The 144,179-nt window shown below is 40.7% G+C and overlaps 2 protein-coding genes across 7 annotated transcripts; both read right to left on the minus strand.

The window, feature by feature from the left end:
* Window positions 1-19,275: 19,275 nt before the first annotated feature.
* On the minus strand, window positions 19,276-82,516 carry PRELID2 (PRELI domain containing 2). Of its 6 annotated transcripts, XM_047086491.1 has the most exons (10): window positions 82,352-82,419; window positions 77,458-77,527; window positions 75,998-76,089; window positions 75,695-75,764; window positions 68,739-68,796; window positions 66,338-66,411; window positions 63,775-63,935; window positions 47,880-47,985; window positions 23,563-23,632; window positions 19,276-19,516 (listed from the first exon to the last, which is right to left on the minus strand). In XM_047086491.1, exons 5-9 carry the CDS (start codon window positions 68,782-68,784, stop codon window positions 23,573-23,575), a joined length of 447 nt encoding a protein of 148 aa, XP_046942447.1. In that variant the 5' UTR covers window positions 68,785-68,796; window positions 75,695-75,764; window positions 75,998-76,089; window positions 77,458-77,527; window positions 82,352-82,419; the 3' UTR covers window positions 19,276-19,516; window positions 23,563-23,572. The 6 variants fall into 6 exon arrangements, with proteins under 6 accessions (XP_046942447.1, XP_046942438.1, XP_046942449.1 ...); XM_047086482.1 differs by lacking the exon at window positions 77,458-77,527 and having other exon boundaries at window positions 82,352-82,501; XM_047086493.1 differs by lacking the exons at window positions 75,695-75,764; window positions 77,458-77,527 and having other exon boundaries at window positions 82,352-82,501.
* Window positions 82,517-108,405: 25,889 nt separating this feature from the next.
* GRXCR2 (glutaredoxin and cysteine rich domain containing 2) lies at window positions 108,406-120,968 on the minus strand. Its single transcript, XM_047074622.1, has 3 exons — window positions 120,633-120,968; window positions 113,879-114,106; window positions 108,406-108,588 (listed from the first exon to the last, which is right to left on the minus strand). Exons 1-3 carry the CDS (start codon window positions 120,966-120,968, stop codon window positions 108,406-108,408), a joined length of 747 nt encoding a protein of 248 aa, XP_046930578.1.
* Window positions 120,969-144,179: the final 23,211 nt, after the last annotated feature.

The following is a 144,179-nucleotide window of genomic DNA, read 5'->3' on the forward strand; positions in this document are numbered from 1 at the left end:
AGTAAATTTAAGTTCCACAGGGGAAATTATCTTCTATAAATCTGGGGACTATCAGAGTTCCTGGGACATTTAGTTTTGAACATAAGGGTCCATTCATTGACTCATCAATCACATCTATTGATCATGGCAAATGTTCACATCAACTACTGTTCTCAGCCACAGTGCCTCTCATTTCATAAGATTCACGGTGACTAAGATGCATACTGACTGGAATTCAATGAGTCCTATGTATCAGACACAGTCAAACATCAAAGTGGTCTGGGAACTGTGGAGTTCTTTATCCCAAGTTGTCAGCATGACTTAGGAAAGAGCACAGAATGTGGAGAAGAGACTCACTAGCTGAATAATCTTAGGCATGACATTGACCCATTTTTAGCCTCAGTGTCTTTGTCAGAAAATAAAGCTATACTACAGCGAGTCATTTCCCTCTTCCTTGCCTTATTTTTTTTCCTTGAACTCCTCACTCCTATTAAAATTATGCAGTAAGAAACTGTCAAAACTAGCAAAGAGTTTATTTTTTCCATTCTGAAGAATCTAAATATCCAAGTGTCCTTCTATAAAAGGAGACCAAGGCCATAAGGGTCTACTTTTCACCTTTCAGCAGGGACCAGAGTAGAGGATTCCATGTCCCTGACTCCAGAAGGGAACCAGAATCATGAGGAATAGCAAAGAGAGAAGGAGATCACAGAAACTAGAAGCCCCTGAATGATCTCTTAATGTAGATTGAAAGAGGGTTCAATGAGGAAAGTAAAAACCTCTTGTACATCACCTCCTATATTTTCATACCTTAATGTCAGTCTGGACATTTCATGAAGAACCAATGGTTAAAATAATAACACTATCACCAAAGGTAGGTGTAAATCAATAGGTTTTCAAATTACAAAATGTTATATATAAAAGTGAGGGATTATAATTATGACCTCCAGGGTTAAGTGTGTTTCACTGTAGAATTCCTCAGAGAGCAAGTGGGTGGGGGCAGATTTGAAGTCCTTCAATTTGCTGGATCGAGAACCAATACTTAGAATTTTCATGCCCTGACTCTCTCCCCATCTGCTCTATTGAGGACTCTCTCAGTTTTGTGGAATGTTATTCCACACAAGCACAAAGGCATGCCAGTTAGAAAAAATGTTTCCAACTAAAATAATCCTTAGATCTGGGAGAGTTCTTATACAGATAACTTGGGGAAGTGTTGTCCGTTAGAATTTTCTGTGATGGCAGGCATGATCTATGCTGTGCTATGCTGTGCTAGATAGTAAGCAGCCACTAGCCACAGATGGCTACCGAGCACTTCAAATGTGGCTAGTGTGACTGAGAAATCTACTTTTCAATTTTATATCATCTTAAATTTGAATTAAAATAGTCACATGAGGCTAGTGACTACAGTGTTGAATAGTGCAGATTAAAGAGAAGGTTCTTGACCTATAGACCTCCTAATGTTCAAGAGTAGCTTTCAGAAGACACACAAATTCACCTAAAATTGTATGTGAAACATAGTATTGCAACACAATACTATTTATCTTTCAATAATACATAGCTCGGTGTATCTCCAGGGGTGGAGGTGGAGATGGGGATGGGAGGTCAAAGTGAAAATAAAATAACATGAAATCAAATAAAATAGAATAAAAAGAAGAAGATGGATCTGCACAAACTGATAATTGGATCAAGAACTAGTAAGTATAATAACTCAACTCTTTGTACCCAAGATACAAAAAAGAAAGAAAACATGATCTGTATGGGTATTCTTCAGGGTCAGACTTAGCTTTCATCAAGTTCTCAAAGAGGTGCAAGATTCCACCAAAATGTCAAGAATCTCTGAGCCAGGGGTGAAAAATATCAGAACAGAGGGATGGGAGTAGAATGTAGTTTGGTTAAATAATAGACAGTTTTTATCTGACAGAGTTGGGATTGGCAGTTGGCTAGTTAACCAAGAAAGTGACAAATTTCATCTTAAAGTGAGAAAACATAAAAAAAATAGTACTCCTACATTTACAATATTTTATTTCAATTTATAATAAATGAAAATACACATATTTGCCTTTACCAGTCTTCTGGTGTGGAGCCAAGGACTTTTCTTTGTGAATGAGTGTACTGACTAGATTTCTGTATTATATTTCTTCCAAAAAATCAAAACCATAAAGAATTTTCTGGTTTCTGGTGTGTTTCTCTAAATGGAGCAAGAACATACAGACACTTCCACAAGAAATCTAAGTGTGGAATCCTTCTTGACTTTCACGATTTGGCCAAAATGTTAGAGCCCTCTAACCCACATCTAATTCAAAAGCAATTTTTTTCACTGTTAATGAGTCTTTCCAAAGCAAGAAACTGGATTTCATAAAAACATCCTCTCTCTTCTCTCAAATGTTAAAGGTTATGGTGGTAAGCAAAATAATGGTTCCCCAAAAATGCCCATAGTTTAATCCTCAGACTCAATGAATATGTTACTTTACAGGACAAAAAGGATGGTGGGGTATGATTATATTAATGATCTTGAAATGGAGAGGTTATGCTGGTAAGTCCAATGTAATCATAGAGGTCCTTGTGAAAGACAGAGGTGGAGAGTAATTTGAGAATGCTACGCTACTGGCTTAAGATGGAAAAAGGAGCCAGCCACAAGGTAAGGGATATTGGTGGCATCTCAAAGCTGAGAAAGGAAGGGAATAGATTCTCTCTTAGAGCCTTGGGAAGGAAGGCAGCATCTTGATTTCAGTCCAGGGAAACCCATTTCAGGCTGACACTTAGTAAGGTAATAAATTTGTATTGTTTTAAGCCACCAGGTTTGTCCTATTTATTAAAGCAACAATAGGAAACTAATACAGAGTTTACATAACAGTTAATTAAATAATTATAATGAACACAAACTGATTTAGGATGCAAGCAACCCTTGCAAAACATGTAATTCAACACTGGAGACCAGAAGTCTACAAACATGAGTGAGGTATGCTAGCAGTGGTTATTCAGGGTGATTGGGGCATCAATCAGCATGTTTTTTTGGAAAACGGGGAGCATTCATTAATTAAGAGCCAACCAAGCTGTTAATTCTCAGAGAAAACACCTATTTTATTGGCCCTTTTTGAAGAGGTCACTAGATGCCAGGCACTGTACTAATCATTTTACAACAATTCTATAAATATACACTAATTTCAATTATTTTTCACCAATGAGGAAGCTTAAATTCAAAGTTTTTTAAGGTCCCTTCCCAGCCTGAGTTTCTATACTTTCCAGATGCTAACACAAACACCTCATGTTATAGATGAAAAAATCGCAGTTAGTCTAACCAATTCTAGCTCTATCACCAAAGTAGTCAAGATCATAGCAAGAAAGAGAATAATCAAACAGGGTCACTTGAAAGCAAGTGAGTTAAGAACTTTTCACAAGACACGTTTTACACATATACTCAGAAACATATCAAGTAAGTCACAATAGAGTTTATTATTCCACCTCAGGGAAATAAGGCAAATAAGATAGGATGACAATGACGTGACATGGTATAAGTAATATCCTTCGTAACCAGGAAATATAAATCAAGAGACATACAGACAACTCTCTTTGATGGATCTAGCATTACACAGCATTACTATGAAATTTCATTTGAGGTTTGATAAATACGTGGCCGCACAATGACTACAGTTCAGCCACTTACTGGCTGTGTCACTTAACCCACTGTGAGCCTTTGATTCTTCATGTGTAAATCGCGTTCTACCCTCTTCACAGGGTTGCTTCATGGACTGAGATAATGGATATGGGATCACTTAATAAATAAACCAAAACGTCCCCTACAGATAAGGGAGATTAAGATCAATATAACCAACTATGTCATGCTAGGAAAGCAGTCTACTTAGAGCTCCCTCTGTAGTGAGTAGAATTTTAGGTCCTAAGACTAATGCTGGGTTTTAAAACCTTGCTGATGTTACAGGCTTGTCACACAGGACCTCTCATCACGGCCTCTGATGTCTGGGAAATGCAAATTAAGTATCATTTTAAAATAAAGCAAGAACCAAACAGTTGGACATAGGGGAAGGGAAGGAAAAATTAGATAAAAACAGAGAGGGAAGCAAACCATAAGGGCTTCTGAATACGGAGAACAAACTGAGGGTTGCTGGAGGGCTGGTGGGTGGGGGGATGGGCTAAGGGGGTAATGGGCATTCGGGAGGACACTCGTTGCAATGAGCATTGGGTGTTGTAGGTAAGTGATGAATCACTGGGTTCCACTCCTGAAACCAATACTGTGCTGTATGTTAACGAACTTGAATTTAAATAAATAAGAAATAAAATAAAATAATAAAACAAGATGACAAGTTAAACTCTAGGCAGGTTCCTTTGCAATGACAATCTAACACTCCAACTGGTTCTTGTTAAAATGGTTTCATTAAATCCAACTGCTCAATTCCTCCTTGCAATATATGGTATTAATTGTTGTTATGTAGTCAGGCCACAGACACATTATAAAATTAATATGCCAAAATCACAAGCACTTTGGCCTTTTTTTTAAGTTTTACCCACATTCTTTAAAGTATAAACAAAATAGTGATGACTGTGCTGCCCAGACTGCTTTTGTGAGAAAAATATTTTTGTTTGAATGCATGAACTGATAAGTCAGAATAGATGCTAAGTGATTTATGAAAAGGATTGTCTTAATTTTATATCTTTCATATTCCTGAGCAAAATATTTGTTTAATAAGCACTGGAAAGGAGAGGATGGTAAGTGGGTAAACAACTGATGTGGAGACACAATTCACAAAAAACATGCAAATGATCATAATAATATTAAAAAAAAAACTTTCAACTGTGAGCTCTATGAGAACTTGGACTTTGTTTAGTAAACTGTTCTATCTCCACAGCCTCCCACAGAGCTTGGGATATAGTAGATACTCAATATTTATTGACAGGATAAATAAACTTTCCTGCTATTCAAATAAGTACAAAATAAAACCATAATAAGATGTCATTATTCTTTATAACCCAAATTTATTTTCTCTGTCATGATAAAACCCAATGTTGACAGGGCACAGAAAGAGAAGATTTCTATATAATTCTATTTTGGAAATTATTTGGGGGATGGAGAGAGTGAAATGAGAGTGAATGAGGGAAAGAGAAGGAAAAGAAATTAGAGATGGAGCGTCTTTAAGTTTACTATTCCAACTCCCTCATTTTGCAAATGACAATGTTGCTCACTTATTCAAGATAGGACCAACTCCTGCCCTCAAGAAGTTTACAGCCAAGGGGCACTGGATGCTTCAGTTGGTTAAGCATGTGACACTTGATTTTGGCTCACGTCACAATCTCACGGTAAGTTCGAGCCCCACATCCGGCTCTGTGCTGACAACATAGAGCTTGCTTAGGATTCTCTCTCTGCTCCAGCTTGCTCGCTGTCTCTCTCTCTCTCTCTCAAAATAAATAAACGTTAAAAAAAAAGGAAGAAATTTACAATCATGGGGTGCCTGGGTGGCTCAGTCAGTTAATCGTCTGACTTTGGCTCAGGACATGATCTCGTGGTCCGTGAGATCGAGCCCCAGGTCAGGCTCTGTGCTGACAGCTCACAACTTGGAGACTGCTTCAGATTCTGTGTCTCCCTTTCTCTCTGCCCCTCCCACTTGCACTGTCTCTCTCTCAAAAATAAACAAAAAAAACTTTTTTAATAAAAATTAAAAAAAGTTTACAATCAAATGGAGGATACAGACACTGAACAAAGTTATTGCAAGGAGAAGTGCAACATGCTATGCAAGAGTGCAATGGGAAACCTAGACCAGTATGTAGAGTGAGAGGAGAGAGAGTTTCTCATAAGTGACACTTGAGCTAAGACATAAAAGAAAGATGAACTTAAGTAGAGGAAGGAGCCCAAAGACATTGGACTTATCAAAAATCAGTGGTAGTACAATTAAAACTCCTGAGCATTATGTAAGAAACAAAATAAGAAGACTAAGAAAAGTAGGACAAAGAAGGAACCCATCTAGGAAACTCGAGACCCAAAGAACAACACTGCAATGAGTTTCCTAGATTTTCTTTTTGCCTCACATATGGAAGACTGAGTTCTGGAGAAGCCAGCAACCTAGAAATGCCATCAGGCACAGAGACAAAACAATAACAACAACAATATCCTTCTGTCTCTAAGCAGAGGACCAGGAAAGGGGCCACCTAGCAAGATAGAAAACATTCAGAAGATAATCACTGTACACCATGCTACAGAAAATACTATGGCTGCTACCCCAACACATGCCAGCAAAGGTCAAATGAGTAGCCTAGACTTCTACTCTTACTGGCTTTAACAGGGGTTCCGAATTCCTCTGCTAGGATGGTGTCAGAGAAGACTAAGTAGAGAGCTGGGACTTTCATCCCCATCAAGTGGTAACAAATACTCCCTCATCCCCTCAGTAGAAACTACTTGAGGGGCCTGGACTTCTACCTCCACCTGGCAGGAAGAAGTTACTTCCCTCCTTCTCTACGAAAGCGGTATCAGGGGAGACCTAGTGGAGAGTTTGGATATTCATCAATACCATGGTATTACTGGACACCAGATGGGGAGTGGTGATGAGGTACTCCTACCCCTCTTAGCCAGGGAGATACCAGTGGGGACTAGTGGAGAGTGAGAATCCCCAAACCCACCAAACTGTAACAGGGAAGGTCTCTCCATCCTCAGATGTCAATGTAGAATTTTTACCCTTATGTGGCAATTAATAAGGCAGTACCCACCCTTTCCCCTACTGGACTAGCATCACAATAAGCCAGTTAAAAGACACTGTCTAAACAAGATCCAGCATCTCATAATACCCCAAATGCTCAGACTTCGATAAAAAAATAATTCATCATATCACAAACCAGAAAGATCTCAAAACAAAAGCAAAAGATAATCAAGATACCAACACCAAGATGAAAGAGACATTAAAATGACCTGGCGGGGCGCCTGGGTGGCGCAGTCGGTTAAGCGTCCGACTTCAGCCAGATCACGATCTCGCGGTCCGTGAGTTCGAGCCCCGCGTCGGGCTCTGGGCTGATGGCTCAGAGCCTGGAGCCTGTTTCCGATTCTGTGTCTCCCTCTCTCTGCCCCTCCCCCGTTCATGCTCTGTCTCTCTCTGTCCTAAAAATAAATAAACGTTGAAAAAAAAAATTAAAAAAAAAAAAAATGACCTGGCAAATGTTTTTAAGCAATCATAAAAGTGTTTCATTGAACAACTACAAACATGTTTGACACAAATAACAAAATAGTCTAAGAAAGTAAGACTAGACAGAAGACCAGTTAGAAATTTCAGAACTGTGAAACATAATAATCAAAGTAAAAAACTCCAAGAATGAGCTCAAAAGGATAATGGAGGGGATCAAAAAAAAAAAATGTAAACTGAAAGATTAACAGAAATTACTCAATGTGAACAACAGAGAAAAAATAGAATGAAGAAATAAAAATAAACAGATTCAGGGACTTATGTGACAATAACAAAACATCTAACATTCATGTCATTACAGTTTCAGAGGAGAGGAGAAAGAGGCTGGGAAGTACTAAAAAGAGTACTGAAATGACTGAAAACTTTCCAAATTTGGCAAAAGACATAAATTGACAGGTTGAAGAAGTTGAGCAAACACCAAACAGGTTAAACCCAAAGAAATCCACATCAAAACACAACATAGCCAAACTTTAGAAAATTAAACACAAAAAGAAAAAAAATCAGTCAGAGGGAAATGACACCACACTTATTGGGAAAAAAAATAGTGGATTTCTCCCATCAGAAGCCATGGAGGCCACAGGAAGTGGCACATTTTTCAAGTGCTAGAAGAAAAGAACATCAACCCTGAATCCTATCTATCCTATGAAAATATCCTTAAGGAATTACGGGGAAATCAAGACACTTTCAGCTAATTAAAACCTAAAAAACTTAGTTTCCAGAAATTCTATCCTTAAAAAGATAATGGCTACAATATGTTCTCTAAACAGAAAAACAATGATAAAAGAAGAAGTTTCAGAATATTGGGAAGGAAAAAAGAACACAAACAAAATATGGGCACATACAGTAAACTATTCTTCTCCTATTGGATCTTTTAAACTATGTTTGATGGTTAAGCAAAAAATTAAAACACTGATATGGTTCCAGCTAAATGTAGAAGAAATATTTAAGGCAATTAATTATAAACATGAAGAGGCAGGAATATAAAGGGAGGTAAGGTTTCAACACTTCATTCAACTGGTAAAATGATGACACCAAGAGACTGTGATAAGATGTATATATGCATGTATGATACCTAGAACAACCACTAAAAAAAGGTATACAAAGAGATTTGCTGAAAAGTACTATATGTGAACAAACCATACAAGAATTCTAAAATGTGTTCAAAAACCCAAAGGAAGAAAAAAAACAGAGATCTAAAAATAAAATGGAAGACGTAAGCCCTAACATATGAATAATTACATTAAATTTAAATAGTCAAAATCATTAATTAATAGTCAGAGATCAACAGAATGCTTTAAAAAACATGACCAAACTGTATGCAAGAAAACTCACTTCAAATGTAACCATACAGGCAGATTAAAAGAAAAATTTAAAAAGATACATCATACAAATATTAATAAAAAGAAATAGGAATTCCTACTAAAGGAACTCCAGCTAATGGAGACTTCAGGGCAATGAAAATTACCAGGGACAGAGAGGGATATTATATAATGATAAAAGGGTTAAACCAAAAAGAAGATATCTCAAACCTAAATGTGCATGTACTTAACAGAAGAGCTGAAAAGTATACGAAGAAACAATCAAAAGAAATAAAAGAAGAAATAGACAAATCTACAATTGTAGTTGGAGACCTCAACATCCTTCTCTCAACAATTTATAACACAAGACAGAACATCAGATAGTACACAGAAGAATTTGACACCACCATCAATCAATAGGATCCAATCAACATTTATAAAATGCTACACCCTACAGTAGAAGATCCACTCTTTTTCAAGTGCCCATGAAACATATACCAAGATAGAACACATATCCTGGGCCAGAAAACAAACCTCACCATGAAATTATACAGGTGTGTTCTCCAACCAGAGTGAAATCAAACTGAAATCAATAGCAGAAAGACAGCTGGAAAATCTCCAAACAACTGGAAATTAAACAAGCTTCTAAATAATCCATGGATCAAAGAGAAAGTTTCAAGGGATATTTTAAAAATACACTGGGCACCTAGGTGGCTCAGTTGCTTGAGCGTCTGACTCTTGATTTCAGGTCAGGTCATGATCCCAGGGTCATGGGATAGAGCTCTGTGTCAGGCTCCATGCTGAGCATGGAACCTGCTTGGGATTCTCTCTCTCTCCCCCACCCTCTGCCACTCTCCCCTGCTCATACATCCCCTCTCTCTCTCTCTCTCTCTATATATATATATATATATACACACACATACACATAATAAAATTAATTTTAAAAATAAATTTTAAAATATTACATGGAATAAAATCCAATTTTGTGAGACACAGTTAAAGGGGTGCTAGGAGGGAAATTTATAGCACTAAATATATACATTAGAAAAATGAAAAAGTCTAAAAACAATAATCTAAGCTCCCATTTGAAGACCTAGAAAAAGAAGAGAAAAAAAAAACCCAAGAAAATGAAAACAAAAATAATAAAAAGCAGAAATCCACAAAACACACCAGAAAAGCAATAGAGCAAATCAATGAAATGAAGAGCTAATTCTCTTAAAATATGAATAAAACTAACACCTAGCAACTGACAAAGAAAAAAGAAAAGACACAAATTACCAATATCAGGAATAAAACAGCATGTCATTAAAGACCAAGGAGACCATCAAAAGGTTAATATGAAAATACTATGAACAACCCTACACATGTAAATTTGACAATTTGGATAAAATGGACCAATTCCTCAAAAACACAAACTACCACCCTCACCCAAAATGAAATAGAGCATGTGATGCTCTCCAGCTATTTAAAAATTTTTTAATGTTTATTTACTTTTGAGAGACAGAGAGAGAGACGGGGAGGGGCAGAGAGAGAGGGAGACACAGAATCCAAAGCAGGCTCCAGGCTCTGAGCTGTCAGCACAGAGCCTGATGCAGGGCTCAAACCCACAAAGTGTGAGATCATGACCTGACCTGAAGTCGGACACTTAACCGACTGAGCCACCCAAGAGCCCCTGATGCACTCAAACTATGAAATACTACACCTGTAAATCAAGTAAGTCAGTCAGAATAAGACAAATATCCTATGATTTCACTCATATGTGGAATTTAAGAAACAATACAGATGAACATAGGGCAAGGAAAGAAAAATAAGATAAAAACAGAGAGGGAGGCAAACCGTAAGAGACTCTTAAATACAGAGAACAAACTGAGGGTTGGTGTAGGGAGCTAGGTGGGGAGATGGGCCAGATGGGTGAAGGGCATTAAGGAGGGCACTTGTTGGGACCAGTACTGGGTGTCAGACATAAGAGATGAATCACTAAGATCTACTCCTGAAACCAAGACTACACTGTATGTTAACTAACTTAAATTTAAATAACAACTTAAAAAATCTCCTTCAAACAGAAATCTTAAGGCCTAGATGGTTTCACTGGAGAATTCTACCAAACATTTAAAGAACACCAACTTAACACAATCTCTTCCAGAGACTGCTGAGCATTTACCACATACCAGGCATGGTTCCAACAGTTTTTACATGTCTTCAGCTCACTTAACCCTTTCAACAACCCTAAAAAAATATCTCCATTATTACTCCTTCCCATATGAACAGAACAAAGCTTTGAGAATTTATGGACATGTCTAGGACATAATAGAACCAGGACTCAAATTTAGGTTTCTAGGATGTAATTGAGCATTGAATCAATGCTCAAATTTCTGGTATTTTCAACTTAAGCTATTACCCAAAATACAGTCATATTTCACTTTTGTGAAGGGAAATTCAGATCTGACCAGGACATGTTCTTTCAACAAAGAAGTTGAGGTACGACCATCGTCAATATTCTCAATAGAAATATGTATGTATTTTGTAAATAAAGTAAAGGTTATTCCTGCTGGCAACTGCCATGCAATTTCCATCTAGATGACAGTTAAAACATATCTGAGAAAATACAACCCGAAAAGACATTTATTATTGGAAATGGTAAAAGCTTCACTATAGGAGAACCAGCCGCACCACTATAATTACAAGAATCAAGAATCAAAACACTGCTTCATTAACTTTTCCTTGTGTTTGTTATCTGACCCCATCAAGACTAATTATACCCCTTCTCAAGGATTTTAACGAACACCCTGACTTAAGTAAACACTAGACAGACTGGTTAGAAAAGCAGCGTTTATATAGGTGTACCTGAACTGCCTCCATTTAGGGAATAACGGTATGTCAAAAACATTATATTGACAAACAACATTTGCCTGACTACTGTTTTCTCTTAACAAAAGAGCAAACATGACCACCTCCCAACAAATGAGAGAAAAATAATTTAAACTTTAATACTTAAAAAGTACCCTTCATACTTTTGTACCTCCCCAACAACTAAGAGCTGTATGTTAACTTGGCCCTCTAAATAATCCATGATGCCCCTGATGGCAATGCTGGCTCAAGTTTACAGGAGATTTGCCCCATTTTGTATCACAAGATATTGGCAGGCAAGGGCCATGCTGCTGGGATTCCAGGCCGACTCTAAGGGACATGGGAATTCTGGGACTCCCAGGGATTGGAGCGGCCTACATCAGGGCTTCGCCAACGTTTCCAGAGAGGAATGTGACTGTCACTAGCAGAAGACAGCCCTGGAACACTGGGGATGTATTAATTGCAGGCGCTTGTAGCAAGCTGAAGCACGTGTAATTGCTACTCTTCAGTATTTCCATTAGATTCAACCTAACACCTGCTATGTAGTAGGCAGCATACTAAGCAGTGCTCCAAGCAAAAGGACGTTAAGTCTTCTTTTCTACTTAAGGATCCATTCTAATTTTACATTCCACAAAGTTATATGGTTCTATGTTTGTTTTAATATAAAAACAATGTTTCCCACAAATCTTTGAGCAAAAGGAAGGCTCTAAGAGGAGCATTCTGTCCATCTGCCTTGTGGCTTCATACATCCCTCGTAGAGATGGTTAATATTCCCAAGGGTACAAATACCCTGTTTAGAAAATTGCAGGTGACAATCCCCAGGAAGAAGTTTCAGAGGCAGATGGGGGGGGAGGGGAATAAATGCCTGGCTGACACTCTGCTTTCCCCAATTCTCTGTAAAATCCTTGCCCTATTAAGGCCCAAAAACATTGTTAGCACTTATTTTTTCCAGGAAGAAATGGTTCTCATAGCACTTGACAGAACAATTAACACCTAAGGAAATAGTTATAACGCTAGCTTCTGACTTCACACATAGAAAGAGATGACTCTCCATACTGGAAAAGTTCCAACTGGAAGCTGATACATTGTTTAATCCGATTTAAAACTGTATTTAAAAATTGTAGCCATCTAGTGCCTCTGATGGACTCAAGTTTTCCAAAGTCTTTAGATCCAATCACCAAGATACCAGGAGAAAGTTGCATGAAAATTTTTTTTTCTGTATCTATGAATATGTACTGGGGGTGGGGGGAAGCAACACATGAATTGAGGCTCTAAACTTCCATGCTATATTCTCTAATTCTCCAAAATGTCATTTGTGAAAGAAAATATCAGACAACCGAGTTTTCCTCACACTCACCCTGATCTACTCAGTGGCAGATATAACCCTGATAGGCTTTTCCCCTTTTTCTCTCCCTCTCCTTGCCCTATATCCTGTTTCCAGTGACAATGACTAGACGCTAGGGTATTTCATCCATTTAATTCTTTCTGGGCGCTTTCTGGGTCCCCTCCTATCCTGGGGACCAGGGAAAATTTTGTTTTACTTTGCTTTTGATGAGACTAATGACTACATCTTTAAACAAATACAAATAACAGGGGAGCTTCAGCCCAGAAAGTAATTCCCCCTACACCTCTAAAAAAAAATTGGCAGTGAGGGAATTTCAATTGTTGGCACAAGTGATGGACTTGTGAATTTAGGGGACCATCTAAACTCAAAATAAGAAAACAAAAGCATACAACTGAACAGTTAGCATTTTCTCCTTCGTCATCGGATCTAAAAGTTCATCCTGGCACCAACACAAAGAAGTAATGATTCCATCAGCAGCCTAACAGATGGCAGGCATGAAACGGCTCTAACCTTCTCCGAGAATGCTGGAGAATAGCTCCACGGAGTTTAATTTAACAGGATGGTGGCTGCTATTTTGTCTCTGCCGCCTCCTGCACAGCACGCCTGTCCATAGCTTGGAGAGCTACATCTTAAGGTCCGGAAGTGCAGTAACTCAGGTTAACCCTTTGAAGACAAGCAAGGGTCTGGAGTTATTATGGGATCCTTTCTCCGCATTGGATTCTGTTCCAACAAATGCAATTCAAACTTTTGGTCACAACAAAGCAAACTACACATGGCAGAGTATTTTTAGGTTCACTTTTCCCCTACTAGCATTTAAGAGACATTGGGGCTCTTTTTTCTTGGACAGTAAAGTAGTTTTCTGAAGTCCTAGAGGCAAATCACTAGAAGGGAGAGGTCTCATATTACCATCCCTCCTCCTGCTAGCTTCTTAAGGGCTCCCACTCAGGGAAAAACAGACATTAGTTCTGACGATGGTAGGAATTTCCATCCATGGCTTCAGGATCAGCTGGGGAGCTTTACACCATCCTGATGCCAGGGCTACAGTCTTGAAACTCTGGGGCTGAGACCCAAGCATCAGTATGTCTTAAAGCTACCCAGAGGATTCTGACTGGCAGTCAAGGTGTGTAAGAAATACTGCATGTAAAAATTTAACTATCACATTTTAAATTTCTATAAATTGTCCCACTCGGTTAATATAATTTCTATTCCAAGCCCCCATCACACTGGGTTTGTCATTCTTAGGATTCCACCTCTCTACCTGCCTCAGTCTGTCCAATGATTGCGTGAAGGTTTTGGGGTTTGCAGGCCCCACCCAGATATCAGGAAAACACTATGCTGATCCTGCAGCCCTGAATTCAGGAATGTGCTTGGGTCAGGCTGTAATATTCAGAACAGTCTGGGGCGCCTGGGTGGCGCAGTCAGTTAAGCGTCCGACTTCAGCCAGGTCACGATCTCGCGGTCCGGGAGTTCGAGCCCCGCGTCAGGCTCTGGGCTGATGGCTCAGAGCCTGGAGCCTGTTTCCGATTCTGTGTCTCTCTCTCTCTCTGCCCCTCCCCCGTTCATGCTCTTTCTCTCTCTGTCTTAAAAATAAAATAAACGTTGGAAGAAAAAAAAAAATTAAAAAAAAAAAAGAACAGTCTGAAGGTAAAAGATATTTATGCCTGAATATCCTCTATCCAGCAATCATTATGAAATGTGAAGTTTCTATGTGGCTCAGATGAGGAGACGGGCTCATGCAGGGCAGCTCCGCCCTTCTCTTTATAAGGCTGCTCCTACAGAAAACTGGTTATCTCCCAAAAAATATCTTCATTTCTTATGATGTGCCCCTCACTAATTCACACAGGATCATCTACAACCTGTGTGCAATATTCTGGTGAGGCTTCAGGGCCACCAAGCTAAACATTTATGTGCTGATCTCCGCACTGCGTGCCCTGGGCTGATTTTGTGTGTGTGTGTGTGTGTGTGTGTGTGTGTGCATCCTTTAAATAAGCAATCATTGTTTGATTTACTCAGCAGGTACGTGTGTCCAGTCTTACCATCATTACCCACTGCTGCCATATGTCTGTATAATGAAGATGCAAGCCTCCTAGAAACCCCTGGATCGAGTCAGAACTAGATAAATCCTGCTTTTTTCTTGAACATAATAATAGGTGTTCAATAAATGCTGGTTGAACTAAGGACTCTACTCCTTAAGGCACCCAGGCTCTAATAAAAGAAAGACATCAATAGGGCTTGGACAAAGCATTTTAGAAACAAGGCACAGAAAGCCACTAAAATACACCCAGGTAAAAAGCAGACAAGTCAAAGGATCTCATGGAAACAAAGTACAGAAAAGAGAGCTGAGCCTCACAAGTTGACAAGGAGCTGCTGTGCCCCCTCCCTCTGGGGGATCACGTGACCTCGTGTTGCTGTTTGTGCTTCAGTTCTCCTCTGTCAACCCCGGACCTTGGCTCCATTAGCCCAAAGCCCGCTGAGATCACCCAATAAAAGTGGCCTCTGTTTATTGCTGGGAGAAAGTTTAATGGCTCACCTTGGGGGAAGCGGGGAGCTGACATCATACGATTGGTATAACAGCCTCATCTGGGGCTGCTGCAAGGACTAGGATCATCACTACCAATGATACACACGAGCTCTGCTGAGTCAAGTGACACCCCCCCAAGAAAGTAAAATTCATGCATAAGTATGAGTCATAACAAACTTTATTTCAGAATGTCTACAGGACTGAATTTCAGAGCTATACTACTCATTTATAGCTCTAAATCACAATAACACTGAATCAAAAATACTTCATACCTCACAAAAAAAGGGGCCTGAGAAATGTTCATTTGAATTTAACTTATGTTTCACATTATACAACTGTACATATAAAAACACTTACACAATTGAGGGAGACAATGACTTCTAGATCAAAAGAAAGCATGTGTGGCAACATCTCACTTACCTTGAGGTCAAAGATTTGACAACTGAAGTTGAGAATCAGGAAGTTACAGTAAAATAACATCACCAAGTCAAGGCAGCATGTCCTCAGAAAAAAGTCTCTCAGAGCCTCGTTTAGGTTCTGTTTACTGTTACTGGACATAGAGTATGCAATGACATAATTTCCCAGCCCCATAAAGAAGGAGATGAGGGTTCCTAGAGGCAGGTGAGAGTAACGGCAGAGAGAAAGGTAACAGGTAACAGTGAGTGAAAACACACCCTGCAAAAACCACTGCAGATCTCAAAGAGCAGAGTCATTCATGGTAGGGGCTTTAACAAACCCAAATAGGACCTGAAAGAGTGAAAAACATAAGTGATGACCTTAATTTTTTTCATTATTTTTAGTAGATTGTTTCAAAAGCAGGGAAATATATACTAAATTAAGTGTTACAGTGTAAATGATTAAAATACAAAAAAAGACGTGCAACTTAAAAGAATAACCTCGACTTGTCTATACCATGCACCCTACAATGTCTGACAAAAAGGATATTACTACATATACACTGCTTATAAAATAAACAAAGCAATTTATATAAAAAGAATAGAGCACCTTTTTTTTACCCACATATGACTGAAACCGTAAAAGACCCTTCATGGTAAAAGCACCTTAATCACATAAGGATAGCTAAAGTCAGTTCATCTCAGCATAAGAACTTTATGTTTTGTCCTGCATGGTCAACTGTATTGATCAGTGGGCCCAAATGATTGCAAAACCTTTTTGCATGATAGGAGACACGGAGGGCAAAAACGCTGTCCCGAAATCAGTGTTTCTCAAAATATGGTCTGTGGAACAGCACAGCTGAATCTCCTGGTGAACTTGCTTTAAAATGCAGATCCCCTCGGTCCCAAATGAGATTTCATGAATCAGAATCTTTGGCAGAGGGCCTGGGAACCTGCATTTAGCACACCTCCCCCGAGGATTTCTGATTCAAGGAGAAGTGTGGGAATCACTGGACAAAATCATTGCCTCGAGATTTAGGCCCAGCCACACCAGGTCAGGAGGAGACTGGCCTGGTCTGTAATTAACCCCTTCCCACATGTTCCTAATACTCCCAGTAAGGCAGTACTCCTGATTTTGACATCTCTAAATGTTTTCTCACAGGAAAAGGATTCTGACATATTATAAAAATAAACTCTAACAAGCTCTAATTAATGTTAAAAAGAGCATAATAATTCTAACACATATATGTGAAGCTTGAAGTAATGGATGCCTGCAGAAGGCTTAAAAAAAAAAAAATATTGGGAGAGGATAAGTGTCTGAAGCAACTCCAGAGGATTTCTTGGGAATGGGAGGAAAATACATATCAAAGCAGTCTTGGAGAAGAGACAGAATGTAGCTTCCATCCAGAGTGGGGAAATGCAAATCAATTAAAAACTGACTGGGATGTTTAGGCTGGGCCTTGACACTCTGAGGCAGAGGCCGGAAACTACTGGAAAACATGTTTGGTTTGGCCAGCACAATGTTTTAAACAATTCTGAATTACTGCCAGCATGTAAAAATTGGGAGAATTCTTTTCTTTAAAAAAAGTCTGTCTTTTCCTATAAAACAGGAAATTAGAGTTAACTAGAAAAAACAGCCACATGGCAACAGTGTGTGAGACCTGGGCAGCAGCTGTCCACCTTTAAACAGACATGTGTTCCCAGGGTCTCCCAAGGCGCCACCAGCCTGCCTGACTCATCAGATCACCTGCCAGGTCCCCAAAGCCATTTGCACTGGCCACCCTGGTTTTAAGGAATTAGCAAAAATTCGTCCTCTTTCTGCTTCATTCTTTCAATTTCTTTTTTTTTAAGTTTATTTATTTATTTTGAGAGAGTGCAGGGAGGGGCAGAGAGAGAGAGAGAGAGAGAGAGAGAGAAAGAGATTGAATCCCAAGCAGGCTCCGCACTGTTAGTGTGGAGCCCGATGCGGGGCTCAAACTCATGAACCATCACCTGAGCTGAAACCAAAAGTCAGACACTTAATTGACTGAGCTACCCAGGCACCCCACTCTTTGTATTTCTAACAAAAATTCTTGCTACAAATATCCTTTCCTACCTCAGAGGTGTTAAGAAAGAAATCAGATAATGTCGGAAAATCACCAAGAATTCAGTCTAGTGTTCGCATCCCTAGTTTCCAATGGGAACCACCTACGGAGCTTTAAAAAGTATGGATGGATTCCTGGGTTCCACCCAGAATCTCCAAGATTCTGATGTATTTATTGCTCTAGGATGTACCCTCATCAGCAAAAGTGCATAACATTCCCTAGGTGATTCTAATGAACACCAAAAGCTGAGAACTCCTGCTTCAGAGGATGTAGCTTGTTGGGTAGGATGCATTAAGTTTATTTCAGTGTCATACGGATTTCTAACCTCTCACCTCTGTGATCATTTACATGGCCTCTTATTTTTCGAAATAGGCTATTATTCCAAAAGCCTACCAAATGCCGCTGACAAACTGGAAAAAGAAGTCAAAGTTTTGTTCTGGTTTCCACCATTCATTTTCTCTCCAACACACCTGAAGAATGAGACACTAAGAAAATGAGGAGAGATTATCCTAAAAGACAGAACTCGAGCAGCACAAACAGCTCAAATACAGTAAGAAGAAGCTCACAGTGGCAGGCTTGTATAAAAAATAAAATTGCTTTGATATTCATCACTGCACTAAGTGGAAAATTTTTCAAATATTAAAAAAAAAGAACAATTTCCCCAAGACTTCCCAGTAATGGCCCAATTTTTATCTTAAGCAGATGAATTCCAAATTACTGCCTCTCTTCAAGCTTCCTATTAGGTAGTGTGCACTTATATTTTGGCTTCCAATCATGGTAAATGCAAACTACTGTCACCTAATTTTCAAACAGTAATACTACCTCATATTACATTTGAAAAGTACATTTTCAAAATGGTTTCACATAGTAATGGCGTCTAGGTACTAGACTTCTACGATGCAACAGGTAGCGTACTAGGCACTCTATACACACAATCCCAAATCGATCCGACCACCTCACAAAGTTAATTTTATAACCTCGTTGTGCAATGAAAAAGAAGGAGCTTTGGAAAAATTGAAAATTATGTAGATGATCAATCATTGAGCTAGTAGGTGGTAACACTTGTTCTGTCAAATTCCCAAACCTGTGCTTTTCATACTAAACTCCCTTCCTTGTCTAATCATCACTACACAGAACACCTGTGCCCAGGTAGCCCCACTTGCCAGGGAAACACAGAGAGGTTCATGCTGCGTTCCATGTCACATAATGCCAAAGTCACCCCCTGCCTTCCCGCTCTCCAACCCATGTTCTTTCAGAAGACTAAATCATACTGTGGACAAGTTACATTATAAAAGCCATACTGGTGACAGTTAAGTAGTACTTATGGGTAGACATTAAATGCTCTCAATTTCTGAGAACCAAACATTACTCTAAATGTAGCTTAGCTTCAACACTGGCCTGGTATATTCCTTTCTGTTGTAGGACACTCATGCATCAGGCATCAGGTTTAACTCCTTTATCTGTCCCAGAATCTTCTCATGAATCCCATGAGCAATGAGGCTGATAACATATGGGCACCAGCACCACTCGCCAGGCCTCCAGCCTGTCCTTGGCTTCCCTGACACTGTCACCAGGCAGTCAGCAGGACATCCTGAAGAAGGGCAGACGTCACCTTCTATGTTTTTTTTTCCTTTATTTGTAAATCATAAAGAGACTGTGCCATAAAAACCCAGCTAGCAGGTCTCATGTCCATGAGTGCCACTATCTGAGGCAGGCTCCCAGGGGAGTGTATCATTTCATGTCCTGGAAGGAGGGTCTCCTCTTCTTGAAGCTGCCAACAGTGTATCCTTAAAGTTGGATTTCAAAAACTGCATCACTGATGTGTTGGGGCCAAGAAGTGATTCTTGAGCAAATTAGGACAACACAGGTCCCCTGCAAGAGAAAGCAAGTTGGCTTTATCACCTAATAAACAGGTCTCCCCAATCAATACTTATTTGCCTCTTTTCTAAAGCAACTCTTAAGGGTCACTTGAATTCCATCACTGTGGATAATTCTGGAAGAAACTGCATTTCTGCCTCCTAATGATCTTCGAACAAAGCCAGCACCTTATTTTATAAAGTCCAGCTACCCAGAGGAGCTGGTTCAAAGGGGAGTTAAGATATAGCTAAAACGGAGGTCTTAATCTTTCCAGCGTGAAGGAACTCTGCTATGTGATCAAACCTCACCGAGCCGTGTCTCCTCACTGCCAGCGGCAAGAACAAACAGATGTCAGGGCTATTTGTTTTATTCAAAAATGACAGGAAATCAAAAATCTATCAAACGGATGTGTCAGCAGCAATTCTACAAGCATATTGGTTACTGAGATGTATGTGCCTCCATTTTGGTTCATGATAAAATCACCTTCTAAGCTTTCTAATTTTCAAATGCCCATGTGGATACACGGCCAGAGAGTTCTGGGGAGTATCTTTAGGACTGGGCACCATATCCAAGGTGGCCACATTCTATGTGAATTTAAATCATGCAAATTTGAAATGTGGTAGGATATAAAAATAGTAAATAATGTCTCCCTATGCACATTCATGCAAACCCCATGGAATGTTGTTGTTGTTGTTGTTTTTAAGAACTGCAAAATTCCCCAACTGGCAAACTGAGTATACTGACTGTACCCAGCACCTACACCACTGCCACATCACAGTGCCGCTACCTTATCTGCTACACAAAATGCTTACATTTCTACTCCATTATGCACGTGCACTGGAACTTCATGAGCAATTTTAATGATCACTGCCTCTGATATTTTAACTTCACTGTTGTGATCATTTCAGTGCTTTTTTATGCCTTAAAATAAAATCAGCCGAGTGGTGATGTTAAAGCTAATACAGACAAAATAAACTATTAACTTTGGAATATAGGTAAGATGTGATCAAATGCAATGTTTAAAAGGCTAAACAACCACTACCAGGTTCCCTGGTCTTAATTTAGGAGAGGGCACGCTCACAATCTACAGGACAGAAAGCTTTTTCTTAAAGGACAATAAATATTTTAAGTTTTGCTGGAGAAGAGCTCTATGTCACAGCTATTCACTCTGCCGTTGCAGCCATAACAAAGCCAGGGACATAGCTGTGTGCCAATAAAACTTTATTTACAAAAGCAGAGAGCAGGTTGGGTTTGGCCTGAGGGCAACAACTGACTGACCCTTCTTCTACAGCCTTAGCCCTGATACCTGCCCCCCTTCCATTTAATGTGGCATTTTATTGCTCATAAAAACAGTAGAGTTCGCCCAACCCACAACCATTCTCCCATTTTCCATAGAGCCACTTTTGAAAACAGAAGAAGTCCCATTAAAACAGGCACATTTCAAGCTTGCCAAAACTTTGTAATAGTCAAGAAAAAAAGGGAAGCAACAAACTGGCAAAAACACGACAGCACCACAAAGCCATAAAGTGTTGTATGTTACGATTTTTGTGATGCTTATGTAACTACACCTATTTGTCAAAACTCACCAAAATGTACACTTGGGATTGGTGAATTTAATTGTACATGCATAATACTTCAATGAAGTGGACATTGAAAAAAAAAAAAAGCTTTAAAGCCTCAGCCACAAGCTCTAATTGGCAGTAACTGTAAATTCATGTGGTAAAAGTATATTCCCCTTACTTTCCATTTACCGCCCTGAGACACCCGGTCATGAATTACAACAGTCTGAATTAGGTAAATCCTTCAAACACTCTGTTGCATTTTAAATGCCCTGAATGCAACTGTCCTTCACAGACACTTCACTTGAAAGAGAAGAGCGAGTTGTTACTAGAAACAATAAAGAGCCCTGATCAGCTTTCAACCACAGTAAAAACAAAACAAGCAAACCCACAAGAACATGCGTATTTGTGACAACAAGTAAGCTTGTTTAATCTGCTCATTTCACTAACAGCATTTTAAATCAAAAACACAAGTTGGTGTGAGTCTCATCTCTGTTCTTTTCAGTCGTCTTTACACCACTGTGGAGCTTGTCCACATTTAAGCAGGGGGAAAAAAAAAGCAGTTAAACAAGCACCGAGACCCTAAAATCAGGGAAAAACCACACAAGAAGATCATTCCTCTGATTAATCTAAAGTCAACAGACTGCATGACAACAATTTCAAAACCCCAGCTATTAGCTTCCTCGGTGCCCTTATATTTAATCTGTCTTCATTCAGAGATGAGACCTCATTTAGAGCAATCGTTCTCAAAGTGTGGTCCCTGGACCAAGAACAGCAGCATCACCTGGAAACCTGTTAGAATCACAAATCTTAGGACCCGACCCCAGACCTACTTACACAGAAACTGAGAGTGGGGCCCACCGATCTACGCTTAACAAATCCTCCAGAGGATTCTGAGGTTCAGTGATGTTCCAAAATCATTAACCTGAAGTTTGGAAACCAGCGTATAGTTGTAAGTGGAGTCCCTTCCCAGTCTTTCATTTCACTTGGAGCTGACTTTAGATCCCACCCTCCAGGATAAGAAGGGATCTGCACCCAGGTGCTTTGTGAGCCTCACAAAAATGCTTCATAAAAATGTTCTCAAAGAGCAGAGTGGATTTAGGAACAGACCATATTTAGATCCCATTTCAACATTTTTTGAGCACCTGCCATGTGCCATGCTTGTGCTAAATGGAATTATCTTATTTAGCCTCCCCAGTAATGAATAAATCTATTCATAGATATGCCAGCATGCACTCAGTGCTGAAGTACTTGTACATAAATGTTCATTTTGTTTTTTCTTTGGTTAATTGTTCTCAAACTTTATTCTAGATCACGATTAGAGTCCAAGGTTGCTTATACAAAACTATGTGTCCTACAATTTTAAGCCAACATAAGGGAAATCTGAGGTAATGATGAATTACCCAAGAGAGCGTTTGCTTTACTCAATGGCTTTACCTTCTCTCACATGTTAAAAATTTAACTCCAGGGGCGCCTGGGTAGCGCAGTCAGTTAAGCGTCCGACTTTAGCCAGGTCACAATCTCGCGGTCAGTGAGTTCGAGCCCCGCGTCAGGCTCTGGGCTGATGGCTCAGAGCCTGGAGCCTGTTTCCGATTCTGTGTCTCCCTCTCTCTCTGCCCCTCCCCCATTCATGCTCTGTCTCTCTCTGTCCCAAAAATAAATAAACGTTGAAAAAAAAAATAAAAAAAAAAAATTTAACTCCAATAAATTTGGGAAGATGCAAATCCATTACACTCATTTATTTTAGGCTTTGGTTCTCTCTTAAATAACTCTGGTCTGTCCTTTCCACTATGGACACCCTTCTTCATGCAGGCAATAAAAACTTAAGAAAAAAAATTAAGCAAGTCTAAACTCCCCCTGCCACCTGTGAACCCTACAGCATTTGTCTTACACTAGAGACGGTATGAGCTCTAGCACTAGCGCTTTCTCCCATCCTCTGCCCATAGCCAACATTGCTAATCACTCAGGCACCCTTACCCAGAGCCTGATATTATGCTCAAAATGTCAGAATCCTTCTCAATAGCATTTCAGGCAGCCACTGCCAACCAGAGGAAGTATATACATGATTAACAAAATACATTTATTTCACTGGCCAATCAAAACATGCCCCTTCCTTGTTTTCCTTCCTACTTCAAAGACAGCTTTAACCCTCTCCTTCCATTGTCCCCAGAACAATAAAATTAAGGTTCAGTTAATCCTGCACCGAAGTCTACAAATCTATGGCACTTGCAGATCGTAATCACGCTGGATTGTGCTGAGCGGTTTCAACAATTTGAATGCCGTTGTAACCCAGCACGAGGTACAAAACTGCTCTGAAAATCAAAGAACTAAGTAAATGAAGGTACTGAACAGAAAACGAAACACCTGTGAGACAGGATCCTCTGCATATAACTGGGAAATGTACAGCATGAACAGCCCAGGGAGGCTGACGCATAATACAGGGCTTAAGAGCCTAAAAACATGGCTGGAGGAAAGAATTCTGATTTTGTTTTTGGTACTCACTGCGGATTCTTTATTCAGCTAAGGGGGCACCACACTGTTCCTTTAGCAGCATCTCCATTATTCTAATTCCCTAGAGAGAGAAGAAAGAAAAATCAAAATGCAACAAGCACTTTTACATTTATCACAGCCCTTTCCCTCCAAGGAATCCAAGTCATGGCCATATACTCATTCCAGAAAAGTAGGCTCATGGTCATACCTTACATTTTTATAGTATTTTTCTCACCAAGTTCACATACATTTTCTCTACATGTGCTCAGAACTACTCAAGGGAAGTGGGCACAGGAGAGTTTAGAATCTCCATTTTAAACATAAGAAAGCAGTTCAAGAGAACACAAGTAACTTCTCAAAACACAGGTCCAGCTGCTAAGTGACATTGCCAGAACTGAAATAATAATGGTAATAATTAGTGTTTATTGAGCATTTATAAATGTGCTGTGCTGGCTGCTCAGGTTTTCACGAGCTCCATCGTGAAAGACCATAAAATATACTGAGTACCAAAGTACACAAAACAAAATGTAATGTTTCCTTGAGGTTTCAGATGGTCCTTTAGATTGTGGCTAGCCATCGCCACAAACACTGCCACTGTCCTGCAAGAAAAAAGCACCAAAGGATACAGATTGAATGCTGAGGAGCACGGAGAGGGGTGAACTAAAGCAGCAAGCTCCAAGACCAGGAGCACTGCTATCAGGGTGAAGAGAGGCGGGTCCTGGTCACAGCCCTGCCGGGAATTCTTCTGGGTACCTCAGGTGCATCACTTTTACCAGGGAGTAACCGAGATCGGACAGCTCAGGGGACAGGAAGGCCGAACAGGGACTGAACAGGAACTGGTAGAGAAACTCACAGAGGCACATACAGATTCCCAAGCCCTGCTGAGACCCACACAATCAGAATTTCCAGTTATGGTTCTGAAGCACAACTGATTCATCTACTAGAACTTGTAAATGGCAGCCTGACATCACCTCCAAGATCCCTTCCAACTCTGCCAGTCTGGGGAAGGATGGAATAGTCCTCCTTAATCATTTTGGAAGACACGGTACACCCTGCAGTCCCGCAAAGAATTAGAGAAGAAATGAAGGAGCGGGTGGGGGAGGGAAGGGGGGAATGAAACCACCAGTGGAATAAAATGTAATTGAATTCTTACCCTAAGATCTGAATTGCACTCATTCTACTCTCTTCAATCATCAACAGATTCACTCAACAAATATTACACACCTACTGTGCACACCAGAGATTAAATAGTGAACCAATAAGACAAAACCCCTGTATGGAGCATACAGTCTAGTAGATCTTACTTCCCTTATTTCCATTTGTTTGTTTCAACAAAACCCTAAACAATAATTAAATGCCTTCCCTCCATTTTCAGGAAGAATAAAAACGGCCACAATAATTCCATTTCAACCTTCTTTTTGCAGAGTGGGCCCATATATCTGGTGGTGTGTTTTTAAAACCAGAAAAGCACAGTCCCTCCTTCAGAAGTGAGCGCTGGTGAACTCTCCCCATCCGTCTAAATTAAGAACGCCACCACTTACTGAGCTGAACACTAATTGACATAAGTGAAGACTTTGAGGTTTGCCTTGGGAATTGAAAGACGTTATTTATTGAATCAATTATGTTCACAATGTGACAGTTGATTTTTCTTTCCCTTTTTTCCCCTCTCTCATACCACTTTAGTCTTTTTAAGCAGAGCAGTTAGAAATAGAAGGTGGAGAACAGGGGCAGAGAGAGAGACCTATAACGTGAATTAAAAAAAAAAAAAAAACCTAACAGGGAGGCCAAACCATTATTTAGTACCTCTCTTTAGTAAGGAGGTACCAAATAAAAGCCCAATCGATAAGAGCCCTTTCAAATAAAGTTCCAATGCTTAAAACTCAACCCCTAGGAGATCAGGCTTAAAGAGGCTAAATTTACCCCACTTACCACACAATGATGCCTGAAATGCAGAACAAACATTAAGTGAATCCACCTTTATAGAGATGGCTTAAAAGCTTTTTGGACTGACAAACCATAAACCAGCATGATTTTATTATTCCCTTCCCCTCTGAGATCTTTTTTTCTCTCTATTACAAGGCTGTCTTTTGCTATTTGCCAATGTACAGATGAGTGAGTGAGCCCTCACAGTCCCATTTCCCTAACACCAGCACTGGGCTGTCCAAGTGCATCCTTGTACCCCCATAAAGGCCTCCCAGAATCCCACAAATTCAAAACACTTCCCAGATCCCCCACTCTAAGAGTCTCTGAGAAATAGCTGATTTTTGAGGAAAACAAAAAGCTTGTCTGAAGAGGAACCAGAATAAATTGGAACGAAAGGCGGCTAGATCCAGACAATATATGTATTTTGTTATCTAACTGATACCTCCTGAGGAAGCTCTGATTTACCTAGGAGGTCCCAAAGAGAGTAATATTAGGCTTCATAAAAATTGTAAAGTTCTAAAGCAGTTCTCAAAAGACACATCTGTGGGGAGCTCTTAAAACAAGAATTGCTCACTTAATTATCACCATGATAAAAGATAGGTGCAGAATTTGGCTCACAAAAGGTACCTGATGTTGGGGCACCTGGATGGCTCAGTTGGTTAAGCATCTGACTTCGGCTCAGGTCATGATCTCATTGCTTGTGAGTTCAAGCCCCACGTCGGGCTGGTAGCTCAGGGACTGGAGCCTGCTTCAGATTCTGTGTCTCTGTCTCTCATTCCCTCTCTCTACCCCTCCCCTCCTCACTCTCTGTCTCTCAAAAATAAATTTAAAAAATTTTTTTTAAATTGAAAAAAAAGGTACTTGATGTTGATGGATTATAAGATGGATAAACTGATTACTTTTGAATGCCAAGCTGATGAAGCTGAATGTTACAATGACCGTGTAATCTGCCTAGTAGTTAGCATTCTTGAAAGTGCAGTGGAAAAGGCCAGCATAACAAGGGCTGCCAGAGAAGATGAAAGAACAGAACAAGGAAAGAATGAAAGTATGGAAAAAAAAAAAAGGTGGGGGGGGCGGGGTGCAGGGGAGAACGATGTGAAAATAACTGACCAGCAAACGTGGTACTTAAAACGGTTTCTGAAGAATCTGGATTAGCCAAGAGGGGTTTAGAAAGTACAAAGTCAAATGCTGAAATTTGTATTATAAAACTCACTTTTTGATAAAAAGATTTATATAAAGTTTACTTCCCTTTTTTATTCTTTTTTTTCATTCAATTGATTTACATCACTTTCTTTGAATCTCTTCATTTACTTTGTGTAGAACCCTATTCAAACCTTCAGTCGTGTCCCATTGCTCTTATAATAAATCCACACTCACTATCATGGCTGCAAGGCTTTCCAACTCAGCTCACTGCCCTGCAGATACACAGGTCTGCTTTCGGTTCATGCAACAAGCTCACTTCCTCTCTCTTCCAGGCACTTCCCTCTGGCAGGAACATCCCCAGATCTTCCAGCGGCCAGAGCTCTCAACTCACCCAGCACCTCCTCAGAGACAACCCTGACTGCCCTAGGTCAGCCTGGCCACAGTGTGGATCACAACTTGGTCCTACTGTCTTTATAGCATTCATCACTATAAAAAAATTATCATGCTTTTAAAAATATTTCGTACTTTTGGGGCGCCTGGGTGGCTCAGTCGGTTAAGCGTCCAACTTCGGCTCAGGTCATGATCTCGTGGTATGTGAGTTCAAGCCCTGCATTGGGCTTTGTGCTGACAGCTCAGAGCCTGGAGCCTGCTTCGGATTCTGTGTCTCCCTCTCTCTCTGCCCCTACCCCACTCATGCTCTGTCTCTCTCTCTCTCTCTCTCTCTCTCAAAAATAAATAAAAATTAAAAAAAATATTTTGTACTGTCTGCCACCCTCCCTTCCCCCAGTAGAAAGTAGGCTCCAGGAGACATCTGGCCAGTGGGCATCATCTATGGAAAAAAGGAAAGGGAGGAATCTGAATCCAGTTTTCTCATCAAAAGGTAAGAAAAACACTGCTCAGAGCTTCTCCAGGAAGACATCTTTTGCCCAATAAAGCATCTTTTAATCTGATGTTGTTTCTTTTATATATAGAACTTCCTCATCTGTAAAACTGGGGTAACATCAAACAATAATAATAATCGACATTATTGGCAAATACTGAAAGCCAAGCACTGTGCTGAGTGCTTTACTGCCATTGGCTTTGTTTATTCTATCTGCCTTAGAGGATTATCATCTTTTTTTTTTTTCATACGAGATCTGAAGCTCAGAAAAATTAAGCATCCAGACCAAAATCACACAGTAACTAAGAAGCAAAGAGTCTCAATTTAACCCAAAGCAATCAGGATTGAGAGTCCAGGGGCAGGATATCTTGACATGGGTGGACGGCATAAATGAGACTGCATGTATGAAAACACCTATTCTAATGTTGGGTACACAGCAAGGTTTGTTCTTGCCTTCCCTATTGACTATGTTCAGAAAGCGTGATAAATAAATCAGATATTTTAGCCCTGCTCACAAACTAAATGGCATGATTCTTAATATATGAATCAATATTTAATCACCTCTACAAATTATTTTAAATACAGTGTTTTTCAAGTAGGAATATCTGATTGCATGTATGACTTCAATACAATTTTCCCATCGTAGCTAATAAACTCTTGCGTAAGATTCATTTTTATTTTGATAAGCAACCCAAAATCTTCAGGTGTAACTGCAGGACATTAACTGATACAATAATTCAGATGTCTCTGCTTCACATAATAAAACTTCCTCTCCCCTGAAAGAGAGTATTTAATCTCACAGTTGGTAAAGGAAAAGAATATAGCCCCAAATAATAAAACCTAAACATTGGAAATGACATTATATTATCTAGTCCAGAAAGGAAACTCTTAGCAAAGAACTGAAGGTGTCCTATCTGACTCAGACAGGTGTCCTGGCATCAAATATCAGGATGAAAGGTTACCAAGTCATTTCTATGCTGCCGGTTTTCAACTGAACTCTGACCTGGCATGACTACTTTATTAGCTAAAAGGCATTTAGTCATTGGTGTTTTCCTATTTTACAAAGTTCCTTCCCCATCCCTCCAATGTAACTCCTTAGCCTATCTTCAATTTTAGTTTCTAAACATGACCTATATATAGTTTTATTTTTCCTGATTTGGACTTCATACAAAATATGGCTTCTTCACTACTAACCAATCAAGAGACCAGCCTCCTACCTCGTGCCACGTGCCATCCATGACGTTTCTGACAAATGAAATTCTGTTGCCTGTTTAGAAACCTCCACTGCTGGGAAGCTTTCTACTTCCATTCCATGGAGGCGAAACTGCCTCAGCACGTGGTACTAGAGGGGTCCAGGACCAACTCTTATACTCCTAACTAACCAACTCAAACACAGCAAGGTTCCTATCTATTCCCTTTATCAGCACTTTTTTCACTATTCATCAAATTTCAGCTCAGTCATAATTTTGCCTTGTTTCTTCTCTATCCTGAGAGAGAAAATGATTGCCAGCATGCTTGTTGTCTCTAACAGAATAAATAAATCCAATAGACGCTCAGATAATTCTCCTTTTACCTTTTGTCTCTCCCCTTCTCTTCACCCACATCAATTTCTATACATCACCAATTTTCTTTACATGTAAGGCCGGTCTCCTGGGTCTTCACATGTAAGTTTTGAAAGCCCTATTTCAGTCAAAAACCTATCATGCCAAATCTCAACAACACTGAGGTTAAGGGGCTAACTAGCTGCCAGGGGCTTCACCTACATTACTTCACTTAATCCTCCCAAAGGTGCTCCCAGGTAAGATACTTTCACTCTCACCAGCTCCTGGTAAGGGAATTGGACCTCAGAGGAGAGGGAGTTGCTCAGGGTGACAGATTGAGTAAGTGACCAACCTGGAATTTAAACCTGGAATTCTCCAACTCTTTCCACAATGATTATCTGCCTCAGTGAGTTTGTTTCTGGGCCTATATGCTTCCCCAGTGAGGGAAATGAGCAAGCACACTTCCCTGCAGGACTGCTCTGAGGATTCGGTGAGGCAACATAGAAAGCTAGGGACAAATGACTGCCTTTTGTCAGGCACTCCCACCCACTCTCCCCGTGGCCTGGAAAGTGGCTACTGATTTCTATGTGGACCCAAGTCAGACTAGGGGACCCTCACAATGGGACTCCCACAACCAGGCACCACCCCCCTTCCCCATTTAGTGGATGGTCAGTGACCCAGAGGAAATGTCAGCAAGGGCTCACCTCGTGCCTGTTCGGATTTCTCAAAGCACATTTTACTTTCTCTTCCCATCACCTCTAAAAGTTACTAATATTGTTCAAGGACACAGAGCCCATCAGGGTAAACCAGCTTTCCCTAGGTCACAGGGTGGTCAGCAATACACAGAGAACTAGAATCCAAATCACAGGAAAGGAATACTTACTGAAAGGCTAAGGCCCTACTAGGGTGCGCTGAGCACACTGTTTGCCTGGTCTCATTTAATCCTTTCAACCTATGAGTCAGTGACACAAAGAAAATGAGAGGCAGAGAGGCTAAGAAACTTGACCAATGGCACCCAGCTATATAAGTGCAGAATCCAGATCCGTACCCAGGTTTTTGTGACTGAGCCCTCACTAAACTGCCTCCTTAAAAAGGTAGATTGGTAGAGTTTTCTTCTCAAACCACCAAAAAAATGACATGTTGCTTTAGGCATAGTCCTTCCTGCCATCCCAACGCTATTTCTATCTACATCTGGGTAATTTTAATCTTACCTATTTAGGGGAGATGGGATGACACCGAACTACAAGTAATTCTTAAAACTTCCCTAAGGATAAAAGCACCTCACCACATCTCCAAATGCATTTTGTTTTCTGTGGATACCAAGTGAAGCTCTCTCACACACTACCAAGAGGCTGGAGGACAAGTGTGTGCAGAAGAAACATTTCTGTTGAACCCAGTATCTGCCAGTTAGAACTCCTTGGTTTTAACCAATGCAGATTAGTGAGGCTGTTACATCCCACATAAAGTCTTTAGCCATTTTGGAGGGGACAGAACCTGGGAAGGGTGAACGAGGCATGAGGGTACTGTTTGGAGCCAGAGGGCTGTATTGAACATTAGCTATATAAATAGGAGGGCTCACTTTCACTCCCCATCCTTCACATTACCTGTGGAATAGCAGAAACATGAAGTTCATGGCAAGTATAAGAAGGGACACCTTTTGAAAAATTCTAAGCATTTAATATTGTAAATTAACACAAACAACCAGAATAAAAGCTACATATAAATGACTAAAAAATAAAAATCACTACATGCAAATAATAGTCTAAACTACCTGTTGTTTTTCAGAGTCAATCATTTACAAAGGGGGAAAAAATACCTTTTAGTGCTTATAGACGCAAATGTTCTTTAAAATCCCCAACCCCCATAGTAAATTGATAGGGGGGAAAATTGATAAATTGATAGCTTGGTCCCAGATATTCCTTCATGCATTAATAACTCCCACATAGACAACGTTCTAAATCTACCAGCTGCCCTGATGTTTAACAATCTAATAAAATTCTCCCCTTCAATGAAAAAAACATCTAAGGTTTATTAAAAAAAAAAAAAAACATTCACATATCCTTCACTTGGTAAACTGCAAAAGCAGGACTCCTTTGAAATAACAAGCCCTTGTGGGCAATTCTGGCTCTTATTCTGAGACTGACAGAAAATCCTCAAGGCTCAGGGACACCTGATTCACACTTCTCTTGGAATTTGGCCAACAAACTCAGGCTCCCTGGCAAATAATCTGTTAGACTGGCTGAAATGTGAAAAGGGTAAGTGGCTGGCAAAGTAAATCAGGAGCCTAGTCTCCTAGTACAGAGACCAAGGGTCTGACTTCCTGGTTTGATTACACGTTCTACCACTCACCACCTGTGTGATTTGGGGCACATCAACCCACACCTCTCTGTGTCCTCACCTAGAAAAGGGTCATAACAGCACTTACTGCACAGCACTGTTGAGCAAATTGAAGGAGCCAACGCATGTAACGTACTGAGGATAATGCCTGGAGCACAGAGAGGGCTCAACAAATATGACCTGTTACTGTTACCTTTCCTATTACCCCAATGGCTAAAAAGTTTAGTTGCTTGTAAGACTATTTTAAAATAAAACAGAATGCAAACATAAAGACGTCTTAGCACATTGAGAAATATGTACATGTGTTCACTAATTGAGTAAATATTTAGTGAGCATGGACTACGTGCTAGGTATTGAGGATAAAACAGTGAGCCACACAGAAGCCTATTACTCACTAAGGGAAACAAAGAATCATGAAAACAGCCACATACTGAGCACTGTACTTCAGGGAATCTTTTCTAAGGTAATGATACAAAATACAAAAAATTCTAAGTATAAAGATGTTGCACATGGTTTCACTTATAATGGTAAGCTTGTAAATGACTTTAGTGCTCAATCCTACAGAAAGAGTAAAATCAATTATTATACAACAACTAAAGAAAATATTACGCGGTCATTAAAATGTTGGCTTTGAGGTTTATAGAGTTGCGGCGGCAGGCATTTGTGATATAATATTACTTGAAAAGAGCAAAACATTAAAGTGTACTTACACTGTAATTATGACTGCTTAAAATCTGCATGTAAAAGACTAACCAGAACATGCCAATTTGAGCTATAACGGTAAGATAACAGTTATCATTTCTGGAGTATTTAACATGTGCCAAGATATTTAAGCACTTCTTTACATTATTTCCTTTTACTTGCACACTCAGAAGGTTGGTACTACCACTTACATTTCAACCAGAGGCTCAATCTGTACACACAGGAGGTGGGAGGGCCCTGAGATTTACATTCGGGTCTGGGTAACTCCCAAGACAGGCTTATTATAACTATTAAACATTTGCCTGTAGCCTTAATGGGAAAAATAAGTTTTTGCTATAACTTCCTTGAATTTTTCTTTTTAAATAACACCAACTGATCATTTACTGTGTGCCAAATCCCGTCCTAAGCATTTTATGCATATAACTCATTTGCTTCTCACAAGTACTTGATGAAGTAGGTTCCAATACTGCCCTCATTTTACAGATGAGAAAAATGAGACTCAGAAAATTAAGTGGATTACTCAAGGTCACACAGCTGATTGGTACAAGGTAGTCTGCTGCTTTTGAAGAGAGCCAGGACAAAAAGACACAAATGGCTCCTCTGAAAATATACAAAATATTTATGTGCAGGTAGCACCTATTCAAAAATATTTTAAATAAAACCTTAAATTTTTTGTTGTTGTTGTTTACAGACTGAAAGAGTCTTTTGGGGAGGAGTGTGGCCATTTTTTGTGAAAAAAAATGAAATTATGGAAATTATGAAATATTCAAACATGTCAAGAAGTGAAGAGAATAGAAAAAGCAGTAAGTAAGCTTTCAAAAATGTTAATATCTGGAAAAGTGAACAAAAGCTACTTCCCCAGCAAAGGCCACTGATTGAGAAATTCTTCTTAAACGGGCTGTCAGTATGAAAGGAGTTAATTAACTCTCAAAAACCCACCATTTTCCTTTACTAAGGAAATTCGGAGAAAAATAGAAAAACAGTTTAGCTAGAATCTAAGGAAGAAAGCCACACAAGAAATAAGGGGTCGAACTCCAGGCAGCAAGTGGGATTCCAAAGAAATTGAAAGTGACAAAGAAGTATCACTCTGACATACGTGGGTCACAAGACACAGGATTTTTCCTCCTTCCCAGCCAGGCACTCCAGCCTTCTTCCCGTCACCTGCCAGAGCACTGCCTGCTACAAGTCCCACAAAGCGTCCGCAAAACCAAAGGGGTCACTCAGCAAGAGATGAAATTCTCCCACAGAGTGGGGAGGCAGAATAAGAAATCACCACCAACAGAGGGGGAACATGGTCAAGGAGAACGACTGGACATCTGAGAAAGCTCACAGAGCATTTAATTAGTATGCTGCAGGGCTTATTGGATATACCTTTAAGAAATCAAATTACCTTTGCAATTCAAGTTGCTCTGCCCAGAATTCTGCATTAACTCCTGATCTAAGATGCCTCAGTGACATTTTCCTGGCCTTGTTGGTCAAACTAAGAGCCTTAACGTAGCACAGATAACCCAACTGAATTCAAGTCCCATCCTACAACAGATTGCATCCACCAAAGATGCGTGCCTCAAAGGCACTGAATCCACAGTCTGCAGACACAGCCCCAATGTTTGCAGTATTTCAATGCCACCTGGCCAGAGCTGTTTCAGTTTTCAATTCTGTGCCTGCCTTAGGTTTATACGAGGTATGTGAAGATTTATGATGGCCACAAATACCTATTTTCTCATTGTCTTTGCTTTTGAATTTAGCACAACAGTGTGTGCGAGCGAGCTCAGAAAAGCAACAGGTTGGTTGGAAATTCTATCCAGAACAGTGGTGAGAACATGGCTCCCAAATCTCCAGATTCCTGGTTGGGTGTGAGAGTAAAGCAGCATTAGGAAAGCAAGCATCACATTAAGCTTATGGAGACTACGTGTTCTCTATGTTCGGACAAGTGTTGACTTCAAGGTCATCTGACTTCAAGGTCATACCCCACAGTCAATGGAGACCAGCCAAGCATTTGGCCAAAAGCTTGGCCAAATGCTTGGCTGGTCTCCTCACCCAGGCTCTTTGGGGGAAAGGATTCTGCCCTCCAGCTCAGGAAGCCAAAGAGTACAGCAGTTAAGAGGATGGGCTCTGAGGTCACCACCTGGAATTCTAGCTCTGCCACATGCTGGCTGATGAGCCTGTGAAAGTAACCTCTGTGCCTCCACTTCTTCATCTGTAAAATGGAGACGTGGGAATAACAGTATCTCCCTCTCTGTCTCTCTCTCTCTTGCTCTGTCTCTCTCTCTCTCTCTGAGTCATTGGGAGAAACCACTTCTCATAAAACAGTGCAGTGCTTGGATCGTGGTAAACAATCAATAGATTATAAATACTATTAATACTGTATACTATTAATAGTATAATACTATTAATACTATTAAAAATAGTATAAACACTATTAATACTGTATTATACTGGTTTTCTCCAAAGCTTCCAGAAAAGTCTGTGTTTTCAGAAAGCATGGATTAAAAATAAGCCAACATATCTATTATTGGTCACCAATATCTTGAAGACCCCCTTCAATACCTACAAATCCTTGCAATATGCAGTTTATTTAGTTCATCTGAATAGGACTATAAAATGGAACTATAACATCCCTACCACATGCTTACCATCTCCTCTTGCTAACTAGTATTTATTTTACAAAAACCTGTTTATTATTTTTAAATATTTTATTGCCCTTCTCCAAACCTTGACCATCCACTATGAATTATTTCTGATGTTCCTGGATACCCGCTCAGCTTAAACTCCTGAATTTTTATGCAGGCTTAAATTCTGTCAAAAACAACATTTAAATCTTGGTATTTACACATTGGGGGAAAGGAGTGAGGGTTCAAACGAACAAACAAACAACAACAAAAAACATCATACTGCGTCAAAATGGAAACTGACCCTCTTAGTCCAATCCCTGATTTACAAAAAAATGACAGTGACATTCAGAGCAACCAGTCCACGCAATGTAGCCAGTAGGGTGCGGCCAAGGCAAGGCCACCACCCAGATTTCCTGATTCTTGGCACAGTGCTGCACACTGTATGGAGACATGACTTCCAATCACTATAATGACAGTGACACATCTCAAGCTCAAGAAGCCACTTTCTGCCATTTCTGGTAAGAGTTTAACTTCCCAGGTTTCATCTTGTTTACAAAAGGCAACGCCCCACAGTTGCAGCTGGCTGATCTCAGGGATTCCCAAAACCTTTACCACTGAGCAGTCTGTTACAATCCTGATGAATTCAAATGAGCCACAGAGGGATTTTAGATTCCTAAGTCTCACAGTCAAGGTAATGGCATTGTTTTAAATTCAGGAGAAGGACCAAAACTGTTATCAGTCACAGAATACTCATTTTCCCTGAGATGTTTTCACCGCAAAGGCTACATTTCTTAGGACTAAAACTCTGAGACGGCACGACAAGGCGAGCTGATGGAGAGGAAATATGGAGGAAGAGGGCAGTTATTATTACTTAACTAATCACCAGCATCTAATGAATAAATAGCGAGTAAATAAATCTACTTGAGCACTCAAGAGTATTGCCAACAGAGGTAAATTGAGAGCTAGGAAGTAAACCCTCTGGAACTAAGGACAGAAGTTCTTTCAAGTTGTTCAAGTAATTGAAAAAATCTTGAAAGATGGACAAAACCCAGAAAGAAATACAAGTCTCCAACATAAGCCCAGAAGGAAATGCAAACCTCCAACATACAGTCAGCAGATTATTAATTACACTGATGTTCACCTGTCATATTTGTGACTTTTATTTATTCTTTTGAATGACAGTTGTATTTGCTGTCTTCCTCGATCTTAGAATTACTGGGTTTTGAAAAGTCCACTCTTTTAAGGTTGGGACTACCATGCATGTGTGTCCACCAGACATTCATTTCACAGTTGAGAAACTGGGCAGCTAAGGGCAACTAGTTCAAGGTAACACAATTAAAACGCTTGGAGGAAGACTGAGGTCAAACAATTAGTTAATGACAGAAGCATTAATTTTCAATGTCTTTGGAGCAAGAACCAGAAGTCTGGAGCTAACAATTTCATTTGTTCTTCATAAAAATCCTAGGAGGGTAGAATAATTAACCCTGCTTCCCTAATGACAAATGGAAATTCTAAGAGGTTACGTCATGTTACACAGCAAGATCTCTGATAATACCCAGAGTTGGCTTGCGGTGGAAGCTGCAAAGTGGCAAAACTCTTTCGTAAGGAAATTTAGCAATTTGCATCAAAGGTCTTAAAAATGTGCACACTCTTTAACCCCGGAAGTGATGAGAAATACAAGTATTTGTATTCATGGATTTACCACAATAATATCTATAATAGTGGAAAAAAAAACAAAAACCAACAATAAGGGCATTTATGCCAATGGAATATTACAAAGGCATCAAAACTCATGTTTTCAAGGAAAATGTTAACAATATGCCCATAAATGAAAAAGTTGGGCCAAATAAACAGAATAATCCCAGTGTGTCTTTCAAAAAATACCATACATACATGCATACATAAGCAAACATACACGAACACAAATGGAAAGAACTAAATCAAAATGGTGAATATGGAGACACTGAATGTTAAAATAATGGATTTAAAAAATGGCAAAAAAATAATTTTTAAGACAGCACAAACTTGACCTATACTGCCGCAATCTAAAATTTTTGTTCAGATGAGTATTTAAGAGGGTATTTACTTAAAAAAATACCTTTTTTTATCAGACAACTTCTCTTAATGCTAACAATTCTTGGAGTTTCTCTATGTCAGCCATGTTTCATATATGTGCCCTCACTTAATCTTTAAAATAACCCTGTGAAAGACAACTATTATCTCTCCATTTCAGAGATGAGAAAATTGACGATCCAAGATGTGATATGTGACATCCAGGAAATGAAAAACCAGATGATGGACCAAAGGCCGCTTCTCTAAAGCTCCATATTCAATCTTTGTGTTAAACACACAGCTGAAATCTTGTCTCACACTGAATAATCTTTCTAAAGACAAAGTGTACTAGGTTCAGGAGTTGACATTTGGTATATGACTATCAGGTTATCTATTTGCTTCAAAATATTTCGGTACATACAATATAATATTATGGTACATGTGTTAGTTCACATTATACATCAGGTACAGTCAGTTGCCCTAATGCAAGCTTCAGGCTCCAGGGGTTGGCTGTGAGCATTCTAATTAGCAAACTCACTTTCCAGAAATGTCAGTTACCGTTATCCTTGGAAACATCAGAGGCTTTAATAATTGGCATAAATTGTGCATTTTCACCGGTAAAATTAGTGGCTTCCTAGTGGATGTGAGAAATGGACTCTCATTAATTTAATTAGTGGAACCTAACATACAGGGATTAGCTCAACATTACAGAGATACACTCCTTGCACAATGAAGAGCTAAGATTCTATCCAGCAAGCCCTTCACCAGCCAACTTTAGGGATGGCACCCAAAGTTTATGTATACGTGGTCCTATGCCCATCCACTGGGTCAGAAGACTTGGCCACCTGATGTTATCTTTAGAACAGCTGAATCTTGCCTTTGGAATAGAGTCAGTTCTGTTTTCAGGGAGCCATCTATTTATGCAATTCATGGTCGGAGCACCCAAAAGGACAGAGACTTAATCAAACATAAAACAAGCCATCTATTTTGTGCCTACTTATAAATAAACGATTAATTAAATATCTGTATGCATTGCAGAACTTTTTTATAAGCTGGGAGTGAAGTTGTGCGGGTGCAGCTAACCCTTACCAACTTCTAATTATCAGTTCCCAATACCACCAAAAAGAATTCAACAGTTGTGCATGCAACTTGGCATACCCATCACATGAGGTCGGTGTGGTAGGCAGGTCTCACATTGCTCCCAGTGATCCCTGCCTCTTGGTATTTATGCCCTTGTGTATCCCCTTCCCTTGACTGCAAGCTACATCTCGTGACCTGCTCCTAATGAACGCAATACAGAAATAAATAGATGTCACTTCTATGATCGGGTAACAAAAACCATGGCTTTTGGTTTGCTAGCACTCTCCTGCCCCTTCTCTTGCTTGCTGCCATGTTGTGAGAGCCCCGTATGTCGAGGAACCCAGGGAGGCTGGCAGAATCCTACCAGCCAGGAGGCTCCCTACCAGGGAGGCATGGCAGCAACCATGTGAATATACCTGAAACTGAATTTTCCCCCTAGAGCCTTCTGATGAGATCCCAGCCCCAGCCGAGACACTGACTACATCCTTGTGAGACCCTGAATCAGAGGATCCAACTAAGGCACGCCCAGACTCCTGACCCGTAGAAAGTGAGACACAGTAAATGTGTGCTGTAAGCTGTGGAGTGCTGGGGTAATCTGTTATACAGCCATAGGTAACTAATACAGTTTGCAAAAATGGTGCAACCAAACAGTAACCAGGTTTTTCAAATGCCCATTTGGACTACATATACAGTGTCTCAGAGTGTGTATGTATGTGTGTGTGTGTGTGTGTGTGTGTTGTGTACAGTGGCTGTGTGTTTGGAGACATATATATATATATATATATATATATAAACACACACACACACACATTTGTATATACCAATATATACACAAGAATACTATCTTCTGTCGCAGAGAATTATCTTCCACTATTAAAATGGATTTTTATAAACACCCTAAAGAAACAGCATGTTCAGATATCTTTAGCTATAGCATGTGTAGGCCAGACCTTCTCTAAAGCGATGTTCAAACTGTTTGACTTGCCCACATTGTTTCAGTGACAAATATTTCACATGCTGTTGAATTCAGTCTCTCTCCGCTTCAGCCTCCCAATCAACACAGGAATAATCATGGGACTAATAATGGGGCCTTGCCAGGAGAGTGGCTAAGATAACACATTATTTTATTACACATTGAAAATGTATTTCACAAACCTAAAAAAAACAAAAAACCTCTATGCGAGTGCATAATGAGAGCTCTGCATGTCCACAGCATTTATGGTCGTCTCCAAGTGGGAAGACAACTGGGCTAAAAAAAGAACACTTGCATGACAAGAGCGTTACCACCCATTTTGTCTCCTAAGCCTCTCCCAGAAGAGTAAAATGTGAAATCTGCAAGAACCACGTGGGAGTTCACCAAAAAGTTCTTTTGATTTTCGCTTGGAATTTTAGGGGTTGGGGGCCAAGAGGACTGGTGATTGTTTTAATTTGGAGAGACGGAGATAGTGATACCCAGGGCAGTAGGAACCATGTTTTCTCAATGGGAACCCTAACAACACAAGGTGACATTTTGTTTTGGGGAGTGAAAAATATCTTACACTTTTTATGTATAAAGCAATAGCATAATATAGTCTACAAAGAGATAATCAGTATAGCCATGGTATTAATATTTCATGGGGAGGGGGACAAATAGAAAAAAAAGAAGTCTTAAAAGAGTCACTGGGAGTGGGTGGGTGATAATGAAGAAAAGGTTGAAAACCAAGATTCTTGCAAAGGCTCCCTTTCCAGAATTGGAGAGCACCTGCAGAGCCATACCTGCCCCACAGAATAGCCTGATCTCTGTCCTGTTTCCTTCTCTTAGGATCCCTGAGGTGGGGCTTGACTGGCCTGGGCCCCTCTCAGCTCTGCTTCAGTCACTGGCCATTTCCCCTAGGCTGCAGAAATGTGTACGAAGCCTTGCATGTGTCTCAGACTTCCCCCAAACTCTGTTTTCCTTCAGATCTTTCTGTTTCCTTGATATGTTTTTTGAATGTGCTTGCTTACCTCAAGGCAAATTAACATATGTACTTGCTATCCAGGACGCTTGTCCTTGGCACTTTTCAACACTTTTCAACACCTCCAACTTTTCAACGCTTCCAACCCATCCAACCCATCATGGATCAAAACTGTCCACCAGAACATGAGATTACAGCAGACAGAGATGAAGGCAGAGTCAAGAGACAACTGAGTGGCTCTCGGACTGAGGAAAGCACCATATGGCACACTCACTAGTGTCACCAGCCAAGAGTATAGTATATATAGCACCACTCTTCTGGGCAGACGTGAAAAAAATACACAGTAATAGTACAGTCCATTGCTGCCATGGAAAAAGAGAGAGAGCTATCTCAAAAACAAACTTTTAAGCAGTTCCTCAAAAATTTAAACATAGAATTACCATACAATCCAGAAAAAGAATTGAGAGCAGAGACTTGAACAGATATTTATATACCCATATTCATGGCAGCATTATTCACAATGGCCAAAAGGTTGAAGACAACAGGCATGCACTGATGGATGAATAAACAAGATGTGGTATACATACTCAATGGAATACTATCCAGCTACAACATTGATAAACCCTGAAACCATTATGTTAAGTGAAATAAGCCAGACAGAAAAACACAAATATGGTACAATTCCACTTCCATGAAGTACCTAAAGTAGTCAAATTCACAGAGACAAAAAATAAAATGGTGGTTGCCAGGAACTAGGAGGAAGAGGAATGGGGAGTTACTATTTAATGGTTGCAGAATTATTACTTAGGAAGATGAAAAAGTTCTGGAATTCGATGGTACTGATGGTTGTACAACACTGAATGCACTTAATGATGTCAGACTGTAGACTTACATATAGTTAAAATGGTAAATTTTATGTAACATATACTTTGCTACAATAAAAAGGTTTTAATGTAGTTTTTAATCCTGGGGGGGAATCAGGAGATCTTTTCTGTAGGTCTACCTCTACCTTCTTGAGTCACGATTTTGGCGAGTCAAATAACATCTTAAAAACTCATGCTTCCTTTTCTGTAACACCCTGCTTCCCAAACTTGCAGACCAACACATGTACTCAAGAGCCTCTTCTCTGTTGTGCCCCCAAGAGTCTGAGCCAGCAAGTCTTGTGTGCAGCACTTGAATCTGGATTTGATCAGCAGCTCAGGAAGGGAAGGACTTTTCATTCTGAGAATCCATAATTCCCTGACCTTTCCAACTGATGGATGACATTTTCCACTGCATCTTTTCTATGTTGCCAGCCAAACCATTCCCAACATCATCTTCACGTGTACCTTTTCTTGAGGTATAACTGGCATACATTAGTCTCAGGTGTACCACATAATGAATCAGTATTGGGATATATTGTGAAATGATCACCACAGTAAGTCTATTTAACATCAGCACCATACATAGTTGCAGAATTCATTTTTCTTGTGATGGGAACTTTTAAGATTTACTCTCTTAGTAACTTGCAAATGTGCAATACAGTATTAGTAACTACAGTCACCATGCTGTACTTTATATTGCCACATCTTTATTTTATAACTGCCTTTGGCAACCACTAATTTATTCTCTGTATCTATGAACCTGGCTTTTGTTTTTGTTTTAGATTCTACATATCAGTGAGCTCATATGGTATTTGTATTTCTCTATCTGACTTATTTTCCTTACCATGATACTCTCAAGATCTAACCATGGTGTTAACAAATGGCAAGATTTCATTCTTTTTTATGGCTGAGTGACATTTCTGTGTGTGTGTGTGTGTGTGTGTGTGTGTGTGTGCACGCGCGTGCACGCACCACATCTTTTACATCTTTTTTATCTGTTCATCCATCAGTGGATATCTAGGTCATTTCCATATCTTGCCTAATGTAAACAATGCATTATTTACGTGGGGGTACACCTATCTTTTTGAATTAGTGTTCTCATTTTCCTTGGATAAATACCCAGAAGTGGAATTGCTGGATCATATGGTGGTTCTATTTTTAATTTTTTAAGGAACCTCCATACTGTTTCCCATAGTGGCTGCACCAACTTACATGCCCTTTTTTTCCATGAGGGTTCCTTTTTTTCCACATTCTCACCAACACTTATTATTTCTTGTTTATTGATACAAGTCATTCTAACAGGTGTGAAGTGGTATCTCATTGTGATTTGGATTTATACTTCCCTGATGATTTGTGATGTTCAACATTTTCTCATGCATCTGTTAGCCATCTATATGTATTCTTTGGAAAAATGTCTATTCAATTCCTCTGCCCATTTTATTGAACATTTGTTTGGGTTTTTGTTGCTATTGTTGTTTTGTGTATGATATAATAAAGTGGTCCAGTTTCATTCTTTTGCATGCAGTTGTCCAGTATTCCCAACACTGTTTGTTGAAGAGACTGTCTTCACGGTTTCTCTGTTGTAAATTAGTTGACCATATATGCATGGGTTTATTTCTGGGCTCTCTATTCTTCCCCTTTGGTCTGTGTCTGTTTTTAGGCAATACCATAATGTTTTGATGACTACAGCTTTGTAATATAGTTTGAAATCAGGGAGCACAATGCCTTCAGCTCCTTTCTCAAGAAGAAAGGCTATTTGGGGTCTTCTCTGATACCATAGAGATTTTAGGGCTGTTTATTCTATTTCTGTGAAAAATGCCACTGAACTTTTCTTTTGTAATATAAAGATATTTTCAAAACAAATAGCACAAAAACAAATCCATAGTCCATATTAAAACAGAAAAAAGGATATATCATTATAGTTAAAATGGCAGAAACACCAGCTAAACACACCCTCAAACCTGCATGGAAGTCCGGAATTTAGGCCAGGTGGAGTCTGGATAAAACCAGAGGCTGGCAGCTCTGAACAGAGCCATTCAAGACCTTTTCAACTACCAACATCATGGCCCCTCGTCCCTCTAGTCCATTCCAAGTCCTTCCACGGCAACTGAGTTCCGTGCTTCTACATTCCTCCATCCTTACTGTAAACCCCACAACTCCTTGCTCTGGCTCTATCGAGCACACCACATCTGGCCCCACACAAGTGGCTGCTTGAGGGCAGAGTGCGTGGATGTGGCAGTGTGGTATTCATTAACAGTACACTCTGGAGTCAGAGAGGTTTGGGTTCAAATCCCAAGTTCACCACCCACTAATTCTGTGACCTTGAGAAAACTGCTTTGTCATTTGGGACCTCAGTTTCCCCGTGAATGAAAGAGGAAGAAGAGTTCCTATGTCATAGACTTGTTTAGAAAAGTAATTAACGTAATGCGTGCCATGTGTAGGGCATGGCATCAAGTAAGCTCTTGTAAGTACCAGTTGTTATTTGAAAATCCTTCCCAACAATGATCATAGTGCTGAGCACTGACCACCACATGGGGTTCAATAATTCTCACCATCAGCAGATGTTTATTCGTTGCCTGTCAGGCCTTCCACCCTGAGCTAGAATCTGTGAAGTAAAGCTGTATAAGGCACAGCCTCCAATCTTATGAATTGTTTCATTCCTGCTTGTGTCTCCAGCACCTTACCCAATGCCTGGCACACAGGTGATACTCAAACTGTTTGTGGAACTACACTTCTGAGTTTAAAATCTATTGGGTGTTCATATGGGTTTGGAAAACAAACAAACATGCAACCATAAAAAGAAAGTATGAAAAGGAAGGATGTGAGTAGGTTTTTTTTTTTAATTCTTGAAAACAAAAATAACACCTTACATATATTTGACCTGTGTTCTTCAATCTACTGAAAGCTTTCAAACATAGTTTTCATACCTATCTTCGGGAATGCATTAAAGTTTCCATCTTGTTGACAAGAACATACAGGATCAGGGGAATAAAGTGATTTGTGCCACATTACAAAGATGAGCTTTAGTGGGCTATAAGTTCAGAACAGCTTCTATTTCAAAAGCATAGCTCTTGACTGGGCTACCAGGGGGCAATCTCCATTCTCCTGCCCACATACTTCCATTCTCAGAGAAAAGGGAAGTCCGAGCAGTATATGAAAAGTCAGCATTTGTGTTAGAAGGGCCCCCAAATTGTATGTCACTTCAAAGTAGTGAAAGGAGGAGAGAAAAATAATTGCAAAAGCCACCAGAGGCACAGAAATACAAGTGACCTCACCTCGGGGGTTCATATCTAGGGCCAGCTTTTAATTTACAAACACAAAGATACTGAATTTGCGAGTGTCTCATTTTGCTTTTTCTAGAAAAAAATAGACATCAGATCCCACCTTTACCATCACTAAACAGTCTCAAGAATAAAGTCCTAAATAAACTCACCTAAAACACTCTCAGGATGACTTCCATCGAAGCCATTTATGCAGGCTCAACTGTGAAGGTTTATCAGGAAGTCAGGCTGATACCGGAAAACATCCCCACTTGGCTAAAAGGTAAAAGACCATTTAGCACAAGTGGCTTCTAAGATTGAAAAGCTAACTCATTAAGCCTCTTAAAAAAAAAAAAAAAAAAAGAGGAAAGCCAGAAAAGGCCAAACCTTACAGGAAAAATATATTCTTACTTCTGAGCAAAAGCAAGAATACGCAGGAATTACTTGGGTTTCTCACTTCAAAAATTTAAAGTCACTTCAGGTGCCTCGTGGCTCAGCTGGTTAAGCATCTGACTCTAGATTTCAGCTTGGGTCATAATCTCACGGTTCTTGAGTTCAAACCCTGCATCGGGCTTTGAGCTGGAAGTGTGGAGCTTGCTTGGGATTCTCTCTCTCTGTCTCTCTCTCTTTCTGTCTCTACCCCTGCCCAGGTCTCTTTCAAAGTAAATAAATAAACTTAAAAAATTTAAATCCACTTGATGATTTCCAGATAATACTCATCAGAAACCAAATGAGATATAGCTGTGCATTCTATCTCCTTTCTACCCATTTCCACATGAATGTAGGACCGCTGCCCAAGCTATGATGGGTTGAGGGGAATTGGAATTAAGATTCATAAAACCCCCTCTCTGCCATCAAGAACATACAATCTACTGTGAGATCACGCCAGAAACCTTTGGGAGTATTTACCCATCCCACCACGCTTTTCCCTGGGACATGACTTCCCACCCAATCCAGTCACGACCTGGGATGAGCCATATTCATAAAACCTGACGTCCACCCTCCTGGCTACGCTTGACCTATGAAATGCCAACAAGAGTCCCTTCCAAAGAATTTGGAAATGAATGAAATAAGCAGACAGTCTCTTGGTTGGCCAAAACTCTATACAAGATGTACACCTGGACTGTAGAGGCCCACGTGATAAGAAAGAGAATACAACAGATGCATACTCTTATAGACAAGTGCTGAAGAAGGAATAGTATCTGGGTTCCTGGCATCTCTCAGTCCCAGGGCAGACCATTCTGAAGCCTGCCCGCCTCACGACCCTTGTACCCTTACAATGAATGAGCTAGCCTAAAGTAGTTTCTATTACTTATAACCAAAGAGTCCTAATAACTACAGAGAAAGTAAGACTACCACACAAATGCATCTGATACACAGCAAAGGTGCTGAGTGGGCAAACCATCTGCTTTGTTTATCTGAAAAATCTTGCAGAGTAAAGTGGCAAGGGGTAAGACTTGTAAAACATGGGGATGTGAGTTCAGACTCCACCTTTTGCTCTCCTTATGACCTTGAGTAAATCCATTTAAAAGCCCATGCTTACCACAGAGCCTAGCAAAAAGCAGGTGCTCCACGTATACGTGTAAGAAAAAGGCAGACAAGCAGCCACCCACATATTAGGTGCACTTAACTCTTCCAAGACATTTCTCATCGATAAAATGGGACTAATAATGTTCACTTTATGCATCACACAGGATCAGAATATCCACAACCACTGTATGGTTAAAAGTCATTACAAGGTTCAGATTGATGGACAGGTCGAACATAAACCCATCTGAATTAATCAAGGACTATCTATTTATCTAAAGCAGGGGTTGGCAAACTATATAGCCCACAGGCCAAATCCAGTCCACCACCAGTGTTTGTGTGATCCACAAGAATGGTTTTCACAAATGAACATTTGCAATTTGATGGTAGGGAACACTAACTCTGAATCACAATTTAGCTAAACGTTATGTTCTCCCACAAAATGGAATCCCGTTTTTCTGATCCGAAGAACTATATTACAAAAAAAATTCAACTATTATTGTATTTTTAATTTTGTAAATAAAAAAAAATTGTGGAAACTTGTTTCTCTCTTGCTATAAAGCCCCGACATAATATCTCCAGTTTGCTTCTTGGCCCACAAAGCCTAACGTATTTACTATCTGGTTCTTTACAGAAAATTTTTCTCAGTCTTGATCAAAAACGTGTATGATACTCAGGGATATGGCAGTGAAATTATTTCTGTCATCAGACCCATTAATTTCACGGTGCAATTTTGCACAACATGTGGGTTTTTACACAGGCATACTTTGCAATATAGCAGAAAAACTTCCAATCATGTGTGAGTAAGGTCATATCAGACCTTCTAGAACCCCAGCTATCCACTTCAAGCCCAGCTTCAACAGGCTGGGCCAGTCTAGATATGTGCATTTCTGAGACAGGAATACACCATTAATCTTGACAGTATGTTTATGGAGTACAGTACAGTATCAAACGCTCGTTCATCATCCTCAGCCTCCCAGACTAACACATCATGGTCCAGGCTCATTCTTGAACCTAGATCTGCAAAGCAAGAACAAAGGTTTGTTACCCAGATAATCTCTGGAGCCACAACAATATTCCTTCAGACCAGCCATTAAACCTATTATTCTACAAGACAAAACAAGGTAACATATGCATAGCATATGTCCTGAGTAAATCCAGGAAGTAAGTGATTATGCCCCTTATCACAATAACAACAACAACAATTTAAAAGTACAATATTATATATAAAACAAGTTAATAAAAATTAAATAATAATTTCTCAATACTTCAGAACACCTGTAATAAGCATATCATAATGCATAAGGAATAGACTTTACCCTAAAGACGTTTTGAAAATAATGCTGTGAAGACAAGAAAATGAGACATATAAATTTCTCTATATAAGACAGATTAAAAATAGAATAGCCCTATTTATTTATTTTATTTTATTTTTACATTTATTCATTTTTTTCTTCCTTTTTCTTCAACGTTTTTATTTATTTTGGGGACAGAGAGAGACAGAGCATGAACGGGGGAGGGGCAGAGAGAGAGGGAGACACAGAATCGGAAACAGGCTCCAGGCTCCGAGCCATCAGCGCAGAGCCTGACACGGGGCTCGAACTCATGGACCGTGAGATCGTGACCTGGTTGAAGTCGGACGCTTAACCAACTGTGCCACCCAGGCACCCCTACATTTATTCATTTTTGAGAGACAGAGAGAGACAGAGCACAACCGGGGGAGGGGCAGAGAGAGAGGGAGACACAGAATCCGAAGCAGGCTCCAGGCTCCCAGCTATCAGCACAGAGCCCAACGCGGGGCTTGAACTCACAAACCAATAGATCATGACATGAGCCAAAGTCGGATGCACAACCAACTGAGCCACTCAGGTGCCCCAAGAATAGCTCTATTTAAAACAGGGTACCAACCTTAGACTCTATGGTGGTCTCTAAATCACCTTCATGGAACCCTAAACTCCCACAGAATTTGAAAAACACAAGAAGTGACAACCAGGAACTCAAGGTCTCTGTATCTTCTTCATCCATAATAACAGAACAACAAAAATAGCTACTTCAAAGGTTTGTATTAAATAATAAATAAAAATTCTTTTTACAGTGAGTAGTTCATAATAAGTGCTCAATAAATACTAGCTATTATCTTTTTCACTAAATGGGTGTCATTATACTGAATATACTGAAAATGTAATTACTCATTCTGATTATATCTCTTAGTTCTCCATATTATTACATATTCTTTACTGGCATAGTTTTAATTTAATGGGTCACAAATGGCATTTAAGTTTTACTTTGATTTGGATGTATGCAATAATTAGCAAAGATACTTATTTTTGCATCTATTTGTTTATTTTTTATTTGTTTGTTTATAAACTGTATTTTTTTCTCATCGTGTCTGCTCAGGAGCCTTATTCAATAACCCAACTGGAATCTTCATGATTTCTTAAAATAAATATTGGTTCAAAGTAAAAACAAGCTTACCCTCTGGGCTCCCTGTCTTAAGAATGTGCTGGCAAAAGTCTCCAAAATGCAGTTGAGAAAGCCAGCCCCTGTAATTGAAATTCTGCCTCTCTGAATGAACTCTGTCCTGTAAAAAAAAAAAAAAATCATTGATGTCATTCTACATTTGGATATTTAAACTACAGAGATTTCCCAAAGCATTACCATTTAAAGTCAACACAAAACAATATCCATAATAATTCAATAACTGCCTGTTACAACAAAAGTTTTGTTAAAAACAGATTTACAGTTTATATAAGCAATTGTTTTATTCAAGTTAAGAATATTTCATGTTACTAAAAGAGTAAATTTTAATTTTCTCATCACACACAAAAATAATTGTGTGAGAGGTGATGGGTGCGTATTATGGTAATCATTTTGCAATACATACATATATAAAATTATGTTGTACACCTTACACTATGTTATATGCCAATTAAGCCAAGAGAAAAAAGAAAATATATATAGCTTCATTATTCTAAGTGTAACTACTGCAGAATATAGGATGTCTAGTCATAACTAAGACTACATAATCCCATGATAAAATTTTGATAGTCAGGAGATCTGTACTCTATCTTTAAAATGTTGTTCTTCTTGGGGAGCCTGGGTGGCTCAGTTGGTTAAGTATCTGCCTTCAGTTCTGGTCATGATCTCACAGCTTGTGAGTTCAAGCCCCGCGTTGGGCTCTGTGCTGACGGCTCAGAGCCTGGAGCCTGCTTTTGACTCTGTCTCCCTATCTCTCTGCTCCTCCCCTGTTCATGCTCTGTCTCTCCCTCTCTCTCAGAAATAAATACACATTTAAAAAAAATATTTTTAATACATAAATAAAATGTTGTTCTTGACTCACAATAAACTTAACTAATTCCAATTAAAATATATGTATATATTATTATGAATATATATATTCATTTCATGCTGCAAAATGGCCTTTTAAAATTGAGTCTGAGATAATTATCAGATGTAGGACTTTGGTTAGATTACTAAGACTCTCTTAACTCAGTTTCCTCATATGTAAAAATGGGAATATTCATAGTATCATTCACAACTATCTTGAGAAGTAAATATGAACTGTTCCTCAGACACAACAAACCTTCATTAAATGTTAGCCACTATTACTACAGAGGGAGCGAGACAGACGGTAGAGACAGAGACTAGAAAGTCAGAAGCCTGAGATGACTTCTTTAAGCCTTGATTGGAGGGGAGGGGGGCTGAGATAAGATGTGCCACTCTGCTATTTAGAGTTCTACCAATATTAAATTATCTCTATTTCATAAAACAGAGAACACTTGAGAGTGACATCAGACAGATGGCAGAATTACCCCCAGGCCCTCACTCCCCCAAGGATGTTCCACCTTACCAATCTATGGACCAACTTGCCTTTGGGAGAACACTAGAACTAGTTAAGAGTTTGCAGGTGAGTACAAAGTCAAGAAGAGCCACATCAAAGTTATCATAACTCTTATTAGACCTTCTGTCTAATTCTCTAGTAGCGGTAGCCTCTACATGCAAATCGTGCAATCAGTAAAAAGAAGCCTTCAGATTCCTCTTTCTCTCTCTCCCTCCCTCTCCCCCCCTCCCTCCCTCCCATACACACACACACACACACACACACACACACACACACACACACACAGAGCTATCCTAGCCAATGTGACATAAACAGTCTAGGCAAATAGTCTGTCTAGGCAAAGCAGCCTCCACCTCTTAGATTTAAGCCTATTTAAAATGATTTGTTCATGTAAAACTACATCCTAGTGACACTAATCTTTCCTGTCTTTATTCTAGATTAGTCAGAGTAGAATTTTACAGTGATTTTAATATTTAAAAATGAAAAGTTGAGCAGTCTTACACTCTTGGGAGAGATAAACTCTTCAGTCCTCAAGGCAAGTGTAGGTGAGGGATTAATAAAAGTCTCTCTTACATCATATTCTAACCAGTATTTCTTTCTGCTACTTTTGGGAGATGGAAGTGTGCAGAAAAGCACTCTCATGGTTTGCCCACATATCAAAGAATAACAGGGCAGTAAAGCAGGGTCATGCCCTACCATCACTGAAATGAGAGTTTATCCTAGTATATTTTAAGACTGCCAGAGAAGGAAATGTTGCACTTTCCCTCAATAATTCATTGACAAAGCACATCAGACATTTTCTTCCTACTACACATAGCTAACCTAAATCCCTCATGCTAGATAAGCCTTCTTTAAAGCTCTGTGCAAAACACAGCAGGTTATACAACAATATACAGATTAATTTCAGCTCTTTAAAAAGAAGAAGAAGGAGAAGGAGAAAGAAAAAAAGATGGACGAATAGAAAGATGAGTGGACAGAGCTGAAATATGAAAAGAATCTCTGGACATTAGAATCATGGGTGTTATCTCCTTATGTTCTTTTTAGTAATTTTCTATAATATATATTACTTGGCAATCACCCAAATAGTAAGGACTTGAAAATCATTTATATATAAACAAAAAGTTATTCTTTTAAAGGCTCTGTGCTCCCAAGAACCATTCTCAGCAAAAGTACATGCTAACTTCTGACTTACCATTCACTTAAAATCTCATTAAGTCACCTCCTTGGCTTTCCCTTTCCAACACTATATAACCTCTGGTTTTTGTGCCTTTTGTTCTAAGATTTTCTACTGCCCCCAAACTTGTAGTGTTTGTTTCACTCAAGAGACATAAAGATGATTCAAGTTTTCCTACATCTATCTTTTATCTCTGTTAGGTCTAAAGAAAGGATTGCATCACACGATGTTATATATCCAGGGTCACTTTTACTCTTCAAAAACCATATAATAGTGTATTATGTATCAGACACTGTATTATCTTCTGAGGTTGTTACTTTTTTTAAATTTTTTAATGTTTATTTTTTGAGAAACAGAGTGTGAGCAGGGGAGGGGCAGAGAATGAGAGAGACACAGAATCCGAAGCAGGTTCCAGGCTTTGAGCTGTCATCACAGAGCCCAACACGGGGCTCAAACCCACAAACCATGAGATCAAGACCTGAGCCCGAGTTGGATGCTTAACCGACTGAACCACCCAGGCGTCCCTGAGGTTGTTATTCTTAAAACATTTTCTCTCTTTTATATGTGAGGAAATTGTATAAAGAGAAGATAAATAACTTGTTCAAGATCATGTAGCTTGGTTGCATGTAGATTCAGTATCCATTGCTTCAAAACCCCAGGCCTGCTCCTACATCCGTTAAAGACACCATCATCCTCCTAGTCTATGATATTAGAGGCCTCAGCGACATGGAAGTAAACTACCTTTCTAAACAACCCAAGCATTTAATCAGTCACCAGACTGTACTTATTTTTCTTCTAACGTCTCTCAACAGTCCGTGTCATTCTCTCCCCTGCTACTGGGAATGCCAGGGGTTAGCATAGCAATTTTCTCTTTCCAGGACCACAACTGCCTCTCAGGGGGATCCCTGTCTCCAGCGTGGACTCTCTATAATCCACACTGCCCAAAGCCAGTTTCCTAAACACATGCTGATCTAGTCGCTGGCTGTTCACTAAGTCACAGACAATAAACCCTGCATGCTCAGTTGAGATTCATCCATATTATTGCATGTAGCTGTCGTTTGTTCATTTTCATGGCTGCATAGTGTTCCACTGTTTGAAAATACTCGCAATTATTTGTCCATTCTACTGAAGATGAACATTTTATAATGCATCCAGGTACATATGTACACAAGTGCCTCTAGACTACCTAACAGCTGAATTTCTGGGTCTGTCTTTACTAGATGATGTCAACAGTTTTTCTACATAGTTCTATTTGTACATTTTTTATTGCCTCAATGGCAACTTCAATGGCTAGCCCCTGGTGGAAGATCAATAGCGCATTAGGAACAAAAGCACAGACAGAAGGAAGCAAAAAAAAATGGGCCAATTTATAGTTTATCTCAATACTTTTGTCAGGGAAATTGAATCAAGTATCTCAAGATTTCTACCTGCTGACATCAGTAAGGGGCAGCCCTCACCTGGCTAAGAGATAAGACACCACAGTATCTAGTAAATTATGTTAAAAGAGGAGGCTCACTCACTCACACGGTGCCTGTATCCAGGCCACATCTATTGCTTTGTCCACAGGCAGGCGTAAGTCAACACAGAAGACAATGGGATCATGGCAGGGAAAGAACACCTCAAACTTAGGAACACCTTTGTGAAAGTGAATGGCGGTGTATACAATCCGTCTCCTACTTTTAGGTCATTTAAAAATGTGTTTCCTTCTGGATTTGGGAAAATTAAAAAAAAAAAGCTCAGAGGAAATATGGATAAATTAATTCCCAGAGCACGCAGCCACCAGCTCTGAATCCTCAAAATGGCAGTTTCCGGGAAAGCGAAAGCTCTTAATGAGATCCTGTCCTTGAGTTATTGACTGGTTAGGTATGGCAAATCTTGCCTAATTGTTTTCATGATGGGAATTTAATTAAAGTGTCTTGGAGGGGGAAAAAAAGTTCCCAAAGATATTCCTGTTGTGATGACATCTCAGTTCTAATCATGGTGATTTTGGCATTCTCCTGTAACCACAGAGGGGTAGCCCAAAAGAAAGGCAGGGTGTGCAGGTCAGGTTGCCTGCTCTTGCCCCTGCTAAGCCCCTGGGTCTAGCAGTCACACAGAGAATACATGAAATCCACCAAGCCAGAACATGTAGTCTGTCCCACCCCATCTGACCAAGCTCATTTATGCCATAATGCTTCTGCAGAGAACCCATTCAATTTACAGAGATCTCAAGTGCTAAGCAGTTGTCAGCCTTCACATACACACACACACACACACACACACAGAAAAAGACAACAGAGATTAAGGGTGGAGCTCCTGGAGTCAGATTACCTGGATTCACATCTCATCTCTAACCTACCTAATAGGCAAGTCCCTGATGCTCTGTGATGTGCAGTCTCCTCAGTAAAATGGGATTAATGACACCTATGACACAGGTCGTTCCAAAGGTGAATAAGGTCTTATGTGTCAAGCACTCGAGGTGATATGGGTAACCATTCAATAAATGTTAGTTAATAATACTAACCCCACTACTATGACTACTCCTACAACTACTAATGCCATTTAATACTACCATCATTATTATTACCATTTACACAAAGACAAAAACAGTGTCTGAGAAGTTAAATGCTCACAGCACAAATTCCAGGTATGGTCAATCCCCAAACCTTCGTACCTCATTAACTTCTAGGTGACACTCAATCACCCTAAACCACTTGGAAATGAATCTCTCCCTCCCCATTCTGGCATCCAAAGCCCTTCGGGCTCCAGAGCCCTCTCTTCTCACCAACCTCCTCCCCACCCTGCTATCACACATCACACATACACTCTGCACACCAGCCATGTGAAACCAAACACCCCACTAGCCTCTCTAACCCCCATTCCTAGAGCACCCCCCCCCCCCGAGCTGCTCTAACGCCTCCTGGGAATGGGTTATTAGCAATAGCCCTCATTATTAACAGTGAGCTGCAGCAGGGAATACTATAATGCTAAGGAATAATCAAATGGTGGAATCTCAGGAGCCCGATAGCCTAGTGGAGGTACATATTTTAGGTCAGGGAGGCTCACTCTCTTAAAGCACAGTGTTTAAGAATTGATAACCAATTATAATAGGTAACACTTGTTAATAGCCTACTGTGGTAAAGCACTGTATTAAGTCCTTTATATACACACATTTCAGTTAATTCTCACAACAATCTTATGAGGTAATACAACCCCATATTACAGATAAAAAAAACTGAGGTCCAAAGATGCAAATTTGTAAAGTCTCATAAAAATAAGTGACAGAACCACTATTTAAATCCACACGGTTAACCTCAGATCCCATATCCCCACAATCCTACTACCTAGAAAAATGTCTATTCAGTGCAAGCTTATTGGCATCCTGAGTGGTGGGCAAAGTTTCAAAATCTGTAACAGTTTGTGAACCTGTCCAATCAGAGTCTTATCTTGGGATATCAGGCCTCCCAGTGCATCCCATTTGGTGCTGACTTCAAGGACACATCAGTCACACAATGCTCACCTCTCAGAAGGGCTCCCCACTTAGTTAAATGATCTGACGTCACTGGTTTTGAAGTTCTCAAACATTTAACAAGGAACCCTGAATTTTCGTTTTGCACTGGGCCTTGCAAATTACATAGCCATTCCTGATCCCAATTCCAAAGTAGGTCTATACAACACTGCCAACTGCCATGCCCTTGGGGAGTTTTCTGAGATGCTTAGAAATGCACGCCTCAGCTTAGCAATACCTAACCTAATAAATGCCTCAAACACATACAAACCCTTAGACTCATATATCTACTTCTAAAAATATGTCCTAAGCAAATAATCTTAGTTGAGGGCTTAGAGCAGCCTATAAAGATATTCCTCACATCATTATTTATAAGAGCAAATAATGAGAAATAATGCAAATGCCCAACACAGACATTTAATGAAACACACTAGAATAATTTTATCCAACAAATACATCTAAACAACCATAGAAAGTCATTTTAAAATGACACATTTAATAAGGAAAGACAGTCCCAAATGTAATGTTAAATTAATGTAAAAGTCAGAATACTATGTACAATAGGATTCCATGTTTGCAAAAGTGATTTTTCTGCAGAATGAGTAAATAAACTGTAGCAACTACAGTATGCTACCCAACACTGGGAAAACAAGTACTGATACACCCGGATGAGGCTCCCAGACACAAGATTTAGCAAAAGAAAACTGATACAACAGAGTACGGAGTCCATTCCACATGAAGACCAACAACAGGCAGCATTAAGCTATAAGGATGGAGGTCAGAATACTGGCTCCCTTTGGAGCCACCAACTACTAGAAAAGCACACACCTGAAGAGGGCATGAACATAATCTGTTTTTTCCTACATGTATTTTGCAACTGTCCTACAATGAGCAGGAAATACGTGTAGAAAACAAACAGGAAAGATTATTTTAACGTATGATAATAAAGGACACCTGGAGAAAGACTCACCCAAACTAGACCTATATGAGGGGCCAGGTTTTCTTACCTTCAGACAAGAGTCTATTGAGTCATCCTAGAGCAGGGGGATATTACCCCATAAATTATCCCCTAAATTCCTCCCAATTCTCCAACCCTCTTGAGGTCAGGCACAGAGAACGAAGCTGCCTCGACCTCCTGCACAGAAAAGGTCTCAAAATGTAGCTGTTTAAATGCAGACCAGGAAACTGAACTCAACCTGGCTTTTTTATTCTCTATCTCCTTGCCTAGCTACCACTATTGTCCTTGATTGGAAAGACAACAACTAAGCTCCCAGGTGTCAGTTCTCAACCCCATGTAGGAGGCACACCCTGAGACCAGGCAGATGGGCATCAGATTCCTGGTGTGCTGTCTTAAGACCTTTAGGTTGTTCTGCGGGATATCCATGCATGTGATAAAATACTGTCATTTTTAATACTCAACCTATTTATTTACTACAGGTGTAAGTGCTGCAAGAAAGAAAATCTAATCAGCACCTCTAATCCAAAACAGGAAACAATGCAACACAATTTTGACACTAAACAGAGTCACTGAAGTCTCCCTTCTTCCTCCCTTCCTTCCACTAACAACACCTTCCTTGCATAAATTCAAGAAGGCCCTCAACTGAATTTTGTTGAACTTTCCAAGAGGGTGTTTCTGGTAAAAAGTGTTTACCTGTTTGCTGAAGGGCCAGATTATCAACTGGTCATGCTATACAACACCGACAGGTTTCAGCAGTATGTTTGCAGGAGACTGACTAATTACCAGGGGCTCCCAAATCTAAGTGCACGACAGATTCACCTGAAGAACTTAAGAACCATTGATTCCCAAGAGACAGCCCCAGGCCTACACAACTAGAGCCAACACAATGAATCTACATGTTTAACCTTCCCCCTGAATCCTGCACTGATACACAGCCCAAACCAAAGGGCAAGGAGGATGAGAATAAAAAGTCAAAAGGCACCGACTAAGTTTTTTCAAAAGTTCTTACTCATAAATGGCATCGGATGCTCCCCTAGCCCAACATCCTTGTTTCCAATTCAATCACCACCTCTATTTCAATAAAACAGCTTATTCTGCTTTTCAAAGTTAGTACCTTTAAGGGGCCCCCTCCCTTTGAAAACAGCATTTACTCACCATTAGTTCCAACAACTTTCATTGTCTACTGCCTTATACCCTCCAAGTATAGAGCATTCCCCTTTATTATTAAATCTTCACATTATGAGGGAGTTCAGGCCAGCTTTGTCCCTTTTCCCAGAGTCAAACTGTATATATAAGTGATCAAGCAGCAAAAATCAGAAGCAAGGTCTCCTATTAACAGTTCAAGATTTCCTCTACGTTGAATCCCTACCAAATCATATTGGACGTTCCCACTTTGCATTTGCCCCTCCTGACAATTCCATCCTTTTTCACTTCCCTCAACCCCATTTCAGCCCATAAGAAGCAAGACCTGCCATTCGGTGAACAAATAACACAGAGCACTGTCTGCAAGCAGCTGAGCACTGACCTACAGTGTCCTCAGGATCCTAGTATACACAGGATGGGGAGGGTATCCTCAGTATACAACAGGATAGGGAGGCAGAGAAGACTCCAGCTATGTAAACACAAATATAAAAAGCACATGAGTACCTTTTCCAGGGCAGTGTAACTGAGCCAAAAATCAGATTCCTGCCCAAATGTCATATTTACACAGAAAAGGCCCTGTTGCTCAGTTTCTGTAACTGGCAGTGCATTCTGGTAATTGTCTGATCACCCACTGGTGCCCTGGAAATTAAGGCCAATATGAGCATAGGGAGTCATGTTTTGGGATGAATACGGTGGTATTTATCCAGGCTATTTGATAACTATACCCTCAAGCCCTTTACTGTTAGGAATGGAGCTTAGAAATAATTCCTAAGTAAAGTTAACAAAGCCAGAATATTTTAATACTTCAGTGAAAGCAAGTTTGAAGGTCAACCAAAAAGGCTGGTGCCCAACACACTGAAATCACCAAACTGCCAAATCTGCTACTAGGAAAAAAAAAAGCAAGGAAAAAATGGATACACACACACACACACACACACACACACAAAATGCCCAACAATCAGCCCCTCAAAACATGCAACTTACACTATTTGTGATTCACCAGATGAACACTCAAGACTTCAGATGTTCTAACACAGAAATCGAAAATAAAAAGTACAAAATGTTTTACATCTTATTAGAATGAAGAATATTCATGTGTGTAACTTCAATTATAATGAAAATTTTATGAACTAAAAACAGCTGCTCATCCCATTAATTTAATCTGGGTGTAAAGTCTGATTTGGGCATTTTTGTTCCTTTTACTACATTCCAGGAAGAACTTCTTTGATATTTCATAAATGTTTGTTGGATATATCCAATGTTATTAGCCCACACTCTCCTAGACTGCCCATTTTAAATCTCAGAAATAAGGTTTATAAGCATCAGTCAATAAGCAAAAGCTAGATGGGTAAAGATACGGGCCACTAACATACTCAACGCTGAGCATGAGAGAATGGTCTGGTTCATCTAAAGCAAAAACAAACCCAGCTTGGCAACATCATCAACAGAGTGAGTCTCCACTGATGATAAGAACTAATACCTTGTTTCAAGATAACAGAAAAGTTATGACTTACACCTGAACTCATACAGTTATGGTGAAAGAACAAAGCCCAAGAAAATACTTTTACAAGGTAACCGTCTTTTTAGAATTGCTTGGATAAAGTAAATGTCAATCATTAAAGCCAAATCAAATGTGCATCCATTACATTCCCACATAGTACTGTAAAAATCAATTAGAAGGTAAAGAATCAGAAACTACTGAATAGATATATTTTTGAAAATAGGACCAAACACAAAATAGTAAGAAATTAATAAGTTTATCTTCAAATGTAAGGTTTACACAAGAGGAAAGCATGCCTCTCCCAGTGAGGAGCTCACAGCCCCAGAGCTGGTGTGCTTGAAGAAACGTGAAATCACAATGTAGCTCTTGCCCAAGAAGGTGCCACAAACTGCAGAGACATCAGCGGGAAGCCAAAACTGGATCTATCTGAGGAAACACTGATCAAGGCTTCTTGATCTTAAAAAAAAAAAAATTGCCCATATTTCATTTTCTGGGTACAGTGGCTAGCCATTGTTCTCACATTCCGTGGCAAAGAATGGGAAAGAAAGTAATAATGTGTCCTTCTTTCTTTGATGTCCCCCCCAAGACTACCCACTCATTTAGAATGTCTGCCTAGGGGCGCCTGGGTGGCGCAGTCGGTTAAGCGTCCGACTTCAGCCAGGTCACGATCTCGCGGTCCGGGAGTTCGAGCCCCGCGTCAGGCTCTGGGCTGACGGCTCGGAGCCTGGAGCCTGTTTCCGATTCTGTGTCTCCCTCTCTCTCTGCCCCTCCCCCGTTCATGCTCTGTCTCTCTCTGTCCCAAAAATAAAAAACGTTGAAAAAAAAAAAATTAAAAAAAAAAAAAAAAAAAAATAGAATGTCTGCCTAAAATGCCTTGCTTAAATCCATGTCAAGAGCTAAGAAAACAAGTATCCTAGAGTCTAGATCACAACTATCATCACATCATCTCCTGCTCAGAAACCTTCATGTGGCTGCTGGTTACTGAATGGACAAGATCCCTCCCGCATAACCTGGAATCCAAAGCACTCTACAGTTTGATGTAAATCAATCCTTTATAAACATCCATATTCCTACCTCCCCACTTTGCTTGAGGTGGGATCCATGATACCTGGACTCACACCTTGGTGGCAACTTACTTTCATTGTGGGTAAGTTCTTTAACCTGAGCTTTTAAAGCTGCAGGGGAAGGATCTAGCTTTGACCTTGACACAGTAGGTATCAATAAATATTGGCCTACTGTCTCAAAAATGTAAAAGAGAGTGTTGGGACAGGACAAGAACATAACAAAGCAAAGAAAGAAGAAAAAAGTATAATTGGTCAAGCTTTTTTATGTAGCAATCTGATAATATGTATCAAAATATAACATTTGGCCCAGAAATCCAATTTTGCTCTATCTACCTTAAAAGGTTATTGAGTAAGTACAGAAATAGGTAATTATAGGGACTTCATCACAGCATTATTTGTAACAACAAAAATATTGAAAAACAATCTAAATGCCAACAAGGGGGCTGGCTAGGTGGCTGAGTCAGTTAAGCATCAGACTCTTGATTTCAGCTCAGGTCATGATCTCATGGTTTGTGGGATCAAGCCCCACAGCAGGCTCTGCACCAAAAGCACAGAGACTGCTTGAGATTCTCTCTCTCTCTCCCCGTCTCTTTCAAAATAAATAACTTAAAAATAAATAAATAAATAAATAAATAAATAAATAAATAAATAAATAAAATGCCAATTAGGAATGAACCAAAAAAATTATGTAAGCAGACACTATTGTTAGGTAATGAAAACTTTTTTCCCCAAAACTGTTTAGTATTTTTAACAAGACGTATGTATCACATTTTCTAGGATCAGAGCATTTAAAAAGATTTTTTAAAAAAGACACAAAGGAAAGAAGTCCTGAAGAATGTTTTCCTTGGATTCTTGGAGCCAATTATCAGTTTATGGATCATTGATAAAGGTTCAGATCAAAGTAGCCAATAGTCTGGATATTTGAGAAAAGAGAGGCTAAAATGAGACAAATGAAAGACTTTTGTTTTCTACATAAAATCAGACAATTCTGTCCTTTTACTACTCCCATGAACAAAAAAACAAAAAACAAAAAAACTCCTCTATTCTCTGGCCACAGCTTTTATACTTAATCCCAAACATCTATGTTTATGTGAAGCTCTTGCCTTGGCGAAGGCTGAGGAAAACAAACTACGGGGTAGTTCCAGGCAAACCCACCCCAGATGCTAATAAGATGTGGCATTCACACTCATTCAGTGTGGGGCTGGAGGATTTTAGAATTATCACTCAAGGACCAAAATTATGAGGAACAGTAATGATTTGCACAAGTGATGGGGCTGCGGAATGGATTTGAGATTTGGGAGTTCTAGTTATTTGAACTTGAGAGTCTTACTATTTCCATTAAAATGACAAGTGAACAAAAACTTCAAATCATACAGAATAACAAAAAACAGTAAATTATCCTCTGAAATCAGAGCTCACAGCAATAATCACTATTAACACCTGGTGCGTGTTATATTTTGCTTTTGTTTTTAAACCTATCTCAAAGAAATTATTTCTCACCCATTATATTGACAAAAAAATTTTAAAGGTATGTTAACTTTTGGCTATAGGGAAATGACCTCTCACCATAAACTTCACCCTTTTAAAGTGTATAACTCATTGTCTTTGGTTTATTCAAAGTCATGCAACCCATCAACCATCAATACTAGTTCTGGAACATTCTCATCACCCCAAGAAGAAACTCCATACCCATTAGCAGTCACTACCCACTCTTTTCCTCCTTGTCCATGGCAACCATTAATCTATTTTCCATCCTGTGGATTTACCAATTCTGCAAATTTCAAATAAAATGACTCCTACAATATGTAGCCTTTTGTAACTGGCTTCTTCCACTTAGCATAATGTTTTCAAGCTTCACCCAAGTTATAGCACGGGTCAGAATTTCTTTCATTTTTATGGCTGAATAATATTCCCTGTATAAGTATACCACAATTGGTTATATATTCATCAAGTGATAGACATTTGGTTTCCACATTCTGCCTATTATGAATAATGGTGCTATAAACACTCCTGTATAAGTTTTTGTGTTTTCACAAAACACGTATGTTTTCAATATTGTACAGAATTGCTGGGTCAAGTGGTAACTCTGTTTCTTTTCTGAGGCACTGAAAAACTGGTTTCCATAACAGCTGTACCACTCACATCCCTATCAGTGCTGTGTAGGGCTCCGCTTTCTCCCCACCCTTTCCAACACTTGCTACCATGTGTCTTCTTTATTATAGCCATCCTAGCCATCAAGCCACACTTGAAGTGGTATCTCATTGTGATTGTGATTTGCACTTCTGGATGAATAACGATGTTGAGCATCTTTTGATGCACCTGTTGACCATAAACCTACGTTTCTGGAGGAATATCTACTCAAACTTTTTGCCCATGTTTTAGTTAGACTTTTTTAAGATTCAAGTATAATTAACATACAGTGTTAGATTAGTTTCAGGTGTACAATATGATTCAACAATTCTATATGTTACTTAGTGCTCATCACAATAAGTATACACTCTCATGTATTATGGATATATATATTATCGGATATATGGTTTACAAGTATCTTCTCCCATTCTCTGGAGTGTCTTTTGACCTTCTTGACAGTCCTTTGAAGCACAAAAGTTTTTAATTTTGATGTCAATTTCACCTATTTTGTCTTTTGTTGCTTGGACTGTGGGGTCACATCTAAGAAATCACTACCGGGGCGCCTGGGTGGCTCAGTCGGTTAAGCGTCCGACTTCGGCTCAGGTCACGATCTCGCGGTATGTGAGTTCGAGCCCCGCATCGGGCTCTGTGCTGACTGCTCAGAGCCTGGAGCCTGTTTCAGATTCTGTGTCTTCCTCTCTCTCTGACCCTCCCCCATTCATGCTCTGTCTCTCTCTGTCTCAAAAATAAATAAAAGTTAAAAAAAAATTAAAAACAAAAAAGAAATCACTACCTAATCCAAGATCATAAACATTTTTGCCTATGTTTTCTCCTAAAAGTTTTATAGTCTTAACTCTCATTTAGGTCTTTGATCCATTTTGAATTAACTTTGTATTTTTTGTGAGACAGAAATCCAACTTAATGCTTTCGTTTGTGGATATCCAGTTGTGACAGCACCAATTTTTGAGGAGAATATTCTTTCCTCATGGAATAGTCTTGGCATATAGCTTTTTAAAATCCTCCTTAAAGGTTCTATAGCTTGATGGTGGTCCTGGTTCCACAACTGTGTCAAAACTCTTTGAAATGTACATTTAGAACAATAAAATTATTGTATGTAAATAACACTCAATAAACCTAACAACTTTCACATATAGGACAAATAAGGGATCACATGCTTCACAAACACTATACTATCTGTAATAAAGACAAACTGGAAACCATCTGAACCTCTATCAAAAAAAATATTTAAACAGATGTAGAACAATCACAGGATTGAATACCATGCAACAGTACAAAGGAATAAGCTAGGTTTTATATATATTAAATGGATCAAGTTCTGTTAAGCAAAAAAGATTAGTGTACAATGGCTGACACGGAATGAAAGCAACTATGTAAAAAAAGACATACAAAACCAGGCTATACAGGCTCTGTGAATATACATGTAGTACCTAATGGTATCTCTTAAAAGTCTGGAAGAATACTTAGCACACTGATAACACTCGCTGCCTTTGGAGAGAACAAACAGGCCCCAAGACTGAACAGGGTGATCAGAAAGGAGTTGACAAAAATGAAGTATTGGGACCTCATCAAAATAAAAAGCTTCTGCACAGCGAAGGAAACAATCAGCAAAACTAAAAGGCAATCGACAGAATGGGAGAAGATATTTGCAAATAACATATCAGATAAAGGGTTAGTATCCAAAATCTATAAAGAATTTATCAAACTCAACACCCAAAAAACAAATCATCTAGTGAAGAAATGGGCAAAAGACATGAATAGACACTTCTCCAAAGAAGACATCCAGATGGCCAAATGACATGTGAAAAAGTGCTCCACATCACTCATCATCTGGGAAATACAAATCAAAACCACAATGAGGTACCACCTGACACCTGTCAGAATGGCTAACATTAACAACAACTCAGGCAACAACAGATGTTGGCAAGGATGTGGAGAAAGAGAATCTCTTTTGCACTGCTGGTGGGAATGCAAGCTGGTGCAACCACTCTAGAAAACAGTATGGAGGTTCCTCAAAAAGTTAAAAATAAAACTACCCCATGACCCAGCAACTGCACTACTAGGCATTTATCCAAGGGATACAGTGTACTGTTTTGAAGGGACACATGCACCCCCATGTTTTTAATTTTTTTTTTCAACGTTTATTTATTTTTGGGACAGAGAGAGAGAGCATGAACAGGGGAGGGGCAGAGAGAGAGGGAGACACAGAATCGGAAACAGGCTCCAGGCTCTGGGCCATCAGCCCAGAGCCCGACGCGGGGCTCGAACTCACGGACCGCGAGATCGTGACCTGGCTGAAGTCGGACGCTTAGCCGACTGTGCCACCCAGGCGCCCCAGCACCCCCATGTTTTTAACAACACTATCAACAACAGCCAAAGTATGGAAAGAGCTCAAATGTCCATCGATGGATGAATGGTTAAAGATGTGGTATATATATATACAATGGAGTATTACTCAGCAATCAAAAAGAATGACATCTTGCCATTTGCAACTATGTGGATGGAACTAAAGGGTATTATGCTAAGCAAAATTAGTCAGAGAAAGACAAATATCATATGGCTTTACTCCTATGAGGACTTTAAGATACAAAACAGATGAACATAAGGGAAGGGAAGCAAAAATAAAAACACAGACGGGGACAAAACATAAGAGACTTTTAAATATAGAGAACAAACAGAGGGTTACTGGAGGGGTTGTGGGAGAGGGGATGGGCTAATGGGTAAAGGGCTTAAGGAATATTCTCCTGAAACCATTGTTGCACCATGTGCTAACTAATTAGAAGTAAATTATAAAAAATAAATTATAGAGGGAAAAAAAAGGCAAGGAGTTGAATGCTGCTATTTTCCCCCATAGAGAAATCTACTTATTAACTACTTGTGTGATTACAGATTAATAATGTGTAACTTATGTAGTTGTAAACAGAGGTTGTAAGTATGCAATCAAAACTTTTTAATGTATGAGCTCATATGTGCATCCCTGCACCCAATACACACACACGCACGCGCACACACACACACACACACACACACACACACACACAGGGGGGGTCTTACCAGTTTGGATTTTCCACACTTTCCCGGAAGACAGACTCTTCCTTCATGGATGCATACTGTGTCCATGTAAGACAGTGACTCCGTATAGCCATGTTTCTTTCCTGAGGATTGAGCCACGATTCCTCTTCCAACTGGATACTAGGTACCTTTAAAATGCTCACCTGTCCAACAGAGAGTGGGTGGCTTTCTCAAATGAGGAAGGCTACAGAAGGATGGAGTCCAGAGTTGCTTTTAGTCTTGGATAATTAAGAGGACAAGTGATCCTGATATACAAATGATGGCTCACCAATGGCTGTGACTTCTTGATAATCAAACATACCATGACCTTACTAAATGCTGGTGAGGACATGCAAATGACCCAGGATTTATGCGAGCTGTATAGTCTCTGGCCTGATTTCCCTAACTGCTAAACACTAAGCAAATTATCAGCCTCCTTCGTGTCTCCTCCAGGGCTGGTTATGGCCTTCTTAAATTGATGGACACTAATTGGGCCCACTTATGGGCTCACATGCAAGACAATATCAGATAAAATATTTTCTTCATTTTAAACTCTGTCCAATACCTTGAAATGTATGTTTTCTGAGGTGGAGGAGACATGGGAAACTACAAAGGCAGCACTGTACAAGTCAGAGGTGTCCTTAAATTATTTAAGAATTGAGATACAAGACAAAGTTGAATGTCTTTTTAAATAATAGATTCAAAGGGTGTATATAGGGCAAAGGCATGGTATACAACCTGTAGAAAAAGCCAGTCATAATTTGTTGTATTCACTGCAACACATTTTAGCATCTGGAAAATAAAGTTCTTTTTCACTGTCATATCAGCCTTCTTTCCTCCAAAGAATATGACAGAATCTTAATCCAGGATAAGGAAGTGATAGAAGCCATCACTCTTTCTAATACAGCAAACAAGCACAGCAATATCATCTGCAAGCTAACTGGCTTCTACATCACCAAAGCAATCAATTCTGGGTAGAAATAATGATCTGAGACATTTTAAGACGTGCACATCAAGATGTTCTCCTCTTGGGGCGCCTGGGTGGCTTGGTCGGTTAAGCGTCCGACTTCGGCTCAGGTCATGATCTCACGGTCCGTGAGTTTGAGCCCCGCGTCGGGCTCTGTGCTGACAGCTCAGAGCCTGGAGCCTGTTTCAGATTCTGTGTCTCCCTCTCTCTCTGACCCTCCCCTGTTCATGCTCTGTCTCTCTCTGTGTCAAAAATAAATAAACATTAAAAAAAAAAGAAAAAAGATGTTCTCCTCTTATTTCCTGATGATTCAAAAAGGACTCTTGTCAATAATCCCTCCATGATTCAAGCAATGTTATTAAAAATTCCCACTTACCTCTGCCAACAATCACCAGAGTGCTTAAGGATTTCAAAGAGAGAAAACAACTTGCTATCATGAAGATTTCAACATCACCACCATTACTTTACAGAAATACAAAAAGACTTACAGAGAGCACTGAGAAGATTATAGACCCTGAAATAACTGTATTCTCTGACAGTGACACAGAATCTGAAGCTTTTATCTTCCTTGCTGAAGATGAGACTAAATATTTACCATCTGTTTACTTCTGATCATTCTTATCTAAGAATCTTATCTAACCACAGACAGATGAGAAAACATGGTCACTTCCTGCAAAATGTCCAAGACATCTTTAAAATAATTGTAGACCCTCTGGAAAACAGTGTGGAGGTTCCTCAAAAAATTAAAAATAGGCCTACCCTATGACCTAGCAATAGCACTGCTAGGAATTTACCCAAGGGATACAGGAGTACTGATGCATAGGGGCACTTGTACCCCAATGTTTATAGCAGCACTCTCAACAATAGCCAAATTATGGAAAGAGCCTAAATGTCCATCAACTGATGAATGGATAAAGAAATTGTGGTTTATATACACAATGGAGTACTACGTGGCAATGAGAAAGAATGAAATATGGCCTTTTGTAGCAACGTGGATGGAACTGGAGAGTGTGATGCTAAGTGAAATAAGCCATACAGAGAAAGACAGATCCCATATGTTTTCACTCTTATGTGGATCCTGAGAAACTTAACAGAAACCCATGGGGGAGGAGAAGAAAAAAAAAAAGAGGTTAGAGTGGGACAGAGCCAAAGCATAAGAGACTCTTAAAAACTCAGAACAAACTGAGAGTTGATGGGGGGTGGGAGGGAGGGGAGGGTGGGTGATGGGTAGTGAGGAGGGCACCTGTTGGGATGAGCACTGGGTGTTGTATGGAAACCAATTTGACAATAAATTTCATATATTGAAAAATAAATAAAAAATAAAATAAAATAAAATAATTGTAGACCATCTCTATGTCCACTAAGAGCCCTCCACAAAAGAGAAGCAGAAACAGGAGGGGGGAGAAAAAAACTATCTCCCGTGGCATCTGCCAAAACTGAGGTTAGATATGAGAGTGCTTTCTTCCTCTGAGGAGCTGTGAGATCCAACTGGGAAAGTTCTAACACGCCTGGACATCAGAAAATGCCATCTCTTTCCAGGACTGTGTGAAAATCACCCAGTGTCACACCAAATCTGATTAAATTTTAAAATGAATTTACCTTCCTTAAAATTTCTGGAACCACATTCTGACAGACTGCAATCCTCTTTCTATAGATGATCCCTGTTGACACATCTAGAAACAGAAAATTTTTACACTCAAAAAATGTTTTAAGGATATGTACTCCTATCCTAACGTCAACAAAACTTTTCATTTTGATGTCAGTTTTCTCTATGTAGAATTCCTAGAGAAAAATGTTTAACTCAAAACTCAGTATCCCTGACCACTTTTCTGGGCCAAATCATTCCAAATACACTTATCTGTAATCAAGGAATAAGGGTGAGGCAACTACTCACTCTGCATGCTCTAAAGTCAGAGAGAAAGAATCACAAACTGTTCACTGCTCTGGATTATCAATGTCAACACTCCAATGACAAGGGCCAATGAGACCTCTGCTCAAATCCAATACAGATGTTTTCACAAGAATATGGAGAATCTGATTCTGCCACATTCTGCACCAAACATGTTTTCAAGCACAGATTTCTGGGTACACAATGTAAACCTACAATTAATTATATTAGCCAAAGTCTTCACTCATAAAGAAACAGATTCCCTGTGACTGGCACTACTCTGTTTTGGAACAGAGTTTCCAAAAATGTAAAAAGCACACAATAAATGTGAATTAAGAAAAGGGGAGTCCAAGTCATAGAAAAAAATAAACTCTGAAGTATTCTCTTTTGGCCTGTAAATTACTGCGACTCAGCCAAGCTCCTGTAGGGTTTCTCAAATCTCTGGCTATAGTAGCCCGGACAATGCAAACATCCAGACTGCCCAGAAGCCACTGACAGGGTGAGGAGTGGGTTTGTCTCCTGCCACTGGCCTTCCTTCAGCCAGCTTATCCAATGTTTGCAGCACACCCACTTAAAATGGATTAGCCACTCCTGCAGGCAACGATGCTCCTGTCAATGGTAGAAATCGTAATTAATGTTCCTATACCACTTTGGAATACACATATTGTTCTTTCATTTGATCTTCATAACAACCTAAAGCGGGATTAATATTATTTTCCCATTTAATAAGCGAAGAAACAGAGCCTCGAAGAAGTTAGGTCATGCAGGGAGTAACAAAATCAAGGCTTGGAACCAGATTTCTCTGATGCCCCATCACAAGTTTCTCTCACACTGAGTGCAGACACATGAAAAAAATGTTTTTTAAAATCTATTAATAGAGTATGGACACAAAGAAAATACCTTCACAAGCAAAAGACAGTTTTTGTGTTTACCAAGCACAGAGAAGACTTCAGAGTCACGTAACAAACAGTGGCATCTCACACATTTTCTCAGAAGGCTCAAGAGTGTGTCAGAAGTGGGCCTGGGTGTCTCCAAATGTTTACACACTGATTATGTGCCTCACCAGAACTTCCTATGTGGCCCAGTTCTCAAGTCCAGGCAATGACAGTGAAAAATTATTCCAGGGAAATACAAACGACAGAGAGCAGTGGAGACTCCTACGCTCTAGTCTAGGGGTGAATAAACCTTTCCTGTAAAAGGCCAAATGGTAAATATTTTATGCTTTATGGTATGAACAGTCTTGTTGCAACAACTTAACTCTGCTCTTGTCGCCAAGAAGAAGCCATAGAAGATATGTAAACAAGTGGGCACGGCTGTATGTCAATAAAACTTTATTCACAAATACAAGCAGGACAAGCATAGCTTGCCCACCCCTGTGCTGGTCAGTATGGAATCATATTCTATAATACAATCACTTTACAATCACATCTTACATACATGCTACTAATCACAAATGTTTTGTCGTATATACAATGATACATGAATATATTATAGGGATATAGTCATGTGACCTTGGGCAATTTATTTAACCTCTCAGTACCTTGATTTCTTCATACATTAAAAGGCAGTAATAATAATACATATCCCAAACATTATTCTGCAGATTAAAGGAGTTAATAAGAGTGCCTGGCACATATTCAGTGCTCAGAAATGTTGGCTGTTACTATTGTCATCAGTCATTAATTGAGTGACAAAAGCATATTAAACAAGACTTCTACTGCTGCTTTAAATGCTGGGTACTCTTCTCTGTCACCTCAAATACAGAAATACACCTGTTCTCATATCTGTTTAAAAGGTAATAGGCTGGGGCACCTGGGTGGCTCACTCAGTTAAGCTTCCGACTCTTGATCTCAGCTCAGGTCATGATCTCACAGTTTGTGAGTTCAAGCCCCACATCTGGATCTGCGCTGACAGTGTGGAGTCTGCGTAGGATTCCCTCTCTCTCCCTCTCTCTGCCCTTCTCCCGTTCACTCTCTCTGTCTCTCTCTCAAAATAAAAAATAAACTCAAAAAAAGAAAAAAGAAAAATAGGCTACACACACACACACACCTTGACAAACATCACTATTACTTAATGATCATCACTGAAATGAGGTATATTCAGAGAACTTACCTCTTTTTTCCTCCACAGTTATTACAGAGATGACATTTTTATCCATGGGGTTGGGATACTAAATGAAAACACATAAAGAAGAATTACCATTCATCCTTAACCAAAATGAATTACCTCACAGTAACCACAGTTATTTGCAGGAACAGTAAATATTTTCCAAGCAACTCTAAGGCCAGTTTTCAATCAACGCCCTTCGTTGTACTACTTGGGCCTAGATAAGTAAGAAGCTATCATGAATTCAACTTGTATAAATCCAGGGGAAACCTTTAGATCCAATACAGCCCTGGGCAGAGAAGGGAGGGTGAGGTTAATCTAATTAATAAGTATTACTATTAGTATGGAACCAGCCTGGCCTAAATGAAGAGTGTCCTTGGTAGCAGGCACTGTGCTACATGCTTTACTCACTTACACGTTCTTGTTTATTTTTTTAAGTTTATTTATTTCGAGAGGGGGGTTGGTGGGGGGATGGGTGCAGAGAGAAAGAGAGAGAGAGAGAAAGAGAGAATCCCCAGCTGGCTCCATGCTGTCAGCATGGAGCCTGCCGTGGGGCTCGATCTCACAAACGATGAGATTGTGACCTGAGCCAAAATCAAGAGTTGGATGCTCAACTGACTGAGCCACCCAGGTGCCCCTACATAACCTTGTTTAAATCCCAAAACAGCTTCTCTGCTGTGGCTGGGTCATATGTTATCATTACTTCATCTGCCAGAAACAGAAACTGGATAAAGGTTAGAGTTTAGGGTCACCCAGCTAGTTAGTGGGAGAGGCGTGAAATTAAACCAGGCCTAATACACAGTGAACCTTCCACTATGATTGGGTACCACTGCCTGGCAGCTGGTTTAGCATCAGAGGAAAATAATCAGAAGTAGTCTACTCCAGGTGCTCAATGATCATTTATCTATTAATTGCCCAGAAAGACAATTTGGATAAAAGAAGGCTGGAAAAAGCTATCATTTTTGTCACAGGCAGTTTACATACATTATTTCATTTTAATTCTCAAAACAATACCATGAGGTAAATACTGCTTTTTCCCTTTCACATGTGAAAAATAAGGCCCGGATAAACTAAGTAATCTGCTCAAAATCACCCAGCTAGTTAGGACTGAGATTATAATCTACCCACAGATATTTTCTATTGCCTTCTAAACCTGCCTACCTAACCTACCCTTGAATGACCTCAGAATTACTCAAATCCAACCCTTTCCATTGCTCAGGTGCAAAGAGAAAGACTTCAGGGGTGAAAGTGACTTCCCCATAAGACAAGGGGGTCCCTGGTCCAAGCCTGCAGAGCACTCCTTGGGCTCTTTGCCCAAAGACTTACACTGCTTCATCATGTGATCAAACCTGCAAAGAAAATGACAGGAAGTCTTATCCAAGACATCAACAAGTGCCGAAGGGGAAGGAGAGCAGTGAAAAGGCTGAAAAGCAGGAAAAGGGGGGCCTTCTACTTGATGAACTTGAGCTTCAAGTCTCTGGAACCCCAGGAAGTGGTATATGTTACCCAGGGTGTGGGTCTCCCATATCTCACACAGGTACCTGCATGCACACGTGTGGGTGGGGGGGGGGGGGGGGGGCGGGGGAGGGGAGGGGGTTGGCTAACTGATTGATTTCACAGAAAAGGGTCCATTACCTACGTTATTAAAGATATCTGTGGCCCCAAAAGACACTGGATGAGAACAGAGACTCTATGAGAACAGGAATATGATCCATTTCAGTCACTCCTGTATCTCTACCACTAGCACAGTGTATGACATATAGTAGGCACTCAATAAATTTTTGCTGAATGAATGAATGATTAGGAAGATGAACCTCGCTCCCTAGGGGGCCAATTTAGAAAATAAACCTTATTTTGTTTGGAGAATGATCTATGAAGGGAACAGATGATCAGTTCTCTCTGGTCAGCCCTCAGTAGCCTTGACACTTCATCATTCCCATCCTGGCAACTGCAATCTTGATGAGTAATCAAAAAAACTGAGTTTTATGTATTCATTCATTCATTCATTTTTGCTCCAGAAAAAAAATGCTCAAAATTATGGCCACTGCTTTCTTGAAGTTTAACTTTCAGATAGTGTCCATTAGGTAGGATCAAGTTTAGCTATTCTGTTCCTTGCAAGGGGCCTCACTTACAGAGCACCCCTCAAGCAAGGAAGGTATCTGAGCCTCACACAGATCCCTTGAATTGTGTGTTTGTGTGTGTGAATAGAAACTTTTGTGCCAAGATAAAATGCAAGTCTGAAAGTATTTCCTTGACTAGTCCTAGTCTGTTCGTTTTGCATTCATCAATACACCCTGAATGAATATTACAAATACACTGTAAGTTGTAGGAAGATTACTAAATTATGGAGGAGATCTGAAATGTAACCACCAGAGGAGGAGACTGATAAAAGCTTTCAAGTTCTAATTGCTTCACTAAATTATCAGTAAAATTCCCAAAGAATATGAACTCAGAAACTTCACACTTTAACATAATTTTAAGATTTTCTTATTAAGCCAAAGAGCATTGACTGAAACAATAGTGAAAATTCTTCATTTAAGAGGTTTTGAGTACCTACCATGCCAGGCACTGTTCTAGGCACTGAGGATATAGTAATGAAATAAAATTGCAGCCTCTTACAGAGTTTACGTGTTAGTTGGGGAAAAAAAAAACAAGAAAAAAATAAACATATCAGGAGAAAATAAATCAAACTAAGGGATAATAAGGAGATGAGAAATTGTGGAAAGGTGTCATCATAAAATACTTAAGGGTCACTCAACAGACAATGCTTGTAAATAACAAGTAAAATGAAGGTTTTATTAGCCAAACACAAGAGATCCTGAATGGGAAAAGAAATGAGAGGTTTGTTTACAATAACTAAATACCATGACATGAAAGGCATATATTTTAACTTTTTTAAAATGAAAGATTTATTATGTTGAGGCTCCCCCTATCTGGCATTACTTGAAATGATCTGATGCCACCTTGTGGTAACTTGAATATTCATGATTTAATTCACGAACATTTTTCTGAACTCTGGTTCACAAGGGGTTGAGAGAGGGAACGCTCTCAAAGACGGTCATCAACAGGAATGCCAATTTGGGAAGGCAGGAAGCAGTGGACAGGTTTCTCTGGACATTTTTTCCAATGCGGTGTGACACTGGAACGGATCAAGCTAGGTCAGGATTAAGACCATCAAAGACTTACTGAGTATGCACTGTTCTACTATGCCCATGCCTGTATTAGAGGCTGCCATATGTATTATCTCATTTAGTACTTCCCCAAGCGAGTAAACCAATCAACAACTATTAAGATAAGGAGTCTCTGCATGAAAGGCATAATGGCAATGGCATTAACAGGGTCACACGGATTGGATTTTCCAATCCCCACTCCACGCTGGGGACTCTCATGGAAGCAAAGTGGTGTGAACACCCAGGTATCTGCCCAAAATGTGTGCCATCTCTGAACCTGGCTCAGTGGATCATAAGCTGCAGTCGCACAAAAATAATTACCACATGGGGGGCTGTGTACAGTCACCACATATGCCATATATTCTGGCTGACTTAAGGGATCTTCCAAGGTATACTTCACTTCATTTTGAACTTATTCATGAGTTTACGTTCTTTACCAAATGTGTAAACTAACTCCTTTTCCTTTTCCTGAGATACAAATCTATTGCAAATACCACAGTCTAACAAGGGTAAAATGGAGACTCTTCTACATTGTCATATATCTTGCTTTCAATTACTTTTTACACATCAATGGGTAAGAGGCCTAAATAAGTAAATAAATAAAAGGTTAGAGGCCAAAAACTGCAAAACACTGGGTAAAAAGAGAAAATACACATTAAGACAAACACAGAGCTATGAAAAGTGAGAGGCCAAAAAATGGAGTCCATCCAATTACAGGAATTAACAGTCACTCTATTTGTGGGAAGAGTTTCATGACGATATAGTTATTTACCTTTCTTACTTACAAGGGAAAAGTATACAAGCTTTCATAAAGCTTACTGTTAAGAGTAAGGACTTTTTAAAATACCAACTTTCCAAAAGGCTCAGAAGTTAATGCCTGCCTTTTAGAATACCCCCTCCCAAAAAAGAGTCAATGACCTCCAAAGGAGCCATTGTGTACCAACTTCTAAATGGCATCCAAGAGAGGACAAGGAAGCAACTCAGCGACAGAGCTGTGTTAGTCCTACAAAGGCCAAGAGGACCTAAAATAAGTCTGTATGTTAACACTTCTGTTTCATAAGCATTATGAGAATCTTTGCTCCTCAGGCTGCTTCCAAACATCCACATGCAAAGCAGGGGAGCTGCAGAAAAGAGATGTGGCATTTTAGTTAAACAAAAACATCACCAGGGACTGTGCCAAGTTTCCTTTATGACCTACATGCAATAGTCTATCTTAGAGGAAAGCAAAGTTGATTTCATACAAAGATCAAATGAATCATCGATTAGTCAAAATTTCAATGTTCAAGGACAAAACATTTTTAAGTCAATAAATTTCTGAATGCTTGTGCATCAGCCTTTCAGGACAATGGGATGATGAAGGAGAAAGAACAAAGGACAAGCAGACACACAGACCATGATGCTGCCGTCTCTGGAGCCGGGGCGATGGACCACCAGAGGACACGCAAGGCCGTTCTGCCTGGAACAAGTTATGATTCTAAACAAAGGCCAACGACGTCACATCACCTTTATTCATTCAAAAATGTCCTAATAATTGGCAATGACAACGTGAAGTTTCTTTGAAAGAAAATAATTGTGACACAAAGGAAAAGCCTCGTATCTCAACATTAAATGCATACATAAACCAGATGCATTTAAAGATAAAAAGTCTACAAAATACCCGACCAGTACTCTTTCAAAAGTGCTAGGGTCGGTCCGGAAATTTAAAAAAATAGAGGATCTGTCCCACACTGGGGGAGACTAAGACAGGACAACTAAATGCAATGTGGGATCCTGGACTGACTCCTAGACTGGAAAAAATGCTATTAGTTGACTACTGCCAAATCTGAATAAAGTCTGTAGATCAGTTAACATTTTATCAATGCTAATTCCCTGGCTTTAAAAACTATACAGTGGTTTGGGGAAGCTGGGTAAAGGCTACCCTGGAATTCTTTGTTTTGCAACATTTTTTAAGTCAAATTACAGTTGAGCCTTGAACAACAGGGGTTTATACAGTGTGGGTCCACTTCCATGTGGGTTTTTTTCCAATCAGGACAGTACTGTAAATGCATCCTTATGCCTTTCTCAACATTTTTTTCTCTAGCTCTCCAACCATCAAAATACAGTATATAATATATATATAACATACAAGATATGTGTTAATTGACTGTTCATTTCATCTGTAAGGTTTACAGTCAACAGCAGGCTACTAGTAGTTAAATTTGGGGGGGGGGGTCTAAAGTCACATAGATGCAGATTTTCAACTGTGTGGGGGCCAGTGTCCCTAAACATCATGTTGTTTAGGGTCAACTGTATTTCTAAATGAAAACTTAAGAAAAAAAAACAAAGTTAAAATTAAAATACAGAATGCTGGAAACAATTGAGTTTTAAAACCAAGAGACTTCAGTCTGAAACCCATCTGTGAGAGTCTTGGGCAAAATGCTTTAATCTCAGCCTGCCTTAGTTTCTCCATCTGTGAAAATAGGGGGGGAAAATCCATCTCAGAGAGTTGTCACAGAAATTAAAGGGAACAATTTTATGTAAAGTGTAACACCTGGCATCATGCAGGTTCTCAATAAACAGTAGCAGTTTCTTGCTGATGAAGAATGAAAGGCTACATTTTTTAAAACTCAGTTTCAGGACTTCAGTGCTTATCTTGCAATTTACTGTGGTGTGGTATTAAAGCATACTCCTAGTATCCATCTGCAAACTAAATATATGTAGGTGATGATTTAAGAGTCTTTAGAGGGGTGCCTGGGTGGCTCAGTCAGTTGAGCATCCGACTTCGGCTCAGGTCATGAGCTCACGGTCCGTGAGTTCGAGCCCTGCGTCGGGCTCTGTGCTGACAGCTCAGAGCCTGGAGCCTGTTGCAGATTCTGTGTCTCCTTCTCTCGCTGACCCTTCCCCATTCATGCTCTGTCTCTGTCTCAAAAATAAATAAATGTTAAAAAAAATTAAAAAAAAAATCATTAGAACAGGGGCACCTGGCTCAGTCGGCTGAGCATCAGACTTTGGCTCAAGCCCCACATCGGGCTCTTTGCTGACAGCTCAGAGCCTGGAGCGTGCTTCGCATTCTGTGTCTCCTCTCTCTCTCTGCCCCTCCCCGACTCACACTCTGTCTCTCTCAAAAATAAACATAAAAAAAATTTTTTTAATAAATAAATAAAATAAAAATCATTAAAAGATATTTCTTTTCCTAGAATAAAACTTCAAAGCTCATGCTTTCCCAATTCAGAGTCCATGTGACAAGAACTCCTGACAATCCCTCCCTACTAGCATTAGGGAAGGCATTGAGTCAGGAAAGTACTAGAGAGTACTGACATTTTTGAAAAGGCAACAAAGTCTTTCTAAGCACTCTAAAAGCTCTCATAGATTAAGAATTAAAAATGGGGGTGACTGGTTGGCTCAGTCAGTGGAGTGTGTGATCTCAGGGTTGTGAGTTCGACCCCATGGTGGGTGTCGAGATTACTTAAAAATAAAATATTATTTAAAAAGATAGGATCCTTTCCTCACACTCTGTATCTGTAACATGCCCCTGAGAAAGCATTTATCACAAAAACTAATGTATTTCCTCTGTCCCCTTGAGGGCTGGGGCCATGTTTTATTTATCTCATCTCCTAGAGGCAAAAAGATGCACACTTACTATAAGTGTCCATTAATAGAACTAGGAAAAGTTTTACTGCCAGTACTTTAATAGTTAATAATCATCCTACCTTTTATAAACTTATTAAGCCACAACCACCAATAGATAAGTTTCCAAGTACAGTTTATGATTTAAATAACATTTAAAAAACAAGTCAGAATTCAAATGTGCACCTTTATTCCTGTTCTTTCTTCTCTTTATTACTCCAAGTTGGTAAAGGTTTCTGCAGACTACTCCTCTCAGCTTTTTATTTTCAGGTTCATGGAATAAATGTAAGAAATTATTATTGTTAGTATTACTCTCAAGATTTTTAACAAGTACTGTACTTCAAAAGCACCTACTGTGTGCCAATGCATGCAACTATGTGCGTTATCCTCTTAATTTCCCCCAACAATTCCAGAAGACAGTGACTATTATCTTACTCTGGAGATGAGGAAACCGAGGCATAGAAAAAGAGCTGACTTGCCCAAACTCACACAGCTAGAAGCACTCGGTCCCCCCGGCTGATGTCAGAGCCCGTACTCTTCCCGTTTGCACCATTCTGCTTCGTGTCGTACCTAATCTTCTTCTAGGAGAATTGAGGATAGGAAGATAAAAGAAAGACTATTACAGCGTAAGTAAAAAGATAAACAACCATTATGTTAAACGAGGCTTATCATTCATCAAAACATGGATTTTGGAAATATGGGTTTACCCCAAGTATTTCAGGAGCTCTGCAGGAAGAGATGTTCTATACAACTAAGTGTCAGATTTGCAAGGGAGAAAAGATAGGATCAGAAATGGAAACATTATTAATTGCCCAATCAACTTTCTACTCTAAATGGAAATAGCCATTCATAAATCGCCTTTATGAGTGTAAGGGTAAACACTCAAACCATTTGTTCAGCACATCAGGCTCCTGGCGAGAATAAATAAAACCCGAGGCCGCTGTGTTGAAGCAAAGAAATTATTTTGATCTGTCCATTTTATTACAATACCCTAAGTAAGGACATGTTACTGAGACCCACAACAACTTCAGTGTGAAATCACATAGGGCCAAATTCCTGAATAGTGCATTTCCTTATCCACTCAGCAAGGATTTGGTGAGCACCTACTATGTTCCAGGATCTCTTTGGGTGCTTGTGATGCATGAGGAATAAATGGTAGAGTGTAAGCCCATGAACCTCACACTCTATTCACCACGATTCTTTGGCCTACAGCACAGAAAGAAAATTAACCTGAACAACTCTATAGTACAAAAAACTCTTAATGTCTCTGGCCTTATTTGAGAATAAAAAAGAAAATAAAAAAGAAAATAAAAAATAAAAAGAAAAAAGAAAACCCCTCTGGGTCCTTTTTAATAACTTTAAGTTTCAAATAGACAAAACTGAACAAGTGTTTGAATCTAACTGGTGAACGCAAGCTCAGTAAACAGACTGGCGTGAGCTTGTAAGAGATGAGTGAGCTTCTAGACTGCTACACTCATCCATGCAACTTTGTGTTCTCTTTGTAGCTGGTTTTAAATAAAGGAAAGAAACAGCTATAAGTGATAAGACCTAGAAAGGTAAGAGATCATACAAAGAAAGAAACCAAAATACACTGTCAGGCACACTGACAATATACCTCATGGAAACTACAGTTTAGCATCTGATAAATAAACCATTTTGGGTTTCATAGCATACCTACATAAGAGTTCATTGGGAAACACTATATTCCATGAACAAAGAGTACTCTGCGGTGTTTGTTTTCAAGGTACCACTCAGCTTTGAAAGCATGTAGCTAGTATTTTGCCTGTGGTATCCAACAGGCAGGTGTAAGAAGAGCAAACATTCCTCAGGTTTTAAAAATAGTAGTATATTATAACTTGGAAGGCAAGTCCTAACATACCAAAAGACGTAGATCAGTAGACTCTATTTAAAATAGAACATTCTCAGCGCTGAAGCAGCTTCAAACATACCATTGTGAAAAATCAGATTAAATGCTTCCCAGAGATCCTCATATGATTGTCCCTTCTGCCAAGTGCCTTCCTTTGAAAAAAAATACATACAGACTAAAAGAAATATAAAAGTATGTTTAGCCAAAAAGATCATTCTTACTATCTTACACTTATAAAAAGCTAATGCTTGTCAGACTGTTACACATTTGATCCTCACAACACTCCTAGGAGATAGGTGGTAAGGTACATGGCATTGCTGTTTCACAGATATGAAATTAAGACAGCAGGTTTGCTGTATAGAGTTGTGCATGTTGCTCACTGCACAAGGTCTTCCAATCTAGCAGGCCGGTGGGCACAGGGCTACAGCCACCTAGAGGAAGGAGTGCTGAGACAGAACAGGCACCAGACTTGGGCCCCCACACCCAGGAAATGGCTAACAAGCCACAATAACCCAGTCTTCTAGCAATGCCTGCAGGTGCTGCTTGCCGTCAGAAACCAAGGCCAAATGCCAGAAGCCCCAAGCTCCAAACAAGCCCCCATGACCCAGTTTTCAACGAGTGTGATCCAGTTCAGACACTGTGCTAACTTTCCAGCACCAAAAGGGATGGACACTCCCCTGTGAAAACCCAACCACCTGAGCCAAGATAGACCCAGTGATGAATTTCCACTGAGTTTTCCCCTTATTCTAATACTAAAAATCACCCAGGGATAGGAACTTAACACGCTAATTAGACATGCAACTCAAGAAGAAGCAAGAAGCATTGACCTTTAAGTGCACAATCCACCCCCCCCCAAAAAAAAAAAAAAACAGAACAAAAGAAAAACCCACCCCTACACATTTGGACATCACCCTTTTCAGCCTAGGCCTCCTTAAAACCCTCCCAGACCTCTCCTTGGGAACCCAGCCTACAGACCCTGTGCTGTCTCCCTTCTACTGGAGCCAACCCAATAAAGCTTTGCCAGGAACTCCCACTTAGCCCTACTCAATTTCTATGGCTACCCCAAGAGCCTGATTGGGTAACAGCCATTCTTGCTAATTTGCATAAATGCCCCCATTTACCTTCCACTAGCCCCATTTACTGGGAGCTTGTGGGGTCGACCAGTAAGATGGTGCCTCTTTCTTTCTTTTTTTTCGATTTTATCTAAATCCAAGTTAGTTAACATAGAGTGTAATAATGGTTTCAGGAGTCTAATTTAGTGATTCATCACTTACATATGACACCCAGTGCTCATCCCAACAAGTGCCCTCCTTAATGCCCATCACCCATTTAGAAGATCCCCCCACCCCACACCCCTCCAGCAACACTCAGTTTGTTCTCTGTAATTAAGAGTATCTTGTGGTGTGCCTCCCTCTTTTTCTCTTATTTTTCCTTCCCTTCCTCTGTGTTCATTGTTGTGTTTCTTAAATTCCACCTATGAGTGAAATCATATATTTATGTTTCTCTGCCTTTAGATGATACCTCTTCTTAATTTGCACTAGGGCCCGATACAGACTGGTGAAAACTGTGTCCCTAGGCCACCCAAAAACTGCTTTTAAAGGGGAAGGCACAATGATGGCCATCCATCTACTGACTTCCAGCTCATGGCTGCAAGTAATGTAAGGCAAAAATTCTCACAGCAAACGGATTTATTGACATCTCATAATTTAGTGACTCACGTAGCCCCTTCCAGGGATCTCTAAGGCACTCTCTGAAGGAGTGCTTTGTGAATAGAAAGAATGGAAATGTATGGGGCTCAGGAGTGGCTGAGCCGGTTGAGCGTCTGACTTCAGCTCAGGTCATGATCTCACAGTCCATGAGTTCAAGCCCTGCACTGAGCTCTGTGTTGACAACTCAGAGCCTAGAGCCTGGAGCCTGCCTTAGATTCTGTGTCTCCCTCTCTCTCTCTGCCCCTCCCCTGCTCGCACTCTCTCTCTCTCTCTCTCAAAAATAAATAAATATTTTTTAAAAATAAATTTAAAAAAAAGAAAGAATGGAAGTGTAGTATCATCTGCAGTGCTTACATCAATCCACTGCTAGGTCTTTTCTGAAAATGCTCTCCTTTCCCTGAAACTCTACCTTCCAAAATATCCTCCTCAGTCCTTATTTACTATGTGCCAGGCACTTTGCCAAGTTTTTTACAAGCAACCTTCCACACTGTAACTGAATGCAGCTAAGTGACTTCAGCTAGAAGACACTGGCACACAAAAACCACCCAGCTGAGCCCAGTCAACAGAATTATGAGAATGAAAGGTCTACCACTGCTTTAATCCACTGCATCACAGGGGTGATTTGTTACATAGCAACAGAAACCTGAGACACTATATTCTCTCACTGTACCACATATCAAAGCTATACCCCTACATCAGGCACAACGGGTCCACCAAGATAAAATAAGTCCTGAGAATAGACAGAAGAAAACTGAAATCGGATAAAGAGCACAGCAAAGATGATTCTGGAACATTTTATCCCCTCAGTAGTCATCGGAATGCCTATTATGTGGAAGGCAGCACAGTCTGGGGGACTAGGGGTGTAGACTTAGGATTCAGATGTGCTGAAATCCTGGCTCTCCCAGCTGCTGGCCATGGGAACCTGGAAAAGATTCTCAAATCCTCTGAATCTCAGGTTTTCTACGTAATGAAATGGAAGTCAGTCCTAACTGCTTGCAGCTGCTGGAAGAGGTAAATACGATAATGTATGAAAGCACTTCCTCCCCCTCTCTTCTTGCCTGAGAAAGTCCTACTCACACATCAGCCATCATTTCACACAGGCCATTTGTTTGACAAAGCCTTTCCTCATGGCCACCCTGTGGGACCTTAGCAGGCCTTCCCCGCTATATTTGGTCCCAGTAACATAAACTTTCTCTGTAAATACATATCATCAATTTTAAGTATGTATTCATCTGTTGGCCATTTATTAACGTCAGCCTCACTTACAAGACACCATCAGCCCCATGAAAAGAGGGTCTATTTGTTGTGTCCTAGCACCGAGCCCAGTATACAGAAGAAAAGCTTTTAGCCCAGAAGCATGACCACATGAGCAATGCTCTCTAAAAGAGAGCATGTCATTGTGCTATGTGCTTCTGCAGGCATGAGTCTAAGAGAAAAAGAGATGTGCAGCAGTAACTATCCAATGCTGGAGAAGATAGTCAATGATTTTGATCTGGATCAAGTGCCCTTCCAGGTCTGACAAGGCAAAGATCAGCTCCTGAGGAGTGTAATCCAGAAGGCATTCCAAGGGGGCAGTGGCATTAGAGAATCCACACTCCCAACTTCCTAAGAAAAAATGGAGAGTTGTTGGGGTGCCTGGGTGGCTCAGTGGGTTGAGTGTCTGACTTCGGCTCAGGTCATGATCTCACAGTTTGTGGGTTTGAGCCCCGCTTCAGGCTCTGTGCTGACACCTCGGAGCCTGGAGCCTGTTTGAGATTCTGTGTCTCCCTCTCTCTCAAAAGTAAATAAACATAATTTTTTTTTAATGGAGAGTTGGCTGTTTCTCTTTTGGGCCCAGAAGTCTGGCCTAAGGCAAAGTCTACACTAGATCCACAATTCAAGCTTTCATTCATTTAGTCATTCATCAGTTATCCGATTTTTAGTGAGCACCTACTAGCTGCTAGGCACTATTCTAGATACTGAAGATCTATCAACAAGCTGACATTCTCCCCCAAAAAAGACTTCTATGGCAACACCATGTTACCCAGAGTCCTACAATCCTTGGCTTGGGTCCCGAACTGTATCACCTCCTCATGTGAAGGTCAGGTCTTATCACTTAAAAAATTAACTTCCTCGGGACCTGGGTGGCTCACTCCATTGAGCGACTGACTTCAGCTCAGGTCATGATCTTGTCATTCATGAATCCAAGCCCAGGGTTGAGCTCTGTGCTGAAAGCTCAGAGCCTGGAGCCTGCTTCAGATTCTGTATCTGCACACAGCACCCCCACCCCCACCCCCGCTGTCCTGCGCACGCGCTCTCTCAAAAATAAACACTAATTTAAAAAAAATTTAACTTCCTCTCCCCTTATCTCCCTTTGATGGCTTGTGGGTTGTATAAGGAGTGCACTGCTTGGTGGCTGCTACCCAAGGCAAGTTACAAGTCTGGCAAACCTTGTCTAAGAACATGAAAGCTGAAGGGGAACCTAAAATATCTTCTGATACAACACTCTTAGAAGCAGAAACTGCGTCTGAAGAGAACAGACGCTTGACCAAGTGAAGGAACTAAAGGCAGAGACAGACAAGAGTCCAGGAGTCCCAGCTCCCTGGCCTGGGTGCTTTCAATTTCTCAACGAAATTTCCCCTTCTATTACCATGAGCACAGTCCTCGGAGGAGCCCTGAGAAAAGAGGGCCACTGAACACCGAGACTGGGGTGTAGTTAGAGCAGCACAAATAACTACAACACTTTAGAGGCCATCAGTGACTTTCCATGAATTATCTCACTTGAGTCCTCGCAACTAACCCTTTCACTTAGTACTATTATGTCCCCATTTCACAGATCACAAAACCAAGGCACAGAGAGGGTAAGCAATCTGCCCCAAGTCCCACAGCGACCTCCATTGTGATGATAGAGCCACAATGCTGGGAAACCTAGGGTGATGGCTTCCACGGTCCCCACTAGCTTTAAGGGGTCCATGAGGTACTAGAAAGATCCACAAGTCCTGTGCAGCCTCAAGCAGGCTCCAGAACTTGCGTTCCCTGCCACTCCGGGACAGGGTGTGAACGTGGCGCCGCGCACCACGAAGGGGAGCCCTCGAGGAAATCCACTCCCACCCCCGCCCTGCATATCCCGAAGCGAACCCCGCAGCTGGAGTGCAAGAAGGGGAGGGGTGGGGGGGGACTCCCGCGGGGGGTCGGGGCGGGGGCCCGGACAGGGCCGGGCGCCCCGAGCGCGGACGGCTGGGCCAGGGCTCCCGGGTGCCGCGCGTCCGGGCCGGAGTGGGCGGGTACCTTTCGGAGGAAGCTGGCGACCACCTGCTCGAAGGGGTACTTGTACACCTGGCGCACGTCCACCGTGACCCCCATCCCCGCGCGCCGGGCGCCGGGCTCACCCCGGGCCGCAGGCGTCCACACCCGCCCCGCCGAAGGGGCGAGGGTTTTTTTTTTTTCCTGCCTTTTCAAACTTTCGAAACTTTATTGTCCCCCCCGGAGAAACGGACAGGCGGTCGCGCCCCGCCCCCTTCCGCCCCGCGGTTTGTGGGCGGCGGGGGGAGGGGGGCGCAGTTGCGGCGGCTTGGGGCCCGCGCGCACCTGAAGCGGCCCGCCCTGCCTGCAGGGCCCGTGACCCCACCGCTCCGCGCCCCGCGGCCTGGCCCTGAGCTCTGGTGCCGTCCCGCCCCTGAGCCTCGCACTCAGCAGCCCTAAGAAAAGGATCATAAATACGGAAACAACCACCCGCCCTCTGAGATTGGCTTGTAATCTAACCCCCCTCCGTGTTGCTGAGTCTGGTGTGACAAAGGTCAGCGACTGCGTGACTCACACGATCCCGGCAGCCGCCTCAAAAGCTGTAAATTGGGTCTCAAATTCGGTAAAAATTGCCCGTATCCCCAGGGAGTGTTCGGGAAATAACGGTGGCTTGGCACGTCCGGCGCTGTAAGGAAATTCCTATGCTCCTTAAAGTTGAAACACCATGAAGCCTTTGTTGCTACAAAGACGCACGAAAAGAATATGACCGCTTTTCACTGACCTGTACAGATTTTGCAAGAACGAGCAAGTGAATCCACTTACTCAATCAGTTAGTCAACATATTCCTGGAAAGCTACTCCGCGCCAAGCACTGTGGCAGGCATGGTCCCTGCTGTCAGGTGGGATGAGTGAGCCCGGCTATGTAACACCCAATGAACAAAATAGGAAAACAGACAGGATAAGGGATTAAGGTTATGGGACTGGGGCCCGATGTTAGCTAGCATGAATGAGGAAGGTCTCTGAGGTGGTGACTCTGACATTTATAAATTCATAATCTCGCTGGCCACCGACACGCACAGTCATACTGGTGTTACAAATCTTACACTTGGGTAAATCCAGCTCTCCATTACTCACAGCTTCACTCCCACCCCTGCAAGAGACTGGAGGCAAATCTACACCCAATATAACAGGCCTCCTTTTAAGTTCATAACCACTAACCTCCAGGGGCCTTTTAATGGTGCTGGACAAAAAAACAAAAAACAAAAAACCTCCATTTCTCTAATCCACTAACTGTCCCACAGTCTTCTCACCTCAAACCCCCAACACTTCCCAACCTTATTCTCAGGCGACTACCTTGCTTCCTTTTTCACTTAGTAAATAGGAAACCTGCCTCTACCACATCTATCTACCCACCTGTCCAAATGCCCTGCCTTCTCTCCTACTTTTTGTTTTGTTTCGTTTTGTTTTAAGTAGGCTCCACTCCCAGCAAAAACACAGGGCTTGAACTCATGACCCTGAGATCAAGACCTGAGCTGACAAAAAAAAACAAAAAAAAAAAGACCTGAGCTGAGATCAGGAGTCCAACTCTTAACTGACTGGGCCCATCCAGGCACCTGTCTCTCCTATTCTTGTGTGTGAACTGCCAGCACTTAGTTTAGGGCCAGTTTCTCCACTTGACCACTGAATCCAGCAGTGGGCTAGCAAATGGTTAACCAACACCTCTCCTTTAAAAAACAAAAAAACAAAAAAAAAACCCACCAGGGACCCCTGGGTGGCTCAGTCGTCAGTCGTCTCAGGTCGTGATCTTGTTGTCTTGCCCTGCATTGGACTCTGTGCTGACACCTCAGAGCCTGGAGCCTGTTTTGGATTCTGTGACTCACTCACTCTCTCTGCCTCTCCCCCAATCACTCTTTCTCTCTCTCTCTCCCTCTCTCTCTCTCTCTTTCTCTCTCTCTTTCAAAAAATAAATAAACATTAAAAAACAACCCAGAGAAGGCCATGACTGCTAACAATTGCAGTTTCTGCTGTGTAAATACTCCCACCACGGCCAGCTTCAAACTAGCAATGTGATGTCACAAAACATGGGGTTAGGAAGACAAGTGCAGGAAGGCACTACTGTGTGGCATTTCCACAATCCACATGTAGTAGACATAACTGCAAGAACATAGTTAATGGAGCCAATGCAAACGTGATAAATAAGAACAAGCCTTGGAGGTATCACAATTCCAGATTTCGAGATCTACTACAAAGCTATAGTAATCAAAACAGCATGGTACATACACTGTTGGTGGGAATGGGAATGGGTGCAACTGCTGTGGAAAGCAGTGTGGAGGTTCCTCAAAAAATTAAAAATAGAAATACCATATTGGGGGGCCTGGGTGGCTCAGTCTGTTGAGCATCTGACTTCAGCTCAGGTCACGATCTCACAGTTTGTGAGTTGGAGCACCACAATGGGCTCTGTGCTGTCAGCTCAGAGCCTGGAGCCTGCTTTGAATTCTGTCTCCCTCTCTCTCTCTGCCCCTCCCCTTGCTCACCCTCTGTCTTTCTCTCTCTCTCAAATAAATAAACAAATAAACATACGTTAAAAAGAAATACCAAATGATCCAATAATTCCACTATTGGGTATTTACTCAAACAAAATGAAAACACTAACTCAGAAAGATATATGCACCCTATGTTTATTGCAGCATTATTTATAATGGCCAATATAAGGAGGCAACCTAAGCGTGCATCAATAGACAAATGGATAAGGAAGATGTGCTGTGTACACACACACACACACACACACACACACACACACACAGGGATATCATGCAGCCATAAAAAAAAAAATGAGATTGTGGCATTTGAGACAACATGGATGGACCTACAGAGTATTATGTTAAGTGAAATAAGTCAGACTGAGAAAGACAATTATATAATTTCACTCATTGTGGAATCTAAACAAAAATTAATAAACAAATTAAAAAAGCAGAATCAGACCTATAAATACAAAGAACCAATTGATGGTTGCCAGAGCAAAGGGGGGGCTGGTGGGGTGGGATGGGCAAAATGGGTGAAGGGGAATGGGAGATATAGACTTCCAGTTAAGGAATGAGTAAGTCACGGTAATAAAAGGTACAGCACAGGGAATATAGTCAATGATATTGTAACAATAATGTATGGTGGCAAATGATAGCTACACTTGTGATGAGCATAGCATAAGGTATAGAGAAGTTAAATCACTATGTTGTACACATGACACTAATGTAACACTGTGTCAACTATACTCAAAAAAATCCTTCTTTAAAGATCATGGTGAGGGGCCCCTAGGTGGTTCAGACAGTTAAGCAACCGACTTGATTTCAGCTCAAGTCATGATCCCAGGGTCATGGGATTGAGCCCCGTTGGGCTCCATGCTGGTTGTGTAGCCTGCTTAAGATCCTCTCTCTCCCTCTCTCTCTCTGGCCCCGCCCTCATGTTCTCTCTCTCTCTCTCTCTCTCTCTCTCTCTCTCAAAATAAATAAACATTTAAATAAATAAATAAATAAATAAATAAATAAATAAATAAAGTTAATGGTGACTGTAATGCAATTCGGAAGGGCTGGGTTTGGAATACCTATTACCTTTTTAAATATAGTTCATTTAATTGTAAATTTATATAATTTAATATTTAATAATATCTGTGCTTAAGATCCAGCTAGTAGGATTCAGAGCACAGTAGCCCAAAATACGGCAGTGTGGCATATTGAGTATCTTAAGCTGAAGGAGTTTGGGGAAATGGCAGGAGCAGGAAGTTCTCTGACATTCCTCTCGCCTTCTCTCCCGAAGCACATCATAAGATCCTCTTGTGAGAAATGTCCTTTGTATACCAGAAGGAAAGTAGCATCCTTCTCTCCAGGACGGGAGTGCTACCCAGAAGAATGCACACAAACAGGCCTTGCCAAGTTTCCCCACAGTGACTACACTTACTTTATACCCTTTGTCCTATGATATTTCTACAGTCCTGCTCCCCCTTCATCAAACCTTGTGCAAAACCCTCAGGTATAACCATTTCTACAGGTCTTCATTTCTGTATGAAGGTGTCCATGTCCCATAAAACTTACAGTAAATCAATGTGTATGCTTTTCTTCTGCTAATCTGTCTGTGTCAGGTTTTCAGACTCAGCCAGGGACCCTGAGAGGGTCAAGGAAAACTTGACCTACACAGCTGTACCGCATCACTAAAAAGTTCCCGCCCTCGGAACCCTCTTGCACTGTTGGTGGGAATGCAAATTGGTGCAGCCACTCTGGAAAGCAGTGTGGAGGTTCCTCAGAAAATTAAAAATAGACCTACCCTATGACCCAGCAATAGCACTGCTAGGAATTTACCCAAGGGATACAGGAGTACTGATGCATAGGGGCACTTGTACCCCAATGTTTATAGCAGCACTCTCAACAATAGCCAAATTATGGAAAGAGCCTAAATGTCCATCAACTGATGAATGGATAAAGAAATTGTGGTTTATATACACAATGGAGTACTACATGGCCATGAGAAAGAATGAAATATGGCCCTTTGTAGCAACGTGGATGGAAGTGGAGAGTGTGATGCTAAGTGAAATAAGCCATACAGAGAAAGACAGATACCACATGGTTTCACTCTTATGTGGATCTTGAGAAACTTAACAGAAACCCATGGGGGAGGGGAAGGAAAAAAAAAAAAAGAGGTTAGAGTGGGAGAGAGCCAAAGCATAAGAGACTCTTAAAAACTGAGAACAAACTGAGGGTTGATGGGGGGTGGGAGGGAGGGGAGGGTGGGTGATGGGTAGTGAGGAGGGCACCTTTTGGGATGAGCACTGGGTGTTGTATGGAAACCAATTTGACAATAAATTTCATATATTGAAAAAAAAAAAGTTCCCGCCCTCTTTCTTGTTCAAGGACATCTCTCTAGCCATACCCGCCACCCCCCCCCGCCTCTTTCTCACATCATCACTTTTGCCTCTACTGGATCATTCCAACCAGCACACATACATACATTGTGATTTCTTCCATTTTTAAAAAAATCCACTCTTAACCCCATACCATCCTCCTGATCTATCCCAATTCTCTGGTCTGTTTTTGCTCTTTAGAAGAGTTGCCTATAATCTCTTGAACCCATTCCAATCAATGTGGGACCTTTCCAATTCACTGAAACTACTGTTGGCAAGGTCACCAATGGCAAAATTGCTAAATTCACTAGTCAATTCTTAATCCCCCACCTTACTAAACCTCAGAGTAATGTCTCCTTGAATTACTTATCAGGTGTGGGGTGGAGGGTTAGATGTCAAAGCCCTTAAAAGTTGAATGTATGGCGGTACCTGGGTGGCTTCATCGGTTAAGCATCCGACTCTTGATTTCAGCTCAGGTTATGATCTCACAGTTCTCGAGACTGAGCCCCCGTGTCAGGCTCCATGCTGAGGGTGGAGCCTGCTTGGGATTCTCTCTTGCTCGCCCTCTGCCCCTCCCCCACTCATGCTCAAGTTTGTATGCGTGCTCTCTCAAGATAAATAATCTTTAAATATATATATATATATATTTTAATTTCTTTATTTAATGTTTATTTACTTTTGAAGGAGAGAGAGACAGAGTGTGAGTGGGGGAGGGGCAGAGAGAGAAGGAGACACAGAATCCGAAACAGGCTCCAGGCTCTGAGCCGCCAGCACAGAGCCTGACGTGGGGCTCGAACCCACAAACCGCGAGATCATGACCTGAGCCAAAGTTGGACGTTCAACCAACTGAGCCACCCAGGCACCCCAGAAAATATTAAAAAAAAAAACTATTGAATGTTATGTAGAAAGCAACGCTACTATATCACCAACACCTTCTTATAGAAAAAACAAATACCAGTCGCCCTGGGGGACTACCGAGGCCCACAATAGAGAGATAATTTGTGGAGTTTATGGTAACCCTTACCTGCCTCTACCGCCAGACTGGGTGTGAAACAGAAGCCTCCTGACAGGCTGGGCCACGCACCCATTCCAACTAGCCTCCGACTCCACTCTGACAGCTGCTTTCTTCCAGAAGGTATCCTTGGGCAGTTGCTTGCCAACTCCTGATTAGCTGATCACAAAAGGCCAAGCCTGTGTCCTGAAAGATTAAAGGACTGAGCACCTGTTGGCTTTAACTGGGCTGGTTGTCTGAGTGACTTGTGCAAGAACAAAGGCCACCTGCCCACTCCAAGGACATCAGGGTGTTCTGAACGTGGAAACGCAGGCCACGCTTGACAAGGGAGGCTACTGCCATGTAATCTCGTGCCTCAGAGTCCCAGCCAGTTTGCACAATGACAGCGTCACTTGCTATGTCCCCAAGGAAGAGAGAAGGAACTATAAAACGAATTCCCATTCCTTTGAAATTGGGTGGCTTTTACCTAGTCAGAGACTGGAGTTTGGAAATTTGCAAACCTCCCAAGTTCCTCCTTTGGTCTTTGAGATACCAAACTCACGTTTGTATCTTCAAGGCAAGGCACAGAGGTTTGAACCTGGTGGACACACACCACACTTTGAGGGAAGGGGTGGATGACTGGCTCTTTACAAATGACGTGAAGTTTTAAGTGGACAGACGCTTCAGCCCTGACCCTCTCTCCTCACCCTGTCCCCTCTTTGCTTTTCTCAGGAACTGTGTGTTATTCACTCTTCCCTATCTAGTGCTGAGGCGGAAAACCTCTGTCCTCCTCCTGTGTGCCTCCTTTATTCTCATACTACTACCACACTCACAACGCTACTGACATGTGGCATGTAGGGTTCCCCCACACCATGCAATTCTGTGACACCAGCTGGGGGTTTGTCCAACTGAACTCAATTCTGATACTATCTATCTGGAGACAGTGCCAGATCCCACAGGTTAAGGGCTCCATCCTACAAGACTGCCTGCCCCCCATTACCACTTCAGGTGCCAATAACAAGTTCAGGTTGTTACCTTTGCTTCTGACCGATGGGCTGTAAGTCACAGGTTCCCATGACCTCTTTGTCAGTTTGATGTACTCCTAGAACAGTTCACAGGAGTCAGGGAAACAGTTCACCAGCTGTTGACCAGTTTATTATAAGAGTATATGATAAAGGACACAGATGAGCACGCAGGTGGGAGAGATGCATAGGACAAGGTAGGTGGGAAGGAACACAGAGCTTGTAGATGTACCACCCTCCAGTACCTCCATGTGTTCGCCAACCCAGAAACTCTCCAAAACCCATACTTTTGGGAATTTTGTGGGGGCATCATGTAGGCATGACTGATCATTAACTCCTGATCCTCTCCCCTCTCTGGAGAACGGGGTATGGGGCTGGATATTCTGAGCTTCTAATCATGGCTTGGTCTTTCTGGTGACCAACCCCATCCAGGAGCACACCCAAGGTCACTTCACTAGAACAAAAGACACTCCTACCACCCAGAAAATTTCAAAAGGTTAGAAGCTTGGTGTCAGGAACCAGGGTCAAAAACCAAGTATTAGTTGGGGCACCTGGGTGGCTCAGTCAGTTAAGCGTCCAACTTCGGCTCAGGTCACGATCTCTCAGTTCATGAATTCAAGCCCTGCATCGAGCTCTGTGCTGACAGCACAGAGCCTGGAGCCTACTTTGATTCTGTGTGTGTGTCTCTCTCTGCCACTCCCCTGCTCATACTCTGTCTTTCTCTCTCTCAAAAATAAATAAACATGAAAAAAATTGTTATTAAAAAATATATAATATATAATAAAAAATGTTTTAAACAATTATTAGAACAAAAGATGCTCCTAGTACTTTTACCATCTAGGACATTACAAGGGATTTTAGGCACTCTGTGACAGGAAAAGAGTGGAGGGGAGAGCAAGGAGTGGGTGGAGGGGGAGGGGAAGCAGACACTAATATTTTCTATTATCTGACAAGTGCCTAGCAAAATATCTAGCACATAGTATATGTTCAATAAACTCATGAATACTTAACAGAGAATATGATCTTGAGCAAGTTCCTTCCTGTAGCTGCACCTCAACAAAGTGACCAAGAGGACCAAGATTATTTCTAAATTCCCTTTTACTTCCCTGAGATTTCATATGTGAACTAGAGACTCAGGACAGGCAACAGAATCAGTTACCAGAACCAGGGTACAAAGCGGGAATTTGCATGGAGAACAAGGCAAAAATCTCAGAACAAGTTCATCGTGTCAGGGTAAAGTAATCACTGGCATCACTGAGCCAGACTTCTCTTCCCTCACTTCAAGATGACTGTGATCAGACAGTTTCAAGAAGTTCAAGAACTTTAGGGGCACCTGGGTGGCTCAGTTGGTTGAGCATCCGACTCTTGTTTTCAGCTCAGGTCATGATGTCACCATTCATGGGTTTGAGCCCCAGGTCAGGCTCTTCACTGAGAGCACAGAGCCTGCTTATTATTCTCTCTCTCTCTCTCTCTCTCTCTCTCTCTCTCTCTGCCCCCCCACCTCAAAATAACTAAATAAAATAAACTTTAAAAAAAAGTTGATAAACTTTAATCAGACAGAGAGGAAATATTTCAGGGCAAGGAGCTACTAGGTCATCACAGCATCCTACATGTTACCGAACACTTAGAAGGTCTATCACATTCCAATGCGAGAGAGAGAAATATGTAAAATATCTAGTATTAAACAGGTAAATATGGGTACCAAAGAGAAAAAATAAGGTATAGAAGAAGGATGATAAGTGGAGGTGGGGCAGCGGGGTAGAACTCCCTGGCAAACTGACTTTTAAGTAGAAGAGTTGAAAGAAGAGAGGGAGCAAGTCATGCTCTTATTTGGGGGACAGTCATTCCAGGCAGCGGACTGGCCAGTTAACAGGCCCTGAGATAGCAGTCCTTCGCCTGGTGTGCTGGAGAACTGGGAAGAGGCCAGTGTGGCTGGAGCAGAGTCCTGAAAGATAGGGTCAGAAGAGCAACAAGGATCAGCAACAAGGTCACACAGAGTCTTGTAAGCCATTGTGAAGATGTTAGCTCTTTCTCTGCATGAGACATTGAGAACTTTGAACTGGGCAGTGACGTGAACAGAACTCTGTTTTCACAGAAGCATTCTGGCTAGTAATTATGAAGCAGTGACCTTGGGGAGGCAAGCGGGAGAAAGAAAGTTAGGAGGCCATCGTTGTAATGTGTACAAGCGGTGATGACTGATCATGGAGGTACTGAGGGAGTTTTCAGATTCTGGATCCTTTGTGAAGGTACAGATGCAAAGTGTGCCGAAAGACCAGAAGTGGGATGTGAGAGAGGGACCAAGGATGATGTGTCAGTGCTATACCGCACACCCCCATGGAGAAAGCCCGCCTGACTATAAAAGGAAATTAAGCCAGATGTATTCATTTCCCAGGACTGAAAACAAAGTACCATGAACTGGGAGGCTTACACAGAGGTGTACTGTCTCCCAGCTCTGGAGGCTGCAAGTCTGAAATCAAAGCGTTGGCAGAGTCAGTTCCTTCTGAGGGCTGAGGGAGACAATCTGTTTAAGCCTCTTGTCTGGCTCCTGAGAGCCCCCAGCATCCCTTTACGTGTGGACAGTGTGCTGCCTATGGCTTCACATCATCTGCACTCTATGCTTGTCTGTCCCTGTGTCCAGATTTCCATTTTTTATAAGGATACCAATCATTGGATTAAGACCCACCCTAATGACCTCATCTGTTAAGAGTTGAAATATGCTCCTCTCAAAATTGATATGTTAAGCCCTAGGCCCAGTAGCTCACAATGGGACTGTATTTGGAGATAAGGCCTTTAAATAGATAGTTAAGGTAAAATGAGGATATACAGGTGGGCCCTAATCCATTATGATGAGGGTCCTTATTAAAACAAGAGGAGATCAAGACATAGACCTGAACAGAGGGAAGACCATGTGAAGACAGAGGGAAAAGACACCCCCATCTGTCAGCCAAGGAGAGAGGCCTCAGAAGAAACACACTTCCCCGCTTTTTGTTAACATTGGGAGAACTAATATATATGATTTTGTATCCCTCTTTCATGTTCTCTAACAAATGGAGAACATTACCTTCAAAAATGTGATTTTAATGATATTAATCATATTATATGATTATATAATCACATATTATATGAATGAACCGTCATTTTAAATTATGTTTTTTATATTATTTTTTATAACTACTGATGTCACGAAAATCCTTCTATGTAAATTTGTATCAGCATGTTTTATTGCTTTTTAAAAATAGAGTCCTAGGAGGGTAGTTACTGGGTAAAAAGAGAGGACCATTTTGAAGGGCCATTTGAAGCCTGTCAACACCCTGATCCTAGACGATGAGCCATCAAAACATTTTGAAAATAAATTGTGGAAGTGTAAGTCACCCAGTCTGGGGTACTTTGTTATGGCAGCCCTACAGAACTAACATATTATCTCAGCTTGATCATCTGCTAAAATCCTCTTTCCAAATGAGGTCCTATTCACAGGTACTGGGAGTCATCTACTTGACCCCACATCACCAGGCACAAACAGGCTGAAATGAAAGATGAAGGCTAAGTCTGGGGGTGCCCGATCTCCAGTTCTGGCCTGAGCACCACCAGCTGCCCTGTTTCCTGAAGCTCCTTCTTGAATTTTCTCAGCTTCTCTAGGATCCTTCCGGTCAATCTCCTTTTGTGCTTACCTTCATGTGAGTTGAGGTTTCTGTCACTTTTAATGGAGACTCCTGACTAATCTGATGTGGAAGACAAATTTAGCCGTTATGAGTTCATATGCCAGAAGAAAAAAAGAAAAGAAAAACGAACCCTTTATTGTCAGGTTGTTTTCCATCTCCAAATCCACCCAGCTTCTGAGACTTTGAAAGGTGAGCTGCGTAACACATTTATATTTTCAATTCTCTGTTTTCATCCTTTTCATCTTGTTTAGAAATCCAATAAGAATTTTATTCATTTTGTTTGTTTGGCAAAATTGCATCCTTTAAGGCCAATTCACCTTACAATGTTAGTACAAAAGGGTAAATTTTCTTTGTCATAGCAGTAGCAATTAATGGCATTCATTTTAAAAGAGTCTATTTAAGATATTTCCTGTCTGGGAAGACTAGTTTTAAAAGACTGATCTCTTGCCAGACGAAAGACCAGAAATTACTGAAGGACAGTTCTGATCATAATACAGTTCTGAGAATAAAAATCATAAAACCAAAGGCACACAGAAAGAATGTCAGGTGAAGTATAACTTAGGCAGCTAAGTGGTAACACATGACACCTCAAGGTGAGTAAGTTTACCAAATCTTCTTCCTTCCCACAAATTTCTCAGAGGGAAGAAGAAGGTGTGCACCATAAGGTACACGAGGGTTGGAATGGGTAGAGGGTGTTAAAGAGAAAACCACAAGCCCAAAAATGGCATCATTTAGGCCAAGTAACCAAACTGGGGCTTAATACTTAACCCCATTGCCTTTCAACTTCCCTGGGAAATGTAAATTTTAACCGGTCAGTCAGGAATGTTCTGATTAGCACCAGGAATAAGCACTTGGGCCTTCTCCATTCCCCAAAGGAAGATGAGAGGATTTGCATAAGACCAGAGGCTGCTCTTCTCCTAAGGGAAAGTGACCACGACTAGTTAGGTGGTTAGTTAGTTTTGCTTTAACTTCCTGGTCCCACCCCCCCACCCTTCCATTTTATACAACTCCTCAGGACTCCCCTCTAACTTGCTAGATGAGATGCTGCTTGATTCACAACTTGCTGAATAAAGTGAATTAGATCTTCAGATTTACTTGGTTGAATTTTGTGTTTGAATGAGAGGAAGCTGGGAAAAGGTGTGGTGAAGAAAGCAGCCCTGAAGGGCCCCAGAGCAAAGGAAGAATGAGTTGGGGGATATATAACAAACTTAACACAGTGTCACTTTGCCTTGAGCTAGTTACTACATTATTTTTCTCAAAGTACTATCTGATGAGATCAGAAAGAAACGAGAATGTTCTCAGGCAATGCCGTACCGGCCAAGAATAGTGACAGCTATCAAATATGAAGTCCGTTCCCCAGTCCAAAGACACTGCTTCCCAAAGGACTTTATATATGCAATCTTGGAACAGTCTGAAGAAGTGGCATTGGTCTTAGATTGGGTTCCCTGGAAAGAGACTTTGAGGCAATAATTTACATACAAGAGGACTGGGGTTGCTTCTGAAGTGAAGAATGCAGGATTGGGCCAAGACATAGTGTGCTCCAAAATCTGGTTCCAACTGAGGCCTCAGTCAATAGTATAGAACCCCCTGGCGCTGGGCGGCCCCCACTGAGGTAAGGCTGCTGGGTGAGGCAGTTCCCTTGCAGTGGAGGACACTTTCCAGCAAGGAGCACAGCTTTGGGATGGGGTAGGAGGCAAAGACTCTGAAGAGAGGAACAGGGGGCAGCACTACCACCGCATGCATATCACTATTATCTACAGTTTACAGATGAATGAACTGAAACTTGGAGAGGTTAATTACTCATCCCAAGGAAGTGCTGCTCAAGTCTCCTCAAATTTTTAATCTGCAAAGTCGCTGAAGAAAACTAGACTAATGTGAAGTCAGAACACACAAGAGTGTGCACATTAAAGGCAGTGATGTTTCCAAAAAAAAAGAATAAGGCAACCAAAAGAGGCATTGGTGACTTATGAAAGCATGAGAAAATAAAATCCAAGAGGTAAACATAGATATTGAAGAACTCACTCCTTGAAACAGATGATTCATGTAAGAACTTTGAATAATTCTGTCCTTAATGGAAAAGAATATTCTTTTCTGAAAATAGTTACATCCAAGATTAACCCAAGTCATCAAGCAAGTGCCTCCCATCTTTGCTCACTGAGCAAGCTAATCTCTCCAATAAAAGTGTTTCTTACGTGGTATGGTAGGTGATGTCTCAGAGTAAATAAAGGGGTTCCTGATTTTCCTTTCGCTTCCAAATAGCTTAAAGGACAATTGTGGATGATATTATGCAGTGGTTGTGTATACCTGTTCACCCCAAGTCTACCCCTAAGAGATGAGATAAAACAGTTACTGATCATACAAGTTAAGAGTTAATTCCAGGGGTGCCTGGGTGGCTCAGTTGGTTGAGCATCCAACTTCGGCTCAGGTCATGAACCTGCAGTTTGTGAATTTGAGCCCCACATCTGGCTCTGTGCTGACAGCTCAGAGCCTGGAGCCTGCTTCAGATTCTGTGTCTCCCTCTCTCTCTCTGCCCCTCCTGTGCTCATGCTCTGTCTGTCTCTCTCTCTCAAAAATAAATAAACATCAAGAAAAAAAAAATTTTAGGTTAATTCCAGGGATGTAACAAAGTCACATGCACCCTAGCATTATCCTTACATGTGACCAGGCTTAACAGACTTGTTCTTCTACTATAGTTATTACCGTTGTATTATGTATGGTGACCAGGCAGGCCAACCAGCAGCTTCTGTATAAAATACCATTCCAAAAATGCTTTCAGAGTCTCCTTGAGACAAATGAGTGAACAACTGTTAAGGATGGGGAGATCGTTCTTAGTCCTCCTAAGATAGTAGTTAGTCCATCAACAGCTGCTTCCCTAACTTTAGAGCTGGAATAAAGAGGAAGCTTAAATGCCAGTTTCTCTGGGCACAAATCTTAAAGGATTGACTCATCTAACAGGACATATGATACCAACCAGCCAAAAGCAGCCCCATGACCTGGGAATGAATGATGAATATCATAGTTTATAATTGATCAACGAGGGAACTCCAGAAGAAAGGGCCAATCCAGACTTGCCCACTGGCGTTCCTGGGAATAGATGGAGTTCATGGTCATGTAGCTAAGAGAGAAGGCAATTAACCAAGAAAAAAAAATTGGTCATGCTAGTTCTGGGGACAAGCATTTCTAGGACCTTAGAGGATTACATAAGGTGAATAAATAATCCCTTGGCAAGTCTATTTACCCATTATTTCCACTAGTATTTAGCACCTGGCACAGAATATATTGGAACATAAAGAAAAGATATGGTTCTCCCTTCAAACGACTGGAAATTGTTCATTGTTTATTCTGCATTCATTCTGCCCTTCTGTCTCCAAAATAGAATGCTATTTTCCTTCAAGATTTCATCCCACCCCCAAGTGCAGAAGTTATTATTGGTCTAGGAGTGATCTCCATTGCCAGTGATTGGCAATAGAATGGGTATACGGCCCAGTCTGGACTAATGAGACACTGAGGAGAGATTTACTGGGGCCTTCTGTTAATTAGCTCCCCCTCTCTTGGATATGAACAAGGAAATGTCCCTAGCCATGGTTAGCAAATATCCTATGGGCAGATAACCCTGGTTTGACATCATCCAACAGAATCCAACAGACGAGAAAATTTGAGTCTTCAGTGAGCACTGTGGAGCCACAGATCACCCCTAAATACCACACTACTTTCATTGCCCCATACTTGAGCTAAGAAATTCGCTTTGTAGCTCAAAACCAGTTTGAGTTGGATTCTGTTACTTGTAACCTAAAGAATCCTAACTGGTAAAAAGCTAACAGTCTGAATTTAGCTCCCCTAAAGAGGTATAGGATATACCTCACACTATAGGATAAAATACTCAAGCCATAGATTGTAAATTTCTCAAAGATGGGACTGGGTCTAATATTTCTTTGTATCTCTGGCACCCTACAAACACTAAATGCTGAATCTCTCGTGGAACTCAGATAAGATAATGTATACATAAATTCTCTGGGAAAGAATATTCTCTTCAAATACAACAGTAAAGGAAATAGGTACTAACACAAGCTTTTCATAATAATAGGTAACATTTCTTGGTTACCTAATCTGTGCCAGTAACTGTTCTTTGTATAATTACTTGGAGTCATTTGCATATATGAACTTATTTCATCCTTACCACAATAATCAGGTACTGTTACTATCCACAGTTTACAGGCGAAGAAGCTGAGACACAACATATTTACTCAGATACATATTAAAAAGCTTACTTGTTTAAGAGGAAACTTCTCTGTAGTTAAATAACTAAGGACAAATAAAAATACCATTTTAAAGTCCCTGTGTTTCAACCAATAAGGATTATCTAAGTCAGTTGATAATAGGATTGTGTTTCAGGTGCCTGGGTGGTCCAGTCCGTTGAGCATCTGACTTCAGCGCAGGACATGATCTGATGGTTCCTGAGCTCAAACTCCACATCAGGCTGCCTGCTGTCAGGGCAGAGCCCGCTTCTGATCCTCTGTCCCCCTCGCTCTCTGCCCCTCCCCCACTCACACTCTCTCTCAAAAATAAATAAAACGTTAAAAAAAAAACAGGATTGTTTTTCATCCTCTAGACAGGATGAGGGAGTGAAAAATATAGATTTGCCTGCTTTGTTTACAACACCTAAATATGTTATGTTGATTTGTAGATTCTTGGAAGCTTGTTTTTTCATTTTGCTGCAGTCTAAAGGTTACTGTAGAAGCATTCGATAACCCATTCCATTAGTCCAATCTGTTAACTGCACTGTCTTACTAAAATGTATCTACTCATTAACCTAGACATATCAGCCCATGCATCTTGGAGCCAAAACCTCTAATACTCTCCTCCATGTTTTTATCATAAAATCAATAAATATCCAAATGTGTGTAGTATTTGCTGTTAATTCTTTCACTAAGCAATTTTTGGGGAACCCACCACATACTAGGCAGTTTTCTAGATGCTCAAGAAACATTACGCAACAAAACAAATATCCTTGCTGACCTCAAGGAGCTTACCTTCCGGTAGGAGAAAGCGATGTAATGCCAGTCATCACGCAAATAAATAGAAAATGACATATTTTGCCTTGAAAGAAAAGTAAAGGGGGTGCTGAGAGGTAGATGGAGTATCTCGTTCAGTTTGCCTGTGTGCCAAAGGAAGCCCCTCTGAGGAAGTGATATTAAACATGAGACCTGAGAGAAAAGAGCAGTAGGTATCTTTCATTATTTTCTTACCCAGCATCAGTTGACATTCTTCTAAAACCACAGTCTGAGCCTTTCTGGACTTGCACACCCTTCCCACATTCACTGCGGTGGTACTTTGGAGGTATTTCTGCTGCCCCTCGCTGTTGGGTGGGGCCAAGACCTAAGCTAAGCCAATCAGCATAAGCCACTTACATGGGGATGAGCACATAACCTCCCGAGGCCAATCACAGCAGCAAAGCCCCATCTAGGCGCTTTGGTTTGGGCCATCTTTACCCACTGCATTGAGGATATGCCCTTGAAATGGGAAAGGCTTGTTTTGAGGTTATTGTGGTGATCCAGGCCAGGGGTAGTGTTGATTGGACTATGGCTATGGCATGGAACATGGAAAAGAATGGAGAGATTGAAAATATAATTTAGAGCTAGAGAAGGATAGGGAAAATTTTTTCTCTGCCTAAACCCATTGCTTTCTCATTTTGATTTTATGTTTCAAAGGCTGAGGGGCAGCATAAAAAAATAAATGCGCTGAGATTTAGACCCCATTTCTGGGATTAAGTCAGTTAAGTAGGATGTGGCATTGAACAAGTCCTTTTCCTTCTCAGACCTTCACTTCTTCATCTCCATAAAAGGAAGGGGGAGTTAGCCTGCCTTTACATTTTTTCTTTAAGCACTGACATTTTAAGAATCTTGATCACAGGAAGCTACCACATCAAAATATTTGAAAGAGATAAGTGTTCCTGACTTGACTAAGGAAAACACTTTTATCATAACACTATTCACTAAAGCAGGATTTCCCCAAAGGTGTACTTAGATGCGTTTACATGGACAAATATGTATACTAATAGTTATTTCTCCTGGTGTTGTGATTTCTTTCCATTACCTTAATGTTATTGGCCCCTTTCTGTTCCCTTACTCCCTCCTGCCCTATTGGTGAGTTTAGAGGAAAAACTAAGTCGTAGCTCAGTCTTTCCTTCTCCATCCTTTCTGAGTCTGTTGCCTTCAGGGAAGACAACTTCTATGCAGTCCTTGGCTGTGAGGTAACAGGGTTACACTGGTGGGAAGGCTTGCAGGTGGGTATGTCTGCCCAAACCTAAGGTCCACTCTTAGGGAGCCCATAATTGTGCAGCATCTAAGCAACATTCACCAGTGCAGCTTTTGACTAGCAATGAACATGATGTTTTGAGCTCCATTTTCCTGATTTTTTATCTTATCTTTCAGGTGGTACTAAAAATGAGTGAGGGAAAGTGATGTTTATTGAGTCCCTTTAAATGCCAACATCTATGTATCCACCTTAATGGATACTGGAAAAACACATGTTAATTAAACCCTATGATGCCACAGATATTACTGCTTAATATGAATCTAATTCTTTTAAGGGGGCCATTTTAATGCTGATTAAACAAAAATGTCTAAAAAACAGTAATACAGGTGGTACAAAATTGTGAATTTGGAAAATATACAAAAAATTATAGATTATATGAATAACAGAAGTTTGGAAATTACTATACTGAAAAGAAAAATGTGATGTAAGGCATGCCTTGCTCCATCGAGGAGGTTCATCATACCAAAAAGACTGTCAATGTAGGAGAAAGGCTGAGGAAATCTTATATAAGAAAAAGTTAAGTTGGAAATATCAGTGTAAAATAACAACCTTAATAAGTATGTTTTCAGGTGTCAGTGGCCCAGAAGCAACATCAATGCATTCTTGCTTACCACACATTCTCAAGTGCACCCCAAGAGCCCAGCTCCTGTTGTTCAGAATTATCACCTATTCAAAAGAAACACAAACCCCTGGAAGCTAGGTGATACCATGATTTAGGAAAGAGAAAAAATTAAGAACATTTATCCAACATCCTCTTGTTACCAAAAAGCAAGAATGTTTTCAAAAATGTCAGGAACATTGTATAAAGGATAAAGAAGCCAACATGAAGGACTGATTATAAGCTGACATTTCTTTTAAATAAAATTTTTATTGTAAGAATAAAGCACTGATCACACACACACACACACACACACACACACACACACACACATATCAAATGTATGCCCAGGTCAAAAAATAGACCTTTGCCACTCATCCCACAAGCTCCTTCCGTGGGCCTCATTCTGATCACTCTTCCTTTCCGTTCTTTTATAATAATGACTTATTTGTATTTTTATGGTTTTATCACCCAAACGTATACCCCAAGACTATACTCTTGCCCATTAAAAAAAAAAAAATCTGTCCCTGTCGCTTAAGATGAAGTTACAATCTGAGCATCAAAAGCACTTTCACCATCATCATCAACACCACCATGACCAACATCAGGTTGACCAACATGAGGCATGAGAAAGGCCATGAATTGGAAATGACTCAAAATAGAAAAGCTAATATGAAATCTGCCCAAAAGGTCACTGTGATAGAAAACGGTGAATGTAATAAGCCACAAAAAATTTTTGTTGATTTTAATAATCAGAAGGGTTTGACATTTCTTCTAGTAATCTTATGTTTATAAAACAGTCATATGCCTATCTTTATCTGTTTAAGGAAAATAAACATTGGAAACTGTAAGCCAAATAGTCCCAGAAAAAGCAGATGCCAAGAACAGGAAGGACCCTCTGGCTTGGGTGGGGACCCACAGTAACCAAAGAGCAAGAGGGCTCCACTAATACGTTATATTGATCAATATAATGTATTAGCCAGATGACCTACAAAGGGACACTAACTACACAGAGTGTAGTCAGTCTTTCAGCTCTTAAGAGATTAAATCTCAATGCTAATAAGGGAGGTATAAGTTTTTAATGCTAAGAGATAAAATGAATTTTTGATTATGACAGGATAATCGGTTATATCACAATGGCCAAGTGATAATTAAAAAACAATTTCAGAGATAGATACTAGGTTGCAAAATTAAACCTCAGGCATAAGATAAGGCCTGAAATAGTCTCTCTGACATAACAGGTATCATTTATCTGCAGAAAAGCTTACTATAAAAAGGTGGTTTGGGTTAGAATCACCTTGGGAGAAACAAACAAGTCTGACCAAGAATTAATCAGTCAATAAACCAAGTTCTACAATCTAGGCTGTTCTGATAACATAATCTTTCTTTGAGATCTACTAAGAATTTTGTGACCCAAGAAAAGGAGTAAAAATAATAATGCCATAGCCCTCATGGCATATCAAAACTAGCAGAGAAAAACAAGAACAGAAATAAGATGGGCATTAAACCCATGATATTGATGCTTTTAGAGGAGATTTAAGTGAAATTATGGCAATAAATTCTGTGATTTTTGTTTTACATGTTTGTGAATGAAGGTTTTGAAGTGTTTAAAAGGATCAGCCATTCTGAATATATAATTGCAGTCGGTTTAAAATGTTTAAAATTATATGATTAATAAATTTGTCATCAATGTTTAAAGGCCTCAAGAAAAATTGGTTTTCAGTTGTGGGTATTGGATTCACAAACTTCATAAACTGAGCATAAAACAAAGTATAAATGATTATACTTCTCTCCACGGGAACACCCTGTGGAGATAAAAGGATCTGTCATGTCACCTTGTGTTAGCTTTCTATCCCTGGGTTATAAGTGGTCCCCAAAATTCCTGGTTTAAGACAATATTTATTTGCTCACAGTTGATCATCTCATAGCTCAGGGCTTAGCTGCCTGGTTCCAGCTCCAGGTCTCTCACAAGACTGGAATTAAGATGTCATCTACCCCAAGGCTCAGCTCAACTAGAGAGGGAGCACCTTCCAAGCTCACTCATGTGGGTGTTGGCAGGATTCGTTCCCAGCAGGTCACTGGACTGAGGGGCTCAGTTCCTCCCTGGCTATTGCCAGGCCATGTGGACCTCTGCATAAGGCAGCTTCCACCGTGGCAGCTGGTTTCAGCAAGTCAGCAAGCAAGGAAAGCCAAAGAAAGAATCATATTTTTTTTAAAACCTAATCTCAGAGGAGACATCCCACCGTTTTTGCCATACCCCATTGTGAGAAGCAAGTCCCAAAGTCCGGTTCACATTCGAGGGGACTGCACAAAGCCAGGAATACCAAAAGGTAGGGGTCACTGGGAATCATTTTAGAAGCTGTCTCTCTGAGGAATTTTTCTTAGACACTGGCCCACAAGACATACAATACACTGTATGTGTAACCAAATGTCATGTTTCTGCAAACACCAGATCACCAAATATTTATTGAACACCTTCTATATAGCAGGCCCTATGGTAGGTGCAGGGGATATAATGATGGGTGAGGCACACTTTCTGCCCTTAAGGAGTTCATAGCAGAATGAAGGAGGCCAACAACTAAAGGAGAGTTAGCCATTCTCTATTCTCTTCCCCTTCTATAATATCTATCATTTTATTTTGCAAATATTCATTTAAATCTCTGGTTCTCTGTGAGACTATAATGCTCCTAAGAAAAGGTACCATGTCTGTTTCATCTTCTGGCTCCGCGTTTTTTCACATGGCCTTACTCACAGGAATCGTTCAATAATATAACACTTTGAACATAGAAAGCAGACAAGGTCAATAATCTGTTAGCCATCCACATCTTAGTATGAATTAATGCCCCCAATCTTTTGAGAAATAATCATTAACAGGGGAAGCAGTACTTGGCAGCTGGATAGAAGTGATACTGAAGGACTGCATAAAGAGAAAGAAGTCTCATACCGTTAAAGAAGATAAATGCTAACTCTAGTTTTGTCAAGGCCCGATTTAGCTGCCCCATTCTTACCACCTGCCCCCCACACCTCCACCACCAGACAATGAGGAAGTTATATTGTTTTATGTTTCCAGGTCTTTTCTTCTCTAGGTTTTACATGTTGTTTAACACAGGCAGTAATTATATGCCATAATTCCAACAGTGACAGAATTCCATTTCTCTCACATAATTGCATGAATGTGAACTCTCTGTAATTACTGTGTTTAATTAGAAAATGAGATGCAACTAATTAGGCCAGGTGATAAAAACAACTGTGAACATTTCTTTCAAATTTACCTTTATCATTAAATTCACTCAGACGAAGCTCCAGTGAACCATAGAAACTTTTTATAAATGTCACTGGCACCAGTCTAAATGAATGTATTGGCAGAGTGAGTCATAACTGTGGAAGACTTAGAAAGAACAACGTCGTCTTTCTCATAAACTTAAGTTTAATTGGTATCTTTGGCCAGTTTAATTTGGAAAGGTCAAATATGGTTCACACAGTTAATGCTTAACGTGGACTTCAAAAAATATTTTCAGAGGACCCTGGGGTGGCTCCGTCGATTGAGCGTCTGACTCTTGATTTTGGCTCAGATCGGGGTATCACGGTTTGTGAAATCGAGCCCTGCATTGGGCTCTGCACTGTCAGCAAGGTGTCTGCTTGGGATTCTCTCTCTCTCCCTCTCTCTCTGCCCACCTACCCACCCCCCCTTCAAAATAAATAAATAAACTTATTTTAAAAAAGTGATCTTACCTGGAAGCCAAAATAAAAACAGAAAAAAGTAGAGTTATTCTAATGGCACAGGTCTAAGGCAGATGGGTTCAACCCTCCTCAGCCCACAGGATGACAGGCAGGGGCAGACAGGGGCCACTGCAAAGCACAAGTGTCTGCCTAGAAGGGGTGGGGTTTATGAAAGGAAACCTGGCCCTGCAGATCTTTGTGTGCGAAGGAGTAGATAGGCCTTGAGGCTAAGCCACATTTGAGAAAAGGGGCCATAAAGATAAGTTATTCTGTTTCACAGAGCAAGAACAGAGGGTACACAGGGATGGACAGGCATAAATGAAAGGAGGAACCAGCAGGACAGTTGTAAGGGGCCAGCACACCAGGGAAACAAGTCTTGCTAAGTTCAGCAGAGTTGAAGCAGAGTTGTTACAGTACTACCTTCTCAGGCCCCTAGTTACCGCGCCCATTTTCCCTACAGGGTGTTACTTTCACGAAAGCCTAGGAAGGCAAGGTGTTTGTGAAGATCACTGAAGGGGCTTGCATGTTTATGGCCTGGGTGGATGTGTCGGGGAAAGGAACAGCATGTATGGGGCTAACGTGACCAATACGCAGAATTAATTCAAGGGTTTAGGACAATCCAGGGAATGAGCGTCAAGTGCTTAGAACAGTGTCCTGCACGTGGTACAGCTGATATGCGATTGTTTAAATAAGTACATAAATAAATAAATTCTGTAATAAGTCTCCTATTAAGTCCTCCTATTCAGAGGAACTGAATCACTAGAGTAACTAGCAAAGGGTAAGCAGCAGTGTCCCCCAGAGATATACAACCAAATTCATTTATTATGCCTACTGGAGGCCCAAGACTATGATTTCATTGATGATAAATACGAAGAGTATTTTCATCTTGGAATCCTGAGGACCTAGTATAAATATTTGGAACATAGTCAAAATCCAGTGGGAAACTGCTCAATGGATAAAGGAATTGGTAGATATTCTATCTTTTGAAAACACGTAGTAATTTTAAAAAATGTTTAAATTGAAGTATAGCTGACATAGTCAAAAATGTTGGAGCTTTCAACACAATAGCATTATTTTCATTATAGCATCACTAGGATTTTTTTAATTCAAATTAGTTAACATACAGTATAGTGTAGTATTGGTTTCAGGAGTAGAACTCAGCGACGCATCAATTACATACAACACCCAGTGCTCATCCCAAAAAGTGCCCTCCTTAATGTCCATCACCATTATCCCCACCCCTCCCCCAGCCTCCTCCCCTCCAGCAACCCTCAGTTTGTTCTCTGTATTTAAGAGTCTCTTATGGGTTGCCTCCCTCTGTTTTTACCTTATTTTTCCTTCCCTTCCCCTATGTTCATCTGTTTTGTATCTTAAATTCCACATATGAGTGAAATCACATATTTATCTTTCTCTGGCTTATTTCACTTAGCATAATACACTCTAGTTCCATCCACATTGTTGCAAATGGCAAGATTTCATTCTTTTTGATTGCCAAATAATATTCCAACACACACACACACACACACACACACACACACACACACCCCACATCTTCTTAATCTATTAGGATATTTTTTAACCTTCCTATTTTTGTCTAGCTCTGAAGGAATTCTTCCAGTCTTAGGAGCGCTAGTTGGCCATCCATACTCATGACACTAAACTTAACCAGGACACTGCCCAAACCACTGGCAATGTTTGTAGATCACAAATCAAAAAGTGGTATTTTAGTTCAAACTTCTCTCCCCTGGTAGGTAAGAACTCAGAAAGGGTTTGCATGCAGTTGGTCATAAGCAGTATTTCTGGGTTCAGAGGACAGACTCTATGGCTCTACCTTCAAAATATATCCACAATCCAACCACTGCCACCACCTCTGCTAATACCACACTGACCCCGGCCACCATTAACTGTCCCCAGGATCACTGCAGGGGTCTCCCAACTGGGCTCCTACTTCCACATTTGCCCCATGGTGTCTTCTCACAACACAGCAGCCAGAGAAGCTGGTGAAAATACAAATCAGACTGTGACCCTCCTCTGCTCAAAATATTTTTATCAGTTGGCATTCAATCAGGAAACCAGAAACCACTCTAGATATTTCAGAGTACCAAGTATAGATATAGATATAGATATAGATATAGATATAGATATAGATAGATGTATATATCATATAGATACAGATTATAGGGAATTGATTACAAAGATGACTAACTGCAGCAAGCCACTACTCACTCCCCTTAGGCTGAGGGGAAAATGGTGTAACACTGAACCTCCAATCAGAGCCACCAAAGCGACTGCAGTTGGAGCCGGGCTTCCTGGGCCAGCATTCCCAGCTGCTGTTGCTGTTAACACAGCTGCCTCGTGGGAACGGCTGTCACGATCCCCAACAGAAAAAGAGGGAAGACTTTCCTTCCGCCTGTCTTCCACCCGTTGGCAGGACTTAACAGGGAGCCAGCAGGCAAGATTTCTGGGAAGTGTAGGTTGTGGCTGTCCCGCCCCAGCAGTGAGAGGAGCATGTGGAAGGAGAGGTGGTGCGGTTGACAGAAAACATGCCCCATGCAGAGCACCAGTTCACTCCCTGAAACCCAGGTTTTTACAAGAGCTTTGAGGTGCCCCCTCAGGCGCCTTCCTTTCTGACCTCATTCCCTGACACTTGTCATCTTGCTCACTGCACTGCAGCCACACTGGTTTCTTTGCTGCTCTCCTGCCTACAAGCCTAGCACTTGCTGTTTCCTCTGCCTGGAATAACCTTAGCCCCAGACACGTTCACCTCATGCCCTTGAGGCCTTTATGTAAAAGAAACTTTCTCAGTGATGCTTCCCTGAAAACTAATTTAAAATTGCAAACCCTCCTAACTCTTGACACCCCATATTGTTTTATTTTTCATCAAAGCATTTATCCTTTTCTAACACCTTATACATTATATATGTGCATACGTAATTGTATTTTTTTATTCTGTTGCATACTTTTTAGTTGTCTTTAAATATAGATATTTTATGTCAAATATATATGTTTTTAGGTCTCAATACCTCCCCACCAAAATGTAAGCTCCATGGGGGCTAGGATTTTGTCTGTTTTGTTTAATGATATATTCCCAGTGCACGATAAATTCTTGTTCACTGAATAAACAAACGTAATCATTAGTGGATGCATTTATTATGGGCTGAAAAGGATTAAAGGCTCTAAAAAGCATGAAGGAAGGAAAAGAAACCACCATTGCTATACCTCCTCCCCTGGGAAGCCTCTCTAACCCCACTCAGGCTACATCAGATGTATCTTCCATGTGCTTCAAATCCTCCTAGCAATTCCCCTACCCCAGAACTTGTCATGCTATGCTGTGATTATCTGTTGATAGATCTGCCTCCTCCACTGAAAGTGTAAGCGCTGTGCCCTACCGAAGCGATGGTGCCCATCTGGGCAACAATGTACATCAGGCACGCAGGGCTCAAAACAGCCGTTGTCAAATGTTCCTGTCAAAAAAGAGAAGAACGCACTTAAAGGCCTCTTGTTATCATTCCTTCCTCTAGTAGTCTGGAAAAATAGAAGAGTCAAAAGCTGTGAGAAACCATAAACCAACTCGGGAAACAGTTTAGTGCAGAGGCAAAGAAAGTCTCTTAGGAATAGTTCTATCATTCTGGGGAAGAGAGGACAGGCAAAATTTATCATGGCTTCAAAAAATATTTTAATCTTTCTATTAGAAGTATTTATGTCTCCTGAAAAGCGTTCACTGAATTATTTTAATAGCTGAATATTAGAGAATAACAAACAAATGTTGAAAAAAGAATCAGGTAATGAAAATCAAAATCATCATAGAAAAGCCACATGTCTCAAAACATAACAGATTTTACAGGGTTATTCTCAAGTGGTAAAGGGTGTGGGGGTTAGAGCCACAAAAGTACATTAACGAAAGCATCTTTCTAATTTTGTAACCAACTTTAAGAGGAAAGAATTACCTTTACTATATGTATTCACCGACGGCAGAATGAGAATTCTTAAAAATAATCCTTGGGGTTTTTTTTAGAGGTTTCTAATAGATAACTATAAAAATATCCAGTCTTTTTTGAAGAGGTTGTGGCTATATCCTAGACTTGAAATACATGTATTTATTTGCTGATAATTCAGGGGTTGGAAGAAGTCATGTCACACACACATACTTAAGCACCAAATTTATCCTAAGTAGTTCTGACTTGGCTTATAGCCTCAGCAGTTTAGAGGCATATGTAGGAGTGTCTTATCTCATCTGGTCTTAAGAAGCAGCACTGCTCACTGCCTGCGTGAATATCACCCAAGCACATCACACAGGAGAGACTCAGGACTTTGAAGGAAAGGCCTCCTCAGCTTGCCCATCTTCAGCACGAAGCACATACATGTTGCTTTGTTTTCAGTGGCCTGCTGGTACATTCTGCATCGGGCATCCCTTTCCTCTTCTGCTTAATTAAAAGTTAAATCTGACCAATGATGATTTGAAATGCATTATATGCAACAGAAATTCAGTTAATCAGAAACCTGCCTTTTTTACTTACTTTTTTATCCCTTTCTCATGGCATAATTGTGCAAAATAATTCCCAACCAGAAAATGACTTCAACCTGCTGCCTGTAATGTGCATTTATTTGCTCACTAGTGTAAGGAAAAAACCGAGCTAAGCCAAGTAAGATACACGCACACGTTCCTGGAAGGATAATTTTAGAACCCGTTTCAAAGCCGACTCTAATTCGAAAATGCCTCTGCCACTTAGAACCACATGGAGATGTTACCAGCCTCACGAAATGTCATCAAGTAATTGAGTTTTGCCAGTGGTGGAAGTGGTGGTAGGCACTGTGGCTTCCTTGCTGGGAGAGGGAAGAGAAGGAGGGGGTTTATAAGCAGTAACTTCAGGAAGGATGCGATAACAGCGGACATACAAAGCCACAGGCTATTGATTGCAAATCTGGCAAGGCTGCAGGCCGTTCTCATTGCAGGCAGGGCACCGCAGGGCCCGATAGGACTCCTTAAATCTGTTGGCCAGCATGGAGAACTTGCTGCCGTGGCACAGAGAGCAGGTGGCACTGCCCGACCCTCGGCAGTGAAAACAGTTGTCCTCGGGAAGCTCCCCTTCCTGCAAGAGACAGGGCAGCATTCAGTTAGAGACCACTGTTCAAATACACGTTGAAATAGCACTGGGCTGCCAGAAAGGCAGAGGCAGAACGAGAGCAGAAAATGCTTCCCACAAACGCCAAAGAGGGAACTGACCAGAGGCACACAATTCTCACTGCAATTTTATCAGAGAGGATCTCCCTGATGGAATCTCTGAGACACCATCCCCTGCTACGATGCCTTGCACTTTGCAGCTTTACGTTCTTCACTGCCCTTGTCACCATCTGACGTGTCATTTCTGTGTGCTCCGTCAGGACAAGGACCTACTTATCCGCATTGCCAAATACTAATAGTGAACAGCTGCAGTGTGCCTAGGTGGTGCGAGGTGCTGTTCTAAGAGCTTTCTTTACGTTAATCCGTACAACACCCCAGTGAGGTGGTGCAAATATTATCATCCTTGCTGCAGATGTGAAAATTGAGACGCTGAGAAGTTCGGTTATTTGTCAATGGTCACACAGCCTTGGAGGAGAGGAGGCAGGTTTTGATTCCAGATGACTGACCACCAGAGTTCATGCTCTTACTGACTCCATACACAGCCCCTCGCTGTACCTGTCCAGCAGCAGGCGTTCAAGAGATACTGTTTTTGTGTGACTGGCCAAGAGCCTGAGTGGATGAATGAATCGATGTTACAATCCTTCGAAGCTGAGCTCCGAATTCCTGCAGTACTTTATTTTCTCTGATACCTGTGATAAGGCCTGAGAGAGCAATCATGCACCTTGGAAAGTTCCCTTGACCTCTCTACATCTTTGTTTTTCTTTCCCTGCGAAATGGGAGTAGTAATGCTGACCTCTCGGAGTAGCTGGAATATTAAATGAGAGTGTGAAAAAAACCACAATTTGTCACCTGGCATATTATAGGTTTTCCACAAAAGTTAATTCACTTCTAAGCCCTGCTAGTGAGTCTTGACTTACTAGTGCTCGACTCCCATCCTGCAGAATATGCCCCTTGTCTACTGCATGTTCCCTCCCTAAGACACCTCAAGGAAACTAGCAACCTTTGCATTCCTGTGCAAAGACTGTGCATAGACCATGAACCTCCCAAGAAATAAGGGGCGGTACCAAATCAATACCAGGTGGATCCAGCACCAAGTCCTGTCTATTTCACTTGCAAAACATCTCTCAGATCCATCCAGTTTTCACCACCCACAACCGCAATGCTAGTCCAGATACACACCAACTCTGGCATGAATTTAGTGTGGAGCCCTGCCTCTAGTCTTGTGGGTGGCTCTCCCCAAACCAGACAACAATTATTTGTTTTCAGATGTTGGCTTAGCAGCACTTATCCAGGAAGCCTTGCCTCCCCACACCTCTGGGCCAGGAGTCCTGTCCCACCTGTCCTGCCCCAAGCATGGCAGGCCTCATCTTCTACTGAAAGTTCCTGCTGACCAGACATGAAGCTCTCTGTGCTAGTCCCTGTCACCATCACCTCCAAGACTTCTAGTGCTGTGCCTGGCACAACATGTGCCATTCACATGTTTGCCAGATGAACAAACAAAATGACGATGTCTGGAGAACCCTTCTGATTCTTAAATCCTAGGACCTAACAAGATGGCGGAATCCACTGGGTGGCTCAACCCAGCTAACACAGCTTTCTTTTATAATTTAAGAATAAAAATAATCTTGAAAAGGGCGGCAGGAGTTCTGAAAATAGTTCCATTGTGCTACAAAGTGCCTAAGAAGATACCACATTTTATTCATTCTAGATTTAGGGAATGGAAGTGATCATCCAACCGACAAAAGCCTAAATGTACCCTTTGGTTAATATTTTATTGATTGTGGCCATATTTTAATACATCAACAATGGAGAAACTTGTTTTCTACCCTTAAAGTATTCAAAATAAGTGTTTTTGCCAAAATATTCTTTAAGGAAATGGTCACAGTCCGTTTTTCTGCTAAATCCACATGTTTTTTTTTTTGTACTTGATCCCAGGGAGATTTTAATGTTGTCAGTGCTGCCAAAGGAAGTATAGTAAATTCCTACCAAAATGCTATACATGTCATCCAAAAATTAATTTGCATACAATGTCAGGTTCAGCTATGAAAAGATTCATGAAATGACCTGGTGCACCTGCTTGCGGAGAACAAAAACAAATCATCGATCAAATTTTATCTAATGTCACGTGGTTGTATGAGATACTATTAGAAGGCTCCCTGGAATTTCCATTCTTACCCTGGGTTACCACCCTCCTTCCAACCACTTGCTCTCAGCATGTCATTTAATCATTTAATGATTAAATCAAGGGCTACTGAGCCTCTATTCAAGGCAAGAGGGATATAAGCTTCTGTCTTCTGTTCTCAGCATTTTTAATCTCCTCTCAGAATAATCAGTAAGATGGCTTAGAACATAGTTGTACTGCACAGTTTAGGTCCTGGAACCGACAGACCTACCCAAACCATCTCTTACTAGCTCCGTGGCCAAGGAAAGGGGCCTCAGCTTTCACACTGCAGACTCAAAGGCTTGTGGTAGCCCTGATGATGCTAAGGAGCACCAATCTGGAGACGGCTCAGCAGAGTGGTTAAGATGATAGGACTGGTAGTCAGGTGGTCCAGGGTTTGACCACTGGCTCTGATAACCTCTGGCAAGTTACTTAACTTCTCTGTGCCTTAGTTTCCCCAGCTCAAGAGTGGGACTGCTAACAATCACTACCTCACAGAGTCCTTGTGAGAATGAAGTAGACTAATGCATAGAAAGCACCGGGCATGGTGGTTGGCTATCACAGGCCCTCAATAAATGACAGTTGTTGTCATTGTTGTCGCCTATTTCAAAGGCAAGAGCGCAGAAGGCATAAAGAAGTCCGGATGAGTTATGGTCTCAAATCCATCGAACATACGGCCAGATTTTTCCCCTTCCATATTTCACTGTGGCTCAATTCAATTATTGCTCTCCTTTTCTTTTACGGTGAATACAGACGGTCAGCATGGCCTGGCCGTTAGCCTTGCCTTGCTCTTTCATCAAGGTTCCCACTGCTTCCCTGCTCCATATAACACAACAAAGGGTCTCCTGGTCAGAAGGGGCGCCTTGATGTTCTCTGACCCTCTTTTTTAAAATAAAACCTGGCTGGGCATTTATTGCATGAGGGATTTGGCAAACAAATAGCAATTTAAAACAGAGTTTAAAAGACAGGCAAGTGAAGTATAACCTTTCACGGCAACTCTCTGCTGCACGCCTCTGTCCTAGTTTGTGGTATTACAGCCAGAAAACATGGATCTCTCCAAATTGAATTTACAGATAATTGTCATGTCAGGCCTGTTGCTGCTTTTTTTTTTTTTTTCAGGCCAGCGGCGTGACCTGCATTTTATCATTTCTGGCTCCTTTCTGAAAATATATGCTCCTACAAATTACAAAACGGCTTGAAAAAGAATAGAATTAATGAATTTTAAAGTGGGGAGGTAATGCTTCGGATCACAATGTTTAGTAGTCTGCCTGCTGCTAAGCTGGGTTCTGAATAGTGCTATGTAAAAGGCAAGAGAAGGCAGAAGGACGATACTTCCTTACCAGCTGGCACTCTGGTCCCAAATTCCAATATTCTCTCCACAAATATTTAACTAATATGCACTGTGCGCCTACTCTGTGCCAACATGTATTTTCATTCTTATTGTTGTGCCACTGGAACTACTATACCAAATCCAACATAAACATGGCCCCAGCCCTCGTGCAGACAAAACTCTAGTGTGTGACAGCAAACGTTAACCAAATAACTACACAGAGAAATTGAAGACTGCAACTGAGGAGGGGTGTGAGGTACTCTGAGGGGTCTATCCTCTGAGGAAGTGATGTCTCCACTTTCAGATGCTAAGGGAAAGGGGGTGGGGAATCTGGAGAACATTCTAAGCAGAGGGAAGTTGCCTCTGCTAGGGAAGGGCAAAGAACATATGAATGGTAGCTAGATAGGCAGTGTGTCTGGGACAGAGAGAATGAGGAGAGATGTGTAAGAGGAGAATAAACAGGCCGGGAGGGTCCAGGCTATACAACGTTTTCTACAACAAGTCAGAAGGTTTGGTTTCATTCCAAGGGATGAGATGTCACTTAAAGTTTGGGGTGGGGGAAGAGAGTGATGACGGGGTGACATGATCATATTTGCATTTCAAATATATCTTATCTAGTGTGAGATCAGGTGGGAAAGAGACATGAGTCGTTGTGAGCAGAACTTTAATAAGAGTCTTTTGCTAGAGTCTGGTCATGACTTTCTCATTCCCATCCTCTAAACCTTGCCAGGGTGGGGATATCACTCAAGTACGAGGAAGCCGCTGGCTCACTGCGTCACACCAACTCATGGGAGGTGAGAGTAAATTCCACAGAAAGCTTCAGCTCCCAAGAGATGGAATCTGAAGAGAGAGAAAATTCATTTCTGCTGCTATCCAAGCTTTTACTCTCTTAGCTTAAAACCATCAAACTTGCTTTTCCCAGTCCCAACCCCACACTGTGAACTAATGAATATCATCACTCTACCCCCTCATCTGAGCATGTCTAAGCAACAGTTTCCAAGGTGAAGAGGGCACACCTCTGAGGAGTGTGGGAAGAAAAAAAATTCTAACTATTTATATTTACTTTTTATCTTAAAAAGGCAAGAAATTAAGCGTCAATAATATCTTCAAAATAAACCGTTATACTAATTTTTAATAAACTAGTTGACACTGGCACCTTCACTAGGCCAGGCAGTGACCAAACATGGTACCCAGGGGACCCTACAGTAAACATGATGTAAAGTGACCTCACTGCGTGCAAAGTGACAATGGTGTCCCAGCTCACTCATTCGCTTTGAGCATTTGAAGTTCTCTTGTCCCTGGTCTAGAAGACTTAGAGACAATATGGCTTAATTTCAACTAAACTAATCTCTACAAAACTGGACACGTCTTCATAAGATCTCTTCAAGGAAACTGGATTGAGGATAAACCAGTAAGACAAACACAAGCAAACCCATCAAGAAAAAGAACAGAGCTGATTTTTTCCATCTCTGGAACAAGCTGTTCTTTGCCACATTGCAGAGTGAAAACAATTAATACCTAATTGGATCTCAAAAGAAGTCATCAAAAAAAAATTTGTGTGTATTTGAAATATATACATAACTATTTTGCTAATCACTTACCATTAAAATATAATAATAAAGTTAAAATTCTTGAACATCTTTAACAGTTAGACATCTTAAGTATTTACATTCAAGTTTTTTCTGAAGTAGTGCAAAGATCAAAACCATGTGGAGACCACTGCTGTAGGGCCAGCTCCAAGTAGGACAGCGAACCATTCTGACACACCTGTGGGTACTGGTTATGGGGGAATGTGCTTTCCGTGTCTGGCAAATGCCCATCATTCAGGCCGCTGTCTCCACAGATTTCTTCTTTGCTCATCAGAGACTCCTCCTCGGCCTCCTCTTCCTTCTGGAGCATTTTCCGCATGAAGTCTCTCTTGTCCATTGGGGTTCGGATGATTTTCAGGTTGTTCGTGTAGATGATTATCTTTCCAAAATCTATAATAGGTGGGGACTGGAGAAATGGAGAATGAGCATGGAGATTTAACACCGATCACCATATACAGGGCTGCAGAAACCGTTCAACATCCCAGGCAACAGGAGAGAAGGACCTTGTAACCATCTAGCATTTATGATTCCAACAGAACCCAAAGCTACAATTCACTCCCTGGTTTGTTCGCTCTCTCTAAAATCCTTAAAACCCAGATTCCTTCCCCCTGTTGATGGTAACCAAGCAAAGCTGAACTAACTGTATAACCGGGACTGCAGGGTGGTAGCCAGAACTTCTATTCCCACTACATACAGCAGTAGCTGATGCAGGGATGCACACAGAAAGAGTTTAATAAATACAGAAGAGGGCTTAAAAAAATAAACAGCTCTCCAAAATTGTTATGCATAAACAATAATAGATAAAATTTACTGATTATCATTATTTGATTATAGTGGATAGCATTTATTTTGTGTCGGGCACCACGATAAGCATTTACAAACATTACCTCACTTTCCCCTCAAGCATCCCTTGAGGCGGATGCTATGATTTCTACATCTTACCGATGAGGAGACTGAATCACAGTGAGGTAAAGAGCCTCCCAAGGTTACAGTTAGTCAGGGTCTGTGGCTGGGATTCGAACCCCAGTGTGTTTAACTCTAAAGTCCATATTCTCAACACCTACCCTGCACTATTCACAAGCATCTTCTCCCCAAAAAACCTGTAAGATTGTTATGTATATAATGATCTTATGTAAATACATAATATATAATGATCTTATATATGTGCAATCATCTTACATATATGTAATGTTTTTATTATTTGTACAATACAAAAATCTTTTAATGTCAAAAAATATACTTCTATAGCATTATTTTTTTTTTTAAGTAGGCTTCAGGCCCAGCGCAGAGCTCAATGCGGGGCTTGAACTCATAACCCTGAGATCAAGACCTGAGCTGAGATCAAGAGTCAGATGCCTAACCAACTGAGCCACCCAGGGGACCCTGTGGCATCATTATCAATAGCTCACGTTCTTTTGTATAGATTTATCATGTATTACTTGACAATTTGCTGAGGAATAATTGAAACAATACTACAACAACGCAGTAAGGAAGCGTGGGAAGTAAATGTTTAGGGATTATTAACTAAGAACATATATTGCCTCCCAGAGCTAGGATAGCTTGGAGGGAAACAACACCAGATCTCAATTCCGCTGTTCACCAACTGTGAGATATAAGAGAATCACGTGACCTCTCAGAACCGCGGTTTGCTCCTCCGCAAATGGGGTGACATCTAACTGATGGGGTTCACTGATGGGCTTCACCACAGACAAAGTTATTATCAAAACAGAAGAATACTTTGATACTGGGTGGTAAGCAGGTGCTGTCCTGAGACTCCTGAGCGCCCTCCTGTTACCCACAGCTCTCTTCAGGGAACCTCTCACATCCCCTAAACCCAGTAATGTAGTGGTCGTTGCTCAGAAGTCCACGTTTCAGGACCCTGCCCCAATATTCTGCTGGCTTCTGTGCTGATTGGGCAATGTCCCTGTGGTTAAAGATTTGGACTCCCATCCCTGAGGCTAATTATATCAATTTCTAGGGGTAGGGGTGCAATGAAGAGTATATAAGACAGGGTTTCCAAAAGCTAAAAATACTATATACTTGTGGGCATTGTTAACATTGCTAGTATTTTTTTTTTTTTAACGTTTATTTTTGAGAGAGAGATAGACAGAGCATGAGCGGGGAGGAGCAGAGAGAGAGGGAGACACAGAACCTGAAGCAAGCTCCAGGCTCCGAGCTGTCAACACAGAGCCCGACACGGGGCTCGAACCCACGGACTGTAAGATCATGACCTGAGCCGAAGTCAGACGGTCAACCAACCACTCTGAGCCACCCAGGCGCCCCTAACATTGCTAGTATGAAAAACTGTCCATTGGCAGTCCACATACAATCATGCTACACAGCTAAATACCCCAACGTGAAATACTCTGCCCCGCCCTTATACAACGGGAGAAACCAAATCTACTTAGATGCCACAATTAAGCAGTCTCCTCTTTACAACCCTAACGCATTCAGTCACAACCTGGCTTAAACAGGACTTCAGTACTCAGGCCCCCTTCCTTGAAACACCCGCAGAGTTTTCAATCATTATTTATGAAGCCACAAGCTTCCTACTTGGGCCTGTTTTCTCTCCTTCTCTTCAAGGGATCGTGTGGCAGCTTCCATTTCCTATTGTTTGATGCTCACTGGGCTCCTGTTTCACACTCTGGACTATCAGTTTCTGAACATCAGAAGATAAAGATGGTGGCACTTCTGGAAGGTTCCATTTCCACTTCCACTAATAGCCAAAGAGGTTCAATTACTAGGGAACTTTTTTTCACACATAGAACTGGTTTTCTTGGGGTGAAACCCTTTATAGTGTGCTGAAAAAAAAAGTCTGTGGTCGTAGGGTCCAACCTCCTGCCTCTAACCTGGTCAATATGTGAGACACCAAAGATTGTAAATTTATTTTTAATGTACTCCAAAGAAGGAGGGTCCCAAATCACCTTTAAGGTGTGTTTAAGTTTCAGTCACCCTGACAGCCAAGTTCTTCCTTGTGTCTAAGGAAACGCTCCGGGTGTAACTAAAGTTCACGCTATCTGGTTACGCCCAATTGCCCGTGAGAAAACACCCACTCTTCCATTACAGAGGGCCATGAGGAAGCCAGGAATTTTTTTGTTTCCTTCCATAGTGCCCAGAACGGCAACTTACGGGACTGAGCTTCATAAATGCCCTTAACAGGGGCAATGTGCCTGCAGACTGCTCTTCAGACACCACGAAACCTTTCTGTGGCTCTGCATTTAAATGTGGGGACACCTTCCTGGGTCCTAGAAATGCAATGGGCTTTGGAGGCAGGCAGGCCTGAGGCGAATTTTTCTGTGCAAGATTTGCAAGTTACTAAACTCCTGTGCACTGTTTCTCCAATTTGTAAGAATCTTTCTCAATGAATTACTGTGAAGATGAAATTACATAATATATACAGAGTATATGTTTAGTAAATGCCATTTCCCTTCCTTTCCCTTCCATTTTTTTTTAAAGGAACCTTATAAAACTTCAGTTGGTTTCAATTCTTTAAAATATTTAGTTGTTTATAACCACTTTCTCTTTCTCTATCCCATAAAACTTTTTACAAAGACTCAGTATTTCTTTGATAGGAACCTGGTCATTATCACAATGGTAGGGAACATTAGCTAAGCACATCCAATGTTTCAGGCATAATGCTAAGTATTTCTTACATACAAACTTTTTTTAATCACCACAACAATCTTCATAAGTCCTTTTTTTTAAAGTTTATTTATTTATTTTGAGAGAGAGTATGTGCATGCAAGCGAGGGATGGGCAGAGACAGAGAGACAGAGACAGAGACAGAGACAGAGAGAATCCCAAGCAGGTTCTGCACTGTTAGCACAGAGCCCAATGCGGAGCTTGAACTCACGAACCATGAGATTATGACCTGAGCCATAACCAAGAGTTGGATGCTTAGCTGACTAAGCCACCCAGGTGCCCCATAAATAGGTATTTTTATTACTCTCATCTCATAGACGATAACATTAAAGCTTGGCAAGACTAAGTGGTTTGCTTAAGCTCCCACAGTAAGTAGGCAGAGTGGACAAAAAGCCCAGGTCTAACAGATATCAGAGCCCCTGTTTCTTAATTATTATTTTTACTGTGGTAAAATATATTACATAAGATTTACCACTTGAACCATTTCTAAGTGGACAGACAGGTCAGTGGCACTGGTACATTCACACTGTTGTGTAACCATTACCACCAACCATCTCCAGAGCTTTTTCATCTTCCCAAACTGAAACTCTATGTCCATTAAACGCTCACCTCGCCCCTCCCCCAGCCTCTGGCAACCACTGCTCTACTTTCTGTCTCTATAAATCTGATTGCCCTAGGCACCTCATATAGGTGGAATCATATAATTATCTTTTTATGACTAGTTTCTTTCCCTTAGCACAAGGTCTTGAAGTTTCATCCATGTTGTAGCATGTGTCAGAACGGCCCTCCTTTTTAAGGCTGAATAATATTCGCCTGTGTGTATATATCCCATTTTATTTGTCTATTCATCTGCTGGTGGACATTTGGCTTGTTTCCACTTGTGAGCAATTGTGAATACAGCAGCTGTGAACATTGGTGTACAAATATCTGTTCAAATTCAGAGCCTTTACTTTTAATTGTTGTAGTTAACTGCTGCCCAGTGTTGCTTCACAGCCAATATTTACTAGGGTTACTTTACAACTGGATTCACTGTTGAAAAATCATGGCTTTCCAGCTCTCGTTTCCTTATTTTTCATGAATACCACACTGACAACCTGTTTCAGTGGGTGGAGCGGCAGGAATCTGTCCTGATCCCCGTCTAACCCAGAGGCTGGCTAAGATTAGGAGGTGGCACTGGATCAGGCAACAAAGAAAACAAGGAAAACTGGATCATGCAGGAAACGAGGTGAACAGGAATCAAACTCTGAACATGGTCTCCAGCGTACTGTGTTTAAACCAATGATGCAGCACTCCTATGAAAACTCAGTTATCTGGCTTTATAAGTCCTTACCAAATCATACATTTACATACATGCCAAGTTTGACACATGATCTGTGAAGCGGTCCAATATTCTCCACCATAGGCTTATACAAGGTTTGTATAAACTACAACTTTGTAGTCTAAACCTACAAATAAGATTCAGTTTAAAAGAGATACTGTGAGTACAAGATATAGCCAAGAAGCTACGATATGATAAGCACTCAGTAAATGGCAACTATTACTATTAACGTCATCATGATTCATGACCTTATTCCCTAAAAAGGAGCATTCCAGAGGGTCAAAAGCGTGAGGCATCAGAAGAGCTGGGTTCTTATTCTGACCGTGTACCTAATGACCCTCTAATACTGGTAGATCCTTAACAACTTGGCACTCAATTTTACTCATCTGCAAAATGGAAATGCGCATATTTTGCCTTTCTCCTCAAAGTTGTGTTGAAGACCCAATGGAAAAGTATATTACTCGAAGATCATGAAGAATGAGTTCTTGCCATTTGCAACAATGTGGATGGAACTAGAATGTATTATGCTAAGCAAAGTCAGTCAAAGAAAGACAAATATCAGATGATTTCACTTATATGTGGAATTTAAGAAACACAACAGATGAACATAGGGGAAGGGAAGGAAAAATAAGAGAAAGGCAGAGAGGGGCAAACCACAAGAGATTCCTAAATACAGAAAAAAAACTGAGGGTTGTTGAAGGGGAGGTGAGTGGGGGGGGATGGGCTAAATGGATGATGGGTATTAAGGAGGGAACTTGTTGGGATGAGCACTGGGTGCTATGTATAAGTGATGAATCACTGCGTTCTGCTCCTGAAACCAACACTACATTGTACATTAACTAACTTGAATTTAAATATTTTTTTTAAAAAAGCAAGTATGTGATATTGCTTCATAATGTCTAAGTTACTGCACTAACATGAGGGGTTGTTCACTCCAGCTCCCTTCGTTATCAAAAAGAAACCTGGTATTATCTTTGATAAATGTGGACTGCCCATAACTTCACTTTCACCAAGGCCAGAAAGGCCAATGCATTTGTCTGCCAGAGATGAATTATCTGTTCCCTTTGAAACTAACAATAAAAATGATTAGAGAGTAATTATCTGAATTTCACACATTAAAGATGAGAGCATATCCTGGTGTACTATTCATTAATGACCTGGCACATTAGATAACTGTATTTAATCTTAAAGAAAAAAAAAAGGCATTCACAATCCCATCGGCAAACATCCACACATCTCTTCCTTTTTGGAAATCAGTGAATATTTTCCAAGTTCTTCTAGCTTAAAAGAAAATCATGTATGTGCTTTTGATTATCCATGGTACTGGCAAAGATAATTGAATTAACAGACAAAATACAGGTTTCAACTGAACTACTAGCTCGAACTTCTTCCCCATGTAACATTTCCTCTGCTTGACTTGCTTTTCACCATTTCTTCCCGGGACTCCAACCACTCAGTGTTCATGCTAACACACAAGGGAAAGGCAAAATAAACAAACAAACAAACATTTTTTAAAAGCAGGCAGCAGGAGGGAGAGAGGAAATAAAACAAGACAGGGATAAACCACAAGCTGAATAATTGGCTGGAGTAAAATGAGCACTTTCAAACACTCGGCTCTTTCTGGAAACAAAACAGCCAGTTGTCACATAATTTTCTAAAACGGCAGTCTGGCAACCTGAAAACCACTGCATCTCTATTAAATTTACTTACCGAGATAACCCAGCGAATGACCCAATTACAATTTACTACCCTGGATGGAAGGGAATACTATGTACGCTTACTGCACTTTCCAATAAGTAGTCAGCAAGCATGTTATTTTTGTTCCAGAAATATTATTCCAACAGTGGCTTCCCATTTGGTGCACCTACAGCTCTGGTTGGTACTGGAGCATGAGCAATGTACAAATTTGAATCGGGCATTTTTCTATACACATTTCAGTCCTTAAAGTTTACACATCATGCACAATACCAACCTTATGGTCATTCGCCTTGTAATCATTGAAGAAAGACTGGCCGCCCGCCAAAGTGTAGGCATTGCCCTCTCTAAAAACGCTGATCCTCTGAGCAGTCAGCTTAGGGGAGTATGGTCGGGGCTTGGGGGCCTCCCCAGACCCATAAACGCCATCCATTGGTTCAAGGGACTCTTGGAGAAAACTGTGAGGGTATTCCTCCTTTGGCGACTCTAATTCCTGCCCATCCTCAAAGACCTGCTTCAACACTCTGCCACTGTAGGAGGAGGAGATTTTAAATCGTACTTTCCGTGGTTTGCTGTCACTCTTCTGGTTCAGCTTCTTCTCGGAGTCCTCCATCAGTAGAAATTTCACCCTGTGGTTTCCTGGCTTCAGCGTAGCCAATGAAACTTGGGGCTCTGAGAAGAAGGCATTTTATTTTCTCTCCTCTTGCATATAATTAATTCAAGTTGGTGCTGGGGTATGCTCAGTTTACAGCAACTGACACCCACACATTAAATATTGACAGATCCTCATGCAAAGGCAGGCGATTGTGGGTTTATGGAGTAGAGAGAGCACAGCATAAGACAAGATTGGGTCCCCTTTGATCCCAAACTCCCCAGTAACTTCAACCAAACCCTGGCTTTTCCTAACCTGAGCAATGGTTAAGTTTATATAGACTGAACAAAGTACCAATTCAACAAGGGTTAGTTACACCATCAGCTAGCAAGTGTCTTAATATTCTTACCAACTACAATGACCTAGCGAGTATTTAATAGGTGCCAGAGATTTTTACATACATTGCCTTATTTTGTCCTCCACATAAGCCATTGGAAGTATAATTATCCCTGTTTTACAGAGGGGAAAGAGAGGCCCAGAAGCGTTTCCCCATGTGTCTACTCCATTGCAGCTAGGTAAGAGACAGAGCAGGGATGAGAACCTAGCTCTGACTCCACAACCAACGGCCAGTCCACTAAGCCAAAAGTTTTCAAACTGTGTCTCATGGAGCCCTAGACGGGAGGAAACTACAGATCCTAGGTTCCAGGCCTTCTACTCCGGCATTAACCAGAGCAGCTACACTTCATTTTTATTTTATATTTAAGATTTCACTTGCAAGCACGGCACTAGGCCCCATTGCCTGTGGCAGATAACATGCAGTAAATGCCTGTCACTGTGCAACAGTCACTGAGAGGAATATCAGGGCAGTATGAGATGTGGGGCTTGTGAATGAGAGTCCTGCACTCTAGTTTAGGAAACAGACCTAACATATATGAAACAACAGCCTCCTGCTGGCGGCGAACTGTCCACTGCTGTCTCCTAGAATAGATATTCTGGGGAGAGGGTGGTCCCTAAGGAGACAATGAGCGGAAGGAGGAATGAGCGGAGTCTAAAAGGATGGCTTGGATTTGAAGAGCTGAAATGGTGGGGGCTTGAGACTTTCTCCTCCTCTTTGTTGATGATTTCATCACTTACTCAGTTGTCCAAACTGATTTGTCTTGTATTCCTGCAGCCATCCCTATGGATTCTATCGCCACTGCCTTCCTTCATCCACTCCCACCACCATGACCCTAGGTCAAGCCCTCATCACTTCTGTTTTCAAGATGGCAACAATCTCCTAATGACTTCCCTACCCATCCATTCTCCATATTGATGCCACAGCCATGTTTAAAAAAAAACTATCTACAGATGTCAGTCTCCTACATAAAAAGTCTTAACCTAATTTTGCAGCAGGCAAAACTCAAAACCTGTCCCTTCACTTGCACCCTCGTCCTCTGTCACTCTTCCAGGTGCTGCCTGTAATTGGTGGTCCAGGCACACTGACGAGCTCACCTACTTCTTAGAACCACGGGTTTCTGTCTCTTATTCAGTGCTCTATTTCCTGTTTGAAATGCCATACTTCTACTTCTCCTTCAAGCTACACGTCAAATGTCACTGCTTCTGGGAACTCTTCCCACTTGCCCCAAGTCTAAGGCCATGGAACTTTGGACTGACCACTATTAAGCGCTTCTTACCTTCTCTTACCATTCCTGTGTCTCCCTTCACTGAACTGTAAATATCTTAGAGTCAGAAACAGTCTTTACTTCTCTATCCCTGGTGTTTACCAAAATAACTGGCACATAAGAGAACTCAGTTAGTAACTGTTGAATGTATGACTCCCAGGCAAGAAAAATCAGATAAATCAAACTTTTGGAACAGGAGTTGAGCATACTTCATGTGGAATACGTAGGATCAGGGGCGCCTGGGTGGCTCAGTCGGTTAAGCGGCCGACTTCAGCTCAGGTCATGATCTCGCGGTCCGTGAGTTCGAGCCCCGCGTCGGGCTCTGTGCTGACAGCTCAGAGCCTGGGGCCTGTTCCAGATTCTGTGTCTCCCTCTCTCTGATCCTCCCCCATTCATGCTCTGTCTCTCTCTGTCTCAAAAATAAATAAACCTTAAAAAAAATTAAAAAGAATACGTAGGATCAGAAAGTAGTCGAGAAAGACATTTATATTTCCACTAAGGAGGGGTTTCACAATGATCAGGTCCTGTGTAATCAATGCAAGGAATAAGAAACACACACACACACACAAAGAGAAACACCATTGTTAAAAAAGAAAGATGTGCTCATCGTAACGTCAGAATATACATTCTTCTAGGTTTCCTAGGGTGCAGAGCTGGCCCTGATGTACCATGAATGCACCCGTAGCCTCCTGTAGGAGGCTGATACATGGGTCCCTCAGCCCTCAGGACAACCAGGCAGGGCCTCAGGCTTCTAGGTAGTCATCTCTGACTACATTAGCCTCATTCATTTATTCCAGCATATAGAATGAATATCATTATCTTATATTATCTCAGAAAAAAAGAGATTTGAATCAAGTAGCACCAAATTAGAAGTGGTTAGTAGGAGTGCTCCACCAACAGGAGCTCAGGGAGAGACTTTCTATAGAGAAAAGGCAGAAGTTGGAAAATTATTGATTGGCTTTTAGCGACTGGTTGTCCTTAGTGCTTTGATTTCATAACCATTAGGCATTTACAGGCTTAGATTGTGGGTTACACGGCTCAGGCAGGCTGCCACAGCACCAGAGCCACAGCGGTTTGATGGCCTCCCTGTGTAATTAATTTAGCAGTTCCTCCATTTTGGTCACACTCTTATACACGGGAGATTGACCAAACTTCTGGTATTCGTGCTCTCAGTTACCACCAAAACTGAGTGGCTCTGGTCTCATTGTGAAACTCAAACGGAAAGACATCAGATCCGGGGAAGGATTGTTTTTGTGTTCCTCTCATTGTTCATCTTGTTTCTGTTTCTCCAAGTGCAGTGAGACCATCTGATGTACTGCTGACGGCTGCAAACATGCCCTTAAGACCTCTTGGAGAACACAGCACACAAGGGAGACTGAAGTGCTAACTATCAGGAGGATAACACCCAGAGACTTAAGTCTACTCATTAGCCAGGGCATTCATGAACTAAACCAGCTGGTATCAAATAAATGACAAAATGTACCTAAAAGGGCATCAACCTATTTTGGCCAAGCAGCATATTTATTAATTTCTTGTATTTGGTGTAATACCAAAAGTATTGATTCAGCAATTAACAGCAGGAGTTAATTGCTATGGCACGGACTCCTCTTTGCTCAGCCAATAAGGAATCTAAAGCAATTCTATTATCTAAAACCACCTTAGCAGGAAAGTTAAGGGACTTTTGTTGTGCAGCTGTGGCCTGATTGGTAAAGTCAGTGATAGTCACCAGAATTAAGAAGCATTGTCCTCCCGTGCATTAATAGAGAGAAAAAGCAAGCAGTAAAAAAGCAAAAAGAGTAAAGTTTTAATGCTGGAGATGAAGGTCTTGATCTGTGAACAAGGGAGAGCTGTCCACTCAAGATGCTGTCTGCTTCTGGGAAGTAAACTCCCTCGTCAACTTTAAGTTTAGATCTCTAGCTGGTGTGCAGTTCCAAGAATCTGGAGGACTCCCCCCTTTAAAAAAAAGTTTGTTTATTTATTTTGAGAGAGAGAGAGAGACTGTGTGTGTGCACGCGTTCATATGTGCACACAAACGGGCAGGGGCAGAGAGAGAGAGAGAGAAGAAAGAGAATCCCAAGCAGGTTCCAGGTTCTCAGCGCAGAACCCAACATGGGGCTTGATCCCACAAACTGTGAGATGACCACCTGAAGCTGAAAACACAAGGTGGACACTTAACCTACTGAGCCACCAAGGTGCCCCTAGAGGAGACCTTTTTAACAGGGAGATGTGGACCCAAGATTCAAGTTCCTGAGGTTTGACTTGTATGTGGGTAGTGCAGAAGACCTGATATGGTCTCTTCCAAGGAGAGTTCAAGGCAGTCTTTGTTATTACTGATTCCAAATCAGAACGATGGGAGATAATTGGAAACTTTAGACCGGAGAGTTGTAGCCAGTAGAATTCAGGATCCATTTCAGTTTATAGGTATATAACAAAACCTCAAAGACAATGAACAAGACTAGAATCTGATGTCTGCAAGTTTGTGTACAATTTCCAATGAAACAATTTTTTCCTCTACAGTCACCCTCATCTCTATCAAAGATCAACACACTAAGACTAATTTGTTTGCAAAATAAGTCTAGTCTCATTACATTTGGACTAATTATTTACATAAATGCAGCAAGCATAGTAATCAACCATATAGGCTCTTTTTAAATCTGCTTTGAGGGACCTTTTCCTAATGAAGCTTAGATTCGACTGTTAAAAGCCTCTCCAGACTAAGAAACCAAGCCACGAACTCACCATCAGACTTCACCTGGAACACTTACAAATTTGCATGAATTCTTCTCTTTTAAGGCTGTCCTGAGGGCTCCCAAGGGGCTGCCAGGGAGCAACCTCCTTCATCCAGCTGGTAAGTCTACAGAAAACCCTTAAGCAAGTTATCAAGCTAGTTTTTCCAAGGGGCTTTTATTGGCTGCATAAGTCATCTCTGTTCCTTCAAACCGTCTGGTTATATGTGATGGTATACATATTCTCAAATATGACATTCCAGTTAAAGATTTGGTAATACAACCAGTGTTTGCAACTGTGTCCTGTTATAAGGAGAACATTTTCTACTGAACTTATGCAAATAATTATACTGCCATGAAAATAAGAATACTCAATAGGTTTCTGGATTCTGGAGGGATCAGATAAAGAGTAAAAGTAAATGTTTCAATTCTGTTTACAAAGGCATACTTTACAAAATTACTCTAAGTCATACAGAGCTTAAGAAAAAGATAAAAAGCTTTCCTTAAATCTGGAAGAAAAAGAAAACCTTAAGGAATCAGCAATGTTTCAAGGAACAGTTGTAAAAAACAATTATAATCATTCTCATCAATTCATTTAATCCCATGTAATTAACTCTTGTTCTGCTTGACTCCAGTTTTTCCATTAGTTCTGGATATTCTTACTCAGTTCAGTTTTATGATCTTAAAGTTATCAGAAACCTATATTCTAGAACCCTTTCCATGAATCTGTCTGAAGATGAAGTACCTTTGCAGAAGCATCAGAGTAAAATAGTAATTGTTTATAAATGACAAAAAGACTTTTAAAAAATAGCCATGGTTATAGATCTGATGAAAGTTCATTCAATTAGGAAATGTTATTTCTGTGACATACAATAATTTTAGATAACAGTTGAACAATGAGAATACTGACAGATTTCTAGCAACTTTGAACAATTTCTAGAATATATATATTAGTAATAGACATTCATACGCATATAACCTAAGAAGGTTTGTCATCACTTATTTGACAAGCTTCCCACATAATTTGGCATACCAGATAAACCTAATTAGCTTAAAATTTCTCTTTTACAAGGTGAAAGGCTAATGCTTTGAGACTTTCTTTTCCTTTTTTAAAAAGTTTATTCATTTTAAGAGACAGACAGTGCATATGTGCTAGCAGAGTGGGGGCAGAAAAAGAGACAGAGGAGAGAGAGGGAATCCCACTCTGCACCTCCAGTGCAGAGCCTGACATGGGGCTAGGAGATCATGACCTATGCCAAAATCAAGTCAGATGCTTAACTGACTGAGCCACCCAGGCACCCTCTTTGAGATTTTCGAACGACCTTCTGGAAAATCTCAAAGTTACTATGAGGTCAAAAAGACCGCATTCACAATTTGATTTAGGGAAATTGTCAAAAGGTTTGAACATCTGACTAAATAGAATCTCAGATCGTTATAAAATAATACTTAATTATCAATTTAACTAAAGCAACAATAGAAGATTTTAAAGGCAAATACAGAAAGTTATGTAGTTGTGAACAAAATTTAGTCTTTTGGTATTGAGAAGGCTGTGTTTTCTTAAGTAATCAAAGATCTGATAAAAACAAGTAAATACACAGTAAATTATTTTGGTAAAACTCAAACTCTTTGCTTTCCAGATTGATTACCCAAAAGTTTAAAACTAAAAACAATAAATTGCATACACTTCTTATCAAGAGAAGATCAATATTCCAAGAAAAATTTGTCCTTTTAATAGAGAGAAAGGCCAAATTCCAATTTTGTACCAGCGTACTTCTGATACTGAAACTCACTCTTTAAAATCGTGAACACATCCATTCCCATTTTAGTCAGCTTAACCGCATATAAAATTTCTCTTCCAAGATTTCTCTTCCACAAACCTAATAAAACTCCTTTTATATCCATTCAGGTTTTGGCCTATGGTTTTCTCTTTCTCATTCTGGAACAACTGGTCATTCCAATTTCCCTACCTACTTTCCATGTATAGTTGTTTCCTTTTACCCTTATTATTTCTAAGTGGTTTTAATTACATGCATTAATTAGATTTAAAACTTAAAATCCTTCATTCCTACTGAAAACTAAGAAGTAAGAAGTTCTGGATTGTCTGTCACACTAGCATTCTGTGGAACTGCAAATTTAATAAATCTTCTTCACAATTTCTAGAAGTATATGCTTCCTCATAGGCAAATTCTCAGTGTGGCACAAAACATGTTTACTAAAAGACCCAAGCATCTTTAAAAGGAAGGCAAAAGTGGATAAACCTATGTTCAGTAATTATTTTTTCAGTACTTTATCTTATTTGGGAATGATGCATATTTATCACTTAACTTATTTCACTATATCTTTATGATTTTAAGTTACCAAAAAGATTTTGGAACCTTTTTTTTTTTTTTTTTTTTTAGAAAGACAGAGATAAAACACATGAGCAGGTGGAGAGGAGCAGAGGGAGAGACAGAGACAGAGAGAGAGAGAGAGAAAGAAATAATCTTAAGCAGGCTCCACGCTTAGTGCAGAGACTGACTCGGGACTCAATCCAGCAATGCTGGGATCATGACCTGAGCCGAAATCAAGAGTCATTCAACTGACTGAGCCACTCAGGCACTCCAAGATTTTGGAAACCATTTTTAAGTAGACATACCACAAAGCATACTTATTATTGGGAAGTTCATTTATAAACTTCTATCTTACTTAGATCTGATTTACTTATTCCTAACAATTATGTTTCGATTACTTGTGACAATTTCATGAGACATTAAACAGCTAACAACCATTTTAAGTTATCTTTCTTGTTGACAGATTCTGTAACAGAGGTAACATGTTTATTTGACTTATAGTAAACCTAGGTAGCATAAAATATTATATTTAATGCTGATAATTCTAAAGATGTGTTTGAATTAAACCAACAAACTTAAACTAGCAATTATATACCAAAGACTAACCTAGATCACATGACCTTGAAAAATATTTGTGTTAGTTTATATATTTCTGAGAGTATACTTGATTAAATGCTTGTTTGTTTTTAAGCTAATTAAAAGAGCTCTTTACAAATTAATTTGAGCAATACCATCCAGAGATAGAAAAATATCACATCTGGGGGCGCCTGGGTGGCGCAGTCGGTTCAGCGTCCGACTTCAGCCAGGTCACGATCTCGCGGTCCATGAGTTCGAGCCCCGCGTCAGGCTCTGGGCTGATGGCTCAGAGCCTGGAGCCTGTTTCCGATTCTGTGTCTCCCTCTCTCTCTGCCCCTCCCCCGTTCATGCTCTGTCTCTCTCTGTCCCAAAAATAAATAAACGTTGAAAAAAAAAATTAAAAAAAAAAAAGAAAAATATCACATCTGTAACATAAACACATAGACATACACAAACATAAAGATAGATGCAGAAATCTTATAACTTTCATTTTAAAACATTAGCTGTAAGACAGATATGATAATGCAAAACACTCTAGTTTATAAAGAGCAATGGAGTCCAAATTGTGTTTCTGGCAGACAGAATAAGTTAAGGTTACCTCTCAGATGGCTAAAATTTTACTACTATTTGTGGAGGAGACTTTTAAGATTTTCATTCACCTAATTTCCAAATTATCACCTTTTTTCCCTTCCTGGTCAGAATTACCTACCTAAAGTTCGGGATGCCTGGGTGGCCCAGCCGGTTAAGCATACAAGTCTTGATTTCAGCTCAGGTCATGATTTCATGGCTCATGGGATGGAGCCCCACATTGGGCTCTGAACTGACAGCACAGAGCCTGCTTGGGATTCTCTTTCTTCCTCTCTCTCTCTGCCCTCCCCCCTCATCAAAATTAATAAATAAACATTAAAAAAAAAGAATTATCTCCCTGAAGTTCACATTTTAAGAAAGGGCTCTGAGTTCCTGGAGGAAACAGGCAGAACCTTTACAACTCAAAAGCAAAGAGAAGAATGTATAAGTTTCTCCAAGGGCAGTATGTCCTCCCTAAATTCCAGATCTTCTACATTATCTGCAAGCCTTTTGAGATAAATAAGGGAGGTTTTAGTATTGATCAAAAGGACAGGTAGGTTTTGCATTGTTTCTAGAGCCAAATTTCTGTTCTCATAATGCCTCAATTTGTACGACAAGTACAGTTGTTCTTAAAAAATTGGGCTGCAACCTGAACGACATCAAGAGGCTGACCCAGCCATCCAACAACCTTATCCCCAATTTCCTGCTTTATGTCAAGCAGATCTTCGACGCAGGGCTCGAACTTACAAACCGTAAGATCATGACCTGAGCCAATGATCAGCCAACCAACTGAGCCACCCATGCGCCCCCAAACCAGGACATTCTTGATGGTGAAAGGCACTATGTACACCTACACTGGGAAAAAGGCAAACGGGAATAAATAATCATTTCATTGATGAGGTATAGTTAAATGTTTATCTAATCCTGAATCTCAACCTAACTTTTGGCTTATAAAAAGCACAGGATATAAAAGAATGGGCTAAATGACACCGAGAGAACAATCAGATATACTAAGCCACTATGTGGGATGTTCTGCCAGACTATGAGACTCACCACAAAGTCAATATGCTGGGGAAAAAAGTGTTGGGATGACAGGAACGTTCTAGATTTAAAGAGATATAAACAAATGTAATATATGAACCTTGACTGTTCCTGCAGAAACTTGACTCTAGAGTTGGTTTCAGATGGAAGTAGAGAATTATTGGCAGAATAATACCATGTGTTTATGTGGGAGAATGACCTTTTTGTAAGATATACATGCTGAAATATTTAAGGTGAAGTATCATGATATCTGCAATTGATTGTGAACCAGTTTATCCCCCCATATATATTCATATTTAAACATATATGTACATATATGAAGTAAAACGAATGGGAAAAATGTTAATTCTTGATGGTTGTTTATTGTACTCTAATGTTCTTCTGTTTGAAATATATAAAATAAAAATTGGAGGTCAATAATGCTCTAACCAAAATACTCAAAAGTATCTAGGTCTGCTTCTGTGCATTTAGATTTAGACCCTGGTGTATTCTGAATCTTCGTAGGAGTAGAATTTTTATCCTATTCTATCTGGTGTCATTTACTGGACTTTATTTTTATGTGTACTTTGGGATTTGGGAGATTATATTAGATATGTGTCTTGATGAAAGAAATGTGTAATTATTGCAAATTGAGTACGAACATTATCCTTTAGCAGTCTTTCCACATCTATCATTTCTAATCAAAGTAGCACTTATAAATTAAACATATCCTTTTAATCTGCTCATATATAACTATGCAGAGAGAGAGAGAGAGAGAGAGAGAGTGTGTGTGTGTGTGTGTGTGTGTGTGTGTGTGTGTGTGTGTATTTAAACCCCAGTCTGGCATTTTGAAACTCTTTTGAAATATTTTTATGGCAGAAGATTATGATAGCTATTGATCATTTGAGGAGAGCTGTGAGAGTTCACGGGACTTTATATCTAGTTTACAGTTCCCCCTGTACCAAAACCAACCAAAACAGAAATTTCCAAGGCAATGTTACAAGAAACTACATTTCATTTCACTACTTTTTCCCCCTAAGTTTTTCCCTCACAGATGAGTTTTTCATTATGGACCTAGGTGACATGGGACATAGTCTAGTGGCTTGTCTCATTTTCCCCCCACACCACAGGACAATCTGACAAGGACTCCAGCCCATCCGAAGTGTGGGATCAATGGATTCTGATTAGAAGGTTAGATATTTTTCTCATGCCATTATTTCCCAAAGTAGGCTTCACAGAGGTAATAGTTATTCCTTGAGGGGGAAAAAGAACTAATAAAATAAGTTTGGGAAAGGCTGGGTTCAGCTAAGTAAAATTCATTTCGGGACACCTGGCTGGCTCAGTCAGTTAAGCGTCTAACTTCAGCTCAGGTCACGATCTCACAGCTCATGAGTTCAAGCCCCCCATCAGGCTCTGTGCTGACAGCTCAGAGCCTGGAGCCTGCTTTGGATTCTGTGACTCCGGCTCTCTGCCCCTCCCCCACTCATGTTCTGTTTCTGTCTCTCTCTCTCTCTCTCTCTAAAACAAATAAACATTTTAAAAAATTATTTTAACTGATTTCTTTGCTGCAGGACTTCTTAGAATGTTAAATATGCTAATGTACTTTACCAGTCTCCGCTGAGGGGTACACCATTTCCAAAATGTAGTAACTGCAAAACTTTTTACTGCTGGGATTCTACTTCATTGGACCAGTGTTCTGAGGAATATAGTGTTGGAGATACTGTTCTAAGATGCTTCCTCACTTAAAAATTCTCCTCACCTCCCACTCCTACTTCTTGGTTTTAAAGTTTTTTTTTTTTAACGTTTATTTATTTTTGGGACAGAGAGAGACAGAGCATGAACGGGGGAGGGGCAGAGAGAGAGGGAGACACAGAATCAGAAACAGGCTCCAGGCTCTGAGCCATCAGCCCAGAGCCTGATGCGGGGCTCGAACTCACGGACCGTGAGATCGTGACCTGAGCCGAAGTCGGAGGGTTAACCGACTGAGCCACCCAGGCGCCCCTCCTACTTCTTGGTAGTGAACAACCGTTACTGCTTATTGAGTACACGCTATATATGGAAGAGGTATTTCAGATAGGAAAACTGGAAACTGCAGCTCAGAGAGGTTAAGCTGTCTGCCCATGGTTCCACAGCCATGAAATCTGACAGTTGGTACTCTGAGTTTGGTCCCTAAAGCTCAAGCTTGCCACCATTTTTGCTCTTCTCCTATCACCAAATTGACCACTTAAGGAAAAAGAAGCCATTTCCTTAAAGGTAGAACAGAAAATTATTTTAACTAGTCTAGTTGTAATCTAAAACCCGTAATAGACTTCTGAATATATGATCAGGGAGGCCTCTCTGTGGCTGGAATGTAACTGAGCTGCCCACACGCTAGGTTGGTTCTCTATGCTCTGCCTCAGAGGAGACCCCACAGTTTGCTTTGAAACTTAACCACCTGTATTATCTGTAAATCACCGGAATGGAGCGATAGGCCATCTTCCGCGTACGTTGAAATGCTTTTTCCTCATTGCCTCTGAGTAGAGCTGGCACAAGTCTTTGTGTCACAGGCCAAAAGCCCCACGTCAGAATGTAAAGGGAAGGTTCCCAGAGGACCGAGCAGAGGGTGCATGTAGTGGAAAAACATCAACCCTGCCAGAAACCACAGGCGAAAATCTGGGGCTTCATTAAAAACTAATAATCACTTGGGATTATTCTAGTATTGCAGAGACCCTGCCCCTGCAGCCCCTGGTTTGCCAGCTAGTGAATAAGGAACCAATACTTCAAACTCCTCTCTCACATCTGACTCACTGTGCGTTTCTACCAGACAAAAAGCAAGAAGGGATCTCAGAGGCCACAAAATGGCCCTGACTTTTCTCGATCCCAACAGTCTCCAATGGAAACATAATGTGATCCACATATGTAGTTTTTTTTAATGTTTATTTTTGAGAGAGAGAGAGACAGAGACAGAGTGTGAGTGGGGAAGGGTCAGAGAGAGAAGGAGACACAGAATCTGAAGCAGGCTCCAGGCTCTGAGCTATCAGCACAGAGCCCGACGCAGAGCTTGAACCCACAAACCATGAGATCGTGACCTGACCCGAAGTCGGACGCTTAACTGACTGAGTCACCCAGTTGCCCCCATATATGTAGTTTTAAATTTTCTAGTAGCAGCATTAACAAAATAAAAAGAAACAAGTGAAATTCATTTTAATAACATTTAATCCAATGAATCCAAACTTTTTTCATTTCAACATGTAATGTAATATAGGAATGGTGTTCATAAGATATTCTATATTCTTTTTTTTTAGTTTTATGTATTTAAGTAATCTCTACACCCAATGTGGGGCTTGAACTCACGACCCCAAGATCAAGAGTCACATGCTCTTCTGACTGAGCCAGGCAGGAGTCCCTATATTCTTTTTTGCTTTCTAAATCTTCAAATTCCTCTGGGTATTTTACACTTAGAGCATCTCAATTAGTTCAGTAAACCTTTTATTAGAAATATTTGATCTGTATTCAGAGTTCAGGAAATTTACAGTAGGCAAGGTAGATTCACTACCCAACTAAGTTGTCCCGATCATACTTAAAAGTTTCCCAATAACTGAATAGAGCATTAGTTTTTAAATGTGTAAATTAAATTAAAAGTTTCATTCTTTAGGGCATTTGGGTGGCTCAGTTAAGCATCTGACTCATGGTCTTGGTTCAGGTCTTGATCTCAGCATCCTGAGTTCAAGCCCCGCACTGGGCTCCATGGTGGGATTGAAACCTACATTAAAAAAAAAAAAAAAAAAAAAAAAAAAAAAAAAAGAGCCACTTGGTTTGGTCAGTTGGTTAAGCATCCGGTTTCAGCTCAGGTCACAATCTCAGGGTTCATGGCTCCGCATCAGGCTCTGCACTGACATACTGACATTTGTGGGTTCAAGCCCCATGTCGGTCTCTGCAGTGACAGCTCAGAGACTGCTTCGGATTCTCGCTCTGTCTCTCTATCTCTTTCAAAAATAAAAAAATCAACATTTAAAAAACAAAAAGTTTAGTTCTTCAGTTGCACTAGCCACATTTCAAGGCTCAGTATCCACATGTGGCTATACTACCATACAGCACAGATAGTGCAGAAGTTCTTAGGAGGGCCAGGAGTGCCCTCTGAGGGGCATTATGGAAATATGTGGAAATGCTTCTTTCTCAGTACTGTACTCACAATGAATGAACACCACAGATATTTAGTGGGTGGGAGGCCAGGGATGCAGAACATTCTGCAATAAGAAGGGCAGTCCGACACAACCGAAAACTGTCCCACACCCCAGACTCTCATGCAGGTAAAACACCTGTTTATAATTATCTGAGTCTAGAATCTGTTTGTTTGTTTGTTTACTGGTGAGAGTGAGGAGCTTGGCTTTAATGTACATTTCTGGGGACCAAATAGCCAAATAAATTAAGGGAAGTTTGTACTTTAATTAAAAGCTCTGCTGAGCAGCACCTGGATGGCTCAGTCAATTAAGCATCAAACTTCAGCTCAAGATATGATCTCCCTGTTCATGAGTTCGAGCCCTGTGTTGGGCTCTGGGCTGATTCTGTTTCCCTCTCTCTTTGCCCTTCCCCGACTTGTGCATGCATGTGTGTGTATGTGTGTGAGGTCTCTCTCTCTCTCTCTCTCTCTCAAAAATAAATAAACATTTTTAAAAAAAGCTCTGCTGAGAATTGTCTACCATTTTAGAAAATCACATCACAGATTGAAATACTGCTCCTACATCAGATAGCTGTTGCATTCACAGGGGTCCTAGACGTAAGCAGACCATCCGACCAACTACTTCACAATATCTCCTAGGGAAAACACACCCAAGCATTTACTATTACAATACATAGTATTTTATTATCAATTATTTTCCCTTTACTTCTATTCATACTCAAGTGTTTTCAAGGACAGGGTGTTGTATTGGTTTTTCAAGTTATATTTCTAGGTAGATTAACCTATTATTTTCTTTATTTAATGTTTATTTTGGGCGAGGGAGGGAGAGTGAGAGAGAGAGAGAGAGAGAGAGAGAATACAAGCAGGGGAGGGACAGAGAGAGGCAGAGAGAGAATCCCACACAGGTTCCACTCGCTGTCAGGGCAGAGCTCCACATGGGGCTCGATCCCACGCTGGGAGACCATGACCTGAGCTGAAATCAAGAGTGGGACGCTTAACCGACTGAGCCACCCAGGCGCCCCTAATCTATTAGTTTCATTCTAGAATAGTAAAGGAGGTGTTATGAAATAAGGGTTACTGAAAGCATGCATTGCACCTGATGCATGAGAATCCTGCTCTAGGAAGCATGACTAGTTCTAGCCGATGAAGACTGCCACCTGCAGGGAGGAAAGCGAACCGAGGCTCCATTAAGGAAGCCACAATGGAAAGAATGTGGATAAGGAAAGAGCTGCTTCAATTAAACAAATCTGTATTTTGCACCAGTAGGTCCAAAGTATTGTGCTTCTGGAAGATAAGTCTATGGATGTGACCAAACAATCACAGTTTTGTTCCCAAGCAGTTCACAGTCTAGTACTGGATGTGGGGAGGCAAGGATCAGGTCATGTGGGCAAGAATGATGATTTCTACGCATTTCAAACCTCTCTGCTGGCAATTTGTTCAGGTTAGCTGATCTAGGAAAATCTAACAAGAGTGCTAAACTTTCTGCACATATTTTTTTTCAAAATTTATACCAACTGAGAAAATTTATATAAAAACTTAACACAAGTGTTGCATGAATACAGCCTTTTGCAGGATAAATTTTACAAATTAGACAGGTATAAAGAATAAAGCAAAAAGTCTGCTTCACTCTTCCCCCCCAAAATAACTATTATTTTCAGTCTAGAATATGGCCTTGCCAACATTTTATGCATTTCTATACATAAGTATGCAAATACAAATAAATGGCTTGGTTGTTTTTTAAACATAAATGAAACATAAATGAAATTATACACATATAGGCATATGTGTGTATATGTGTGTATACATATGTGTGTATAACTCCATTTATATTTAAATATATTTTAATGGTTTTACAATGTGACTTAATTTAAAAATATATCTTGGACATCTTTCTGTGTCAATTCCTACAGTTCCCTCTCATTGATTTCAAGAGTCCATACTAACTCATTGTAAATAATTCATTCATTCTTCAACAAATATTTATTAAGCACTTACTATATGCTTAAAACTATTCTACGGGTTAAGGATATAATAGGAAACCACAAAACCAAAAGAAAAAAAAAGGCAAAATCCTGCCTTCAAGGAGCTTATATTTCAGTGGCAAGAAATAGACAATACACTTAAAAAATAAGTAAATAATATACAGTACATGAAAACGTGAGAAATTCTAGGAAAAAGCACAGTAAAGGGGATTGGCACTACTAAATTTAGAGTGAGGTAGAACATAATTAAAAATGGCAGATAGAACAGGCCTTAGTGAGAAGCAGGCTTGAGCAGATGATGGGGGGAGCTATGAGGACATGGGGGAAAAGAGTTTTCCAGACAATAGGAAAAGCCAGTAGAACAGCTCTAAGGTAGGATTCAAAGAACAGCAAGGATGCTACTGCAGGTAGAAAGGCAAGCGGGGAAGCAGAAGACTAAGTCGAAAGTGATTGCAGAAATCTACAAAAGAGCTAACAGTGGCTTGAGAACAGGGTTATAGCTGTGCAGGTAATGAGAACAAGTCAAACTGTGAACACATTTTAAAAGTAGAGTCAACAGGATTTACTGATGGTATTCACATGCGGAGTGAGAGAAAAAAAAATGGAATCAAACACAATTCCAATGTTTTACCCTAAGCACCTGGAGATACTCTGGTGCACTGACTGAGATGTACCTGTTCTTTATAAACTCACATTTAGGTTATTCCTGGGTCTTCTCTATTACAAATGATCCTACAAAGACTTTCCTGTTACATGTATCTTTGTGCACAGCCAGTTGGGCTTCCCCCTGAAGGATTTCACTTGTCTCTCACCTTTGGAATGAGCTGATCTAATCTCACCAACCAGGGAGGATAGGTGTTTTTCTGGGGACACACAAAGGAATCAGTGAGCTAAGCCAACTGAAACATGAAGAAGAGGTAGTCTTTTCGCTTTTGTATTTTCCCTTTCTGCATCATCCCATTCCCCAATTGATACTGTGCATGATAAAACCAAATAAGAGCTAACATTTCTGAGTGTTTAAGTGCCAGGCACGGTGTTAAGCGATTCACAAGCATTATCTCCCTTTTATCCTCATAACAACACTATGAAGTAAATGTTTAAGTTACGTCCATTGTAAAGGTAAGAAGTAAAAGAATTCCAGGGGCACCTGGGTGGCTCAGTCAGTTAAACATCTGACTTTGGCTCAGGTCATGATCTCACGGTTCGTGGGTTCAAGATCCGCATCAGGCTCTGTGCTGACGGCTCAGAGCCTGGAGCCTGCTTGGGATTCTGTGTCTCCCTCTCTCTCTGCCCCTCTCCTGCTTGCGATCTCTCTCTCTCTCAAAAAAAAAATAATAAACATTAAAAAAAAAGAAGAAGAAGTAAAAGAATTCCTTGAAGGGACTGAATGTTTCCCTAGGGTCAAAGAGCTGCAAGCAATAGAACTTGGATTTTACCTGGACCGTCTGACCCTGGAGCCCACAACCTCAACCATCTGTACTAGGCATGATTTAAATATAAATAAGCTCCTGTATTATTCCTGTGGGTTTTTTCTTTGGAACAAATACTTTCAATTGCATTTACAGTAAAGATTATGTCTAGCCCCCTTAAAGCCAGTGCAGGGTAATGCAAAGGGCATAGGCTTTAGAGTTAGCTCCTTCTGATTGTGCGATCTTGGGTAAACGGCTTAACCTCTCTGAATCTTAGGTAGGTGAGTCAGGGACCTGAGAAAATGTAACGTAGCATGGCTAAATTTCTAGAGGCACTTGTAAGTATAGAAACCTCCTAAAGAGAGTGAGGGGATGGAGAACTATTTATCATGCTACTGGAAGCCAAAAGAAAGCTGGAGTAGCCATACTTATATCAGACAAACTAGACTTTAAATTAAAGGCTGTAACAAGAGATGAAGAAGGACATTATATAATAGTTACAGGGTCTATCCATCAGGAAGAGCTAACAATTATAAATGTCTATGCACCGAATACCGGAGCCCCCAAATATATAAAACAATTACTCATAAACAGAAGCAACCTTATTGATAAGAATGTGGTAATTGCAGGGGACTTTAACACCCCACTTACAGAAATGGATAGATCATCTAGACACACGGTCAATAAAGAAACAAGGGCCCTGAATGAGACATTGGATCAGACGGACTTGACAGATATATTTAGAACTCTGCATCCCAAAGCAACAGAATATACTTTCTTCTCGAGTGCACATGGAACATTCTCCAAGATAGATCATATACTGGGTCACAAAACAGCCCTTCATAAGTTTACAAGAATTGAAATTATACCATGCATACTTTCAGACCACAATGCTATGAAGCTTGAAATCAACCACAGGAAAAAGTCTGGAAAACCTCCAAAAGCATGGAGGTTAAAGAACACCCTACTAACGAATGAGTGGGTCAACCAGGCAATTAGAGAAGAAATTAAAAAATATATGGAAACAAGCAAAAATGAAAATACGACAATCCAAACGCTTTGGGACGCAGCGAAGGCAGTCCTGAGAGGAAAACACATTGCAATCCAGGCCTATCTCAAGAAACAAGAAAAATCCCAAATACAAAATCTAACAGCACACCTAAAGGAAATAGAAGCAGAACAGCAAAGGCAGCCTAAACCCAGCAGAAGAAGAGAAATAATAAAGATCAGAGCAGAAATAAACAATATAGAATCTAAAAAAACTGTAGAGCAGATCAACGAAACCAAGAGTTGGTTTTTTGAAAAAATAAACAAAATTGACAAACCTCTAGCCAGGCTTCTCAAAAAGAAAAGGGAGAGGACCCAAATAGATAAAATCATGAATGAAAATGGAATTATTACAACCAATCCCTCAGAGATACAAACAATTATCAGGGAATACTATGAAAAATTATATGCCAACAAATTGGACAACCTGGAAGAAATGGACAAATTCCTGAACACCCACACTCTTCCAAAACTCAATCAGGAGGAAATAGAAAGCTTAAACAGACCCATAACCAGCGAAGAAATTGAATCGGTTATCAAAAATCTCCCAACAAATAAGAGTCCAGGACCAGATGGCTTCCCAGGGGAGTTCTACCAGACGTTTAAAGCAGAGATAATACCTATCCTTCTCAAGCTATTCCAAGAAATAGAAAGGGAAGGAAAACTTCCAGACTCATTCTATGAAGCCAGTATTACTTTGATTCCTAAACCAGACAGAGACCCAGTAAAAAAAGAGAACTACAGGCCAATATCCCTGATGAATATGGATGCAAAAATTCTCAATAAGATACTAGCAAATTGAATTCAAAGGCATATAAAAAGAATTATTCACCATGATCAAGTGGGATTCATTCCTGGGATGCAGGGCTGGTTCAACATTCGCAAATCAATCAACGTGATACATCATATTAACAAAAAAAAAGATAAGAACCATATGATCCTGTCAATCGATGCAGAAAAGGCCTTTGACAAAATCCAGCACCCTTTCTTAATAAAAACCCTTGAGAAAGTCGGGATAGAAGGAACATACTTAAAGATCATAAAAGCCATTTATGAAAAGCCCACAGCTAACATCATCCTCAACAGGGAAAAACTGAGAGCTTTTTCCCTGAGATCAGGAACACGACAGGGATGCCCACTCTCACCGCTGTTGTTTAACATAGTGCTGGAAGTTCTAGCATCAGCAATCAGACAACAAAAGGAAATCAAAGGCATCAAAATTGGCAAAGATGAAGTCAAGCTTTCGCTTTTTGCAGATGACATGATATTATACATGGAAAATCCGATAGACTCCACCAAAAGTCTGCTAGAACTGATACATGAATTCAGCAAAGTTGCAGGATACAAAATCAATGTACAGAAATCAGTTGCATTCTTATACACTAACAATGAAGCAACAGAAAGACAAATAAAGAAACTGATCCCATTCACAATTGCACCAAGAAGCATAAAATACCTAGGAATAAATCTAACCAAAGATATAAAGGATCTGTATGCTGAAAACTATAGAAAGCTTATGAAGGCCATCCGGATGTCTTTAGAGAAGTGTCTATTCATGTTTTCTGCCCATTTCTTCACTGGGTTATTTGTTTTTTGGGTGTGGAGTTTGGTGAGCTCTTTATAGATTTTGGATACTAGCCCTTTGTCCGATATGTCATTTGCAAATATCTTTTCCCATTCCGTTGGTTGCCTTTTAGTTTTGTTGGTTGTTTCCTTTGCTGTGCAGAAGCTTTTTATCTTCATAAGGTCCCAGTAATTCACTTTTGCTTTTAATTCCCTTGCCTTTGGGGATGTGTCAAGTAAGAGATTGCTACGGCTGAGGTCAGAGAGGATGCATAGGGGCACTTGTACCCCAATGTTCATAGCAGCACTCTCAACAATAGCCAAATCATGGAAAGAGCCTAAATGTCCATCAACTGATGAATGGATAAAGAAATTGTGGTTTATATACACAATGGAATACTACGTGGCAATGAGAAAAAATGAAATATGGCCTTTTGTAGCAACGTGGATGGAACTGGAGAGTGTGATGCTAAGTGAAATAAGCCATACAGAGAAAGACAGATACCATATGGTTTCACTCTTATGTGGATCCTGAGAAACTTAACAGGAACCCATGGGGGAGGGGAAGGAAAAAAAAAAAAGAGGTTAGAGTGGGAGAGAGCCAAAGCATAAGAGACTGTTAAAAACTGAGAACAAACTGAGGGTTGATGGGGGGTGGGAGGGAGGAGAGGGTGGGTGATGGGTATTGAGGAGGGCACCTTTTGGGATGAGCACTGGGTGTTGTATGGAAACCAATTTGACAATAAATTTCATATAAAAAAATTTAAAAAAAAAGAAAGCTTATGAAGGTAATTGAAGAAGATTTAAAGAAATGGAAAGACATTCCCGGCTCATGGATTGGAAGAATAAATATTGTCAAAATGTCAATACTACCCAAAGCTATCTACACATTCAATGCAATCCCAATCAAAATTGCACCAGCATTCTTCTCGAAACTAGAACAAGCAATCCTAAAATTCATATGGAACCACAAAAGGCCCCGAATAGCCAAAGGAATTTTGAAGAAGAAGACCAAAGCAGGAGGCATCACAATCCCAGACTTTAGCCTCTACTACAAAACTGTCATCATCAAGACAGCATGGTATTGGCACAAAAACAGACACACAGACCAATGGAATAGAATAGAAACCCCAGAACTAGACCCACAAACGTATGGCCAACTCATCTTTGACAAAGCAGGAAAGAACATCCAATGGAAAAAAGACAGTCTCTTTAACAAATGGTGCTGGGAGAACTGGACAGCAACATGCAGAAGGTTGAAACTAGACCACTTTCTCACACCATTCACAAAAATAAACTCAAAATGGATAAAGGACCTGAATGTGAGACAGGAAACCATCAAAACCTTAGAGGAGAAAGCAGGAAAAGACCTCTCTGACCTCAGCCGTAGCAATCTCTTACTCGACACATCCCCAAAGGCAAGGGAATTAAAAGCAAAAGTGAATTACTGGGACCTTATGAAGATAAAAAGCTTCTGCACAGCAAAGGAAACAACCAACAAAACTAAAAGACAACCAACGGAATGGGAAAAGATATTTGCAAATGACATATCGGACAAAGGGCTAGTATCCAAAATCTATAAAGAGCTCACCAACCTCCACACCCGAAAAACAAATAACCCAGTGAAGAAATGGGCAGAAAACATGAATAGACACTTCTCTAAAGAAGACATCCGGATGGCCAACAGGCACATGAAAAGATGTTCAGCGTCGTTCCTTATCAGGGAAATACAATTCAAAACCACACTCAGGTATCACCTCACGCCAGTCAGAGTGGCCAAAATGAACAAATCAGGAGACTATAGATGCTGGAGAGGATGTGGAGAAATGGGAACCCTCTTGCACTGTTGGTGGGAATGCAAATTGGTGCAGCCGCTCTGGAAAGCAGTGTGGAGGTTCCTCAGAAAATTAAAAATAGACCTACCCTATGACCCAGCAATAGCACTGCTAGGAATTTATCCAAGGGATACAGGAGTACTGATGCATAGGGGCACTTGTACCCCAATGTTCACAGCAGCACTCTCAACAATAGCCAAATCATGGAAAGAGCCTAAATGTCCATCAACTGATGAATGGATAAAGAAATTGTGGTTTATATACACAATGGAATACTACGTGGCAATGAGAAAAAATGAAATAGGGCCTTTTGTAGCAACGTGGATGGAACTGGAGAGTGTGATGCTAAGTGAAATAAGCCATACAGAGAAAGACAGATACCATATGTTTTCACTCTTACGTGGATCCTGAGAAACTTAACAGAAACCCGAGGGGGAGGGGGAAGGGAAAAAAAAAAAAAAAAAGAGGTTAGAGTGGGAGAGAGCCAAAGCATAAGAGACTGTTAAAAACTGAGAACAAACGGAGGGTTGATGGGGGGGTGGGAGGGAGGAGAGGGTGGGTGATGGGTATTGAGGAGGGCACATTTTGGGATGAACACTGGGTGTTGTATGGAAACCAATTTGTCAATAAATTTCATATATAAAAAAAATAAATAAAATAAAAAAAAAAGATTAATGTAACAATGTATGTTAATTATACTTCGATTTTTTAAAAACCTTAAAGATTTTAGATGCAGGCATCCTGTTTGTGGCTTAAGACTGGCAACAAGGTCCAGAGTGTCTACTGATGAAATCTAGATCATTCTCTTCACTCCTTGAGGTCCCCCTGCTATAAATCAGTTTCCATTGACATTCGGCACCCTCCCTCTCTTCCTTCTTCATGTCTTCCTCCCTATCCCTCCCTATCCTGTATCAGAGCTGCCCCTGAAGGCACCAAAAGATCTCAGGGCCCTGGCAAGGTTTGCCTTAGAGTCAAATGATGAGAACTCTTATCCCAAGTCAATCCATGAGATTACTGGACAACTGGTACAAGCCCTTAGCACTCTCTGGGCTTCTATTTCCTCATCTCTAAAAATGTTAGTTGACTAAACTCTAAATTCTCTCTCAGAATGAACACCCTACAACTCTATCTCTAGTAGTGATGAGAAGGAAGAGTGATGAGTGGATATAGTGAACACGAAGAATCTGGTTTCCTGCCCATATTTACTGATCTGTGAGAGGCCACTGTTGATTGTCGCTGGACTGGATGCTCAACTGTTGTCCATGCAGCAAAAGCCATTTTTTGCCTGAGGAAACAAAATGTCCTGGGAAATTTCACAAAAATTGCTCTTAAATTGTCTAAAGACCTACAAATTTACATAGTGGGGCATTACATGAAGCCTGAGGTCCCCAGTGGTGTCTGTAAGTGTTCCTCCCCAGTGAAATTTTACAACACTTCAGAGATGTGTCCTGGGCTGTTTGGTTTAACAATCAATCGTGTCAAAGGCCGAAGAGCATGTGTGGCTGGGGCTGAGTGCGGTTTGACTCCAAATCCAGGGAGCTGACTGATGTGTGAGTATGGGTATCTGCCCAGAGGAGTATGCTGAAAACAGAACTTTGGTAGGGTTACATCAATTCCCCCATCCCCTCCATCCTACAAAGGTTAGACTCCCAGAAAGACACACACACTCACACACATAAACCCCACATCCACCCCACTCCTGAGAACCACCACTGCTGAGAAAACAGATTGAAAGAAGGAGACCCAGAGTAGGAGCTGGGATACTGTGACTGTGGCCTGACAACCAGTGGGTCTTGACCCTGGAAATGGTCTTCTTTGGGCCTTAATTGCATTAACTGTAAAGTGAAACAGCTGCACTTGAACTTGTTAACTGACTATGATTCTTGCCTGACATACTGAGAAGCTAAGCTGGCTTTTTCCAGGCTTGGACAGGCTCTGGTAGCTACAATTGTTGTCTGTTCTGCACGATTTCCCAATCGTGGGAGGATTTTTGAGCATCTCTCCACCCTGCTCCATGTGGCCCTTGTAGGAGGCACAAGACCCTACCACCCTGTCCACAATGATTGTTTCAGGGTTGAGCAGGTGAACTCAAAAAGATTGTATCAGGGGGCACACGGGTGGCTCAGTCAGTTAAGCATCCGACTCTTGCTTTCGGCTCAGGTCATGATCTCACAGTCCTTGAGATCAAGCCCCACGTTGGGCTCCATGCTGACAGGGTGAAGCCTGCTTGTGATTCTCTGCCTCTCCCTTTCTCTGCCCCTCCTTGCTCTGTCTCTCTCACACACAAATAAATAAACATTAAAAACAAAAGAATATATCAGAGGCTCACCTTATCTTTTTGATACCTATTGCTAAGA

Source organism: Lynx rufus, unplaced genomic scaffold, assembly GCF_022079265.1.
Source record: "Lynx rufus isolate CCGP_SWC_20201006 ecotype Redwood Valley unplaced genomic scaffold, mLynRuf1.p SCAF_1, whole genome shotgun sequence".
NCBI lineage: Eukaryota > Metazoa > Chordata > Mammalia > Carnivora > Felidae > Lynx > Lynx rufus.

Excerpts from the sequence above, each read along its gene's own strand:
- PRELID2 (XM_047086461.1), bottom strand. The coding sequence starts at position 82,426 with ATGGGGGTCACGGTGGACGTGCGCCAGGTGTACAAGTACCCCTTCGAG. Across the intron at positions 68,797-82,351 it reads TCGCCAGCTTCCTCCGAAAG|TATCCCAACCCCATGGATAA; the intron begins GTACCCGCCCAC and ends GTTTTCATTTAG. Across the intron at positions 66,412-68,738 it reads AACTGTGGAGGAAAAAAGAG|ATGTGTCAACAGGGATCATC; the intron begins GTAAGTTCTCTG and ends TTCTGTTTCTAG.
- GRXCR2 (XM_047074622.1), bottom strand. The coding sequence starts at position 120,968 with ATGGAGGACTCCGAGAAGAAGCTGAACCAGAAGAGTGACAGCAAACCA. Across the intron at positions 114,107-120,632 it reads ACAAGGCGAATGACCATAAG|TCCCCACCTATTATAGATTT; the intron begins GTTGGTATTGTG and ends CCATTTCTCCAG. Across the intron at positions 108,589-113,878 it reads CCCATAACCAGTACCCACAG|GAAGGGGAGCTTCCCGAGGA; the intron begins GTGTGTCAGAAT and ends TGTCTCTTGCAG.